The 117,343-nt window shown below is 40.1% G+C and overlaps 1 protein-coding gene across 1 annotated transcript; it reads right to left on the bottom strand.

Annotated features, from left to right (window-relative positions):
* Positions 1–16,700: 16,700 nt before the first annotated feature.
* enpp2 (ectonucleotide pyrophosphatase/phosphodiesterase 2) lies at positions 16,701–116,488 on the bottom strand. The gene is made up of 26 exons (XM_072571208.1): positions 115,964–116,488; positions 115,637–115,733; positions 112,227–112,382; positions 111,793–111,834; positions 107,822–107,947; positions 106,741–106,801; positions 103,938–104,035; positions 100,486–100,565; positions 99,005–99,124; positions 87,213–87,268; positions 86,469–86,534; positions 78,307–78,379; positions 72,070–72,178; positions 67,887–68,012; positions 66,849–66,880; positions 59,165–59,292; positions 57,311–57,398; positions 51,810–51,897; positions 42,838–43,007; positions 41,033–41,081; positions 40,687–40,826; positions 39,473–39,608; positions 34,973–35,050; positions 33,411–33,543; positions 24,281–24,434; positions 16,701–18,560 (listed from the first exon to the last, which is right to left on the bottom strand). Exons 1-26 carry the CDS (start codon positions 115,994–115,996, stop codon positions 18,390–18,392), a joined length of 2,610 nt encoding a protein of 869 aa, XP_072427309.1. The 5' UTR covers positions 115,997–116,488; the 3' UTR covers positions 16,701–18,389.
* Positions 116,489–117,343: the final 855 nt, after the last annotated feature.

Genomic DNA, 117,343 nt, shown 5'->3' with positions numbered 1-117,343 from the left:
TAGAGGGAGAATAAATATGAAACTATTTCTCCTGGATCGAATGTGCTAACCACAGACCACCTGGTTATCATTGGAGTTAAACAGTACAGGTTGATTAATTCGCACAAAAAAAATCCAAAATCTTGAATTTTCTCCCCCAAAAGATTGTTGGAGCTAAAGCTGCTGAGATTGATTTCAAAACCAGGATTGATTGGCAAGGAGGATTCCAGAACCAAAGCCACAGAATGAAGTTAAGCTACTGGTCAGCAACTGAATGGTGGAACAGGCTAAAGGATCTGACTGGTCTTTCCCATTCTAATTTCCTAGAAGCTACAGGGTTGAACGTAGAAAACAATAAAATAAGAAAATCTGAAGTAGTTTTTAAAAGAATGAAGAAAGGTCAACATTTACTGTAAGGAATCTTGCTCAGAACAGTTGGATGTAAATTAATATCACACACAGGGTGTGGGGGCATTAGCAGATGAGGACTGGACACCATACTAATGAAAATTACTGAAAATTTATTAATTATTTAAACTATACACTAAGTCATGTTTCAGCAGAGCTTCACTGGAATCTTCTTCACCCAGGTCCCAGGTCCATGTGATCTGACATCACTGATGTTTCAGTCTAGCTGATCTTATGTAGATATTCACCACATCGTTACACCTCCTCCCAGATCTGGTCTACCCATAAAGTTTGTGTATCACAAATTATTTCAAAGCTTGTCATTCACCTACTCTTCCATCATTTACATCTTCCCCCACCCCTTTCTGAAGTCACCGTCAGACCCTCTGAGTGAGTGGGAAAGACACTGCATTTTCTTGACAGACCCTGGCTGACTGTGCTCTCATTTGTTTGGACGAGGGTCGGGAACACTACAGTACATTCAATGGAGGAGGATGTGAACACTACAGTAAGCTAGTCAAGGTATCTCACTTTTCATCTGGCCAGTCAACCAGGCCTGCAAAGACCACTTGTTTGTAAACACCAGTATTAATCTCTTTCTTTTGAAGATGCCATGGTCAATGTTGATGAAGCATGAGGATAAACCAAAGTCTCATAATTCAGCCAGGTCAGTTCTAGTCCTGTTTCCTCAGAATCCTCAGGGTAGTGTGCTGGAATTTCCTAAACCTTACAGTGACAGAGCTCTGCTTGTGCTGGTTTATATTATTTTAATGCATCAATTGTTTGACCTTTACCAAGTTAGCCTCTGGGATGAAAACTAAAAGAACTGCAGATGCTGCAAATCAGAATCAAAAACAGAAATTGCTGGAAAAGCTCAGCAAGTCTAGCAGAATTCATAAAGAGAAAACAGAGTTAATGTTTTGAGTCCGGTAATATCACCGGACCCAAAACGTTAACTCTGATTTCTCTTCACAGATGCTGCCAGATCTGCTGAGCAACTTCTGTTTTTGTAGCTTCTGTGATACTTGATCAGACAGAATATGGGAGACTCGGGAGTTGTGTACAAAACCTCCTACCCATTAGGAGCTTCAAAGGAGTCAGACTGTTGTGTAAAGGCATAGACTGGTAACTAAATATGGCCACATTGATGTTGCTGTTTTTCTTCAAAAGGACCTTGACCACACCCCTATTGAACCTTACCTTTGGCTTGTGGATATTGAGGACAGCCGAGAATCCCTATGAAGCTATATGATTCAGTGAAGTGTTTGAAGTGAACTGCAAGCTATTGTCTGAGGTGCTTGTGTCAGAAGTGCCAAATGTGGCAAAGACCTCCTTGAGCACAGTAATAAGCACCATTGAAGTGGGGCTGTGCAGCAACTTGCCTTCCAGTCACGGAATAATAGTCAATAACAACAGAGAAGGTTTTACTCTTGAAGGCAATGTGATCCAGTCCAAGATGAGAGAGGAAGGTTAAAGCCATCAGTGATTCCTTACGAGTTTGCCTATTCTTTCCATACATTGTTAAATTGGACACCATGTCTTCAATGGCCTTTGATACGTCAGGCCATCAGCAGAGTTAGAACATGGAACATAGAACAATACAGCGCAGTACAGGCCCTTCGCCCCTCGATGTTGCACCGACCTGTGAACTTTTCTCAGCTCGTTCCCCCTACACTAACCCATCATCATCCATGTGCTTATCCAAGGATTGTTTAAATCTCCCTAATGTGGCTGAGTTGACTACATTGGCAGGTAGGGCATTCCACGCCCTTACCACTCTCTGAGTAAAGAACCTGCCTCTGACATCTGTCTTAAATCTATCACCCCTCAATTTGTAGTTATGCCCCCTCATCCAAGCTGACATCATCATCCTAGGAAAAAGTTGTGGGTCTATGTCCAGCATTAGATAATTCTCAAGTGACCCTGATGTAAATTTTGGAGTATGCCTAGCCTGATGACCCTTGGAATAACACTGCCATTGTTACAGGCTAGGAGGTCATCCAGAACACTAAAATGACAGCATTACTCAAAGAATTTTTCTGAATGAAATTAATGGGGACATATGCAAACCAGTCTGTGACACAGTGCTGCCATAGTTACTTACACCTAGCATCAGCGTTCCAAGCTGTACAAGTTTCTTCCAACGTCTAAGTGGTGTTAAGGAGAAACCTGGTCAACAAGTAAACTAGAATTTCATCTCCTCAACAAAGTAGACATATGTTGTAGCTGTCCCCACCTAGTCAGAGGTCAAAGAATCAACTGTGGTCTGGAGTTTGCTTTGGATATATTCCGTGGTGGCTTTAAACCAGACATAATTAAACACGTAATCAAAAGATATTCTATTCAGGATGGCATCTTTGACAGCTCTTTGGTATAATGGGGGATCACCAACTGCACATGATCTCTCTGGATATGAACTTGAAGTCTTGGAGATTGTCCAACAACGTTTCTCAGGCCCAGATGACCAGATGGTTCCCAGGGCTTCTTTCTTGGTCCCCGCATACTGCTGCACTGTAGCTTTCAGTAATCAGGGGACCAACTAACCAATCATCAGGAGCCATTATGTTGGGTCTGAAATAAAACAGCTCCTGCATCAGTGGAAGATGTGTTGGCTCTAATAATCATTGCCACATCTGGGTTGTAATGGGCTGTGTTTGGCTAAACATAAACATAGGAGAAAGTGAGGACTGCAGATGCTGGAGATCAGAGCTGAAAATGTGTTGCTGGAAAAGCGCAGCAGGTCAGGCAGTATCCAAGGAGCAGGAGAATCGACATTTCAGGCATGAGCCCTTCTTCAGGCTCATAAACATGAACATAAACATACTTAATCATATTAAAGATCTTTTGTTCATGTATGCCCCACTATTGAGCCTGGTTTTGTTTCAAGAGTTACTGTAGTGTCTACACAAATTCATAAAGAACCAACAGGTATAAACAGCATGCTGGAGTATCAAGATGTGGATAGAGTCATTAGAGATATGCCCTCTGCTACAGAATCGCTTCAATCTCCTTTTCATCTTTTTGTAAGAGAGGACTTTGAAACTTTCTTGGCATGAATGGACACAAATCTTGGTAATTTGTTTTGGGGTAATAATTCAAAGCTATTTGTAATTTTTCCAGTCCCATGAATAAGTTTGGAAATTCCATCTTGAATTTGTTTGGCTAGCCCTGTTTGTTCAGTTCATCTGACTTACAGAGTTTAGTTATTCAGGTGCTACTGTTCAGAAAGGAAATCTCTCATTTGTGAATGACATAAAGATGCCCATGATTTCTCTTTTATTGTAACAAATTTAGGTCAGCACAACATCAAGGGCCAAAGGGCCTGTACTGCACTGTAATGTTCTACGTTCTGTAGTAAAACATAGCAAGTATTTGGCCTGGTGACTTCAGTAGGGTGACCCTTGAACCCAGGAGTCAGAAGATGCATGACTGGAGAAACCCAGGCTTCACCAAGGGTGGGGTATCCATACGAACAGCGATGCCTCCACCAGTGTTGAATTTAAATTGTCTTGGGCCAATTATGTAAGCAGTACAAAATTACCATTTCAATTTTATAACCCTGTAATAAAAACAATGGGTGAAACCTAAAGGTGCTCCTGAGTGTGGTAGAAGCATTTGGTGGGAGCCAACGGTATTTAAGATTTTGAGTTGGAGATGCAAGCTGCCTACAATGACCTACTGCTTGTGAGCATAGATCATAGAAATGTCCTTTCTGTGGCAGAATGGCATGTACAGTAATAGCTGGACAAGGTTAGGGCTGAAGCAGTGCTGTCTGGCTACAATGTGCTCGTTCATCAATGTCAGTAACCATGCAGTCCTTTGACATTCGGTTCTGCATCATTGCAGTCACACAAGGGCCCTTCCCATTTCCCACTTAGCTGGTACCTGGCAGAGACAATTACTATGGTAATAAAAGTGACAGATCCCTGGGGTCTGGGCCAAATTTTCCCAGTCTACGTGAGATTCTCTTCAAAGCACAGAATAGAAACTGAAGGGTTGAATGACTTTATCATATTGAGTGGCTTCATCAACCTGCTATCTTCTTAAAATACCACTTAAACAGCTGCTTATTGTATACTGGAGCAAACTAACTTCATCCAGAGGATGAAATTGGTACCATAGTTTCTCCAGAGCACAGTGCAGTTGAGGCCTCCTGTATGGTCCAGGTACTCAGCTGGAGGTAAGGTTTTTACTAACATTCTGTGTAATTCAAGTCAGCTGTTGTGGGGCTCTGGTGAGAGTGAGTTTCTCCAACGACTGCTGTGGTTGTTTTTCTGGAGTGCGTTCTGTCAAGCCAAAAGCTTTTCACCATCCCACATTCATCTGTGCCAGCCCAAGTCCCTCATAAACAGCTCACAGACTACATACCACTGCTGTCACCATGCATAACTATCATGTCTAACTTTCCAGATGCTCTGGACAGTCAAATATACCAAGAAATGCAAGCCAACAAACATTTATTAACTATTTACACCATATACAGTGATGTTGTTCAGGAGGACTTCACTAAAACCTTCTTCGCCTGAGTCCACAATGATCTTTCATCACCTAACATCACTGATGATACCATCAAACTATGAGCATGTAGCTATTAACCCTTTATACCAAGGTCTCTAATGTTTAGTTATCATTTATTGATTTATAATAACTTGAAAATGTTTAATTTCCCTTGATTTGCAGATGTTTTTAGAAATTTTCATACAATGTTAATTAAATGACAGAAAGCTTTCATCTTCATTGAGTTATTTTTAGACTTGATTAGATTAGATTAGATTAGATTACTTACAGTGTGGAAACAGGCCCTTCGGCCCAACAAGTCCACACCGCCCCGCCGAAGCGTAACCCACGCATACCCCTACATCTACATCTACCACTTACCTAACACTACGGGCAATTTAACATGGCCAATTCACCTGACCTGCACATTTTTGGACTGTGGGAGGAAACCGGAGCACCCGGAGGAAACCCACGCAGACACAGGGAGAACGTGCAAACTCCACACAGTCAGTCGCCTGGGGCGGGAATTGAACCCGGGTCTCCGGCGCTGTGAGGCAGCAAAACAAATTCATTCGTTCACTTGGAGAGTGGTAAATACTACAATAAACATTGTTGGAATGGTGGAATATTGCATTGGATACCCAAAAGATATAGAAAATACCCAGCATTTGTGAAAAAGAGATGTAACTTTAAGGCGTAATTGCATTTTAGATAGATAAAGATTTTAAATCAGTATTCTTATTGTGAATTTCATCATCTGACCACATTGTTCTGATATTTTCGTTTGCATACTGCACTGCATGAACTCTGATCTGGTCACCCACATGAAAGCGGGTAAGAGAACATCAGGTTATAACAGGGAATTAGGCAAACACAATATTTATGCAAAGTTGGCAGTGTACAGTGGTCTAAAAACTGGCCAAAAAATACAAACAGAAAATGTTGCAAGAATACAGAATTCAATCTGCACCTAAAAGAAAGTTTAAGTGTAAGTCTATTTGCCATTGCATCCATTTATTCTTTTCCTTTACATACAGGTTGGCCTGCTGTGCTGTGTGCTTTATTTCAATATTCAGATTGCCAAAATATGTAGTTGGTCATTTAAAAAAAAAATTTAGTTCCTGTTTCCTTCCTTTTATTTCAACTTTTATACCATTTTATAACTCAACTAAAGCCAAATTTGATTTCATTCATTTTCAATCATTTGCTAATTGCCCAACCGCATAGCTGATATTGCGTCAGGTTATTAAAGATAAAATGTACCAATAGAGGTAAACCTATGAATGGAAGTTGTGTTTCATAGCAACAGAAATGAAAGTCATAACAGATGTCAAGTATCTCTATTGACTGCTATGGCTTCCCCCATGCTGACCCTTACCTACTTCTTTGTCTGTTGTTCTCTCTCTTTGGGCTTCATCTCCACCTATCATTCCCCCCTCTTCTGCCACCCCACTTTCATAATATATGCCAACCCGTTCTGAGCTACAATCAGGTTCTGCATAAGGGTCACTGGACCTGAAACCTTAACTTTGCTTTCTCTCCATATATGCTGCCAGACCTGCTGAGATTTTACAGCAATTCCTGTTTTTGTTTCTGATTTCCAGTATCGCAGTTCTTCAGTTTTTTTTGATGAACAGCTGCCAATGCATTATCACCTGCTTTGACAATATTTTATAATAGCATTATCGGTTCTAATACACTCCCACAATTTCTCATCTGACTGACGCCTGTGAGAACAACTGCACTTTTCAAAACATTTTTCTACATTCTTAATAAAAGCATAAGATGAGATTTTGAAATACAAGTACCAGTAAAAATGTTAGAAATGTGTGGCATACCAATCAGCATCCATGAGATTCAAATAACTTAATATTACATGCTTTCTCCTCATTCAATCGAAGCTTGAATTTCAATTTTTTTTTTGTTGCTACACAATCTAAACCTCCCAATATTTGATGAACCTCCTGCACCCCCTCCTCTTTGGACAATTAAAAATTATTGCCTTAGTTGGGATTGTAATGTAAGGCATCTAAAGCCTACAGCAAAATAATCTCTGTAACCTTGTACACATGTGCACAAGAGACTACCTTATCACTCAATACGATGGGTCAATTCACCAGCCCCACTGACAATGAGATTTCTGCTTATTGGGTGGAATGCAAGCCATTAGACAAGACATTTTCCTTCCATGCATTCATTTGATACAAGATTGCAATGTTCCCTTTGCAGTTCATCTGGTCAGCACAGGGTGTGCTGGTGACAGGATCTGGGAAATCCAATGAGAACAACTGCAGAAAGCAACTAAAAACCTCAAAAATCAATCTTGTTCATGAACAAAAAAAAGTCACAAATTCCAATAAAATAGCAATTGGAGGCAGCTAAACTAAATCCTTTCTGCAAATTTTAATTTTCCTTTAAAAAATGAGCTGATACTATCTTTTATCAGCACTAACCTTCAAACATGCATGTTCCCAAACATTGTTTAACCAGTAATGTACATCACCATTGGTCAGTTAATGCACATGTTGCCTTGTCATCATGGGGCCACCTTAACTGTTGCATTTTCTGGACCAGTATATCAGCAAATCCAATTTATTTCTCAAGTGGTTTCGAAATCCCATTAGAATTGAGAAAGAAAAGCAATTTCAAATAAAGGCTCATGCATCAGGAAGACCCAACCTGGAGAGCAAACCTCTGCAGAAACACTTGCTATACCGAATGTGAAACGACAGAAAAACTCAAACCAGGTGTTGCAGAGGGTCACACATATTCCAAATATATATGATCATAAAATTAACTAAATAAGGCAAAAACAAACCAGTAAACAAAAGTGAAACAAAATGAAGGCAGAAAGTTAGATCCAAAATTGTTGAACACAATTTAGTCCTGAAGGCTTTAGCAAGGGTAGGTTCTTCACTCAGCGAGTCGTAGGATCATGGAATGCCCTGCCAGTAGCAGTAGTGGACTCTCCCTCTTTATGGGTATTTAAGCGGGCATTGGATAGGTATATGGAGGATAGTGGGTTAGTGTAGGTTAGGTGGGCTTTGATCGGCGCAACATCGAGGGCCGAAGGGCCTGTACTGCGCTGTATTGTTCTATGTTCTATGTTCTATGTTCTATGTTCTATGTCGAGCTGAAAGAGCTTAAAGAAGTTCTTTAAGCTTTTATTGAGTTTCATTGGAAAATTGTAGCAGGCTAAGGGCAGAAAGATTAGAATGGGAACAAAGTGAAGAATTAAAAGGGTAGCAAAACCAGCAGAAAGACCAATATTGGAATCCTCACTTTTCCTTTTTATAGATTAATGATCAAAATCCTGTTGTGTCGGGCCTATTCAAAATTTGTGGATGATACAAAACTTGCAAAAGTGTAAACTGTGAGGAGCAAAGTGTAGAATTTTCAGAGGTCATTGGCATATTAATAGAGTGGGTTTGTAGCTGTCAGATGATATTCAATGCAAAAAGTATGAGGTGATACACTTTGCTACAAAAACATGGAGAGACATTATAAAATAAAGGGTACTGTGCTAAAAGGTACATTGGAAAAATGATGGCTGGATGTATGTGTATGTAAGGCACTAAAAGATGGCAGGCCAGATAGAGAGAGCTTTTGTAAAGCATACCATATTCGAGGCTTCATAAAATGAGACACGAAGTGCCAAGCAGGGAGATTATGATAAATTTGTATAATACACTGGTTGAACCCAGCTGGAGTATTGTGTACAGTTCTGGGTGCTACGTTTTAGGAAGAATGTGAATACATTGAGTGCGAAGAGGTCTACGAGAATGGTTCAGAGGTAAGACACTTCAGTTATCAACTAGATTGCAGAAGCTGTGACTGTTTTCTTTGGAGAGGAGAAGTTTGAGATTTGTTAGAACTTTTCAAAATCATGAGAGGTCTGGTCAAAGTAGATGAGGAGTTACTGATCCGACTGGAATCGCGCTGAGAAGCTGAGGACCCCGTTTTAAAATGCTTTGCGAGAAAAGCAAATGTGAGGTGAGAAAACTTCTTTCCACACAGTAAGTGGTTCGTGTTTGGAATGCATTGCCTAGAATCGTGGTGGAGGAGAGTCCAATTCAGGAAGTCGAGGTCTTTCAGATGATTATTCAAGTGGAAACAATGGGCAAGGTTATGGGGAAAGGCAAGAGATTGGCACTGAGTTAAAATGCTTAGGTAGCTAGGGCAATACAATGGACTAAATTGCCTTCTTCAGCACCATAACAATTCTGTAACTTTGTGAGTATGCCAATAGGAAGCTCAGGATTATGATTTCTGCAGTTCTGGCTCTAACCACTTGATGGGGCTGTGGATAAGTTTCCTTTCATCTGCACAGCTCATTTTTTGCATTCAAGTTTGTTTAGTCTTGCCCTAACCTTTCGCATTATAACAGCTGAATTCAAATCCCCCTCCAGAACGTTTTGACCATGAAAGAAATGTGAATGATGTGACTCAGCAGTTAGATAACCAGCTTGCTAATGTGACGATTTTGGTATTTCTGAAGTATTGTTTAAATTGTTATTTTAAACTATTTTATAAAGTTCATGTCATACTGCCAACTGTAGAACTTAGAGTTTAGAGGAAAGTTAACTTATCTATTTTGTGTATTTGAAATATTTCTAACAGTTTTCTATTAAGTGTCTGCATATCAATAATTTCAGCTATCACCCAAGCTTCGTCTTTCTGCAGGGGATGAAGGAAAGCCAAGGCAGTGAATAGAACCTTAAAACAGGCTAAATGCTGGCAACATATAGAGCCCATGTCCCTGTTCTGATACAGATAGCATGCAAACTCCATGTGGTAACCTCATTTACATAATTGCAACAGGCAAAGTGCTAAAAACACTTCTGATTGCCTGCATGACTGAGCAAGAGAAAGTAAATTATGAGAGTTTAGCTCGAGTTCAAGTTTTACTTAAATCCAGCTTGTGTAGCTTAAAGGGGAGGAATAGTTTGAGAGGAGAGGGTGCTATAACCAGCTGGGGAGAGTGCCTGATCTGCATGAAGAATGACAGTGGCACAGCAGGGAAAAGACCACATTCCAACATTGTTAAAAATCACACAACACCAGGTTATAGTCCAACAGGTTTAATTGGAAGCACACTAGCTTCCAACATTCCAACATTGGAAGCATTGGTGTCGGAGGTGACCAGGAAGTCCTTCAGACTAACGCTGTGAAGGCAGCGGAAGTGGATAGCCAAATGTCAATCCGAAAATTCCAACCCCACACAACAGGCTACAAAGTGTTGCAAGAAGGTCCATGACCTCATCTGAGCGGTGAAGGTCAGTGAATGTATACTCAAATGCAATATCCTTTCACCTGAAATGCTACTTCACACAGTGCTTAATTTACCACATCACAGTTATTTAACTAGCAACTATTTCTAGCAATCGGGAGACATACCTGTCAGCTAGATGCTAAACCACACCTTCCTTAGATCCTCAGCACTGCTACACAGCCACAGTTTGTATACGCTGCCAATTACATTAGCCAACTGTATTGTCCCACCCTCACAGACACACTTTTGTCTCCTTTGCACAGCTACAGGCTGCAGGAACTAAATGGTGGAGAGGATACTGTTTGTCATTATTCCCTCTCAGCCCACTCTCTGTTCTGATGTACAGAAGGTGAAAGATGCATTCCTTGGCTTCACCCAGTGCCTTGCTTTTTTCAGCTCCCCAAGAACCATAACCTGGTCAGGCAATGGTGGAAGAGAAGGGGATGGAAGAAGGTAGTGATGATGAAGACACACCATCACTCACTCTCACACTCTCAGTTACCAGCTCAGACATTGGCACTGCATGCAACTCATTAAGAAACTGGAACTTCCTGTAGTGAGACCGTGGGAACACATAGTGTACAGACAGAACAGTGAGCAATGGTAGAGCTGATGCCAGCTCACCACAGGACAATGTTGTACATCTTTTTTGCTCCAGAGAACTCCATTGAAAACTTTGAGTACAGAGGAAAATTGATGGGACATGCACATTGAAATTCTTAGTACTTTGGTAATCATTGTCAAGGAACATGAAGGAGACCAGCACTAACATTGCAAGCACAGAGCTTAAGGTGTATTGATTCCAGCGTGTCATTGGTTACTAACGTCATTGTTACAATTGTGGATCCAACTATGACACAGCATATTTTGGTTGTTGTCACAGCTTCTATGGTAGCACAACTAGAGGACATATACTCAGTACTGCTTCAAAAGCTCAATATTAAGAGATGCAATCTCGGCTTGCAGCCATGAACATGAAAAGTAGTGCCGTAATGCCGATGGGTATTAGAATTTGAGGGAACGTGCATTGTCACATAGCAATCCAATAAAATATCCTCCAGTACCTTGCTTGGGTTACTGAGGCTTTGCCCAGGTGAAGTGGCAGTGGTACCATGGTGTACAAACTTGCTGTCCTCTTGCAGGATTACAGCATCCATTTTTTCATCACTGCCTCTCCAGCTTACTGATCCCAAACTTTTGCAATTCATACTGATGGAGTGTGGTCCAAAGCCAGGCCATCAAGGGCCAGAGCTGCACAAGGCCATGCTACAAAGCTAGCTTCACTCACTCCCATTGAGAACCAGAAACCTCACATCCTCCTCCTGCTTATTGCCAGCAGTTCACTGGATACCTTGTAGCAAGAGTGTGCTCTCACAATGGCAGTTTTGAAGGATGAAGCAGAGAGCAATGAATTGTGACAGCTGCCCTGGTGAGTCCTGTAGTACTCCTGCAGTCTGTGCAGCAGAAGTGTTGCTAAAGCATTCTGAAGAACTATTCAATATCATGTCATTTGGCAGACGTTGAATGCAGTCAATATGGTGCGCATGGAGCACCATGGAGCAAGCGAGCAGCCAAAAAAGCCTTTTGCAATCTGCTGCAAAACATAATGGTTCTGAAGGATTTAATGTTCACGTTGCATTAAGCTCCACCCAGTCTATTGATGTCACACAGTTTTTGAGTAAAGGCTGCTGAGATCTGTATGATTTCCCAAGGGAAGCAGGTTGTCAGCTGCATAGATCCTGATAGCTGTAAGTAACTCTGCCTTGAAAATTCATGGAAGCCAAACCTATTGCAATTAGGCAATAAACTACCTTGTTATGTAAGACTAGTGTCTCTTTTCTTTGGATTGACCAGTGGGTCATCCCCTCGCACTATCATTAGATAGAGTAGACTCAGCATAGAGAAGAGAATATTCATGACAGAAATCTAGCAATACCAGAACTCAACATCACCCAGTTGTCACCTCTGGTTCTTCCTATTGGCTGAAATGTTGATAGTACAGTGGACTAGTGCAAAAGAAAAGCATCACAAATGAAGGTAGGATAGTGGACGTTGAATATGGTCATATGCATTCTAGGAATGGTATCCCTCCCAGGGAGGGTCTGAGGAGGCTTCTAAAATGGGGATTTTTGTGGGTAATCTGAACAGATCCCACCCTTGTAACTTGCTAGATACCCCCAGCTGCAGCTCCCCTCAACTCCCAATTCTCACCAGCAGCACCCACCTGTCCTCCAGCAATGTGGCCCTTGTTTCTTCCCCATCGTTGGCAATTCTGGGATAGATTCTCCACGGTTGGACACAAAGATGGTAAGGCTATAATGGAGAGGGAGCTGTGGATGGGGAGTGAGACACAGAAGTGATCAAAATAGAAAACCAACAATTTTGTCAGTCACCAGATCAACATCAATGATGGTTTTCTCACTTTGAGCCTGGATTCCATCCTCTTCCCCCTCCCGCCACTTGCTGCCTCCCTGCCTCAACCAGCCCTTTCTTGCAGGATTCTTCCCCCTCTCTCCATGGGGGGGAAGAATCATTAGACCAGCTTTTAATTTCATATTTTTCTTATTGAATTCAAATTTCATGATCTGCTGTGGTGTGCCAATGTATGTTAGTCAGGGACTCTGATTCCCAGACCACTGACACTACCATTAGATCAATACCTCCTGAAAACCATCTTGCCTCTCCTTTTCACAACACTGGCCTTTATGTATCTGATCCTGAAATTCAGAAAGATAAGAGACCAGGCTGACAAATGGCACTTTGCTCTGAAGAAAGTTGGAAAACCATTGGATCAAGCTGAGAAAAAAAATCAGATTCCCCTGACGCAATGTGAAAGAAGTGATTGCTATAGAAACGCTTGTTACATAAGTCCTGCCACTTCATCTTTGATCTGCCTGCTCAATCAGCAGAACATTTGTTGCAGAACAGGTGTGTTTTTGTTTGCGAGATAAATATTCACAATGACGTGGCGAGTAAGAGGGCAGATCTCAAAGATAGCTTGAAAGTTCCAAACTGCTTCTAACTGCAGTGTTCAACTGAAGTTCACTGATAAAGAGTCCAGGTAATGAACCGATCTTGAGACTGAACTCGCAAAAATTATAGAAGCAAAATACTGTGGATACTTGAAAGCTGAATAAAAACAGAACATGCTGAAAATACTCAGCAGGTACTTTTGGACAGAGAAGCAGGGTAAATGTTTAAGGCTAATGATTTTTAAAAATAGATTGAAGTTCATTGACCTGAAACTTTAACTCTGTTTCTCTCTACAGATGCTACCAGACATCTGAGTTTTTCTAGCATTTTCTGTTTTTTTTATTATAGCAAAACAATGTGTTATTGTAGATCAGTGGTAATGTGTGTGTGCATTAGGAAAAACATACTAATAATATATATCCTTGCCCTTGGAATTAAAATCAAGTTTCTTCTGTGAAATCTACACAACTTGTGGATTCAGTTTTTAAATCAGAATTTCTCTTTCATTCATTCTGAGGAGGCTGGTATCAAAGGCAAGGTCAACATTTATTCACCTTGATAAGGTGGCTCAAACTGCCTCCTTGAACTGCTGCAGTCCACATAATGTCAGTGGTAAAAGGAATTAGTTTCAGGATTTTGGTCCAACAACCATGAAGGAAGTACAGTGTCTTGCAGATGAGTAACCATGGATCACTGCTGGTCTTGTTCTTCTAAATGGTGTGGTTTAGTAGAATTTGTAAGATTCTATTAAAGAAGTCCTGATGTGTTTCTGTGGCACATTCTGTAAATGATACCACCATATGCCAGTGGTGGGTGGGATATTAATCTAGCAAACTGTTCTGGATGGTTTCAAGCTTTGACCGTTTTTGGAGTTGCATTTATTTACGGAATGGAGAAATTTCATCATGCTCTGCCTATTCTTTGTGGATAATATGATTTGGGGAGTCAGGAATTGAATAGCTCTGCATAATATACTGCCTCTGACATGTCCTTGTAATCCTAGCACTTATGCCCAATTATCTTTCTGGTTAATGTTGCCACCAGAATGTTGATGACTTGGGATTTGATGATTGTAATGATGTTGAATATCAACAAGAGATGATTAGACTCAATTGTTGGAAATGCTACTGAACACTGTGATCACCAGTGAATATCTCCAGTTCTGGCCTTATGATGGAGGGAAGGTCTTTGATGAAGGACCTGAAGACGACTGGGCCAGGATGTTACCCTAAGGAAATCCTGCAGAGAAATCCTGGGACCACAGTCATTCACTTACAGCAACCATGCCTTTTTGTGCTCGGCATTACTGTCTCAGAGGTGAATTTTCATCTGATTCTATTGACTTCAATTTTCCTAGGGCTTCTTGATACCACACTCAGTCAAATTCTGACGATGCCTAGGGCAGTAACTTCCATTGCACCGCGGAAATCAGCTCTTTGATTCATTTGGATGAAGTCTTTAGCTACATGCGTCTACATAATCCTGATTGAACATGGGTGAGCAGTTTTTTTTGATCAGCATGTGACACAACAGCACAAGCAATAGTCATGATGATAGCCAATTGTGTGTATGGACTCAAGATTCTCTACATTAATTAGATAAGGTCGTGTCAAATACAGTCGGTATCATTTATGGAGTCATGAAACCTGGGAGCAGCAGGTCAAATAAGCACATGTTCAGGAATCACAAAGTCTAAATGATAAAATGATGTGTCAGATTGTTAAATTTGTAACTTGCCACGTTGTTCGTGGGCACTGGCGTCTAGGTCAGCAGTTACTGCCCATCCCTAATAGACCAAACGGCAGTTAAGAGTATGAGTTGGGTTTTCAATAACAATCTCCAGTGATTGCTTGGTCACAGCTAGGCTAGCTTTTAATTGGAGACTTTATTTAAACTGAATTCATAATGGGTTTCAAGCTCATTTCCTCAGAACATTAAACCTGAGTTCTGGATGATTGGTCCAGTGACATTACCACTTCACCAATGCTTCCCTATTGAGTCATGGAATTTGTTGGAACTGATCTGTCTGCAGCTTGGGGAATTGAACTGTCTGGTGATGCCAATACCATCAGAATGAAATGGAAAGCTTGGCTGGTGGAGTTTGAAGTGTTTGCTGATAGTCACAGTCTGTTTTTGGATGGGGCCAGGGTGGTACAGGAAGCCCAGTCAATACCAGTTCAAAGTGGGTGCACCAGTGAGGGAGTCTTTCAAGACGTTAACATAAAATATGGGTTATGAGGTACGCGAATTCCACATTTTGAGGTACGCGCATTCCACATTCCCAAGGCTTATTTTCCATCGGAGACAGGAAGAAGGACTCATTTATGGCAGTCACTGGATGATTGCAACTAAGTTATGATGGATTTGAACTGGCAGAGAGTGGACTGGGTGAATCAACATTGCAAATCAAATACATTGTGACATGAGCAGCAGTCAGACAAGGTGACACTTTGAGGGTAGCAGCTACATTGGAATCTGTGGTTGGACAAATTCCCAGCGTGAAAACCTGGTCCCATCTCCTCCAACAGCACAACAAAAGCTGAGGTTTACCAAATCGCCCAATGGAATCCAGTTGCATGTAAATGTAAACAGCAACACTCAGTAGGAAGGAGGGTTTCAAATGTGGCACTCTGCCTGTCGGGGGAAAGAAATGCAAAAACAAAGCGGGAGTAAGGTCCATTCTGTCACAAATTGCAGAAATAAAACTGAACAGGCAGGAAATCTGCCAACCCCTGTAAAGGAAGGAAAGTTTGTAGAGGCATGACTGTGAGACAATTTGAAAGTGCAGCAGAGAGTCAGGACGTGAATAGCAAACATGGAAACACGATTTCCTGTCCACAGGAGCTGTCGTGGGAAATCCCCAGTGATTGTTGGTGGTAATGCAAACAGTAGATTCGGGCAGTGACAATAATTTAATTGACAGAACACAGTGGGAGCAGCTGAAGACAAGGGGACATTTCAAATTTATTCTACAAGCTTTATTCTTTCACATCTAAAACCCACTTCAAACTGTTGGATGCTTCACTGTGGAATTCACACTGTAGCAGGAGGATAGTGAGGATAATAAGCTGACTCAGTGGTTAGCACCACAGCCTCACAGAGCCAGGGACCCAGAATCAATTCCTGTCTCGGGTGACTGTCTGCGTGGAGTTGGCACATTCTCCCTGTGTCTGCGTGGGTTTCCTCCCACAATCCAAAGATGTGCAGGTCAGGTGAACTGGCCATGCTAAATTGCCCATAGTGTTAGGTGCATTAGTAAATGTAGGGTAAGGGAATGGATGTGGGTGGGCTACTCTTCGGAGGGTCGGTGTGAACTTGTTGGGCCGAAGGGCCTGTTTCCATACTGTAGGTAATCCAATCCTCCTGCTTCTTGACTGAACTCACGAGTAAATATACACCAGCTTTCACCTACATTACCGAGTCAACGTGACAGGATATGAGTAAAAACATTGATGTCAAAGTTTTATCTATTAGAAGTGCTTTTGATAATCCTGGCTGTACATTATGTTTTGAATATTATTACAAAAACAATGAACATATACAAAGTAAGCACTATGGTACAATGATCAAGTTTCTTTTACATGATTATGTTTATTTGTTTCCATTTTGCTTTACAAACCCAGTACAGAGAAATGACCTATTGTGCCAGGGCAATTCAACTGTGGACATTCTGTATCAACACCCCCTCCAGTTCAGTATAAGTGGAAAACATGGAGATAGCAGTACAAAATGAACAAAACACTATTTAGTCAATTCATTATCAGAAGATACTGTATACATTATCTGGCAAGTTTTTAACGTAGTCCTTCTGTTCTGGAACTTGTGCGTATTTCAACTGAAACAGATCCCACATCTGCGAGGACAGAGAAATCCAAGCACTATCTAAACTCGAGAGCTAAGCTGGAGAGGAAACATAAATTTGTTTCTTTCGAATAAATGAGACAGCTCACACCACATGCTTTCCCAGGCGTATCCCAGAAACATGCTCAAAGCTGAAAGAGAACATTTACTTGTAATGTTCTAGCCAGGTTGCTTCAACATGGTCTGCCAGCTCATGCTATTTTGCACCATCTTAGCTTTATGCTTGTTAAGTTAACGCTACTTTATTCATTTTCGAAGTTTTCATTTCAAATTTATATTTCTTCAAGAAAAAAAAACACAAGGTGTATTCCCACACAATTTCTCCCACTTCTACCCTTGGAAAACTGAGTATAACTACTGTTTCAAAAGCTCTACTAGTGAGGTTATGGCAGACCATCATGAGAACCCTTACCCGAATGCATTCCACGTGTATTTCAGGAAAGTTGCGAAGCACTCTCATGATCTTTACTCTGAACTCGCATATTCAAAACTGAACTCCTTGTTCAAAAAGTCACTGCAGTTATGTGTTGCTCAAGTTGTAGCATATTTAATATAGGATAATTCCAAAACTGCAAACTTGTTTTCTCAAGACTTACTGTCATGGCAAAACGTGCATTTTGAAACCTATATTTTAAAGAAAAGGTTGTATGGATTGCAGTTTTTTCCAGAACAGATCTATACACATAAAAATTCCAATAAAACTCTGAACAAACATCAAAGGAAAAAAGATGCCCCCTCAAAAGGTAAAAGCAGCCACGATACTATGTTCTTTTCTCCCATTCCCTTTAGATCTGTCAGGTCCCACATTTCTTTTCAGCTAACAATGTGTCTGTAATGTGCATGAAAGAGGAAGTTGGAGCTTGCTTATTTCGCATTTAATATAACATTTAACTTTGATCGGCAAATTATTTGTTTTTCTGGAATCAAAGCACAATTGTTGCAGTTTGATTTAAGGTTTATAACATATTTGACATGATTTGCACATGAAGCATAAATATAAGTTGGCCTCATCTCAGCAAAATTGAAATATAATTGCTTTATATGTCCTATTTTTAATATGGAGGACAGAAATTACAGGATGAACAATGCAGTGAATAATCCTAGATTTTTATCAATGCAAGTTTTAATCCTATAGGCCCAAGTCCTAATCTAAGGCAAAAACAAAAGCCACAGTAGTACAAACAGATTAAACACAAACATCACTCAAACAGCTAAATAATGACAAAGGTGGGAGAGAAAGACATAAGCTTGTTATTAAGTTTGACGTTAGATACAAAGCTTGAAAGTAACAGCCTTTAAAATATTCTATGGTTTGAATTAATAAATACAAAAAAGTATTAAAAAAATATACACCTGTAGGGAAAAGATGTACTGTGAGAACAACAAATACACAAGGGGTTTAGATTTCACTTTCAAAAGTCTGTAGGAATGTCTTTAAAGAAAGGATTTCAGGATATGCTCTGCTAGTTTTGCGGTAGAAATCCAAACCAGTCAGGTGTTCAATGTCACGCACACGTGCTGTATGTAACTTCATTAAGTCTTCAACCCATTTTGATTCATCATCGTTACTCTGAAATAGACAAAATATGTTCTAAATGTATTTTTGGTTGTGAAGGTATAGTTCTATACATAAAATATAACTATATGCTAATTGTACACTGGCATATCAGCGAACTCACATGTTGGAAAGCACAGTACACCACATATGCAATGGAATGAGCACTGTTCAGCCTAACAGCCTCTCCTCCCCTTTTAATGTGCACATATTTCTTGTAAGCCCCTTCCAAGCAGAGAGAGAAAGTCGATCATCCTGTCAATCTGGATTCAAGAGGATAACTATAAACTGAGTGTGATGGCAGCTAACTAATACAGCAATCACAATATTGTAAAAGGCATTGCAATACCATGGGTGTCAGTATATAATTAAACCTGCCAGCAAAAGAGGTGTGGATGCTCACTAGTTTAGATTCCCTACAGTGTGGAAACAGGCCTTTGGCCCAACAAGTCCACACCGACCCTCCGAACAGTAACCCACCAGACCCATTCTCTTACCCTATTACTCTACATTTCCCCTGACTAACGTACCTATCCTACACAACCCTGAACACTATGGGCAAGTTAGCATGGGCAATTAACCCTAACCTGCACATTTTTGGATTGTGGGAGGAAACCAGAGGAATCCCACGCAGACACAGGATGAATATGCCAACTCCACACAGTCGCCCCAAGCTGGAATTGGACCTGGATCCCTGGTACTGTGAGGCAACAGTGCTAACAACTGAGCCATCATGCCACCCTAATTTAGAGTCATAGAGATGTACAGCATGGAAATAGACCCTTTGGTCCAACTTGTCCATGCCGACCAGATATCCCAACTCAATCCAGTCCCACCTGCCAGCACCCGGCCCATATCCCTCCAAACCCTTCCTATTCATATACGCATCCAAATGACTCTCAAATGTTGCAATTGTACCAGCCTCCACCACTTCCTCTAGCAGCTCATTCCATACACATACCACCCTCTGCGTGAAAATGTTGCCCCTTAGGTCTCTTTTATATCTTTCCCCTCTCACCCAAAACCTGTGCCCTCTAGTTCTGGACTCCCCAACCTCAGGGAAAAGACTTTGCCTATTTATCCTATCCACGTCCCTCATAATTTTGTAAACTTCTATAAGGTCACCCCTCAGCCTCCGACGCTCCAGGGAAAACAGCCCAAGCCTGTTCAGCATCTCCCTATAGCTCAAATCCTCCAACCCTGGCAACATCCTTGTAAATCTTTTCTGAACCCTTTCAAGTTTAACAACATCTTTCCGATAGGAAGGAAACCAGAATTGCACGCAATATTCCAACAGTGGCCTAACCAATGTCCTGTACAGCCGCGACATGACCTCCCAACTCCTGTACTCAATAGTCTGACCAATAAAGGAAAGCATACCAAACGCCTTCTTCACTATCCTATCTACCTGCGACTCCACTTTCAAGGAGCTATGAACCTGCACTCCAAGGTTTCTCTGTTCAGCAACACTCCCTAGGACCTTACCATTAAGTGTATAAGTCCCGCCAAGATTTGCTTTCCCAAAATGCAGCACCCCGCATTTATCGGAATTAAACTCAATCTGCCACTTCTCAGCCCATTGGCCCATCTGGTCAAGATCCTGTTGTAATCTAAGGTAACCCTCTTCGCTGTCCACTACACCTCCAATTTTGGTGTCATCTGCAAACTTATTAACTGTACCTCTTATGCTCGCTTCCAAGTCATTTATGTAAATGACAAAAAGTAGAGGACCCAGCACTGATCCTTGTGGCACTCCACTGGTCACAGGTCTCCAGTCTGAAAAACAACCCTCCACCATCACCCTGTGTCTTCTTTCTTTGAGCCAGTTCTGTATCCAAATTGCTAGTTCTCCCTGTATTCCATGAGATCTAACCTTGCTAATCAGTCTCCTATGGGGAACCTTGTCGAACGCCTTACTGAAGTCCATATAGATCACATCGACTGCTCTGCCCTCATCAATCATCTTTGTTACTTCATCAAAAAACTCAATCAAGTTTGTGAGACATGATTTCCCACACACAAACCTATGTTGACTATCCCTAATCAGTGCTTGCCTTTCCAAATACGTGTACATCTGTCCCTCAGGATTCCTTCCAAAAACTTGCCCACCACAGAGGTCAGGCTCACCCTTCTATAGTTCCCTGGCTTGTCTTTACCGCCCTTCTTAAATAGTGACACCACATTTGCCAACCTCCAGTCACCTGTGACTATCGATGATACAAATATCTCAGCAAGAGGCCCAGCAATCACTTCACTGGCTTCCCACAGAGTTCTCAGGTACACCTGATCAAGTCCTGGGGATTTATCCATCTTTAACCGTTTCAAGACATCCAGCACTTCCTCCTCTGTAACCTGGACATTTTGCAAGATGTCACCATCTATTTCCCTACAGTCTATATCTTCCATATCCTTTTTCACAGTAAATACTGATGCAAAACATTCATTTAGTATCCCCCCCATTTTCTGCGGCTCCACACAAAGGCCACCTTGCTGATCTTTTAGGGGCTGTATTCTCTCCCTAGTTACCCTTTTGTCCTTAATATTTGTAAAAACCCTTTGGATTCTCCTTAATTTTATTTGCCAAAGTTATCTCCATGTCCCGTTTTTGCCCTGCTGATTTCCCTCTTTCCTTTATACTCTTCTAAGGATTCACTCAATCTATCCTGTCTATACCTGTCTATATCTATGCTTCCTTCTTTTTCTCAACTAAACCCTCAATTTCTTTAGTCATCCAGCATTCCCTATACCTACCAGCCTTCCCTTTCACCCTGACAGGAATATACTTTCTCTGGATTCTCGTTATCTCATTTCTGAAGGTTTCCCATTTTCCAGGTGTCCCTTTACCTGCGAACATCTGCCTCCAATCAGCTTTCAAAAGTTCTTGCCTAATACCGTCAAAATTTAGAACTTCAACTTTTTAGATTTGGTCTATCCTTTTCCAATACTATTTTAAAACAAATAGAATTACGGTCGCTGGCCCCAAAGTGCTCCCCCACTGACACCTCAGTCACCTGCCCTGCCTTATTTCCCAAGAGCAGGTCAAGTTTTGCACCTTCTCTAGTAGGTACATCCACATACTGAATCAGAAAATTGTCTTGTACGCACTTAAGAAATTAAAATGTGTTTTTAAAAAATTGGGACTTTATAGTAAATTAATGTAGCATGGTGTATGAATAAGTTAATTGTACAAAGATGCCTTTAACCACAATGAAAGCATTTCCACACCCATCAAATTTATCTTCAGTATCTGATGTAAAGAGGTCACTGAATTAATTCCACGTCACATTGGCCATGGCATCATCTTAAGGATCCCACTCTGGATCAAGTGTGGTACTTTCAATCATCTCTCCACAACAAATCCTTTTCGTTTTTTGAATTGGAGATTCTGCACTTTTGAACTATGTGATGAAGCTTGTGCACTAGCGATTTGATGACAGAACCACACAAAACTTCAACTCTTTCTGAATGCTTTTTCCTCCAATAACCATTGATCTATTCCATTTATCTTCAACATGGTTATTGATTGACTTACTGAGGCACACATCCAATGGTTAAGTTAGAGATGTTATATCCCAGGTATAAATGGCAATTTGGCAGTTTTTTCCTTCCAGACACCTCGAGATCTGATGAGATATGAATGTCCCCCAGACCAATCTATTCTTTATATAAGTCACTGAGTTGCCTATTCCACAGATTATTAATGCATAACCTCACTCCATTCTCATCCGTCTCATCATCAGCATGGACATGCACAAAAACTCTTCAGGGGACTGGATTTGTCATGTTTGAAATTTAATGTAGGTTTTAAGTTAGCTACACAAACTATTATCCTGTTTTCACATGTCCTGCATTTTCACTAGAAGTGCTTTCAAACCTCTCTGCTCCACAATTTGGTTGCTGGACATATTGAAAATCTTGAACACTCCATCCATGTCGATGATGTGGCATAATAGGTACTCTTATTTGATGATGAATTCCTGAAAACTGGTCATTTTGGCATTGAGGATGTTTTGTCAGTCTGGGTCCTCTCATGCAACACTCTGTTTTCACGCCATAAAGGGAGTGCACCAACTAGCTTTTGCTCTGAATGGACACGGGGTTTGATTTGGACCACTTCCATACATGTAAACACATTGCATTTCTAATAATGATGAAACCATTTCGATAATGAGGACCCATTCCAATACATGCCTCTGAGGATCAGGCAGGAGGTAGTCCCTGTTCTTATCGTGCATTGGACATATTTTCAGGGTGAATTCTTTCCTCTTCCATTCTCATGCCAGCTTTTCACCAACACCAAATCCCCTCACAACAGCAAAAGTGAATTGATAATCTGGCCAACAGTACATCTTTAGCTTGAAACCAAATTCAAGTTTTATTCAAGTTGCTGGAGAACCCATTTCTATTCATCATTAACCACACAGTATTTGACCTGTCAATATGTATCTTAAATTCCCATGTTGTTTTATATGAAGATCAGAAGAGAAGTTATTTCAGACTTAAAAATATTTACTAAATTATCAATTCACTGTGTTGTTGCAAGGGATTTTGGTGTTGGTGGAAATGGTGATAGAATGGAAGAGGAAGGAATTCACCCTGAAGAAAATGCCCAAGAACCAGAGTCAAATTCATTAGTGATGGGTTCTGTCGGGTCTTGAATTACACAACATACACCCTTGAACAGTTTTCTCTACTAACAAACTTGACAGGATAACTATAAATGCTTACATTGGTATACAGGAATAAGAAATATACATTAATTGTTACTTATACTTATGTATTGTAATGGATCTGTGGTTTATAAGTGAGATGACTAAATAGCTATCACTCTGAGTTTTTGCATCATTATTTTAGTGTTGCATTGTGTGAAATTGCTTGAGAAAGAATTCCTCTCTATCAGTGCTTTGTCCATGATTTTCATCTTACAGTGTTCTTCCCTTTTTCCTTCCAGAGCATACCACTCTCCAAGCAATTATGACAGAACAATTAATGGCTGGTATCATTCTTTGGATTAGCCCCTGCAGCCAGTACATCTCTCAAATAGCCATTGTTAATGAACATTGAGAGTGAGTGTTATTTAATTCAAACTGAGCCTAGGTTCCTGACCCTGTGTTCTTCAATCGGGCTCAGTAGATGCTGATTAGAGTTGAGAACCTTTATTATATGGAAGCATTCCACTACCATTTTAGCTAATTCATAATTCAGAAGAGACTGCATCTTAGATGTGACACTGTATTTTTTATTTATTTGTTTTTATATTTGTTCATATTTGTACACAGTGAAGTCTTTAAGGTGTTGAATCTACTTTGCCTCTACCTCCAAAATGAAATTTCTCAGGGTAAAATCACTTTATTATTTCTTATCTCAATTTTCACTTTGATTCCTTCACTATTCTGTGAGAACAGCACTTTTATATATGGTACAAAAACTCAGTAAAAATGAGAAATATTGAGTCACCTCACTCATAAACTGCAGATCCCTTACAGTACATGCGTATAGGTAACAGAGTTTCTTATTCCCATACACCAAAATAAGCATTTATAGCCATTCTGTCCAGTTTGTTAGTAGAAAAAACAAAACTGTTCAATTGTGTATACTGTGTAATTCAGGGCCAGACAGACCCCATAACTAACGAGTTTGGCTCTTGGGATTTTCTTCAGGGTGAATTCCTTCCTCATCATAATGCAATAGTTCTTACACAGAATTGTGTAATGCTTCTGCTTTTCCCCACTTACGTTACAACTTTCATCATTGTCAGGTCTGTGTGGGAGAATGAAAGATGATGCAGTAAGTTGCCCATCACACTTGTCCACAGGCTGAGTACTATCCAGGCAGCTAGTAATAATACTGTAGTAATGAGTTGGGACAGGGATTGACCCGTCAACTTGCCTGAAAGAGAGAACAAGCTTTTAGTATTTTTCAGTTGTCTATTAGGGACATCAAGCAAGTAACTCAGCTATTCACAAAAATAGTGCATTTTCAAACTGAGATTTGGAGGTGCTGCCTCACTGGTTGTAAAAACTACCCTTGTATTTATTTCTATGACAAGCTGTTGGTTCTGCTGATATAGTTACCCTCATAATTTAACCTTAAAATATATTGATGAATCAGTGCAGCGCCCCTCCTAGGCCAACATATACTTGCTAATGGTAACTGCACAACACTACATAAGGTTTTCCAACAACTCAAGTAATCAAAGGGCAAATGCAACTGAAGCATCATTTCCATACTTTGCAATTTCACTAGTTCTGATGTAAAAACATTAATACCTCATTATTTTTGGATGGCCTTTTGTGCCTGTGCACCAGCTCTCCACAATTTGCGTATATGAATATTGCTTTTCCGCTGCTCCAGGAAATCATACCAATGACTTCCTTTAATCTAGAATAGATGTTCTCACATTTTGAGATATTGAACATCATTCCATATAAACAGACTAAAATCAGTAGAAAAAAAATGTCCCTTGGTAACTGCCAATTCCTGTCCATAAGAATTATAATGTCTCCAACGTTACTGTCACCTGCAAACTCAGGGATACAGAACTGGCTCAAAGGTAGAAGACAGAGGGTTGTGGTGGAGAGTTGTTTTTCAGACTGGAGGCCTGTGACCAGTGGAGTGCCACAAGGATTGGTGCTGGGTCCTCTATTTTTTGTCATTTATATAAATGATTTGGATGCGAGCGTAAGAGGTATGGTTAGTAAGTTTGCAGATGACACCAAAATTGGAGGTGTGGTGGACAGCAAACAAGGTTACCTTAGATTACAACAGGATCTTGTTCAGATGGGCCAATGGGCTGAGAAGTGGCAGATGGAGTTTAATTCAGAAAAATGTGAGGTGCTGCATTTTGGGAAAGCAAATCTTGGCGGGACTTATACACTTAATGGTAAGGTCCTAGGGAGTGTTGCTGAACAAAGAGACTTTGGAGTGCAGGTTCATAGCTCCTTGAAAGTGGAGTTGCAGGTAGATAGGATAGTGAGGAAAGTGTTTGGTACGCTTTCCTTTATTGGTCAGAGAATTGAGTACAGGAGTTGGAAGATCATGTCGCGGCTGTACAGGACATTGGTTAAGCCACTGTTGGAATATTGTGTGCAATTCTGGTCTCCTTCCTATGAGAAAGATGTTGTGAAACTTGAAAGGGTTCAGAAAAGATTTACAAGGATGTTGCCAGGGTTGCAGGATTTGAGCTATAAGGAGAGCTGAACAGTCTGGGGCTGTTTTCCCTGGAGCGTCAGAGGCTGAGGGGTAACCTTGTTTACAAAATTATGAGGGGCATGGATAGGATAAATAGATAAAGTCTTTTCCCTGGGGTTGGGGAGTCCAGAACTAGAGGGCATAGGTTAAGGGTGAGAGAGGAAAGATACAAGAGAGACCTAAGGGGCAACATTTTCACACAAAGGGTGGTACGTGTATGGAATGAGCTGCCAGAGGAAGTGGTGGAGTCTGGTACAATTTCAACATTTAAAAGGCATTTGGATGGGTATATGAATAGGAAAGATTTGGAGGGATATGGGCCGGGTGCTGGCAGGTGGGACTAGATTGGGTTGGGACATCTGGTCGGCATGGATGGGTTGGACTGAAGGTCTGTTTCCGTGCTGTACATCTCTATGACTCTATGACTGTATATACAATTGTCTTGTCCCATATGCATTTAGGGAAAAAGCATATATGGTTTGTGTGAGTGTTGGTCCCTTTGAGAATTAGGTATAATTTCTGGAGAAGCAATAGTTTGGTTCCAGTAAATAATCATGTGACCGGGTTGCCTGAGAGGTGAACATATTCATAAGTATTGGCCCAGTGAGCCCCCTGAGAAAAGCTCAACTCGATTTGTCAATTAAAAATATGGATATTTTCATCTCTTCTGGTCACAGATATTCAAAACTTTTTCTGGAGTGTTGAAGGAGCAAAACCATAAAAGTTTTCAAACTAAAAACTTTTCTATAGGTCTTTTCTATACCAATGCAAATTTTATCTAACTGTCTTTTCCCATAACCCTCTACCTTCTGCAACTTCCAAACGTTCTGCAAACCCGCAGTATGGGGTGTGTGACAGTCTCTTCTTCAACCACTTAAATGTTATTACTATGCTCAAATAAGACTGTGTACAAAAAAAGCTTTCTTAATTTCTCTCACATTTTCTTACTTTTAGTTTTAGTGATTCTCAGCATCACCTTCCCAACCAGCTTTTTAACCATTTACTCCAAAAAAGTCCTTTAAAATTTAATAATTTAGAGTACACCATTCTGTTGTTCTGCATCAATCCAAAATGGTTCTGGATGTGCAAGTGAAAAGCAGCAGCTTTGGTCTGTGTGCACTGAAGCCAAATAGTGCGAAATGACCCTCCAGGAGTCAACATCACTGAGTTTGCAACAGCTTTAGTATATCACGATGTCAATGCCACATCACAGTACAAACAGCCTCATGACATGCTTTGACTTTCTTTGATAATTTCAAAACTGGATTATAACATTTTAATAGTAGGAGAATGCACACTTTTTCAGCAAGCATGTATAAGGGTCCACTGTTGATGCATTACAATCAGGATTTACCAGCAAATACTAATGCCAGCTGCAATTTTCCAGCATTAGTTTGGAGTACTCCCTTTCCTTGAATACTGTTCTGTAAATATTTGACATAGGAACCTAGCAATAATGTCAGTGTTCAGAAGTTAAAGTTCCTTGGTTAATTTTAAGCTGGTAGCTAGCCCATATTTGCTTACATTAACATTGCAGAGTGGAACTTTCCAAGCCCACAAATGAACTCTCAAATGACAAGCAGCATCACGGAAATTTTAATACCTTTGAACAAAGTAACCCGTAGCTGCTTTTATACAAAAAAAAACTGATAATGAATTAACTCTGTAAATATATCGTGAGCATATCTTTTGAAGGTGCTGGATAACTTATGCTACAGTTTAAATGAGTAAGCATTTCAATTTTTGTTTATTATTTTAAAAAGTCAGTTTGTGCAGAGAAACATTAAGAGATTTATGGAAAATGTGCACAGACATTGTCATGAAAATGTACTTGGTGTCAAGTAATTATTTACTCATTGACTGGAAACATGAACTGAACCTTTAAAAACAGACTTTTTAAAAACAGAGACTAACATGATCAAATATGGCTGCCCCAAGTTGCATTACTGTACATTCTACGGCTTGTTTATGATCCAATAGGTAAAAGGGCATTTCTCTGTGCTATAGATCTCTATAACATGCTTGACACACCTTGGGGGGAGGTGAGATTTTAACCTGGATCCTATGGACCAGAGACAGGGACTCTACCACTGCACCACAAGATCCTATTCTGCATCCCACAGATAATCAACCTCTTCAGAGATGTTATTACACACCTTTGGAGCAGGTGAGACATAAACACAGGTTTCCTGGCTTAGGGGTAGTGACATAATTGTGTGTAAAGTGATTGCATAAATATGGGCAATCATTGAGGATGTGAGTTTTATAGAGTGTGACTAACTTGAAATTATGCTGTCACAAAGAATTGTAGATTTGAATTCTGATTAAATACAGTTATCTTTTGGAATGTAACAGCAGCAGGTCTGTTAAACCCACCAAACGTAAGGACATTGTGGGGAATATGAAGGACACACATCTACTGTTCCATTAGCAAGGTGATAATGTTCAATTATTGGAGACAAATCATTAAAGCCCAATCACTTGGACTCCTGGTTAAGACAGCTTTCAGGCATGATCTTTTGGAGTTGGAGTCAAGAGTGTGGTGCTGGAAAAGCACAGCCAGTCAGGCTGCATCCAAGGAGCAGGAGAATCAACGTTTCGGACATAAGCCCTTCATCAGGAATGAACAGCAGGGATGGGAGCAAGGACCTGGAGTGGGGCTGGAGTTCAAGGTGGGGCGGAGACAGTTGCCGTCCAAGTCCCCAAGGGCAAAATCTGCACCCACACCACTCCTCTTACCTCCATCCAAGGCCCCAAGGGGTCCTTCCACATCCGTCAGAAGTTCACCTGCACCTCTCCCAATGTCCTCTACTGTATTCGTTGCACCCAGTGTTGTCTCCTCAACATCGGGGAGACAGGACGCCTCCTTGCAGATCATTTCAAAGAACATCTCTGGGATACCTGCACCCACCAACCCCACCGCCCCATGACTGAACACTTCAACTCCCCCTCCCAGTCCGTCAAGGACATGCATGTCCTGGGCCTCCTCCACCGCCAACCCGTTACCACCCAACGCCTGGAGGAACACCTCATATTCCACCTTGGGAATCTGCAACCACATAGGATAGATATGGATTTGTTCGGCTTCCTCATTTCCCCTCCACCCACATTATCCCAAGCCTCCAACTCCACATTGCCCTCCAGACCCATCCATCACTAGCCCCTCTGAGCTATCACCTTCTCCCTCCCCTTCATCCACCTATCGCTTTCCCAGCTCCCACCCCCCAATCCCAGCTCCCTTCCATTTATCTCTCAGCCCCAACCCACAAGCCTCATTCTGATGAAGGGCTTATGCCCGAAAACTTGATTCTCCTGCTCCTCGGATGCTGCCTGACCGGCTGTGCTTTTCCAGCACCACACTCTCGACTCTGATCTCCAGCATCTGCAGTCCTCACTCTCTCTATTGGAGTTACCCTTGGAATATACAGACAATAAACCTAACTGTATCCCTTAGGAAGTTGAAGAGGGAAGGACAAATGAAAAGCCAACCTTTTCTATGCTTCAAGAACCAGTCTTCTCTGCAAAATTGAGGACAAGCAGAAGAGGTGCTGACTGAGGTGACACAAGCACTTCCTGCCTCTCTCTCCAACCAACCCAGTAACCTTCAAGCCTTATTTGCTGACTGTAACCATCCAAGGACACTCTGTTGCACACAGCAACGTCTTAGAAGAGTTCAATCCATCATTGCTGTTTCTAGAAGAACATTCAAAGTGGCCCCTGCTTCTTTACATCACCTGCATCTGCACCAAAGAAGTCATATTATTTATGTATTCAGCCAGAGACAGTGTGTGTGCATGTGTATGAGCCTGCATGTGTGTGTGTGTCCTTCCAGTAAGCAGGAAACTCAGACAAACCTGTCTAATTGGTTCTATTATGGCCACATTGTATAAACAGTAAGGAACTCATCAAATTGGCAGGTATATTCATTTCAGAATTAAAAAACAAACCTGTCCCAAAAGAAAAAAAAAAGAGCTATTTCACCCTCCCTTATCTGACTGTAACACCATATCTTTTAACTATTAGATTGGCAGAAACATTTCCTATTCTCTCTGGAGCAACAGATTTTCGAAAGGTTCTTAGCTCACTTGCTATGATACTAAAGTAATGATTGGTGTTACATCAATAAATATAATCAGGACTAATCCTAACCCTTACTACGTAATGATGGGGAGGCAATGACTTAGTGATATTATCACTGGACTGTTAATTCAGAGACCTAGGTAATATTCTGAGAAGCTGAGTTAGAATCCTGGCAGATTGTGGAATTTGAATTCAATGTAAATCTGGAATTCAGAGTCTAATGATGACCACAAATCCATTGTCAATTGTTGGAAAAATCCATCTGGTTCACTAATGCCCTTTGGAGAAGGAAACTGCCATCCTTACCTGGTCTGGCCTACATGTGACTCCAGACCTGCAACAATATGGTCCTCTGGGTAAATTAGGGATGGGCAATCAATGCAGGTCTAGCCAGTGACACCTTCATCCCATGAATTAATTTTTAAAATAATCCTACACTGCAAAAATGAACTCCAGAAAGATCTGAAGTGTCCTCCTCTTGCCTTTTCTTCCCTGGTTCTGCTTTACCATACCTTTTCTCCTCTTTTTTTTAAATTCACACATACACTATTCTATAGCTTTTGAGACTGTTTGTACTTTTCAAAACTTCGTAAGATCTCTAATCTACATATTTTCTTTTGTTTCTCAGGCTTTTGTTGACTGGGCCCATTTAATAGCTACAATCTGTTTTATTTCTTTTGCAAAGACATGGTGTCATTAGCTACGTTAATAGAGTGTGGTGGATTAATGGACTGCATTTTACCTGCTCTTATGGGGTGGCCTGGAAACTGGGATGGACGTCAAATAATACAGAAGCACAGTCTACCTGCTGTCTTCCTGTCAGCATTCAAACATGCAATGGATGGGAAAGGTGGCAAACAGTCGTCCCACTCAGAGACCAATTAAGCCACTTGATGACCTTTTTGCACACATGTTATTTAACCAGCAACACAAGTGGAGACAGTGAAGTGTATTGTAGCAGACCACTACTCTCCCCCGGGGTGGAGGGGCTCTTCCCTTCTAGCATTCCTTCATCCACAGCAGAGAGCCAATGATCCACCACAGCAACGATGTCTCCCGCCTTAACAATCCATCCCTCCAATTCAGAGGGGACTGCCTGACTGGTCCCAGTACATCCTGACCTGGTCATAAGGGCTCATGTCTGTAGATCCATCTTCCTGCTCCACGTGCAGCCTCAGCTGTGGCCATCTCTCCTGCTGGCAGTGCCACAGCTGCTGAGCTGCCAGCTCTTGGCACACCCAAGCGGTAAACAATTAACTGGATGCCACTAAACTGAAGCAGCCTGAGGACCCGCTGGTTCCCAAAGTGAGTTCACCTTTCTCTTTTGTTGGGCTCCAGGAGTGGAAGCCCTGTCAGCAGCACCACCACATCAAACCCATCCTGCCAGAAGGTCCACAGCAAAGAACTTCATCATCTAAAACGGACACATTCCTTTAAAAGCTGGTGATAAAATGTGTCCCCAGTTGTACTAACATTTACATCCTTGCAATTTTGTGTAGCTACTTGTTTCCTTCTTGTCATTGCCCATTTGCCTCCGTCAATCTTTAGTTGCTCCTTTCTTCCTCCACATGTGCATGTTATCTTCATCATTTCAACCTACACTCAACTATAAGGGCATCACACATTTCACTTCTTGGCCAGACTGTTATGGTTCGTGACATGAAAAGGTTTTTGCTTTTCAGTTCGGCGATAGCATGTTTCCTATTGCATTATTTGTTTATCTTGCACCTTTTGTCAATCAGGATTGCACACTTTGACAGTGAGGTGAAAGTGGCAGCTTCAGAATCTAATTGAGTATGGCATTAAGGGGCTCTGGGTAAGTTGAAATCATTAGGAATTGGGGGATATTCTCCACTGGTTGGAATCTTATATAGCACAAAGGAAGATGGCTCTGTTCGGTGAAAATCAATAGTCTCAGTCTCAGGGAGAAGTCTAGGCCCAAATACTTTCAGCTGCTTTCATGTCATTCAATTTAACACAAAGTCAGAATTGGGATGTTTGTTAATGATTGTCCAATGCTCAGGATGATTTAATGCTCATCAGATATTGATACATTCTGTGCTGATATGTAGTAAGACCTGGACAACATTCAGATTTGAGCTGATTAGGAGAATGTTATATTCATAGAATCATGCACTGAAAACAAAATCATACCACACAAGTGCCAGGCAATGACCATCTCCAACAAAAGAGAGAATTCATCTACCTCCCTTTGATAGGAGTGGCATTATCATTACTGAATTCCCCATCATCAACATTCTTGAGACTGCCATTGACCAGAAACCAAATTGGACTCTCCATGTAAATACAAGAGCAGGTCATAGACTGGGAATTCTGCAATGCTCATCACCACCTAAGTCTCCAAAGCTTGATGACCACCTACAAGACACAAGTCAGGAGTATAACAAAATGCTCTCCATGTGCCTGAAGGAATGCGGCTCCAGAACTTTCAAGAAATTGAAGACCATCCAGCTTTATTTGTACACCTTCCATTACCCTTTCCAATTACACACCTTCAGCAGGGTGCATCATTGACTGCAGCAACTCAGCAAGGCTTTTTTGAAGAACACTTTGTGAATGCATAACCTCCAACAACTATGAGGGCAGCACAAGTCTGGGAACACCAGCTCATGCAAGTTTCCTTCCAAGCCACATACTGTCCTGATATGAACTATATCACTATCCCTTCACTGTCACTGAGTTAATATCCCAGAACTTCCTTCTAACAGCACTGTGGACACTCCTACATCATATGAATAGCAGTGGTTCAGGTAGTTCACCACAATCTTCTCAAGGACAACTAGGATGGGCAATATATGGAGGCTGAGCCGGTTATACTCACAGCTCATGAATACGGAAAGAAAAATGGGCTCCTGCAGATTTTGTGTCAATAATCTTCAAAGCTGGAAAATCTAGCTTCACACAAACATCTTATGGGTGAAGAGATATTAGGAAATGCATGGGCTGATCTCACTCCAACAGTATTACATGGCTGGAATTGAAACAGACTACCGCATTTACAAAGGGAAATGGAGCTTTCTGTTGAAATAATGACACCAGAGTCGGGGCAACACCAAAGAGTGTTCCGGCAGTATGAACATATAGACTAAGACAAATGCATAGGAGAGGGTCTCAAACTTGTAAATGTAAAAATAGGAAAAGGTAAAGAATTTACCCTCGTTTCTTGACACATTTCAAGGAGCTTTGTAACTTATCTTCCTTAACTAATGAGTTGGAAATTGTTGGAGAGTTGTAGACTGCAGCGACACCACTTCTGGCATTACAATTATTAATAAGCACAAAGTTTCAAATATAATGGACATTACTTTTGATGAGCAGCTCTTTTGGCTTTGTTTCACTAAAAATGAAAGGCTGCATGAAAATATCACAAAATTAAAATCTGGTCCTGCAGATTTGCTCAGTTAAGTAAAACCAAGCATTTAGGCCGCGTTGAGCAGGGTCAGTGTAGTAAATCGAGATTGTATTAGTATCAGCAAATAGCTAACCTGAAGTCACCACAGAGTTAAACTTTGAAAGTACAAATAAAATGCACTGCCTTAAATTTAAACAAGACTAAAACTAGACTATGCTTACCTTTTTACTTTATCAAGCGTATCATAGAGACCATCATAGTCATAATCAAACACTGGACCACTAATGACATTAATTCCATTCCGCTCTGTGGCCAGTCTTTTCACCATTACTTTGTGAAAGTAGTTCCACACCCCTGCATAACAACAATCAGAACAAAGAACGAGGTGATGAAGACAGGACAATTGTTAATAAACTCAAAGCTTCAGATGTAATGAAAATTACTTGGCAATAAGGTGAGCATCACCTTAAAATGGCCACCTCACAAACACTTAAGAATGCTCAATATATATTAATGATATTAAATTGACTGTTTGGTTAAGCATTACAAATATAATTGAAAGACAGTATAGCGGCCTAGAAACACTTAGATTCATACATCATTAACTAACATTTCCATGCTATGGTGTTAGCAAAGCTAAAAACTACTTTACTCCGCTAGGGTGAGGACAGTTCAGGACAGGTCATACAGTTGGAATCACTGGCAAGTAGGGGATCATTAATAAGATCACAACCTTAAAGTAACCAGTCAGACACAAAAGTCATTCTGACTCCATCTAGTGCTCAAGCCAAGTTTTACTTCCTGAATAACGTAAAGGTGGAACTAAGAGCTGGTTTTAATGAAGCTGCTCTCAGAGGGATTCATAAATATCTGCTCACTTCAGTCTTCCAGCAATGGGAGGATATCCCTAAATTACAGGGTGGAAGGGGCTAACCACAGCATTTCCAGCCAACAATGGCAGGATGTCAACAATACTCATTACAGAGTCAGAGCTAATGGAAATAGATCCTTGTCCAACTCATACATGCCGACCAAGTATCCAAAATTAATCTTATCCAATTTGCCAGCGTTTGTCTCATATCCCTCTAAACCCTTCCTATCCATGTATTCATTCTGATGCTTTTTAAATGTTGTAATTGTACCAGGCTCTGGCAGCTCATTCCATACACACACCACCCTGTGCGTGAAAAAGTTGCCCCTTTAGGTCCCTTTTCTATCTTTCCCCTAAACCAATGCCCTCTAGCTTTGGACTCCCTACCCATTATCTCTCAGGCCATTGCAATTCAGTGCTGTCTCAGGGATTTAACAGGAGCCAAATGGCTTCCTAACTTTCTCAGAAGATCAACCTGTAAAGTGTGCGTGTCTCTATTCAGGTGACCCAGCATCAGGAAGAAGATAGGGGCATTGAGAACAAGCACCCTCCAATCCTCACATTTGACCTGCCTACTCCGAGCATTTCCTCTCCCTTGGCCACTGTCTTACCATCACTCGCCTTTGGCAGTGATTGCAGTGCTGCCATGGTGATTACACATAGCTGCCTGTCTCTGATTAACTGGCAGCTTCAGATACATGGGATTTCTGTCACTAGAGTCCTCACTTGCATGGAAAGTCCAGAGATGCCGGATTCTATTAAATATCACGCTGCTAGGTAATTGTCAGGGATTTCTGTCCAGTTGTCCAACCAGTGGAAAAGATAATTGTCAGCCTCACAAAATCCAGCTCCAAAGGTCAACTTAATTTATCATTTTTTTCCCCTTTTAGCTTTGCAAACATTAATACTCACTTTTAAATGCAGGATACATTGGAACAATATTTGAAGTTAGAAGGGCATCATATTTAGCATCAAGCGACGAACCAAGGGCTGTAAAATAAGAGACATTTCTAGTATAAAAAACATTATATCTGAAAACAAAGTATAAAAATTAGCAAATCAAAAAATCTGTGTATTTTGAAATACATCCTTTTGAAATACAAAAGAGAAGTTCCAAGAATGATTAGTGATTAGGGGTGGGGTAAGACGGAAATAATAATTAGGAGGAATTGTATAAATGAAATTTTCCAAAGTAATTTTCCAAATTGTTCAATGTCATTTATGAAGTGTCTACACGTTTCAACCAAATTCGTCCCTATTCTGACTAAAAAGACAAGCAGAGAGTCTGGTGCTGCAAAAGCACAGCAGGTGTTCATTCAGGAATGGATGAAGGGCTCTTGCCCGAAACATCGATTCTCCTGCTCCTCAGATGCTGCATGACCTGCTGTGCTTTTCCAGCACCACACTCTCGGTTCTGATCTCCAGCATCTGCAGTCTCACTTTCTCCTAAAAAGACAACCTATTAGAATTCAATCCTATTCTGATATTTGTATTAAACTCATCCCTTTTCAGTCTCAGTTTGATAAACCACTAAAAAGGAGGCAGAGTATTTTTTTTCTTCTGATTGGATCAGAAACCTCAGGTGTGAGCAATAATTGCAGAAATTAGATTATTTGATTATAAAAGAGGTGAATTAAGAGGATCTTTCAAAATTACATAATGTAGTGACCCATAAGGAGGTTTCCACCTGGAACACTATCATTTTTAAATGCTTTTAAATGCTCAACACTTATTGCCCATTCTTAGTTGTCTCGGAGAAGGTAATGGAGAGCTACCTAGTTTGTGCAGGGGCAGGTATACCACTATGCTGTTAAGAAAGGAATTCCAGAATTTCAACCTAATGACAGTGAAGAAACATCAATATGTTAGAATTTTGTGTGGCTTAGAGCAGAACTTGCAGGCAGTGGTGTTCTCTTGCATCTGTTGCTCTTGTCCTTCCCGGTGATAAAGAGTGCATCTTTGGGAGGTGCTGTTGAAAATGCCATGTTGGTGTTGCTGCAGTTCATCTTGTAGATGGTACACATTGCTGCCATTGTGTGGCAGTGATGGAGGAGGTGAATGTTTAAGGGACTGCATGGGATGCCAATCAATTAGGTTGCTTTGTCCTGTAATGCTACAGTACAAAGGTTAATTTAAGTATTAAAAATATCCTATTTTCTAATCTCATGTTCAAGTATTCCAATGCTCAAATGTTTTGGGTGTGGAAAGGTTATCGCTGATGCAAGATTATTCTGCTGAAAATTCAATTTTTGCTGCACAGATGCTGCTTGCCCTGTTGAATAGTTTCAGCATATCTTGTCTTTGTTTGAGATTTCCAGTGATTTGCAGGTATTTTTCACCACCTGCACTATAATGTGGCAGCAAAAATCATCTTTTATAGACCACACCAAATTATCATTCTAAAGATACAATCAGACAGGTTCCAACCCATCCAGTAAAGACAAAAATCTAGCCTATGTTCTCTCGATTTAAATTAGGAAGAGTGAGTTTGAAACTAACTGTTCTGGGTTAATGCCTCAATTCAAATATTGGGCAAAATAATAATTCAACACATTTTTAACACTTCCCCATCCTCAATCTTCTGCTATGCAACAAATACCTATACAAGCACACAAAGAAAGAATCTGTAGTCCGCTCCGCCCTTTCACCATTTAGTAAGATCATGGCTGATATGATTTTAACCTCAACTCTCTATTTCTGCATATGCCCATCATCCTTCATTCCCTATCTAACTATTGGGAGAATCAAGTGTTAAAACATTATCTATTTTATATGTTACTGCTAAGTTTTTGGTATTCTTCCTTCAGAAAGTATAGTGATATCATTGGAATTTTTAAATCTCTTTTATTACATTTAGATTTATCATTTAATTTTTATGACTATTAAAGTAAGAGATGTTGGCGCTTGCAATTTAACATTTATTCATTTGGAATGGTCACGTTAAGGCTAGGCAAAAGCTTCAATTGTCCTGTCAAAAAAAGTGCTGTAATTTTAACATCATAACAACATCTCCAACTATCCATTTAAATATCTTTCAGTTGGCCTTGGTATAAATGTTATTCACATGGAGACTAGACAATTTGTAACAAAACCACAATTAAAGTTTGGTAAACAAATGACAAAGCGATGGAATACTCTGGTTTTAGGATATGACAGTGAAATCAATTTGTCCACTTCAATTAGCTGAGATTCATACACTGCAATCACAAACCAAGAAACTAAGATGAGTCTCGGGAAAGTGTTTTTCGGAAAACAGTTCCAGTAAAAAAACTGGCTTCAGGGACATTCAGTATCAATTCTTCACCATATAGGAACTATCCTTGGCACATTTTGAAATGTTTGATAATGTATTATTTATTACGTGACCTTGCACTGGAATAGAAAGCAGATCTTGGATTAGTATTCACATCATATTTCAAGAGCTCTCATACCAAAATCCACATTCTGGAAATAAAAAAAAATTGAGTAGTAAAAAGCTCCACATATTTCCAGTCAGTTAACAACATGCAAACCTTTAATTTTAATGCAATGGTGCAAAGCAATGATGCTGTATGGTAATATTTGAAACGATATGAGGTCACCTCCAGTAAGTCTCAAGAGTCATACAGCCATAGTGGTTTACAGCTTGGAAACAGGCACTTCGGCCCAACTTGTCCACTCCACCCAATAATCACAATTAATCTAGTCCCATTCACATGCATTTGGTCCATATCCCTCTATACATATCTTAGCCATGTACCTGTCCAAATGTTTCTTCAGTGACAAAATTCTACATGTCTCCACCATATGGGAGATCTTAAAAAATTCCTTCTCAAAGCAGGGGTGGTGTGAACAGAACTTTGCACTTACCATTTTTAAAAAAGGAGTTTCAAAACGTCTTTCAAGAGCATTCCCACTTCACTGGATATCTAAATAATACATTACAACCCACAAAGCTCAATAAACAGAGAGCCCTTTTTAAATTACTTCTGCTGCTGGCACTATTGCACAGGATCACTCTTGTCTTCAGAAGCTGGTGGATAGTACTATAGTAGATCTTGTTTTGGAATTCAACAACCAAAAACATATATTAGGCAGTAATGGAACAAGCAATAACTCAGAAATACTATTTTTACAGCATTAAATTTTGTTAATTCTTCACAGAGAACAAGGAAAGAAATAATTTTCCATTAATGTAAAAAAAACTTTGTCATAATTCTTCAATTCCGTTTCCAACAGCTATGAAAATTGTCAGGTGCGCTTAAATTCTCTTCAGCCAATCCAGATCTCTCTCAATAATTTGGAACAAGCAGGCTGATAAATACCTTTGAAGTGCTGGTTGGACCTTCCACAATTTACATAACTTCGAACTTCAAAATAAACCTTGAATCAAACAAATAATTCTGAAACTTGTGTTTGAGCTGTGTAACCTGGATTTTTCCCTTTGCCAAAGCTCAATAATTAATCTTAGATGCAGCCACTAGTGTAATGAATGAAGCTGGAGCATCTTTCTATCGCTGAGTCACTTTAAACCCACTATGAAGATGGCAGAATCAATGAAGAAAATGCCAATTCAAATATTACAGATAGAAATATAATTTTCATCCCAGAAGTAAAATTACTGTTGGTTAATGAGATAGCCTTAAGCATTTATGACAAAATTATTGTTTATTAAAAAAGCTTCATTCAATGTATTTTGATTATCATTCAATAGTAATGGACCACAGAACTTACGCTACATCATGGTCGAAAATGGGCAGCTCTATTAGGGTCTGACTGCCACAAGATTGTCACAGGCAGCCAGTAACTAAGCCAGGACCCTGACATGCTTGGTGTGTAGGCGCAGGTGGGTACTGCAGATGCTGGGGGATTAGATTCAAGATGAGAGTGGTGCTGGAAAAGCACAGCAGGTCAAGCAGCATCCAAGGAGCAGGAAAATCAATGTTTTGGGCAAAAGCTCTTCATCAGGAATGAGACTGTGAGTCTTGGGAGTGGAGAGATAAATGGGAGGGGGAGTGGGGCTGGGATAGCTAAGAGTGCAATAAGTGGATGGAGATGGAGGTGAAGGTGATAGGTTGGAAAGGAGGCTGAAGCAGATAGGTGGGAAGGAAGATTGACAGGTGGGACAGGTCATGAGAACAGTGCTGTGGTGGAAGGTTGGAACGGGGGTAAGGTGGGGGAGGGGGAATGAGGAAACTGGTGAAGTCCACATTGATGCCATGGTGTTGGAGGGTCCCGAGGCGGAAGATGAGATGTTCTTCCTCAAGGCATTGGGTGGTGAGGAAGTGGTGATGGAGGAGTGTACTTGGTGTGTACTTTGGATGAATAGTGGTAGACTTTCAGCTAAGTACTGTAGATTTATCAATGTTACGTTTTATCATTTATATTTATCAAATTGCCTTCAAAAAGGTTACAGAAAACAAGTGCACTTACTGGGAGGATAAAGAAATCCATAGGAAATGTGTCTGTCTGCTCTATAAGCTGAACAGGTTTGACTGTGAGTTGCAGAGATGCGTATATCAGGTCTCACACAGCTGTTCAGAAAGTCTGGAAGGTTAAACAGTTCCACCTGAAATTGGATGTGAAAGGCACTTTACAATGGTATCAATACGGCTTTCCATTTTGAAGATAATTTCAAGAAGTTCTTCCAACAAAAAAAGCGTTTACAAAAAAAAATCTCATTTTGTTTTGATCATCATAAAAAAAACAAATAATATCAAATGAACATCTGTATCAGGGCATTGTTGTCACAAGCACAACAAGACTGTGTTATAGGACCTGAAATTGTTGTGCTGGGCACTGTAGGTCACTGCCAGTTTCTACTGGGGCTTAATTCAGGCAGAAATCAGTCCGTCCTAGTCCCAGTCTGTGTAAGAGACAGGCTGAGCTGAGAGAAAGGACTCCAAACCTGAGTGTTTTCACAGACATGACCTGCACCTACACCCGGAAGGTTAGCAGAGTGATACACGAAACAAAAGCAGTGATAATAGACCTGGGCAGTAGCCTAGCAGATCCGACCAGTTCACATCCCCAACCTCCCCTACCTCCCCCCACCCCCCCCCACCACTCCCCCAACCTCCCCACCCCACCACAACACTGGGATTATCACACTAGAACACCTGGTCTCCTTAGTCAGGTGGATATCGCAAAATGCACACAAAGAGGTGGTCCTCTAGTCCCAAGATTATTCAAATATATGAACCCCGTCAATCATTCCTACTTTGCCAGGATCAATGCAAGAGAGATACAGGTGGGCACAACCAAGTGATTGTGCCTGCAGCTTTAGAACGCCTTTGACTCAAATGCATCATCCATTACAGTGGCTTAAAATAAGTCATTGTTTCAACATTATGATCCTGGATATTTTGTATTAATTGACATAAGAGAGACACTTGCCAAGCTGACTGGAATTATACATGCATTCTTGTAATTCAACAATAATTTGCCATTGTTTCTTTCCCACACTGCCATCCATAAAACTCCCCCAACATTCAATATGCTTTTGTATCCATAATGGTGCAGAGGTTTAGTATTAAGGAACAAAAAAACATATTTTAGTTCAGGAATGTTATTTCAATATTGAGAATGTCCAAAATTGATATCACTTGCAACACCCACAAATACTCTTTAAACTGCTGAGCACGAACCTGTTTTGGAACCGTGTATGAAGTCCACAGAGGCATTGAGAATGTCTCACTATATCCACTTACATAACCTTGATGATGTAAGATATAGTACTTAGTACGGTACAGAATACCAGGGCGACCATAAAGTAGATGCCTATTATCTACAGGGGAAACCAAGAATGCAATAGGATTAATATAAAAATAACATAGCAGCAGAAATTCAAAACAAAGACTGTAATTTTTTCAACTTGGAAAATTAACTACATTAATGAATAATTATGAGGCATTTTTGTTAATAGCTCTCTTTTGTTTCGTCAGTTTTATAATAATATTGAAATTGATGTACTTACAATTCTAAAAGCCTTACCTTCTATTCCCCTGTGCTGTAGGCGTTTGTTCAGCTCATCTCCTTTGTTCTAAGTTAATTAAAATGTATAAATGTCATTAAACAATAGATTTTAAAATGCAAATAAGCTAATAAGATTCTGCTGTATATCTGAGAATTTTATTATTCATAAACTTCAATTACTAGATGGCAGAACTATGTACAAAAAGAATCAAAGGCAAACCTTCCAATTCCATTTAACACAAGGTAAAGTGTATTGTGCAAAGGCCAGGCTAAAGAGGACACACTCATGAAGGCACTAAGCCATTAAGTCAAGACCCTTAACTCCCAGCATCACACAAATTGTGGAATAGTGATTCCAGTATGAATCCTGGTGGGAATGATGTGGAACTGAATTTCACATGGATGGGAGTTACTACTGGGACACTAAGCTGACATGAAGTGTTCAGCTTGGGAGGCTAGCCAAAGTCTGGGGGGGGGGGGGGGGTGCAGAGGGTGTTAGTTAGGGACAGATATGAAGCAGAGTTTCCACTTTGTTGTTGGTCGGGGGGGGGGGCAAAGGGTGGTGGGGATTGTACACCTGCATCTCCTTTATCACCAGTAAAGTCATTCCCAAATTAACTTCCCTGGGTTTCCTTCGGGTCAATTTTTCCTACCACTAGACTTCAGTCTGGCATCCATCATCATAACAACAATCCCAAATTAAAGTTGCATTGAGGTCAGGATGCCATCAGGAGGTCTTAACATTTCAATATTCACAAGGTCCTTGCTGCTACCTCAGACAATTGAAATGGTGACAGCAGAGATAGCATGTTGGGAATGCAGCAGGGAGCATCCCCCTGTCATTTTAGATCATAGCATTCCCCACAGGCAGGTGGGTTTAAAATCAGGACTTTCATTTCTCCAAGATTGGTCCATGTATTGACTATAGGAGTTGGGAGGTCATGTTGAGGCTGTACAGGACATTGGTTCGGCCACTTTTGGAATATTGCATGCAATTTTGGTCTCCTTCCTATCAGAAGGATGTTGTGAAACTTGAAAGGACTCAGAAAAGATTTACAAGGAATTTGCCAGGGTTGGAGGATTTGAGCTATAGGGAGAGGCTGAATAAGCTGGGGCTGTTTTCCCTGGAGTGACAGAGGCTGAGGGGTGACCTTATAGAGGTATATAAAATTATGAGGGGCTTGGTTAGGATAAATTGATGAAGTATTTTCCCTGGGGTCAGGGAATCCAGAATTAGAGGGCATAGGTTAAGGGTGAGAGAGGAAAGATATACAAGGGACCTTCCTGAAGAAGGGCTTATGCCCAAAACATTGATTCTCCTGATCCTTGGATGCTGCCTGACTGGCTGCGCTTTTTCAGCAACACATTTTTCAGCTCTGATTTCCAGCATCTGCAGTCCTCGCTTTCCCCTAAGGGACCCAGGGGCAACGTTTTCACACAGAGGGTGGTGCGGGTATAGAATGAGCTACCAGGGTAAGTGGTGGAAGCTGGTACAATTGCAGCATTTAAAAGGCAGCTGGATGGGCATATGAATAGGAATGGTTGAGAGGGGTATGGGCCAAGTGCTGGCAAATGGGACTAGATTAGGATATCTGGTCGGCATGGACGAGTTGGACTGAAGGGTCTGTTTCTGTGCTGTACATCTCTATGACTCTAAGATTAATAAATTGATGAATAAATGAAGGATTCTAATACTAACATGTTTTTAGTTGTATCGAGAGCTGTATCATTAAAGATATTCACAATAATTGACCAGGTCAAACATTATCTCAGCAGCTCCAAAATGAGCAAATGGTTTGAAAATGTAAACATTATTTTCTAACCCTCTCATCACATGTGCAACCCAAATCATTCTGAACTGCTGAAGCAGCTACAATATGGGATGGTTTAGCCACTTCATCTGGTATGGATGGTCTGAATGGGGGGTTCCGCAATATATGGTTCATGCTGCCATGGGTTCCATTGTTAGGAGCTGGTTTCAGTCCAAGAAGGTCTGAAAGTGAAAGAAAATATTGACTGGTGTAATTTTCATGTTAATAACACGTGGCAGCAAAACATATCATCAACCATTGAACAGACTTAAATAGATCTTCTCCAAGACTAATTTTCCTGGTAAATCTACATGAATTTCTCACATTCAAAAGCCAGACTGTACTGATTTGCATAGCTAAACTCAACTAGTTAGGGTCTGATATTGGATCTCTATTCTGATAAACTCATGCTTATTTTCAAAGCATTTCATAACCAACAAAAGATGATTACTGCACCTAAAAATCAGTCTAACTCCACGCAGACAAACAGTGGTTAAGGCCATTTTGCTAATCTTAAATGAAAAGAAAATGGGAATCACAGTGGATACTTTGCAGGACCTTTTGAAAGATAATTCGTGGGAATGCTGTCTTGTAAAATTTCATGCAGTGTGGCTAATTTGTAAGAAAAAATAGCATGTATTTAAAAGAAACATTTAAAATAGAAACAGAAGAATCCTACTCCAATATCTTTGACACCTTTAGTCTCTAGAAATCTTATAATGCTTTCTTAATTCAATGATTTTGCTTCTATAATCTTCTGTGGTGGAGAATTCAACAAGTTCACTACCCTCTTAATAAAGGAATTTCTCTTCATCTCAGACTCTGACCCCCCTGTTCTGGACCAGCCAAGAGAAGCATCATGTCCACATCCATCCTGTCCGAGCATTTCAGAATGTTATGTCCTTCAATTAAAACCCCTTTCATTCTTCTAAGTTCTAGTGAACACAGCCCAGTCAGGTCAATCTTTCCCCATACGACAAGCCTGCTGGAATCCATCTGCTGCATTCCCACCATAGAAAGTATATCTTTATAAGGCCAGGAGACCAAAACTGCAAACAATTCTCTTAGTAATTAATATTTTTTGTAAATATATTTATTAGCAAATTGTTTTAACTTTACAAACATAAAATTATTGAAAATAATCAATAACAAATATCAGTATAATAGAAAAAAAACACAAATTACAATACAACTACTATCTCCTAACTACTAACCTACCCTATAATACAAAGCAAACCCTAATACTGTGCAAAGCAACACCAAAAAAAAGAAAGAAAAGCAAAAAAAACTCAAAATACAGAACAACTATGCTTGGCGCAAAGCACCCAAACAAAGGAACGGGAGCATTTTATATATATCTGTATTAACTCAGGAGAGCCCCTCCAGGGCTCAGGGCTTGACAAATCTAATCATCCTGGTTAAACAAACGCCCTAGTTAAGATAACTGATAAATCTATATCCAAATAACTAAAGTAGGGCTGCCATGTCTTATAAAAAAATTGTCTGTTGTGTGATGCACCATGTTTGTAAAAAAGTCCAAGGGAATGTGCTCCATAATTAATTTCTGCCATCTCAGCAAGCCTGTTGGATTCTCAGACACACAATTCATCAGAATATTCTTCCGTGCACAGTGTGCAAGTATATTAAATAGTTTCTTCCCATGCCCGTCTAAAGATGGTAAATTTGGTAGACCTAAGAGGAGAGATATTGGGTCTACTTTGATTTCAGTCCTCAATCCCCTCCCTGTCTCTCCCACCACAGCGCTCCAATAAACACTGAGCCTGTGGCATGTCTAGAAGCAATGGGTAAGAGTACCTACACTTATTTTACATTTGGGGCACACTGGAGATGCCCCTTTTTTAAATTTCGCCAGACAGTCTGGTGCCAGATGAGCCCTGTGCAGAACTTTTAACTGCGTAGCACATGTCCTGTTACAGATTGAGATCTTTCGAGTATTCTCCCATATGTTCTCCTATGTTTCAGAAGAGATCTCCAATCTCAGCTCTTGCTCCCAGACCTCACATAACCGGTTAATATCATGCCAGGCCCTGCCACCCAGCAGGCGATAGAGGGCACTAACCGAAAGGGTGCTTGTGGAACGTAGCAACAACCTCTCTGTATCGGGCTTATAGGGTTTAGTGAGAAATGTAGTCTTCTTCTGGATGAAATCCCTAACCTGAAAAAAACGGAAAAGATCTCCGCTGGGCAATCCGTATTTGTGACTCAGTTGCTCAAAAGACATCATAACCTCCCCCTTAAACAAGTCTCCCAAACTAGAAACTCCTCTCGCTGCCCATTGTTTGAACCCTGAGTCCATCATCCCTGGTCGGAACCCTGGCATGCCAACTATAGGTGTAAGTGGTGAAGTCTTGGATAAGCAACCCTCACTCTGATGCATCACCCTCCATGCTCTGACTGTACTAATGACAATGGGGTTCCGGCAGTGGTCCATAACTGTTCTCATCTTATCCATGAACAACAGATTAATAAGAGGGCACTTTGCCTGGGAGGCCTCGATATCCAGCTATATTGAGTTTGGATCATTACCTATCCAATCGCAGACAAAGGACAGCAGGGAACTCAATTGATACCTCCTGATGTCTGGGAAATCAACTCCTCCCCCTCCTTGAGGCAACTGTAATTTAGTAAGTTTGATGAAGGGCCACTCACGATGCCAGACAAAGGAACCAAACCATCCCATAAGCTTCTGCAGCATTGACCTGGGAAACATTATTGGGAGCATACTCATGGGATAAAGCAAACGAGGAAGAACATTCATCTTAATGAGAGATTTTCGGCCCAGCCATGAAATTGGAAGAGCCTCCCATCTCTGAAGATCTCGCCTAATATTGTCAAGCAAGTGAGCAAAGTTAATCCAAAATAACAGATCAAACTTGGGGTAATAAAAATGCCTAGGTATTGGAACCCTGCCCATGACCATTTAAAAGGGAACTTAGGGCCACCTTCAACTTCTGGTATATCCTTAAGGTTCCCCAAAGGCATAGCCTCTGATTTTACAAAGTTAATCTTATGTCCTGAAATAGCCCCAAATGAATTGATACATTGTATCAAATGGGGTACGGAGGTCACCGGGTTTGATAAAAACAGAAGGACATCATCCGTGTACAGTGTAATCTTGTGTGCCCTCGATCCCACTTCCAGGGCGGTTATGTGGATGTTCTGATGAATAGCCTGTGCCAGCGGCTCTATCACCAACGTAAACAACAATGGTGAGAGGGGGCAGCCTTACCGACTACCCCTACCAATCCTAAAATTCCCAGACTTCACGCCGTTGGTAATGACCACGGCTAGAGGGTGGCAATATAAAACCTCTACCCACCTCGCAAAAACTCCACCCAACCCAAACTGTTCTAAGACATAGAAAAGATACGGCCATTCCACCTGGTCAAATGCTTTTCCTGCATCTAAGGAAATCACCAACCCCTGAATCGATCGTTGCTGACAAACTTGGAATACATTCAGCCACCTTCTAATATTATTAGAGGACCTACGGCCCCTTATAAAGCCTGTCTGGTCCTCTTTAATAATATGGGACAACACCCTTTCCAATCTCAGTGTCCAATCTTGGACAGAAACTTGAAATCTTAATTTAATAGAGAGATGGGCATGTATGAGGTACAATCCTCAAGAACCTTCCCTTTCTTAAGAATTAGGGAAATATTAGCTTCTCTCAAAGATGGTGGTAGGCGTTAACACATATAGGAGTGATTGTACATCTCCAACATCGGCCCTGATAGAATCCCTATAAACTCCTTATAAAACTCACCTGGGAGACCATCAGGGCCAGGCGCTTTCCCACTCTGATGTTGCCTAGCTGCCTCCTGTATTTCCTGAACTGTCAAGGGGGCATTAAGGAGAGAAGCCTGTTCCAAGGTTACCCCTGGGAGGTCCAGGTTCTTAAAAAGCTCTCCATTTTAGTCCTCCTGTCCTCGCAACCTTCAGACTGATACAATTCAGAGTAAAAGCTCCGAAAAGCCTCATTTATCCTAGTCAGGTACATTAAATACTTCCCTGGCCTATCCCCATATTTGAACAGCCTTTGTCTAGCAAAAGCAAGTTCTTTCTTTGTGTTTTGTGTCAGTATTGAATTCAAGGCAGCTCGGAGGGCTGTGATCTGCTGTAGCTTAGTCACCGATACCGCACAAAATATGCCACCTCGGCGGCTTTCAACTGCGTCTCAAGTAGACGCTGCTGTTCCCCCTTCCGTTGTTTCCGGCTAGCCGAATAGGAAATAGCTAATCCCCTAGCAAAGGCCTTAGCTGTCTCCCATAGCATAGATGGACTACTAGCCGTGCCTGAGTTGATAGTCAAGAATTCCTGAAACTCCTTCAAAAAGTATTCCACAAAGTTGAAATCCTTAAGGAGAAAAGGGTCCAAACGCCAGTGCCGCAAACCTAGCCCCTCACTCTTGGCCTTAACCTCCAAATACACTGGAGATATCAGAGATAGCTATACTCCCAATTTTACAACTCATAATCGAATCCAGAAGGGCCAAAGGAGCCAGAACGAGGTCAATCCTTGTGTGACATTTATGTGGGTTTGAAAAAAAGGTGAAGTCCCCGCCGGTAGGGTGAAGACATTTCCAAATATCCACCGGTCCCAACTCATCGCATAAGTCAACCACCTGCTTGGCCTGTGAAGAAATAGTTGGTGGTCCACAAGGCATCCTGTCCACTGTTGGATCCAAAAGACAATTAAAATCCCCCCACCCCCCTATAATAATGTGCTGTGTTCTAAAAGCACTCAACTTAGAGAAAGCATTAATCAAAAATTTGAGGGAATGTGCCAGAGGACAGTAGACGTTTAAGATGCCATATTCCTCCCCATGTATCAGGGCTTTAAGTATCACAAACCCTCCCTGCTCATCTTTCACCTGCTCTAATAATGTGAACGGAAGATTTTTCTGGATAAGTATCACCGCTCCCCTACTTTTAGTAGTAAAGGATGAAAAGAATACCCAGTAATAACCCCCCTGTTGTAATTTCAGGTGTTCCCCATCATCAAGATAAGTTTCCTACAACAAAGCGAGATCAACCCTTTCCCTCTTAAGGCTGGAAAGCACTTTTTTCCTTTTAACAGGTGAATCACTTCCCTTAATGTTCTAGGTGCACCATTTAATAAGACACTTAGGCATATCCCCTTTCAGAGACCCTTGAACCCCTGGGAGGTTAGAACCCTACTTACAAAGTGCCGAGCATAAGTAAATAAAGACTCACAGATTCGAAGAACTATATACAAAAACTACTCTATCATAACTATAAACAACTTTTACTACCAAAAATCTACAACAAAAAAAAACTATAAAACCTCGAATGGAAGACTCTTTCCCCTGCCCGTACGGGGCACTCACCCTACCCATCCCCTCCTTTACAGCTCCTTCAAACATGGACTGTGCCTCAGCCTTAGGCCAGAAAAAAAACAAAGAGATGATCCTTAAATTAACAGAAAAAAGACCAAGTCAGGATGAGCACGCCACCCATCCCTGGCTTCATGACACCCATATTTGTGACTAAAAGAGAAACCGAACAAACAAACAAAAGGGGGAGAGACAACAAAGAACATCCACAAAATTTCCGATCAGAAAATCCAGTTATTTAAAAAATGGAACAACTTATTCCAAGGTCTTTTCCCCACTTTCCAAAAAGGAAATTATTAGGGAGAAAGAAAGGAATTTACAAAAAGGAAGGGAAAACATGGAGAAAGATAGAAAAGAGAACAAACATTAACCGTATTCTTCAGGCCAATCCATCTATTTCAAAGTGTCTACAAAGTTTTTCGCTGTATTTGCTGAGTCAAATGTATAAACTGAGTCCTCGAGGCTGAAATGGAGCACTGGATGCCCAGGTTCCTCAGCCTCTTTTTAACCTCTTTCGAATTACAGCTACAGAGAAATCCTGGAAAAACATGATTTTCGACCCCTTATACAGCAGTGCCTGAGGATCTTTTCCCAAGGATCTGGAAGCTTCTATGACTTTTTTGCTTATCCTTTTGGGAGTGGAAGTGAATGAGGACCGAGTGGGGGTGCTGCACCAGCTCTGACCTGTGCACTGTAACCCGATATGCCCTTTCAATCTGTAGCCCGCTAGACTCGATGTGAAGGCCCAAAGACTTCGGCAGCCAGTTTTCAAAGAAGCTGACTGGCTGCTCACCTTCCTCACCTTCAGGGAGCCCAACAATTTGGAGATTTATCCTCTGACCTCGATTTTTGAGGTCGTTGATATGGTCTCGCAAGGCCCGCACCTCTCGCTCCAGCACCTGGATCCAACTGGATGAGGACTCCATTGCAGCTTCCGCTGCCTTAGTTTCGACCCTCCACCTCCTCCAGCCTCTCCCTGAGGCCCTGGATCTCCTGCTCATGTTTCTGCAGCATGGATGCAATAGGTTGGACCTGGGCACGAATCTCCCCACGGATTTCCTCAATTGCAGCCGCAACTCTCTCTCCATTGCCGCAGCCAATTTCTGAGAGTCTGTCAGGTCCCCGGGGGGGGGGGTCAGGAGAGGCTGCTGCTGCTGCTGTCTCTGGTGTTGTAGGTGCTGCAGGTGAGTGTCCTCCCTGCTACTGTTTGCTTGTTCCTTTTCCCTTTGGCATCCTTCCCACTCCCAAATATTAACAAATACGTGTTCTGTAAGGTTTTAAACTAATAATTCCGCCACATAAGTTGGCCAGGGATGGCAAAAAACACCAGTATGTTTTGGCTGTTGGGCAGAGCTGTCCACAGCAGTTCTATAGAATCGCCGCCATCTTGCTGAGTCCCATAATTAGTATTTTTAACCACTCTCAGTTATTAACTTGGATTCCTACTACTTTAAGTTTAACTGGCAGCCTTTTACTCATAACATTGCCCAATTGGTTTTCGCAGCCAATGTACAACACAGGAGATATCTGCATTTTCTGAAGAAGTGATATGAAGCCAAGTGGGAGCATTTGCCTGCAAGTGGAACATGTGCAGACACCATCTACCTAGTTTGATACAACACATTTTGCATGTACAGTTGTAAGGGATTTAAACATCACACAAATACTACAACACAGCGATGGGCCATTCAACCCAACCTGAAAGCTACGGCTTGGCTACATGGCCTTCAATACAGATCCTATGGTCCGTCCATGGTGGAGACCTGGCGAATTAGATTAGATTTTAGATTAGATTACAGTGTGGAAACAGACCCTTCGGCCCAACAAGTCCACACCGACCTGACGAAGCGCAACCCACCCATACCTCTACATTTACATCTTACCCAACACTACAGGCAATTTAGCATGGCCAATTCACCTGGCCTGCACCTCTTTGTGACTGTGGGAGGAAACCGGAGCACCCGGAGGAAACCCACGCAGACACGGGGAGAACGTGCAAACTCCACACAGTCAGTCGCCTGAGGCAGGAACTGAACCCGGGTCTCTGGCGCTGTGAGGGAGCAGTGCTAACCACTGTGCCACCGTGCTGCCCTTAATTAGCATGGAGGTTTTAAGAGAAAAGGGGAATGGGGACCTTGGGTTGCTATGAGTTGGCATAAGACTATAACAGGCCATGTGTGGGATCATGAATTACCATAGATTGACATTTAGTATACTGGCTATATGTTATCATGGAATGAGTAGGGTCACAAATTGGCATTAAATTAACATGGGGATAAAAGGGGCCTTGAAGATGAGTGGGAAGTTGTGGGTTGGCACTAAGTTGACATTGGGCCGTTGGGGAAATGTGGAGTGGATAGAGGAATTTTGGTAATCATGCGGTGTGAGTGGGAAGCTGAAGGTTAAGGGTCTAACTGCTTTTGTTATAAATGGAACAACATTTCAGAGCACAAAGGTGGGCCTTTACATTATCTCCCTTGGCGTTTGACAGCCTCTGTAGCTGCTTGAAAACTGTTTCCAGGGACAGCTATCCCAATTCCAGTACTTGCCGTCAAGCAGTGAGAATCCTGTGCCTCAACATTATTTAACCAAAGATGGTTTCGCCAAGCCAAGAAATTTCCCAATTCTTCATACCTGCCATGGAAATGAAAACCTGGATCCTAGTCTCAAGATGCTGAAAAGAGTCTGAACTATGACAATATTTACATCACAGCAATAGGCTATTCAACCCAAGTCTATGCCAGTGTTTATAACCCTCATAAGCCTCCTCCCACCCTACGTTATTTCATTCTGTTAATATTCCCTTCTGTCCTTTTCACCCTTATGCATGCTACTCGTCTCACATATCTAATGTGGTATTAAATATCACATTCTATCCACTCTCCGTGTAAAGGAGTTTTTCCTGAGCTCCTTATTGAATATTAATGCCTTAATTTATACTTATGACCCCGAGGATTTGGTCACTCCACAAGTGGGAACATCTTCTTTCAATCTATACTGCCTAATGCCATCAGGCTTATAGGTCGCTATCAAGTCACCTCTCAGCCTTCTATATTTCACAGAAAAAAGCCCCAGACTCCTCGTGGTTTGCTAACAGGCATACCCTCTTCTTCATCTGATGTCCCATTTGCTACAACAATGCTAGTGAACCACAGCCAAATCATTCAGCTTGAGATGATATAGCAATTACAATTTGAGTAGGAATGGAAATGCCATCAGTGAAAAGCCAAACAAGAAATGGTTCAAAGTGATCTGTCTGGCAGAATGTGAAGGGCTGAGAAGCATTCATGGTGATTAAGCAAAGTGCAGCTGAAAGATCAAGGTTAAGGGGTGATCATTGATATTTTGTTGTCTTTTAAAAATCAAACGAAATTATTTTATCATGTACATGCAGCTCATTTGGCAATTGTTCATTAATTTCATCACCTTATACACATTTTTTCCTGAAAGTTGTAACATTTAGCTTTCAGTCCATGTTTAATGTTAATATATAGAAATATTTCTACAGAGTACACCAAGAAACCAATGACTAGTTACAAGTTCAACATAAGATGTAATTATACTATTAGGAAATAACTTATTTTTACATATACTGGAAAGAACTTACCACACATAACATTATACAGTTCAATATTTTCAAATGGTGGAACCTTGGTTTTAAATTTGAAACTAGGTCCATAGCCGATGAAAACAGTCTAAAGAAGCAATAAAACAAGACAAGAAAAATTAATGCATCAAATTATAGCACAATGATAACACATGCAAAGCATAAAAACATAAAATTCATTGTCAATGTGCAAGTAGGGTGACAACATACTGATAAGCTCCTCATTTCAGTCAAGCTATCACAGTCATCAGTAGATTTAACAAGCAGCTCAGCATGAACTTTAAAGATCAGGTGTTAGGTCCACTTGAATTGCTATTGTAAGAGAAATAAAGGTACCTTGTAGTAGAGGCAAAAGGTGAGGATCTGGTTGCCTGCTTGGCCTCACACTCATAAAATGGAAGAATATGAGTAGCAATTATGAAATATAGTTTAAAGATCACCCACTTCTCCAAATAGTTAGTTCAATATAAGCACTGTACAGGGAAATTACTGATTGAATTTTAATGGGTGGAGTTTGACCTTTCTCATTTACATTGTTCAAATTTATTTTTGGTGGGAGGTTGTGGCAGTCATGAAATTAGGAATCAGGGAGAGTGTGACAGATGAAGGAAGCCCATGAGTTCCAGTCTTAGATCATTATTCCCACTGGGATTATACAGTTCCTGCACATATTGAATAAAATGGCGTAACTCTCATGTGTGATTCTTAACAAGGTGCATTCCTAATATTAAAAACATCAGTTCAGTTCTCTAAGAGAGATGATCTTGTTTTCAAGAATTTGACATTTTATTCTGATCAAATAGTTATTCTAAAGCAGAATGATCTACAGTAGTAAAAAGACAAGTTGTTGAGATTTGTTTTGGTTTAAATTAAGTTTGAATACAAAACATTCTTTGGGAAAGAATAATCAATTTCTTCCACTTCATAAATTCTGTTAAATATCAGTGGGAAAATCCATTACACAAATCTAACATGTTCATGTAGACAGCAGACAATTTTATACAATACAATACAGCACAGGAACAGGCCCTTCAGCCCACCACCAGCCTGCACTGATTCCTAATCCTTATTTAGAAACACTACTTATTGCTCAAATGTGGTTTCTATCCCTCTATTTGCCTCCCATTCATGTGTCTGTCAAGATACATCTTAAACATTGCTTACATGCCTGCTTTTACCACCTCCACTGGCAGTGTGTTCCAGGCACCCAACACCATCTGTACGAAACATTTTTCACACAGTTCTCCTCTAAACATTTCCCCTCTCACCTTGAACTTGTGCCCTCTTGTAGATGAGCTTTCCACTCTGGGTAAAAGACGACAACTATCCACCCTATCTATGCCTTTCATAATTTTGTCGTCCTCTGTTTGGTCACCCCTCAGCCTCCATCTTTCCAGTGAAAGCAATCTGAGTTTATCCAACCTTTTCATATAATTAGAACCCTCCAAACTGGGGACCAATTGGTAAGCCTTCTCTACACCCTCTCCAAAGCATCCACATCTTTCAGGTATTGTGGTAACCAGAACTGCAAGCAATATTGCAAATGTGGACTAAACAGGTTTTTATACACCTGTAACATAACTTTTATATTTGATACATTGAAGGCAAGTGTGCTGTATGCCTTCTCAACCATCTTACCCACCTGTGTTGCCACTTTCAGGGATCTGTTGACCTGTACACCCACATCCCTCTGTATGTCAATGCTCCTAATGGTTCTACCATTTATTGTATAATCCGCACCTGAATTTGATCTTCCAAAATGTATCAACTCACATTTGTCCAGATTAACCTCCTTCTGCCATTTCTCTGCACAAATGTGCGACCTAGCTATATCCTGCTGCATCCTTTGATAATCCTCCTCACTATCTGCAACTTCACCAATTTTGGTGTCATCCACAAACTTACAAATCAGATAACCTACATTTTCCTTTAGATCATTTATATATATATTACAAACAACAAAGGTTCCAGCATTGATGCTACAGAACACCACTAGTTACTGATTCCATTCCGAAAAGCACCCTTCCACCACTATTCTCTGTCTTCTATGACCAAGCCAGTTCTGTATCCATCCAGCCAGCACACCCCAGATCTATTGAGACTATATCTTTTGTATCAGCCTGCCGGAAGTACCTTATCATGTCTTACTAAAGTCCATGTAGACAATATCACTGCCCTTCCCTCATCAAGCATTCTTGTCACGTCCTCAAAAAACTCAGTCATATTGGTGAGACCTGGTCTACCTCACATAAACCCACACTGCCTATAACTAACAAGACAATTTGTTTCCAACTGTGAATAAATCCAGTCTCTCATTAAGTTTTCCAACAGCATCTCACCACTGACATCAAGCTCACCGGCCTGTAATTACATGGATTATCTCTGTCTCCTTTCTTAAACAAAAGGAACAACATAGGCCATTCTCCAGTCCTCTAGAACCTCACCTGAGGCCAAAGAAAATGTGAAGATATCTATTAAGGACCCATTTATTTCGTTCCTTGCCCCCCACAGTATCCTGGGATAGATCCCATCTGGCCCTAGGGACTTGTCTACCTTCATTATGTTCACCTGCCCAAGAGTATTCACACACCTCTCCCTCACCTCAACATTCCTCATGTCCCTCTCTTTGGTGAATACTGAACTCATTAGGGATTTTACCCATTTCCTCTGGCTCCACACATAACATCCTTCTTTTATCATTGAGTGAGCATACTCTTTCCCTTGCTACCCTCTTGCTTCAAATATATGTGTAAAATGCCTTGGGATTCTCTTTAACTTTGCTAGCCAAAGACATTTCATGTCCCCTTTTAGCATTCCTAACTCCCCGTTTAAGCTTCTTCCTCCTTTTTCTATATTTTCAAGGATTCATCTGTTTCTAGTTGCCTAGACCTAAGGTATGCTTCCATTTTTTTAAATTGATCTGCTAATTTTTGTTGTCATCCAAAGTTCCTGTCATTCCTGTCCTTCATTTTCACAGGAACATGCCTGTCCTGCACTGTAATCAACAAGTCTTTAAAAGACTCCCACATGTGGATTTACCCTCAAACATTCTCTCCCAATCCATAATCTCCAGTCCTTGCCCAATTTGATTATAGGTGGTCTTCCCGCAATTTAATACCTTTGTCCTAGGTCCACTGTTGTCCTTATCCACAATGGTCACGATTCCAAAACTGCTCCCCCGCTGAAACTTTGATTAACGGTTGGGCTCATTTCCCAATACCAGATCCAGAATGGCCCCCTACCTTGTCGGACTATCCACATACTGTTTAAAAAAAAACACCTGGACACACCTAACAAATTGCTCTCCATGCAAATCCCCATTACTAAGGGAGTCCCGGTCAATATGCTGCAAGTTAAAATCACTGACCACAATAACCCTGTCATTTTCACATCTTTCCAGAATGTGAATACATATCTCTTCCTCTACCTCCTGCTGGCAGCTGGGATGTCTGTAGTGCAATCCCAGCATTGTGACTGCACCCTTCCTATTCCTGAGCTCTACCTATAATGCTTTGCTGTAAGATCCCTAACTAGTAATGCAACCTCCCCATTTCTTTTGCTTCTTCCTCTATCTCATCTAAAACATCAATATCCTGGAGCATTAATCTGACCATCCTCTCCCTCTTTCAAACATGTCTCTGTGATAGTAACAATATCATACTTGCATGCATTAAGTCAGGCTCTAAGTTCATCTGTCTTACCTGTTTTACTTCTTGCATTGAAGCAAATACAGGTCAAACCTCCAGTTCTGCTGAGCCCAGCAACCTCTCACTGACTGCTCGTCCTCTGAGCTATGTGTTGCCTTAATCTTAAACTCTTTCCCAGTCTCTATACTTATTGACCTGCTGCTCCAGACCCCACCTCTCTGCCACACTAATTTAAACCCTCCATAGTGGCACTATCAAACCTACCTAGCAAATTATTGGTGTTCCTCCAGTTTAGGTGTAACCTGTCCCACTTGTACAGGTCCCACCTTCCCTGGGAAACATCCCAATGATCCACATATCTGAAACCCTCCCTCCTACACTAGCCCATTTGCCACGTGTTCAACTGTACTATGTTTCTGTTCCTAGCCTCAGTAGCACGTGGCATGGGAAGTAATCCTGAGATTACCACCCTACCTTTTAGTTTATTACCTAACTCCCTGAATTGTCATTGCAGGACCTTGTCACTCTTCCCACCTATGTCTCTTGTGCCAACATGGACAACGACTTTTGTCTGTTTATCTTCTCATTTCAGGATGCCCTGTACCCACTTAGAAATATCCATGACCCTGGCACCAGGTAGGAAACGTACCACCCTGGATTCTGTCTTGTAACCGGAAAAGCACCTATCTGTGCCCCTGACTATCAAATCTCCAATTCCCATTGCTCTACTACACTTGGTGCTTCCCCTCTGTACAGCAGGGCCAACCATGGTGCCACTGCTCCGACTGCTGATGCCGTCACCTGATGGGCCATCCCCCCATAGTACCCAAAACGGAATACTTGGTTGACATTTATCTTTATGAATAACTTCAAGAAAGCTCCTGTATAAGCTGTGTTAAAGATGGCTACCACTTTGGTAGTGAATTTTTATGCAAGACAGAAGATGAAAATAAAAGGAAAGGGAAAGGGAAGGAAAATTTTGTATGCCGTTCCTCTCTCCCCTTCTTTTAGAACACATCTGACTCTGAGATAGCATATTGCTCGTGTTGAAATTTGACATCAGTACTTCTATCCAAGCACTGAAACCAGTGAGGCCAATACTATATCCAGTGATCAGTTAGGGGAGGTGATGGCAGAGTGGTATTATTGTTGGACTGTTAATCCAGAGACCCAGGTAATGTTCTGGGACAATGTTTCGAGTCCCAACACCATGAATTTGAATTCATTAAAGAAAGATCCAGAACTAAGAATCTAATGATAACCATGAATCCGTTGCTGATTGTCAGGAAAACTCATCTAGTTCACTAATGTCCTTTAGGGAAGGAAACTGCAATCCATATCTGTTCTGGTCTACATGTGACTCCAGACCCACATGTGGTTGATTTTTAACTGCCCTCTGGGAATTAGGGATGGGTGATAAATGTTGGTCTAGTCAGCAACACCCCCATCTCATGAATAAGTATTAATAAGAAAAATACAACCAAAGGTTATATTTCTATGAAGAACTACAGATATTATTTTATTTGTATGTTCTGGGTTGCTGTTTGCCTAATGCCATGCTTCCAATGCCAGCTCAAACAAATAGATAAATCAAAAACACAGAGAGGTAGTTATGGAAGGAGGTCTTATGAGGACCACGTGTGAAAGAGACATAATTAAAGTTGTCCATACAGAGCAAAACTCCATACATGGATAATTATGGAAATGCCTCTACAGCATAAACTATTCAGAATGAAGATAGAAAACAAAAATAATGCAGAAGAGTACCATCATGTGATATGACATGTTCTAAAGTTAGAGTTGAAGGAGTAGTTGAAGAGTAAAACATTCCAAACAAATCTGCACAATTCCTACCTGCATACTATTAATTTTATTATCATAGCCATGGTCGCCTTGAAAATTGCATTTTCCTGAGAGCTTTCTGGTAACTTCCATTGGTTTCCTGAAAGCAGAAAGGGAAGTTAACCTATGATTTTTTTTAAAGCACAAAATAAAATACATTAAACATATGGAGATCAAATGGCCTGCAGTAGCATTTTCTGGTCATGTAACTTCCTGTATGAATGGTTCATTGTATTATTTAACATAATATAAATCAAAAGCAATAATGCAGATTTTGTCTATTTCTTGATTACAAGACATTTTGCAGAATGGGACTTACTCCTCAATGCAAACACTCACTCACATTAGATTTGTGTTCTTCTTCTATACTAATTTCAAAATACCATATAAAATGATATTTCTATATATTGAATTCTGTCCAAAGAAAGATACAGAGGAACATCTCTCTGATATTCATCAAAACAATAGTGCCCATATGCTAACTTGAACCAAGTCCCATTCAATCATCAGTCAGTTCACTGACCTTTATTGGTGCACAGTTAATTAATACTTAGATTTTAAAATACTCATCCATGTTTTAAAAGTCTTCCCTGGCCTCATGCCTACTGACATCTCTAATCTCCCCCAGCCCCAAAAGCCTCTAGGATGTCTGCAAGCCTCCAATTCTGGCCTCTTTAACAATGTTCCCTCACAGCTACTCAGAGGGTCAATGCACAATGGACCCATTGACCACCAATTCTAGAAGTTCCTGTCTTGCATAGACTTTGCAGGCTCATACAGCAGCCCAAAAAATTAGAGGGAATGTAGTACTTGAACATTCCTGATTTTAACCACTTCATCACAGACCTAATGCCTGTCACAGTTATCTGCACCCCCTTCCCTCCCCGTCCTATTAATATAACACAGTTCAGGAGTTGGGCTGGAAGGCTGTTTTATTTTACATATTGCCCAGCTCAAATCGCACTTGCAGGGAGCTACAATATTCAACTCAAGGAAGTGTCAAAATTACCACACCATACATGTGGTCAGTTTTATTTCACAATGTAAAATTGCCTGTAACTTATGAAAAACATTAAAGGTGCCAACATAATTTAATCTAAAAGCATCAGACAATGTCAAATCATCAGGGTACAGGGCCCACGTAGATTTTATCTGAACAGGGAGTAATTTTGTGAACAAATATATATTGTAGTCCATACAAAAGTGAAAATATTGCAAATAGCAGTTTAAAAAACAGCTCAAATTATACTGAAGGTAATATAGAAAACACATAATAGCACCATCATAGTTTACAGGGGAGTATATAGGAAGTAAGAGACTGATATTCTAAACTCTCACAATCCAAAATCTGTACACAATGTAGTGTAAGAATTATAGCCAAATTTTGGATATTCACTTACAGAAAAGAATTAAAACTTTTCAAGGAGTACTAACTCCATGGTGGTCAAACATTTACCATAAAACAGAAATAAGCAGGCTATGTTTTAAGTGTACAACAACAGAGTGCACTGGTCAAAAAAATAGTGTGGCAGCATCTGTGGAGAGAAAAACAAATTTAACATTTTGAATCCAGTGACCCTTCTTCAGAAGTCTAGACTGGAAACATTGAAATAAAGCAAAACTGCAGATGCTAGAGATCTGAAACAAAAACAGAAAGTGCTAGCGAAACTCAACAGGTCCGACAGCATCCATGGGAAGAAAGCAGAGTTAACATTTCAAGTCCAGTGACTCTTCATCAAAACATTAGTTCTGTTTGTCCCTTTACAGACACTGCAAGACCTATTATATTTCTCTAGCAGTGTTTTTGCTTCAAATATCCAGTAGTTGTGTTAGTATTTATGCTACAAGTGTTATTTATTTAAGTACCTTGCTATCTGCCACTTCCTCTCTACCATTAAATGGACATCTTCAATTCTTCTATTGTTGGCATAATGTAAACGTTTTGGGAGGTTCATCTTCAAATACGGCTTGAAATGCTGATCTGGTTTTTTACACTAAAAAACAATTGAAATTGAGCAAAATCTATAGCATAAAGATAAAAAAAATGCTTACAATGCTTTATCAGTAAGTTACAGTTGCTTTGGAGTATGAATTATTGGTCATTTGTGAACAGTGAAAACTGCAAAATCAAATTAGCTCATTAGACATGGCTCTTGCACTCAAGGTAAGACAGAATCAGGCACTGTGCAGGTGACACTGGAACAACATCATATTGTCACATGTACATTTCTTACCTTATATATTAGTAGATCCAAAATTTTACAAATTTAGATTTGTACAAATTAACAGCAGCAAATAAGGAAATTTATATTCCAGAGCACAATCAGTTTTTAAATATTTACTGTAATGATGGTGCACCAACACACTGCACCACAGAGTGTGGCAAATGGTTTTCTATACATCAGTTCCTACACTGCTGATTCACCGTAAGGAGACTCTAAACAGAGAGGAAGATGTGATGTAGAAAGAGCCAGACAATCAAGTTTTGTTCATCTTTCAGGTTGCAACCTTATCAGGCTCTGAATGTTGTGGACTATGCCAAGGTGAGTGGTAGAATTTGGTGGGATGTTTGGTGAATTTCATGTCTCTGTTGAGCTTATCTCATCACATTTTGTACACATTCCTCAGGCAGCTTAACCACATTCTTGCCAGGCAATTGTGAGCTCCCATCTGTAATCATTATTGCTTGTTAAACACATCGCTCATAGTCCGACTTGTCATGGGTTATGATCTTACCAACCTCACTGTACAAACTAGCTGTTCGAAAAACCCAACACGGAAACCAGAGTGGACTCCACGCAACCTCAGACCTGCGCTGGCATGGTCTGATATACTGCTGGCCCTGGGGCAGGAGGAAGTCCCACCTGTGCACCAGCTCCCTGCCCACAAACTGGGGGACAATTTTCCTCTGTCTAGCTGGGAAAATGTCAGGAACCATGCAGGACAACTGTGGACTGACAGCACTTGTCCAGGTGCACAAATGGGCTTTGAAAGATGGTGCTGGCGCCAGGGATGCTGGTCAATTCTGGGATCTCCAGTGAGAGCTCCAGGAACAGCATGTGGTAAAATGGGGTATAAACCAGATGTAATGCTCACCATAAGGAGTGGAATATCAATTAATGCAGTGAGTTTGCTAAGATACGGCGAGAAAATTCACTGGGCCTCGTGGTCAGAATCACTATCAAAACTTGACACACTCTAACTTAGCCAAAAAAATCAATAAGTTTCAGCCTGTGATGGTTTATTCCAGAGCAGCATTTGTGAAATTTTGTGATCTGGCCTTATAAAATCCCCACTGTAATGGGTATTATGTGGTCAAAAGCGACTAACACATTAAGGGAAAAATATTTTCTAAAAAAATCAAGATCTGCTATTTGACACTTTTTAAAAGCTCACCCCACCTTGGTAAAAATATTTGCCAAATGATGGCCCAAAGCCATTTTCCTAATAATCATCACTTTAGAAAATGGGAAAAATGGTGTGTCTCAAGATCAGATTTACATACTTTGGTATCATGCTGCTGGGACTTGCCATGTTTAGAAGGTGTAACTTGGTTCATTTTTACTCAAAGTTTGCTTTAGGTTAGTGAACATGTAAATTCTGGCCCTGTTGGCATGGATTCAACTGGCTGGTTTATCATCCAAGGAATTTTGATACAGCCTGAACCATGAGGGATTGTGGGCTGGGGAGAATGGGTCCAAATGAAACAGTGACCTTAGGAATCAAAACAATCTGAACATGAATCAACCTGAATTTCACCTGGAAGTCTCACAATGGCAGAGGTTCCTGCCAGGCCACGTGCCCATACTTTGGCTGGAGAATAGGCATTTGCCAAGGATTAATTAGAGAGGAGAAATAATTTTAAAAATCTAGAAAATATATTGGGGAAGTGAGCCTGATACATATTTTTATGATTGTTACAAAACTCACAGAGAAGATTGGAGTAAGTTGTTGAGTGGAGAATAAAAGTTGAAGATTTTAAGACTTTAGAGACTCAGGGCATATAATTGCCTGCACATCACACACTCTTCAGTTGCTAAGGGTGCCATTTACAAACTAAAATGCCATCAAACCAACACTTTGCAAACTTCATTCAGGTGCTGACAGTGTGTGCAGAGCAGGTAGGTCATGATAGCATTCATGGATTGGATGCCAGTATTGGCAATGCAGACATTGATACTGTCTCTTAATCTTGCACAGTGTTCAGCCCAACAGTCCTATCTCTACCTCCAGCACAACTCAAATCCTCAAGCCCTGAAGTTTACTTAGTTAATCGTCACCTTATAATTTCCATCCATGCTATTATGTATCAGAAATATCCCATTTTGCTTCCAAAATGTATTTTCAACATGTTTTTAAGTTTCCAAAACTTCTGCTCTCCCCATGTTCCACTACAGTGTTTGTAAAATACAATAAAGGAGGACAAAGAAATGGTGAGGAAAAAGAGAATACAATAGGAACATAAGATAAGACAAGAGGTCGTTTAGCCCATCAAGTCTATTCTGCTACTCAATGCAATCATGGCTGATCAAACCTGTGAATGCCTTTTACTCCACCATCCCCATTACTCCATGAGTCACTGGAAATCAAAGATATATCAATTTCTTCATCAAACATGCTTCAAAGATGTGCAAGTTAGGTGAATAGTGTTCAGGGATGTGTAGACTAGGTGCATTAGTCAGGAGAAATTTAGAACAATAAGTTAGGGGAGTGGGTCTGCATGGGAGGGAGGGTTGGAGGGTTGGTGTGGATTTGTTGAGCCAAATGGCCTGTTGCCACACTGAAGGGATTCTATGATGTTATGATGCTCAAAGACTGACTTTCCACAACTCTCTTTGCTAGAGGATTCCAAAGATTCACAACCTGGTGTAAAAAAACACAATCTCAGACCAAAGTAGCATTGTCCTTATTTTTAAATTGTGCCACCTGGTTCTAGATACCTCAGTCAGGTGAAACATCTTGCCTGCAACCACTCCGTCCATTCCTTTAAGCATTTTGTGAGTTTCAATTCGATCACTTTCCATTCTTTGAATACAGGCTCAGTTTGCCCAATCTCTCTTCACAGGACAGTTCCAATGTCCCGGGAACAAGTCTGCTGAACCTTAGTTGCACTTCCTCTATGACATTAAGAGACTTCCTGAGTTAAGGGGAATATTCATGAAATCTAGCAAAAAACATAGAAATGAACTGGAAAGCTTCTACAGGTACATAAAAAGGAGACTTTAGTGAAGAAGAATGTGGGATCATGGCAGGCAAAGTTAAAAGAACTTATGAAGGGGAATAGAGAAATGGCAGAGAAGCTAAATGATAACTTTGTGTCTGTTTCAGTGAGGAAGATACAAGAAATCTCCCAGAACTAGAGATCCATAAGTAGGGAGAATAAGGAGTTGAAGGAAATTAATATTGGTAACTAGCTCATACTGGAGAAATTAGTTAGGATTAGAAGTTGGTAAATCCCTGAGACCTTAAAGGTCTACACCCCAGAGTACTGAAAGAGATTAGATTAGATTACTTACATTGTGGAAACAGGCCCTTCGGCCCAACAAGTCCACACCGACCCGCCAAAGCGCACCCACCCATACCCATTCCCCTACATCTAACACTACGGGCAATTTAGTGTGGCCAATTCACCTAACCTGCACATTTTTGGACTGTGGGAGGAAACTGGAACACCCGGAGGAAACCCATGCAGACACAGGGAGAATGTGCAAACTCCACACAGTTAGTCGCCTGAGGCGGGAGTTGAACCCGGGTCTCTGGCGCTGTGAGGCAGCAGTGCTAACCACGGTGCCACTGTGCTGCCCACAACCATAATGTATTGGCAATGATCTCCCAAAATTGTTTAGATTCGGGAATGATTCCTGAAAATTGAAAGCTAGTAAATGTCACCACACTATTTAAAACAAGGGGTAAGTGAGAAAACTGGGAACTGTGGGTTACATCAGTGGGAAGGGAAATGCTAGAATCTATTATATAAAGAATGTGATAGTAATGATCTGATTAAGCATAGTGAGTTTGGATTTATGAATAGAAAATTGTGTTTGACAATCTTGATGGAGTTTTTTTTTTAAGGTGCTGCCAACAAAACCGATAAAGTCAACAGACATTGGATACTTGGATTTCCATAAAGCTTTTGATAAAGTTCCCACAGAAGACTGGTTAGAAAATCAAAGCAAATCAGCTCAGAGTTGATGTACTGGCACTCATTAACAATTGGCTAATAGAAAGAAAACACAGAGTAGGAATAAACAGGTCACTCTTAGTTTAGCAGTTCGTGTCTAGTGAGATACCACAAGGATCAGAAGGTAGGCCCCAGCTGTCCACAATATGTTACAATAATTTGGAGATGGGGACCAAAATGTAATACCAAATCTAGTGGAAGGTCAGTCTTTGAGTCTGTTTGGAGCTTGATAAATTTCTGACTAACAGTACATGGAGGAAGGCTTATGGAAAAAGTGTGGGTAAAGGACACCAAAATGATCGATTAACCATGACTGTACTAAGTGGGGGAGCGGGCCCAACAGGCTGACTGGCCTACTCCTGTGCCTATCGACTCAAGTAAATAGATGGCAGCTGATCATTTATAAGACAAACAATATGCAAAGCGATCAAGCATCTTCACTCGAGAACAAAATTCCTGGAAACCACAGCAGGTCAGGCAGCATCCATGAGAAAAGAGCATGCTAACATTTCGAGTCTAGATGATTCTTCATCAAAGCAGTGAAGCATCTTCACTCCACGTGATACAAACTACTATGAGCATGCATTGTTCTTCTGCTTGAAAAACAAATTGGGCACACTGGGATTAGCTGCTGGTCCTCTTGAATTAATCTCTTGGGCTCTGAGTAGTGCTTCTTGGTATCAACCAATTCTCACACCTCATGCTCATGTGACCCTGATGGGGCGGGGAGGGGGTTTTAAGATTCTGGGTGGGAGGGGCTAGGAATGGCAGATTTGATCCTGAGCCTGATGGGAATAGTTTAAGATGTAGGGATTTTGTTTGAAAGAAATGAACGTACCTTTTCAATATTTTTGCAGCAGCAATCAGACCTCGAAAAGATCTGTCTATTAGGCCACATAACCACTAGATAAGATAAAGGGGATTGAGAGGACTCATGGCTGTGAACATTCAGTCTGAGCTCCAGCCATTGCTGCCTCAAAGCTGTGACCCCACAATCTCACCTCACAACCCCACTGAGGCTTTGAAAGCTCTGTTCCAGGGAATGCCTCATAAAGCAGTTGCTGGTCCACTTAAAACCATAGAAACATAGATCAAATCTCTTTAGGATTTCATCTGAAATTGAATGATGGATCCATGTTATTAAAGCATCACCTGATCCTGGTGGTTATACTAATATATAGTGACAGAAAAATATAGGTGGTTTATAAAAGGCAAGTTCAATCCAACAACAGGTTTATCAATTTTAAGTCAAACTGTGGACATGTAATAATAACCAAAGAGAAAATCAGTTCCAGGTGCTGAAAAAAAGCATTAACATCTTTGACTATATCTTTTTGGTATTCTTTAATAAGCAGCAAAAGTAACTGGTAGAATCTAAGGCTGTGTTTGTTAACACTAACGCATTTGTGCTACGTTAAAAATCACTCAACACCAGGTTATAGTCCAACAGGTTTATTTGGGAGTACTAGCTTTCGAATAAACCTGTTGGACTATAACCTGGTGTTATATGATTTTTAACTTTGTTTACCCCAGTCCAACACCAGCTCTTCCACATCAGGGCATCGGCTTTAAATTGTGAATGTGCAGTTTTCGGGAGATGCAGATGGAGTTTTGGGAGTGGGGGACGTTGGGATGGCTGGGGAAACAAGATCGGGACTGGGTGGAGAGGGATCAAGGAGATCAGGTGGTGGGGAAAGAGAGAGTGGGACTAGGGGTGTAGGGGTAAGAGATTGGGACTAGGGGTGTAGGGGTAAGAGATTGGGACTAGGGGTGTAGGGGTAAGAGATAGGGAAAATTTAGGAAAAGGGAGGCAGTGTAGAGGTCAAGATCTGGGAGAGAACCAGAGGGGAGATGGAGGGGGACAGCTGGGCGTTGGGGGTGGAAGAAAAGAAGACAGAGGAGGAGCCGGTCTCTTGGCTCCTGGGTTCTTCTTGTCACATCCAACCCCAACCTCCCAGGTCTTGACTCTCTTCTCTGTTCACTCTGAGGGCTTCCCCGATATCCAGCATCTCTCTCCCACTGTGGAACCCCAGTTCAAGACAACGTGCTCTTCCCTGTGTGTGTGCTGTAATGCACTTACACATGGCACCACATAAAGTCTACGTGATGACGTCAGTGCTTGGAATGATGCATTCCCCAGTCAGCACAAATAGATAAGTACTGGATTAGTGGTGCTGGAAGAGCACAGCAGTTCAGGCAGCATCCAACGAGCAGCGAAATTGACGTTTCGGGCAAAAGCCCTTCATCAGGAATAAAGACAGTGAGCCTGAAGCATGGAGAGATAAGCTAGAGGAGGGTGGGCCACCTCCTCTAGCTTATCTCTCCATGCTTCAGGCTCACTGCCTTTATTCCTGATGAAGGGCTTTTGCCCGAAACGTCGATTTCGCTGCTCGTTGGATGCTGCCTGAACTGCTGTGCTCTTCCAGCACCACTAATCCAGTATTTGGTTTTCAGCATTTGCAGTCATTGTTTTTACAAATAGATAAGTGCCTACTGTTACTGATGTCAGCAAACACTGCCATTATTTAAAGTGCAATTTGCTTCAGTTACACAAGGCATTGGTGAGACCACATCTAGAGTACTGTGTACTGTACTGGTCACCATATTTACTGAAGGATGTTAATGCATTGGAAGCAGTTCAAAGAAGGCTTACTGGACTAATATCTGGAATGAGCAGGTTACCTCATGAGGAAAAGTTAGATAGGGTGGGCCTGTATGCTGTGGAATTTAGCAAAGGTGACTTCATTGAAATACATAAAATCCTGAAGGTATGTGACCAGGCAGATACTGAAAGGATGCTTCCTCTAGTAGGAAAACCTAGAAGTTGGGGACACAGTTTAAAAATAAGGGGCACTCGTTTAAAACAGAGATAATGAAACAATTTTCCTCTCAAAGGGTTCAACGGCTTTAGAATTCCCTTCATCAAAATGCAGTGGATGCAGAATCTTGAAATATTTTTAAGGCACAGGTCATAGATTCCTGATTACCAAGGAGATGTAAGAGTATTGAAGATATGCAGGAATGTAGAGTTGAAGCTTAAATGAGGTCAGCCATGATCTTATTGAATGGTGGAGCAGGCTCAACTGACCTGAGTGTCCTACTCTGGTTTCTTATTTGTACATTACAATGATGGAAGTGTAACTCTTCCAGTAATTAGATCAATACGTGAGAAAGGGTTTTCTGTGTCAACGTTTGCTAGCCTTTAATTACCTGGCCATTCATTTCAATAAACAGGAATTTATTTGCCAGTGAGAACAAAAACAGAAAGTTCTGACTAGCTCTGTATTTATATTAGATTTCATTAATATTCTGAATGCATGTCCTTGTTTTTAAATATTAGTTTTCGATAATGCATTGTTTTATACTCACAGTAAGGTTAGCCACCAGTGTTTTGGGATCATCTGTAAAGAAAGGTTAACATGAAACTGTAAAAATGAGGAGATCCCAATGGATTATTGAAGAAACAGGTTTTACCCAACTTTACTATATTCACAACTAATCACAAACCAAGATATATCTTACAAGCAACACAGCCTTCAAACAACAATACAAGCAGGTTACCGCAAGTTACGAGGATACATCTTACAAATTCTAATGCAAAGACTGCTTATCCATAACTTAAGTACATAGATAAACACACCTTACAGGATTTTCTGTTCATTACTTTTAATGTTTGGAAAACCCTGCAAGACCTGTTTTCCACTTTATCCAAATTTTGGCTATATTGTCTCATCATACCATACTTCCTAAAAGGAACTGGGATTCATCAAATCATTCTTGTACTAACAGCTAAATGGTGGCATGTTAGAATTTTGTACTGAATACACAAATGTGAGCACTGGGACAGTCAGCAACATGTCTATCACTGGAAAAGAATGGATATTTATTCATTCCAATGATAAGATATGACTGTTCAGGTTCCTAAGATTTAAAATGAGCACCCACAGTCATACTGGAGTCTTTGCACCTGTCAATTAAGACTGGAATACACTGTTTAGCCAAATTAACCAATCTACAGAAATCAGTAGCTTTGCCCTACATTTTCTGTAAGTTTCTGATCACAAGGACAGAGGCCTTTAAAACATTCCCAACGTAACTGCAGCATATCTGTGTTGAGTACACAGTCAGCAACAGAATTATTTGGACTGAAATATAACGTAGTGAATTGTGTACCATGCAGGCATCCTGAGGCCATCATTTATAACCCACCATTATATATGTGGAAGATGCTGAGGATGAGGTCAAACCAGCTTTCTTTCTTGTTGGTTCTTTCATGACCTGCTGTAGATTCAATATGGCAGATATATCCTTCCAACTTGGTCTGCTTAGAGTAAAAGTGCTACCAAACCACTCTTGTAAATCAAAGGCAAATATTAAGGAAATTAGCTCTCCCACCAATTTACTTACATCTGGGATTGTTACTGTATCTGGAGCGAATACGTCCCAGAGTTCCAGGGTACAAAATTATGTCATCAACAGTAGAGAGGTAGTTACTCAAAAATTCTGTTCTTTCACAGCTTGCATCTTCCATTCCTTTAAAATAAATCACAAGTACCATAAAGTTATCTTTTCTTTTTAAATTTCAATATGCAACTGCAGATCAGATTCAGTCAGTTTTGGCTGTGTTCAAACAGTACCTTATACTCTGATATATTCTTGATGGCTGCTGAGTGTATTGCCAAGGTTATATATGTTTAGTGAAAATCACTGGCTGTAGCATGTAAAGAGAGCTATTGGATGTCCATTCTGAGCAGGATCATGCTTGAAGCAGATGACACACTGGAGATTCTTTTAACATAGCGATTTCCACTAAATAACGTAAAGACTACTGAAAACAATCTTTCAACATTCTTTTCGTTATGAAAGGATCTGAACAGAAGTTCCATTTAAATTTTCACTTTTTTTGTATAAATCCTTCCCTTAAATCATTGTGCATTTATATAGGGATAAGTGACCTAATCTGTTTCACCAGAAAAGAAAAACTGGAAACTAGAGCTCATGTTAGCCTTTGTAACACTTCAGTCTAATTCAGTGATATTTATTAAATGGTTATTAAATGCCATAACATTTAATTGATAATTTACTTCATCAATTGATAGGTTATTGTAGCATATTGGTGTGTCATAGAATCCCTGCAGTGCATAAAGATGCTATTCAGCCCATCAAGCTTGCACTGACCCTTCAATTAACATCCCAACCAAACCCAGGAATGATGAAGAGCTTATGCTTGAAACGTCGGCTCTCCAGCTCCTCGAATGCTATCTGACCAGCTGTGCTTTTCCAGCACCACATGTTTTGACTCTGTTCCTAGTTATAGTGGTATACCTTAGATAGTTTGCCTAATTGCCTTTTCTTTTACTGCCTTTTCTTCATTTCGAGTTTCCACTGAGAATCAAGTGACATATACATTTCAATGGGTTTTCTACTCTTGCTTCAGAAGATTTGAATGGGTTGGTGGTATTCACCTGCTTATACTGAAAAATGTGATCGCTAGGTTCCAGAATGATATGGGATATTTTGTTCATAATTGGAGAGATAATTTATTCAAATGCATTTGAAAAAAGCTAAAGGCAACAAATTAAAGAGGCATCACTGCTCCATTTCTCATTTGTTGTTCTTAATTAGACTTATCAGACACCCAGCCAATCTCAATGCACCATGTGATACACCCCTCTTGACCTGCCACCAATTAAACAGTTGACTAATAGCCACTTCGGACCTCAATCCATCTCCGGTCCCTTTAAAGTGCCTTCTCAGCAGACAAGAAAAATGGCTGCTTTCCTGATAAGTAACCAGCCTGCCCTGTCTGCTGAATTTGAGGGAGCCTCCGTTTACCTCAGTCTGAGGATAGGAACATGGCGCAACTGTGCGCCTGTTAAAAAACACCCTCAGCCATTGCCTTTGACCCCATTTTGCCCTCAATTTACATGTGCATGGACACACATACACACATTAAATTTTCCAAGCTCCATAACATCGGTGCTCATCCGTAAATCATGTAACTTCTGTTTTTTCCTTGCTTTGGCCACAGTCATTTTGCTTTTGATTTGATGTTCACCATCTTACAGTCACAGAGGCATAGAGATGTACAACACGGAAATAGACCCTTTGGTCCAAGTCGTCCATACAAATCAGTTATCCCAACCTAATCTAGTCCCATTTGCCAGCACTTGGCCCATATCCCTCTAAACTCATCCTATTCATATACCCATCCAGATGCCTTTTAAATGCTGTAATTGTACCAGCCTCCACCACTTCCTCTGACAGCTCATTCCATACACGCTCCATCCTCTGTGTAAAAAAGCTGCCCCTTAGCTCCCTTTTTATATCTTTCCCCTCTCACCCTAAACCTATGCCTTCTAGTTCTAGACTCCACCACCCCAGGGAAAAGATTTTGTCGACTGATGATACACACTCCTGTCAACATTACTTTGCTCAAAAACTGGTGGGTCATTCACCCTCACCCAAAAGAGAATTGTGACAGAGATATGTTGCAAAGTTAATGAGAGCTTGAAGAGTAATGTCACTTTGGTGAACTTGATCCTGTTTCTACAATGCATAATTGAAGTACTGTGGATGCTGAAAATCGTGTGTAAAAACTGAGAAAGCTGGAAATACTCAGCTGGTTCAGCTGACAGAGATAAAAACTGAGTAAATGTTAACATCACAGACATGAAGTTATTTCTCCTTGTCTCCCCACCGTTAATGCCAGACCTGCCGACTCTGTGTATTTGTCATTCATTCACAGGATACGGACATCACTGGCTAGACTAGCATTTATTGTCCATTCGAATCACCGTGGAATAGGTGGTAGTGAACAATACTCCCGATAACTTTCTTTTTCAGTGTGCAGACCTCCAAGATCTGAGCGTACCATTGACTTCTGAAATCAGCATGCCAACCAGCATGCCTAGAACCTCACTGCATCATCACACGGCCAAGAGGGAACATTGCTGATGAGCTCAAAAACAGAAGTTGCTGGAAAAGATCAGCAGGTTTGGCAGTAACTGTAAAGAGCAATCAAAGTTATCCTTTTGGGTCTGGTGACCCTTCCTCTGAGTTCTGATTTCTCTTCAAAGAATGCTGCCAGATCTGCTGACCTTTTCCAACAGGTACTATCATTGTTTCTGGTTTATAGCATCTGCAGTTCTTTCAGTTTTTATTGTTGGTGATCTATTTACTTTAATTGTTGCAATCTTTGCGGTGTAGGGACACCCACAGCAATGTTAGGTAGGAAGTTTCAGGATTTCAACCTGGCAATAGTCAAGGAGAGGCGATATATTTCCAAGTCAGGATGGTGTGTGGCCTGAAGGGAATTGCAATTGGTGGTGTTCCCATCCATCTCTTGTCTTGTCCTTCTAGATGGTAGGTGTCACAGGTTTGGAAGGTGCTGTCAAAGCAGCCTTGATACATCCTGTAAATGGTACATACTGCTGTCACCTTATGTCAGTGGTGAAAAGGTGCCCAATCAAATAGGCAGCATTTTCCTGGATGGTCTAGGGCTCTATTATGTGTTGTTCAAAATGTCCAGATCTTGGCAAATGGCAAGTTTTGTTGAGAGTGTAATGCTGGAAAAGCACAGCAGGTCAGGCAACATCCAAGGAACAGGAAAATCAATATTTCAGGCAAAAGCCTTTCAACAGGAATGCCCAAAACGTTGATTTTCCTGCACTTTGGATGCTGCCTGACCTGCTGTGTTTTTCCAGCACCACACTCCTGACTCTAATCTCCAGCATCTGCAGTACTCACTTTTGCCAAATGGAGCATATTCCATCACAATCCTAACTTGTGCTTTGTAAATGGAGGCTTTGAGGAATTACAAAGTGAATGACTCACTCTGGTACTCCTAGCCTCTGACCTGCTTTTGTGGCCACCATATTTATATGGCTAGTCCAGTATAGTTTCTGGTAACCCCCCAGGATGTTGATAGTGGGGAATCCAGTGATGATAATGCTACTGAATGTTAAGGCAAGCTGGTTAGATACCATTTTGTTTGAGATAGTTCTTGCCCAGCATGGATATTACTCACCACTTACCAAGCTAAGCCTGGATATTGTCCAGGTTTTCCTGCACATTAAGCTGCTAGTGATTCAGAGTAGATTGGGTGCTCATTGTCTGGGTTGGATTTATCTTGCTTTTTATGTCTTGATTTATAACTCAAAACTGTCCAACACAATTTACATGTTTTATAAATTAAATATTACATTTGCAGCTTGCTAAGATGAGATAAAGACACAAAGTGATGGAGAAACTCAGCAGGGCTGGCAGAATCTGTGCAGGGAGAAATAGAGTTAACGTGTCAAGTCCAATATAATTCTTCTTTAGTGTCCAGACCTGTTGTTAGTTCAGAGCTCCAGCATCTGCAGCATTTTGCTATTACATTATAAGATCATTATCAGAGGTAAGTCACTATTGATCACTTCTTTATTTTAAACCATAAGTGAAATTCAGGAAGGATGCACTGAGGACCTTTCTTAATTTGTTACTCAGTCACTTATGATGACACAAAAAAAAATCAGTATCTCTGCTACTTTTTGAGGAATGTTTAAGAATTTCATCATGTAGAAGTTCAGATGGCATAATATCTTACCATGGTCACCAAGAAAGATGATGTTGACACAACGATGCAGTTTCATCTGTTTGAGTCCATCCATCAGCTGCCCTACAACTCTGTCAGTTGTTCTAAGAGCATCAGTAAGCTAAAAATGTAAATAGAAATAATAACATTTAAAAGAAACAATTTGATTTATTTTAATGAATTTATAAAGCTAATCATAAGCCAGTCCACTGCTTAATCCAATAGTTTATAATTCTTTGGTAGTACAGAACTTGAGTATTGCTGAAAAATACTCAGGTTGAGAGTGTGATGCTGGAAAAACACAGTAGGTCAGGCAGCATCCGAGGAGCAGGAGAATCAACGTTTTGGGCAGAAGCATCAGGATTCCTGATGAAGCGCTTATGCTCAAAATATCAATTCTCCTGCTCCACAGATGCTGCCTGACCTGCTGCGCTTTTCCAGCACCACACTCTCAACTCTGATCTCCAGTATCTGCAGTCATAGAGTCATAGAGATGTACAGCATGGAAACAGACCCTTTGGTCCAACCCGTCCATGCCGACCAGATATTCCAACCCAATCTAGTCCCACCTGCCAGCACCTGGCCCATATCCCTCCAAACCCTTCCTATTCATATACCCATCCAAATGCCTCTTAAATGTTGCAATTGTACCAGCCTCCACCACTTCCTCTGGCAGCTCATTCCATACACGTACCACCCTCTGTGTGAAAAAGTTGCCCCTAAGGTCTCTTTTATATCTTTCCCCTCTCACCCCATGGAAAAGACTTTGCCTATTTACCCTATCCATGCCCCTCATAATTTTGTAAACCTCTATCCTCACTTTCTCCTTCCATTTCGTTGAAACATTTTGTCTTGCACTCATCAGGACATTTGGCAAGACGTACCAACGAAAATAAGAAACAATCCTTTTATACTTTATGAGAATAGAGCATATGATTAGTTATCAAGTGGAATATAATTGGTAAAGACATTACCATGGAGAATGCACCCATTAAATAGTGACGGCCAGTTAACTACTTGGTTTTGTTTAAATTTTAATCTAAGCAGGTTTACTCTGATTGATCAATGCATTGCCTTGAGAAATGAACCAGAGAGTGGGCTAGCCATTCTTTAACCAAAATAGTGTAATCATTCATTTAAACAAGCAGCCCTTTCAGCATGCTAAACATAGTCATAAACTATGAATCAAGATTGTGGTGGAAATTTTTTTTTGTCTTTATATTTCATATTAGTTTGGCACAAAGTAAGCTGATCTAATGACAAAGAGAAGAACTGACAAAAACTTGGAACCTGGAGATTTTAAAGGAATTATAAACATTAATTTGTGAATGATGTTGGAAGGATCATTAATACTGTACATCTAAGGGTAGAAGGAATAAGATGCAAAGTTCATTTCAAGAGAAAAATAGTTTCCCATGTTTTATGTAAAGACATATTTCATCAGAGCAGACCAACTCTCCTCAATATTCTTCAACAACTGAATGCAAATAATGAATAGAACTTTAATGAATAAGAAGTCATGCAAACAGTAAATCAGCTGACTTCATATCACAAAAACTGCAATGTCCAAGAAAAGTGTTGTAACAAGGTGTGGAACAACAAGACCAAGAATACCAAACTGTGAGTCTATAAAGCTTGTTTTCTCAGTGTACTCCTCTACATTAATAATAACATGGGATAGCAGAATAAAAAGGCTGAATAAATTTGAGCTATTGCTGTCTCGAACATATCCTTAACATCCCTTGGCAGGACAACGTCACAAACTTTGAGATGTTAGAACACAATAATTCCATCACAGAACACCCATTCAGGACTTTGTAGTGCAGTGGTATTGTCCTTCTGGGCCAAAAGGATTCAATTCCCACCTGAGGTTGTCCTCGAATATGCCTGACCAGGTTGACTGAAGGTAACTACACTCATTGTTAAGCTAACATCATCTATGGCTTTTTAGTCAAATTCATCAGAATATGGCTTTATATCCAAAGATCTTCTGTATGATAAACTGCCCTTTGGTCATTACCTGGTGGACCCCTGTTACAGGGGCACCTGCAAGAAAGATGTGAAGATGATCGACATCATTGTGGACAAATGGGAGATAACCGCCAATGAATGCGACCTCTGGAGGCTTGGAGGGGCCTCAGACGAGACAAACCGAAAGGAACAGCTCAGCAGGTTAAGAAGAGGACCCAATAGAAAACAGAGGCCAATAAACCCTGCCCCTTTTTCAGCTCATTGTCTTCCCTTCCGCAAGTGTAACAGAGACTGCCACACCACAATGGTGTGCTTGAGGCCAACCAGGCCAACAGAGTCATAAAGTCATTGAATTGACCACCAAGAAGCAAACGGGATGGGAGACTGCCTGAGACTCCTGCCATAAGGAAATACACAAGTAGCACCAAATTATAAAACATATTTCATACATAATCAACTGAACTGAATTACTGAATTCAACCACACGTTTTAAAGCCATAAAGTTGAGATTAGTGCCAAGCAATCAATTATTACTAAACATCATTATTCAACCAAGTTCTTTTCTATGATTAACAATAATTCCTGTCAATGATAATACACTGTCTGCACTGATGATTAAAGTGAATCTTAGGGCTTTAAGATCCCTCAAGCAATAAAGTTTATTACTGCAGTTGAATGTATTCCAGAGATTTCACCACATGGCCTCCTCCCTCCAGCTGCCCTGCACAGTAAATCACTATTTCCCCATTATCCAATCATGTTATGATGAATAAATTGCTCACAGTCATTAAAATCATTTCATTACTATTTCTATCATTTTTTTCTTCCTGAATGCTCACATCTCTGTCTTGGAGATTAATCTTAAATTCTTGGATACTCAAAGGCAATCCCAGAGAGTGAGCAACCCTCCTGCTCATAGGAGAACAAGCAACTGTCATACTGCTGCAGGTAACATACGTCTCTCATTCACTGTCATTAATAGGAATGTATTATTTTGTCAGCAAGTTCATATTTTATGTGGTGATTCTCAAATAATTTCCAGTTTTGAGTCAGCTCAACCTGACTGTATCTTTCACTCTATAAAACAGAAATGCATAAACACCAAATAAGTTAACTTCACTTAAACAATAAAACTTAAACGTAGCAAAGAGTTGATGACTTGAAAATAACCAAAGATAGAACTGGAGATGAAATTGATTATAGCCAAGAAGGGAAAGCAGACTTAGCTCATTTTACACCCTGCCTGGTTTTCTTTTCCATTTAAGTCATCATTTTTTTGACTGATCTCAACAGAAACTATTCAACTACTCTAAAAGGAGCTGTGTTGTGCTTCTGGTTAAGACCAATTTAATTCTCTTGTATCTGTACAATATCGCTCAGGGCCTCAGGGATTCGCAGATAACAAATTATCTTTGAAATGCAGGCGAGAGTGTTACATCTGCCCCGGGGAGTGGGCTGCAAGATGACATGAGGCAATGAAATAATGTGGAAGGGCTGTGTCTATCACCTATCCATTTTTACTGGTTCGCCAGCAGCAGAGAGATAGATGTTGGGTGGTCCGCTAATCCTTGGAGCAATTAGGTGCAAAAGAACATTAAAATAGGAGCAAGAGTAAGCTGTTCAGCCCATCAAGCCTACTCTGCTGTTCACTGAGCTCATAGAAAATCTTCTAAGTCAACACCACCTTCCTGCACAATCCCTGTATCATTTCATGTTTTTAATATATAAAAATCCATTGACCACAGTCTTGAACATATTCAACAAATCAGTTGTCACAGCCCTCGGTGGCAGAAAATTCCAAAGATTCACCACTTTCTGAAAGAAGGAATTCCTTTTCATCTCAGTTCTAAATAGCCTGCCCCTTTTCCTAAGAGTGTCCTCTGGTTCTAGAATCCCAATGCGGGGAAAATGTCAATTTTCATCCAATCATCGAGCACTGCACGAATTTTATATTTGAACTCTGGTCACCTCTCATCTTCTAAACTCACAGTTTATTTAATCTTTCTTCAAGGAACAATTCATCCATGCCAGGAATGAGGATAATGAACTTTTATTGCAGTCTCTCTATGCCAAGTACTCCTTTCCATTGTTAAGAAAACCAAAACTGGAAACAATATTTGCATGGATTGTCTCACTATGGCTCTCCATCCCTGCAGCAAGACATCTTACTCCTCATCACAAACCTTCTTGTATTAGAGGACATTTGCCTTCTTAACTGCTTGCAATATTTACATGATCACCCACTAACTCATGAACAAGAACAAGAAGGTCCTTTGATATTAAACACTTCCCTACTGCTTACACTTAAGAAACACTCCATGCTTCTGTTTTCAGACTAAAGTTGTTAACCTCATTTCTCCACATTGTATTCCATCTGCAAAATGTTCTGCACACTCACTCAGCCTCTCCGAATCCATTTGAATAATCTCTGCATTCTGCTCACAACTCAAACTTCCAACTAGTTTTGTCTAAACTAAAAAGTTAGAAATATTACATGCAAACCAAACATCCAAAATCACTAACATGTATTATGTCTAGGTGAAACCCAAGCACTGATCCTAGCTGTACCCATAGTTATGGATTGCCAATCTGAAAAGGACTAATTTATACTGATTATCTGATTTCAGGCCATTAACTAGTTCTCAAGCCAAGCCAGTATGCTCCCTAAAATCATGTGTTCTAGTTTTGTTTACTACACTTTTGCATGAGACCTCATCAATAGCTTTCTTAAAATGTAATTATATCTTATTCATCATCATTTCCCCCTTATCTATTCTGCTAGTTACATCCTCAGAATTCTAACAGGTTTGTCAAATGTGATTTCCTTATGTGATATCATTGCAACACAAGAGTCCTCAATCCTTCCATTACATTCCTGATGCTACTGAGACAAGAGAACAGCAAGCCGTTGGAACAGCCAGCAGTTCTTCGAGACAGGGGCATTCTATTAAATTAGGGAAGAAGCCACAACCTTTGGCAGTTAACTACCTGGCAACTGATAAATCTCATCATTCTTTCAGGCTAGTGCCCGACTTTTCAGCCAATCAGAAGAACTGGTGCCTCCAAGAAAAAATCCTGTCATAATCACTGCTGTAAGGAAAACAATTTGAACACATGGAAAACACATATTCTTCACATTCAGTTGAATTGGCATTCAAAACTGTCAGCTGTAAAAGTGCAGCACTCCCCCCCTTAGTATGACACTCCCTGATCTGCCCTCTGATATAGATCGAACAGATCCTATGGCATATTCAAAAGAAAAGAATTCCTCCTGCTGGACTGGTCTACATTTATCCCTTAATCAAGAACTGGATTTTTTGGTCATTTGCCACATTTCTGAATGTGGGCTCTTGTATGGAGATTGCCTACACTACAAGAGGAAGAGTTCCTCTGGTGCATTGCTAGTGTCCCTACCTCTGAGCTGGGAGATTTAGATTCAAGTCCCAACTGTTCCAGAGGTCTGTAATATCATCCCTGAGCATGTTGATTAGAATCTAGCTACACTACAATGAGTCTGCACTTCAAAAGTACTGAACTGACTGTGAAGTTATTTAGTTTACCCTAACGATAGGAATATAAATTTCATAAATGTGAGTCTTTGCTTTCATTTTTATCCTCTATTCACATTCAATCTTTCAAAATGCAGCAGTAAAATGAATTTGACCAGAAGCCAGCCACTTCAATTTTTTATAATTTATTTTTAAGGATAAAAAAAATTGCCTGATATTTGCATCAATTAAATCTTCAGCACCAATGTATTAAAAGCCCCTCCTATACCCCCAACCCCTGGTTTCCAATTGCTAGCTGCATACTTATATGGTGAAAAATGGACAGCCAACATTTGAAAATCCGCGCTGATTGTAAATTTCTTATTACTACCTTCAACTAAAAGCCCTTCCTGGCAGGGGAAGCAACAAAGAAAACAAGATTTTCAAACTGCAAAAAATATAGCACAATATTTAATAAGAGGTGCAGTATATTACATTAAGTAAGAGCTTAAGTACAAAGAGATAATTATTGAGAAAAAGGAAGTCAGAACATGATTCCTCAAACTGACATATATGCTCAGCATATCCTATTATTACCTTTCTATGCAGTCAGGACCTTTGGAAAAGCACCAGGGAACAAGAACAAAAAGGGTTTTTTTTTCAAAAAAAATCCACATCTGGTTGACATTAGCAATTCATTTCTTTCAGTAGCACAGGGAACAGGTGTTACACATATGGAAAGATTGGACTCTATGAGTTCCCCAACCTAGTGTTAAAATGCTTTACTAACCTCGGAGCTGAATGGTCCAAATCTGTGACCGTAACCATCTGGTTGCTCTGAATAGAAGGCATAGACATAGGGCCTAAGATTGAAGCAAGTGTAAAGAGAGTGAATATTTTTTGTTTGAATCTGGTTACATTTTCTTTACAGGAGAAGCTTCTGTCAAATGCTTAAACAGAGGAAGTTGTTAGTGGATGTGTCAATTTTCTTACATCTCAACTATCCAGCTATAGATCTCTTTACCCACATTCTTCTGGAACTCTCTATCCCCACCTCAATGCAAGTACACATATTTCTTTACATTGTGGTGGAACTAGTAAGTTCCTCAGATTTTTAGTTTTCAACAATTATCATTTGAACAATTTTTACAATTCCATAATCAAACTGTCCAACACATATACTTCTCATCTTTGTTCCACTCTCTTAAATTGGGTTTTTATTTTCAAATATCGTCAGGGAGAAAACCTGCAAATACTGATACACTCACATAAGTGTTGACATCATCGCCCTTTGAAAGTCCTTATCAGTATCAGATAATCAAATGAATCCTTCATCAGTACAGGTAAAACTCTTCACAGTTTATGGTCTGATTTTCCCCTTTATATATGCTGACTAATTTACTGTATGTCTCCAAGATTTTCTGCTTTCTATCATCAGATGAGTGTTAAAAAGATGGGGAGTCAGAGAAGAAATTAATGGAAAGTTAGTTATGTGATCCAAATAATCAAGATTATTTTTATTGTTATTAGTAATGAGGCAATATAGTGCAACAAAAGTGCCACACAGAAAAATAATTATTTTTATATTAACACAAAAAACTCACATATCCTGAGACAGATTATAATCAGGTGAGAAAAAAATCATCAAACATTATTATACCCATTAAAAGATGGTAAGAAATTTAAACTTCTTAAAAAAATATGATGTCAAAATTTCTTCTGATCACTGTATGTAGCAAAATCATTAGCTTTTAATGAGTTTTATTGTCACATGTACTCAAACGAATACAGTGAAAAGTATACACGTTGCCATTTACAGCATTGTCTTATGTACAAGGTACCCAGGTACAGATTCCTCCATACACGTTCGTAGGAAAAAATTACAAAAATAAAGAAATAAAAACATTATCGATCATAGGAATAAATTAGAGAAGAGAGAAATAAATGGTTCAGGCCTCAGAGTGAGGCATCATAGCTCTTTGAAAATGTAGTCGCAGGTAGCTAAGATGATGAAGAAAGCGTTTGGTATACTTGCCTTTAGGTCAGTGCACTGAGTATAGGAGTTGGGAAGTCATGTTGTGGCTGTACAGGACATTGGTTAGGCCACCTTTGGAGTACTGCTTGCAATTCTGATCTACCTGCCACAGGAAGAATGTTGTGAAACTTGGAAAATGTTCAGAAAAGACTTACAAGGATGTTGCCAGGGTAGGAGGGTTTAAGCTATAGCAGCTGGGGGCTAAATAGATTGGGGCTATTTTCCCTGGAGTGTCAGAGGCTGAGGGGTGACCTTAGAGAGGCTTAAAAAATTATGAGGGGCATGGATAGGGTGAATAGCCTAGATCTTTTCCCTGGTAGGGAAGGGGGGCAGGGGGTCCAAAACCAGAGGGCATAGGTTTAAGGTGAGAGGGGAACATTTAAAAAGGATCTAAGGAGCAACATTTTCACACAGAGAGTGGTGCATGTATGGAATGACCTGCCAGAGGAAGTGGTGGAGGCTGGTACAATTACAACATTTAAAAGGCATCTGGATGGGTATATGATTAGGAAGGGCTAAATGCGACTGGATTTATTTAGGACATTTGATCGGTATGGACACGTTGGACTGAGGGCTGTACATCTCCATGACTCTATAACAGTCCGAACAACGTGTCAGAGAAGATTTTCTTGATGACTATTTCTAGCAAATTCATAAACACCATATTTTAGAACACAAAGATGATTTCATGATGTATCTCACAGAATTATCAGTGTAGGAGGCCACTCAGCCCATCATTTGTGCACGAGCTCTCAGAGCACTTTCACTTATTGCAACCTCATGTCTTTTCCCCATTCTCCTACACATTATTTAAATGGAAACAATCATCCAATGCCTTTTTGAATGCCTTAATTGAACCTGCCCCCAACACACTCCAAATCTTAACCACTCACTTTGTGAAAAGCTTTCTCTCACCTCTTTTGCAAAATATTTGTAACCTATACTCTCTGGTTCCCAATCCTTTTGTGTGGGAATAGTTTCGCCGTATCTGCTCCGTGCAAACCCCCCATGATTTTGAAAACCCCAACGAAACCTTCTTTCAGCCTTTACTTCTCTAAGGCAAACAGTTCTCCAATCTATCTTCTCCATGTGGCTTCAACTACATGAGCTAGTCCACACATTCAAACATTGTATAATCTAAAAATAAACCCAGGGAAACAACAACATTCACTTACTGGAACGCCTTGTTTGATCCCACTAATCAACCCATCCATTTAGTGAGAACGATCGGAGAGCAGGGAACTGTAGTGAGTAGGCTATTTCTTACGATAAACACTGTAATTAATAAATTAATGGCACAATTTAATTTTTGAGGTCTTCTAACCTATGGAGCTTTTCTATTGTAGAGCCTCATTAGAAAGAATACCCTCTGTCCTGGGTGTTATTTAAGCAACTGAATGTATTTTGTCGGTTAGGTTCCAAAAACAGCTGATGCCACAAAAAGCATGTAAAAATGTCAGTGCTTGGCGTTAATTTTAGGCAGGTTCCACACTCTATCTTCATCTATAGAGAGGAAACCCTTTATAGGCTAAACAATGCAGAAGTATTTCATTTTTTTTTCACAGAGTAGTTGTAGCACTCATTCCAGTAGGCCTGGTCGCCCCAAGCACTGAATCTAACCTGACTATTTGACATTGTTTACAGCACCAACATTGAAGACAGAAGCATTATAATACAGATGAATTATCAACATGTCCACTTTTCAAGAATTGATTACAGTTAAGTGATCCAGAAGAGATTGTAACAATAAGCATGTTAATTTAAAAAAACTAGCTATCTCAAGCTTGAATTAGAAACAAAACAAAAAAAAGATTTAGAAGACAGCAGTTCTTCACGTCAGTGACAGTTTCAGCAAACAAAAATGGATATAACTGCCATAGTCTTGCCCAGCAGCCAAGCTAATCTTTGTGTTTCACGTACTTAATAAAGGATGCAATGATATGTGCATTAACTATTCCATTGAACAAAGCATTCCATACCTCAAATAACACTATACCTAAAGAAATTTCTCTTAAACATGCTCCTGAATTGTTAAGTTTTAATTTTAAATTGAGAAACATTTATTACTGACTCATCAGAGGAAATATCTTCCTATATTCATTCTATCAAGCTCCCACAGTGTTACTTACAAACAATTAATCAAATTTCTTTTTAGCCTTGTGTTGCTACAATTAAAATACGTCCAGTATTTCATTCCTTCCTCACATCCATTTCTTTCACATTGCCAGCTTGAATGTTCACAGATACACTTTTAATTGTCAAGATTTCCTTTTCAATTATCAACTAGGCTTTTTAAGTTTCTCATTATTTTCTTTATTATTAGTCACACCTTCCTTCAATGTAACATCAACACTTTGTTCTCAAAATGTCCCCAGCATCACTAATCAAATGGATTCTAGGAAAACTCTGGCCATTGTAAAGGGGCAAGACAGATCTATATTTTATTCATTCATCAGATGTGGGCATTGCTAGCTGGGCCAACATTTATTACTCATTCATAATTACACTTAAGGAGTTGGTAATGAGCTGCCTTCTTGACCCATCTGCAGTTCATGCAATGTAGGCACACCCCTGTGCTGTGAGGGAGGAATTTGCAACATTTTTACCCAGCAACATTGAAGGATTTAGATCCAAATTAGGATGGTGTGTGGCTTCGAGGGGAACTTGTAGATGGGAGTGGCACCATGGGTCTGCTGTCTCTGTCCTTCTAAGTGGTAGAGTACATGGGTTTGGAAGTTGTAGCTGGATGAATCTTGAAGCATCTTGAATCTTGGAGTGAGAATTAAGGAGAGTGCTTTGTCATGGATGGTGTGGAACTTCACGTGTTTTTGGAGTTGCACTCATCCAGGCAAATGGACAGTATTCCACATCACTCCTGACTTGTGCCTTGTAGAATGTGGATAGGCTTTTTTGAGTCAGGATGGAAATTACTCATTGCAGGATTCCCAATCTTTCACCTGTAGTTTTATCTAGAGTTAGTCCAGTTCAGTTTCTGGTAAATGGTGCCCCATGATGGTGGTAGTGGGGAACTCAGTGATGATAATACCATTGAGTATCAAGGGGAGATTCTTGGATTGTCTTTTCTGGAGATGGTCTTTGCCTGGCATTTGAGTGGGATAACTGCCACTTATCAGTCTAAGCATTAATGCTGTCCAGCCTTTGCAGCATTTTGACAAGGAAATCTTTAAGTATTGTGGAAACCAGTCTTCAACCAATTCAGTTTTCTCATATGTGATATCAAGAAGGAACTGAAAGCACAAAATACTGCCCTGAGCCAAGATAACATTCTGGCAATAGTATTGAGATTGTGCTCCAAAACCAACTACATCCTGAGTAAACATCTCCAGCTTTGACCATATGATGAAGCAGCCAAAGATAGTTGAGCCTAGGACATTATCCCGAGGACTTCCTACATAGACGTTCTGTGGTTTAGATGACTGACCATAATAACTGGGGTAGCATGTTGGCTCAGTGGTTAGCACTGTTCAATTCTAGCCTCAGGCAAAAGTCTATATGGAGTTTGCGCATTCTCCCAGTATCGATGAGGGTTTCCTCTGGGTGCTCCAGTTTCCTTCCAGGGTCCAAAGATGTGCAGCTTAGGTGGATTGGCCATTTTACATTGCCCATGGTGTCCAGGGATGTGCAGGCAAGTTGGATTATCCAATGAGAATAAAGGGTTACAGGGATAGGGTAGGGGTGAGGACTCAATGGGCCAAATTGCTTGTTTTCACATTATAGTTATTCTACTAATAACTACAATCACCTGCACTTATGCTAAGTATGACTCGGTCCAGTGGAGAGGTTACCCTGATTCCAACTGACTCCAGTTTTCCTAGGACTCTTTGATGCCACACTTGACCAACTAGAGTCAAGGGCAGCCACACTCATTTCCCCTCGAGTTCAGCTCTTCTTTCCATGTTTGGACCAAACTTCTATTAGATCAGGAATTGAGTGGGCATCATGGAATTGAGCAGTGAGCTGGTTAATGTTGAGTACTTGGCTTTTAATCGCACTGTTAATGAAACCTTGCATCCTTTTGCTGACAATCGGGAGTAGACTGATGGGGCAGTATTACTCCTGTTTGAATTTGTTCTGCTTTATGGTGACAGGACATATGCAGACACTTCTTCACTCCGCCAGGTAGACATCGATGTTATAATTGTTCTGGATCTGCTTTGCTCAGGATGTAGTTGGTTTTGGAGCACAATCTCAATACTATTGCCAGAATGTTATCTTGGCTCAGGGCAGTATATTGTGCTTTCAGTTCCTTCTTGATATCACATATGAGAAAACGGAATTGGTTGAAGACTGGTTTCCATCATGCTGGACACCTCAGGAGAAAGCCAAGATAGATCATCAAGATGGGTGCAAACTCTTTAGTTTGGACTTTTGCATTGATGTGGTGAAGATATTTGTGGATCCTCAATTGTCCAACACCATTCACAATTGACTATGGCAAGACAGCAGACCTTAGACTTTACCAGTTAGTCGTATGATTACTTATTTCCATCACTTGTTGCTTACACTGCTTGACTCGCAAGTTGTCCTGTGCTGTAGCTTTTACCAGGATGACACCTCATTATAGGTTTGCCTGGTGCTTCTCTTTGCAGGTCCTCCTGAATTCTTCATGGAACCATTGCTTGATGATAATGGTGGAGTGGGGTTACCCCAGGCCATGAGGCTGCAGATTGTGGTTGAATACAAGATGCTGCCTGAACTGCTGTGCTCTTCCAGCACCACTAATCCAGAATCTGGTTTGCAGCATCTGCAGTCATTGTTTTTACCTTACTGCTGTTGAAGGTCCACTGGTTGCATGGATGGCCAATTTTAACCACATTTGAAATGTATTCTATTCAGCAGCAGATGGTAGTGTCATACTGCATGACGAAGGGTATCTTCATCCCGAAGAACTGAGCAGTGATCACTCATGAACAGATCTATCTGCTACAAGTAAGTTGAAGAGGATGAAGTCAAGTATATTTTCCCTCTTGTCAGGTCTTTACCACTTGCCTCAGCCCCAGTCTAACAGCTTTACACACTTAATGGTGAGGTCCTGGGGAGGGTTCCTGAACAAACAGACCTTGGAGTGCAGGTTCATAGCTCCTTGAAAGCAGAATAGCAGTATAGTGAAGGTGGCATTTGGCATGCTTTCCTTTGTTGGTCAGAGCATTGACTTATACGAGTTGGGAGGCCATGTTGCAGCTGTACAGAACACTGGTTGGGCCACTTTTGGAATATGGTGTGCAATTTTGGTCTCCTTCCTATTGGAAGGATATTATGTAATGTGAAAGGGTTCAGAAAAGATTTACAATGATGTTGCCAGGGATTGAGGGTTTGAGCTATAGGGAGAGGTTGAACAGGTTGGGAAGTTGGAAGCTGAGGGATGACTTTATAGAGATTTATAAAGTCATGAGAGGCATGGATAGGGTAAATTTTCTCTGGGATGAGGGAGTCTAGAACCAGAGGACATGGGTTTACGGTACGAGGGGAGAAATTTAAAAGGGTCCTAAGGGGCAGCCTTTTCACACAGAGGGTAGTGTGTGTATGGAATGAGCTGCCAGAGGAAGTGGTGGAGTCTGGTACAGTTGCAACATTTAAAAGGCATCTGGATGGGTATATGAATAAGAAGGGTGTAGAGGGATATGGGTCAAGTGCTGGCAAATGGGATTAGATTAGTTGAGGATATCTAGTCAGCATGGGTGTGTTGGACCGAAGGGTCCGTTTCCGTGCTGTACATTTCTATGATTTCAAGATTGGGCCAGCTTTGTCCTCAGTGGTACAGCTGTACCACTCTTTGAAATGGAAACTGAAGTTCCCCCATCCAGTGTACATTCCATGTGCTTGCCACCCTTAGTGCCATCTCACAAGGTGGTGTTCAACAGAGGAAAACTGATTCATCAACCAACGGGTGTAGTAGATGGTAACGCTCCTGTCTGACTGATACCATGAGACTTCATGGGGCCCAGAGTCAATGTTGAGGAATGTCAAAGCAATTCCCTACCAAATGTTAACCATTGTGATGCCACTTCTGTTGGATCCAATACTGATCCAATAGTGCATCAGGACATATCCAGTATTGGTGATGGTAGTGTCTGGGACACAGTCATTCTCATGGAATCATACCTTACAGACAGACAATGTTGGGCTGTTGTTTGACTAGTCTGTGAGACAGCCCTCCCCATTCTGGCACAAGCCTCCAGCTGTTAAAGAGGACTGCACAGAATCGTGCCATTGTTCCTTTCAGCACCTTGATCATTTCTGGGTGATCCATTTAGTTTCATTCTAGTATTTAGGCTTTGTCATGGTTAGCTACAAATGAGTGGATAGCTAGGCCATTTCACAGGACTGTTTAGAGTCAGAGTCACATATATTACTATGGATGCAGAGTTACATGAGGGTAAAGATAGCAGATTTTCTTTCCGGAAAGGGCATTAGTCATCCAAATGGTTGTTTTACAACCATCAACAGTGATTCATGATCTCCAGCAGATAAGTTTTCAATTCCAGATTAAATTCAAATTTCTCTATGGGTTGTGGTTGAATTAAAGTCATGTCCTCAGAGCAATGATCTGAGTCTCTGGATCACTAGCCCAGTGACAATATCACTATGCCACTGATTCCCTTATTCCTTCTTTCATAATTATAATTGGAAATTGCATGCTCTCTAGAAAAACAAGACTTAATCCTGTTACTTTCAATTTATTTAGCAGAATTGATTATTTTACCTTAAGTTAGTCCAATGCTCATAACAAGGTCCTCAGTATTAAACTAACCACGCAGATATTTTACATATTTCTTAAAATGCAAAGTTAGGAAATGCTGGCTTTATTATTTTTGATTCCATCGCAAAAAAGTTACAATTCCGTAAACTAAAAACCCACGGGTTAACTTTAAAGTGCAAATATGAGTAATATTTACCTTTCATTATCTGGCAACTTCAACCATTGAAGTATTGTGAATACCCTTTGCTCATGGGGAATGATGCTGTAATCAGAAAAAAAATCACATTGCATTTCATTTAACCAGATTTCAAAAAATTTGATTTTACACCTAACTTTAAAGTACGTTACTGGAAAAACAACCAATTACCATGAAACTAGACACTTAATAGGGTCAAAGATCAATCTCTATCTTTTTTTGAGCAACAGAAAAGTGACAGAGGAGAGAGTGATTGCAAATATCTGAGAATAGAACAAGTTAAACAATGTGGGCAGACTGCAAAGCAACCAAGTTACAGACAATGAGTCAGAGAAAACATAAAACAGAGTTAACCTAAAGTAAAGCGCAATCATATCAGGATGTGAAACAAAGGGCTAAAAATATTTCACATCGTGCAGCTTTGAAGCAAAACCATGTCGACAAACCTAATTCTACAGGGACATAATACGCCAAGGGTCACACACGTAGTAGTTAGTGCTGCTGGCTGACATCAAGAAGATTAATGAAATATTTTTTTCCTGGCATGTCAATAAAATACTTTACTCACCTAATTGAACTAACAGGAGAGAAAACAATACAACAGAACAACACTAAAGCCAACAGATGTCTCTGCTATGTTTAACTTCATTTAATTTAATTATTTAATCAGTTAGTCATTTCAAGACACCTCTAGCCCATCAATACATTTGGTGTTGAAAGTAATTGATTAAAACTATTACTTACACAGGCCAAAAAAATGTACCAGCTTTCACAGCTTGATTGACAGTAGTCACCCAGATCTAGCAGGACATGAGAAATCAAGTTAGAATAAATTCCAATTTGGAAAAATAAAAAAAATTACTAAGATTACATATACCTGTTAAGGAAAGTGAGAAAAGTAAGCCATTTAATATATTGCAAAAATGTGTATGTTCAAATTTACTCTAACACCATTTTTAAAAATGTATTCTTGAGATACCGAGTTTCTAGCAAGGCCAACATGTGTTCCCCATCACTGATTCCCTTGAGGTACTGGTTGTGGGTTCTTTCTTGAATCATTGCTGTAAAATTCTCCAGCGTTATGGAGGGAGTTCCAGGATTTTGGCAGAGCTATGACAAAAAGAGCACTGTGCGGATTCATTTCCTTGTCAGAATAGTGTGTGATTTGAAGTAGAACTTGGAGATGGTGATGTTTCCAAACGCCTACTGCTCTTGGCCCTCTAAAAGGTAGCATGTTTGAGAGATGTTGTCAAAGAACTCTTGGCAAATTGTTGCAGCACATTCTGGAGTTGGTGCACACACAGACATAACCATTTCCTCCATCACTGGTGCACTGTAAGGTGATGGGTGGATTGCTGGTCAAGGGGAAACTGCTTTGCCGTGAAGTGTAAACAAAAAAAACCCCAAAGAACTGCAGATGCTGGAAATCTGAAACAAAAATAGAAATTGCTGGAAAATCTGACTGGGTGACCACTTTGCAGAACACCTACGTTCAATCCGCAAAAAAAGACCCTGAGCTTCCAGACGCCGGCCATTTCAACAAACCAACGTGTTGTCTGGCCAACATCTCTGTTTCAGGCTTGCTGCAGTGTTCCAGCAAAGCTGGAAGAATAGTGCCTCGTTTTCCACTTGGGGAACCCTGTACCCTTCAGAATTTAATATCGAGTTCACCAATTTTAGGGCTTGAACATCTTTTCCCCATGCTTTCCCCATCCCCATACCAAGCCTTGTCAGTTTTCAGGCTGTTAACACACATTACCCATCGTCAGCCATTAATTGTCTCCATTAGTAGCTTTTTCCCCCAAACCGACCTTTAGCCACTCCTTTTATCTGTCCAGCTGTGTTTCTCTCTTTTTGGGCTATATTTCTACCAATCGTTTACTCTCCCCCCACTCCCCATCTTCTGCACAAAACAGTCCTTTTCCTAGCTACTTTCAGCTCTGAAGAAGGGTCACTGCTTTCTCTCCACAAATACTGCCAGACCTGCTGAGGCTTTTCAGCAATTTGTGTTTTTGTTGCACTGAAATGTGTGAGTCTCAAGTTGTCCTCATGATACTCGTCCACCCTCTTCTATTAGACAGAAGATGCAAAAGTTTGAAAATATGTACCAAAGGACTTAAGAACATCTTCTTCCCTGTTATTCGACTTATGAATGGGCATCCTATATATCAGAGCTGAAATTTCTCTATTCCTTCCATGTAACTGTAATACTATATTCGGCACTCTGTTATAATACCTGTTGTGTTTAGGAATGGTTTGTCTGGTTAGCACACAAAACAATACTTTTCACTGTGACAGTAATGAATCAAATCAAATATTTTAAAAAAGCAGAAGTGCCGTTGGATCAGCAGTCATTCAAGGAATTGTCAAATATTCCATCACATGGCTAGCTTGTGCTTTTAAAGTAATAGAATCTTTAGGGAGTTAGTTGTTGAGGCATTGACTCAATATCCAGCCTCTGACCTGGGCTAGTTACCATGGCATTTATGTGGTTAGTCCAATAATTACCAGATCTACAGATGTTATGAGCCATTCTAGATAAAATCATAAATTAACCTGAGTGATAATCTCCCCTACCTACAACACAAATACTTCAGCCCAATGTATCCTCAAGTTGAGAACTGGGTCATTTCCTGGTCTTCTGATTCCCAACCTCCTGCCCAACAGTGCCCTCCCATGGTATGTTTTCGTGGGAGAATAGAAATGGTCTTGAATTGGGGGCTAATGCTTCAGGAAGCTCATGGTAGGAAAGGACGAAGGAGGATGTCTAAGCAAGCTAGCTCAAAAGGCCCCCATTTGTTCACTGGGATATTGTCCAGTTCTGTGGCTGTCTAGTAGCCACCTTAGCCATAATTCAACTGATGGCTGACATCCTTGACTAACAGTCCAACTGTCTGTTCTACCTTTGAGAAAGTTCATAAGAAAGCCATCTGTTCAGCCTTGTTCAAAAGTTTCAATGTATTCAGCTATAGAGCTGTTGTTTATATAATTCTGCAATGGTATTCAATTTTAAATGCTTGGCTGAATTCCAACCCTCATTAATTGATTTAATTCTCTAGGGTTTGTTTACACAGCTATCAAGGGAACATTGAGCTATGTTTGATTGGCAGTTTAATCAACTTTTGAGGATTATGTTTCTTTGAAGTGATTTTTGATTGCTGTTTATTTTGATAGTCTTTTCAGCAGTTAATAGGATTAAGCCCTTTTTAAAGAGGTGTTTGAATTGACGTTTGTTTATTTTGACATTTTCCTGATCATTTCAAAAGGTTTCCCTATTTTATCATGGGGCTACTGAATTCTGTCTAAACTGGATATTGGAAAAGTGTTTCATATGATGTCTGGACTTTAAATCAACATAAAGGTGAAAGCACACAGCATCAATGTATCATATCAGATTCTCAATAAACTTTAACTCATAACTGTCCTTTCTACATTACCCCTTCTGGACAATTACATAATGCTGGTCAATTTAATGATCACTCATCCATTAAAGACAGTGCTGAAAATGTGTTGCTGGAAAAGCGCAGCAGGTCAGGCAGGATCCAAGGAGCAGGAGAATCGACGTTTTGGGCATCAGCCCTTCTTCAGGAATCACCTCGGATTTTCCAGCAACACATTCTCAGCTCTGATCTCCAGCATCTGCAGTCTTCACTTTCTCCATTAAAGACAGTGTCTTAATATCAAATTACTTCATTCAAACATACTTAACTCATCATACAACATCTAATTGTGACAGTTACATTTAGCAAAATCTTTTAAAAGCATCTGTCCTGACTCCACAACAGACTTCCCCCAAGATTCATGAATCCTCTGAGGTGACATGAACTAAGACTCTGAACCAGCTATGCCCAACTCCATGAATATCGTGGAGGCTCTAAAACACCCATCCATATATTGGAAAAGCAAAGCTGGGATTGCTGCATATGAGCTTGTCACTCAGTGCTGATAAAATTCCCAGAAATGCAAGTGGGAGTGGGAATCCTAGAATGGAGTCCCTTCAGCCTTTTTTAAATTCCCTTACCTCCACTCTGACACACACATAGGCATGAAATTCCAGCCCTTGTATTTTCTCACGTCATTAGATTCTTGCATCCACTTGATATTCTCAGTCAATATAGAAGAAAGTTCAGGCTGAAAAACCACAGTCTCTGCTCAGAGACACTTTTACAGGCAGCTTTCTGCACCATAGTGTGTCAAATCGAGATTTGACCTCAGGTCTGGCCTGCCAACATAAATCTTTTATCAGAATATCAATTGTAGCCATTCCAATTATTTCCTTTTACAACCTTTGGTCTACTCAGACAGTTATTGACATCTGGAATGACGCTGCTACAACAGCAAAAGCCAAAGGACAGTAAAGCATAAAAGAAGAGCACAACAAAGACTGCTTTAGAACCATAAAATCCCTACAGTGCAGAAACAGGCCATTCAGCCCAACAAGTCTACACCAACCCTGTAAACAGCATCCCACCTGGACCCAGACCCCCACAACCTCACATTTACCATGGCTAACCCATCTAACTTGCACATCCCTAGATGTTACGGATAACTTATCTTTGCCAATCCGCCTAACCTACACATACACATACACACACCCACACACACACGTGGCATTCATGGTTTGATCAGATTTCACACTGCTCCATTCAGCAGGCAGAATCCAATGGATCTCAACAATCACTTGCTCAAAGGTAACGAGATTAAATGGGAGCTGTGGGAGTGAAGGATGTAGGGGAGTGGGGAAGTCACTGTGCCCCTTTCTTTAAGGGTAGCACAGTGGCTCAGTAGTTAGCACTGCTGCCTCACAGCACCAGGGACCCGGGTTCAATTCCCACCTCCGGCCACTGTCTGTGTGGAGTTTGCACATTCTCCCAGTGTCTGCGTGGGTTTCCTCTGGGTGCTCCGGTTTCCTCCCACAATGCAAAAAGATGTGCTGGCCAGGTGAGTTAGCTGTGCTAAATTGCCCATAGTGTTAGATGCATTAGTCAGGGGTAAATATCAGGTCAGGGAACGGGTCTGGGTGGGTTACTCTTCAGAAGGTCGGCATGGACTTGTTGGGCCGAAGGGCCTGTTTCCATACTGTAGGGAATCTAACCTATACACAGACAGTCAGCTGAATGTGGAATCAAACTCAGGTTCCTGGCATTCTGACGTGACAGTGCTAACCACTGAGCCACCGTGCTGCCTTATTCTATATATTGTAGAGAACAATCTTAAAACTACAAAATATCCCAAATATTTGGGATTAATAAACCTCCCAAAATAAAGTGTCTGAAAGCAACAGCTTAAAATCCAAAATTAAACTTGAAAATACAAGAGCAGAATATAATTCCATCAACTCTTGAAAAGAGAAGACAATGTTTTATTTAAATCAGAAACTGAAAGATTAGTGAGTTTCATTATAATGCTAAACTAAACAAGAAAAAAGAAAAACATTGAGTTAGAAATTCTTAATAATCAGTTGATGGGTTGAATAAACTATGATCTTTTTTTTTCAATAGTCAGAGGTTGAGTGTCGGATCATATACAAATATCAATCAGCAGTCTGTAAAAAGAGATTACATGAGCAAAAATCTCCAAATGGAAGAGTCACATGGGCTGAAAAACAGAGGAAGCAGTCATGGTTAGATGCTAGTAATGTAATTTTTCAGACACTTGGACTGCAGAAAGTTAAGGGAAGAACATCTTTGAAGTTTAAAATCAGTATGGTTTGCACACTGTGGATGTAAGGATTAAACTGGGAATAAGAGGAGAGAGTAACTGAAGTTGGAAGTACAGATCAGCAACAAAAGCAATACTGAAGATAAGGTGTCGGAGCAGAACTGGAGCATTTGGAATATCAAGTCTGCTCCACTATTCAATGAGCTCCTGGCTGAAGTAAAGAGACCTATGTTTAGCTTCCTCTTGTCGAACAAACTGTATCACAAGCAGTAAAAACACTCCTGCCAGATTGGAACAGGAACTGTTGTCTGACATGGAGGTTTTGGAGCCCTGTGTAGCAACAAATTGAAAGATACTGCATTGATAAGTGCTGCTGAAAACTGGGGACTTTACAAGAACACCTTATAACATACTATACACTGAAAAGCATGAGTTATCCTAATGATAGATATAAAATGATATACCATGCATGTCGTGCTTTGTAAAAATGTAAGTTCCTGTGAGTGCCTGGTGGAAACAATATTGGCAAAAGAAAATTCCACAGTATTTATTTTCAAATTGTTCATAGGATGTAAGCCTTGTTAGTGAGACTAGCATTTATTGCAGAAACCTAAACCCCTTTGAGAAGAAGATTATGAACAACCTTCTTGAATTGCTGCAACTTAATGTACCATCAGGAAGATAATTCCAGGATTGAGCCAACAACAGTGAGGGAATGGCAATAATCTTCCAAGCCAGAATAGTGTATGGTTGAGAAAAGAACTTGCAGACTTCCATGTAGCTAGTGCTTGTATGCCTCGGTGTTAGAGGGCATAGGTTTGGAAGGTGGTCTCCAAATAGGTTGCAGTGCATCTTGTATCTGCCACTAAGCACTAGCGGTGAAAGAAGTGAATCGTGAAGGTACAGACAAGTGCCATTCAAGCAGCTTGAATTTTCCTGGATGGTGTAAGCTTCTTGATTATTGTTTGAGCTCCACCCATTCAAGCAAGTGAAGGGTATTCCATCACACTGCTGACTTGTGCCTTGTCGATGATAGACAGGCAGTGGGACATCAGAAGATCAGTTACTCACGCAAAATTCCTTTCACTTGCTCTAGAAACCAAAGTATTCACACAGCTAGCCCAGTTCAGATTCTGATTAATGGTAACTCCCCAAAGTTTAAAGTGGGAGAATGTAGCAGTGGTAATTCCACAGGGAGATGGTTGTAGTCTTGCTTTGTTGGAGCCTTTGACTGTGTGGGCACTAATATTCCTTCCAGTTATCAGCCCAAATCTCAATGTTGTCCAGGTCTTGCTGTTTCTAAATTGCTTCAATATCTGAGGAGCTGCATTTACCACTGAATGTGATACAACCATTGGTAAATGTCCCCAATTCTCACCATATAATGGAGGGAAGCATCTGAAGATGGGTGGGTCTTGGTCACTAACCTGAAGACCTCCTGCATAATAATCTCCAATAACCAAAACCATCTTCCTTTGTGCCAAGTATGACTCCAAGCAATGGAGAGATTCTCAGTGCCTTCAATTTTACTATGACTGTTTGGTGCAATAGTTGGTCAAATGTTGCCTTGATGTCAAAGACAGTCACTCTCATCACATCTGGTAATCCAGAATAACACAAACTTTGAACCATAAACCACAATCACTTACATTGCCCCATTACCCATTTCATGCCAGCTTTGTGACTACGTGTACCTTGTCACTTATTAATAAGTTTGTAAGACCAAATAACAGCAAATCTTTAAACCAGAAATCATCTCATAATTTTCCAAATACTCAAACTGTAACAACAATGCTATCAATACTACTGAGCTGAATTACTGCCTTCTCAGTAAGGTTCACGCTTCCACTTTCGTGTTTCTACTTTACTCTAAATCTCCTGTGTATATGAAACCAATGTTCTGTGCTGTGACCACAAAGGCATGGGTGAATTTGCTTTTTGTTTATTAGGAATTTGAGTCTCTGTTTGCTTCCATCTAATTAGTCATTTCTTGCTTTTATTACATCCTTGTTGCTCCTCACTGGGACTGTATTAAACCTTTCTCCTCCATTGTATTTTAATTTCAGGTTCATGGTAGAGTGCAGTACTAAGGAAAGGCAACGCTATCAGGGAAGCTGTCTTTGTGATAAAATATGAAACTGGTGTGTGCTATTCAGGTGATTACCATGGGACCAATGGAAGAAAACGCCATGACTTCTTCATGCCCTCCTCAATATTTATCGCCCACAGTCACTAAGGCAGACAATATAATGACTCGAATTTCTAGACATTAAGCTAATGTCTCCCAGGGACAGGATTTCCAAGTCCCAATCGGTGCGAAGTTGTAGCAAAGACCATGACGTTCACAGGGATATATGGCTAATTGCATCAGGGGCACATTGGGCAGCCAACCAGCAGCAAATGAATTGGGAACTGAAGTGATGAATGCAACATGCTGTATTAGGAAGTCTCAATACATACAGAGTAGGTCCTGCTCTCTAAGACATCCCAAGATCTCTTCTTGCATCTCCCACATGCAGGAAGATCAAAACAATTAGATCTACACATTCACTATCACTATTCCAAGTAATGTCTGCAGTAAGAATTGCATACTGACATTCAGGACGCAAGTTTCACTATATGGCCTTTACCAGTCAGGGGCACTGATGGAACATAGATATCAATGGCCTTCTTGGTCCCTCTGACATAAGGAATACCTCTCAGTAAGGGTCCAGTGGTAGAGGCTACCTCTGTAATAACAGCAATATAGTAGCTTCTGAAGATGCCCCCACTAGCACCTGTATCACAAGGACGGCTGCCACGTGCACTTCAACTGCAACCAGAGATCAGTGAGCAAACTGGCACCACCTCATTCAAGGCTGGAAAAGCTCTACCATGTGGAAGTGGTTAAAATTGGGCACCAAAATGGACAGACCACAGAGTTGATCACTTAGTCTTTTTCACTTGAAGGTTTGCACATTTTTGAAGCACCGTGTAAACACCATCACATGAAGTCTGATGGGTGAGCATCCTTTTATTATTGTTGTATAGGAGAAGCAGGAAGAAATTATAAAGGCTGCAAGGGTCTATGAACAGTGGCAGTAAAATTTCATGTCTTCAGTATATCGAGTCTTCAGTAGCAATAAAGGTCAGGGAGTTGCAAGATCCATCTTCAGTGGAAGTGCTCTCTCAGAAAAGGGAGTTCCAGACTATACTATTAAAGGAACTCCAATAAAATGCCTAACAACATGTTAAATACATCCTCAAGCCCCCTGTCAAGCTTGGCTACTTCTCCAGCCAGACCATCTCTGCCTTCTAGATTTTCCTCTTGCTCCTCTTCTTCACCTTCCTCTGATAAGCTGTTTCATTTCGGAGCCTCACTTTCTCTGGATGGCCATGTTTAACAGAGAGCAGTAAATCGTTACAATGTCTTCGGCCCTTGTGGGATGTACTCCAGGGAACCAGTCTGGGCACCTAATATTAATCTTCTGAAACCCATTAACCCTCTTGGTATCTGTCCAAGTGAACAGATACCTTTGATTATTGCACCACTGTGCCTTCATCTCAGAACGGAAAAGTAGCCATCTCTTCAAATGATCTAACGGCAGAGCAAATTTAATGGGCCAAATGACCTAGTCTGCTCCAATATCTTATGGTCTAATCTCCCTCATCCCCTAGATGTGAGGAGGGGCATGGAGAGCTACAGTGATCTGGACTGTCACAGTAGGAAGGAGGAAGTTCTTGTTGTCACAGACCACTTGGCCATTTAGGTAGTGGAATTCCTTCCTGTTGATGGCTCTCACTGGCTAAACAATGACTTCCTTGATGTTCACAAAGGTGTGATCAATGATACCCTGCACCTAGGGAAATCGCATGAAGGAGATGAAACCCTTTGCTCCAGAGCATCATTATTCAGGAATTGACTATACCTTTTAATAGTAGTCATGAGTAACCCAAGATGGATAGTGGACAGCTACTTTCCACAGAAAACTGCCAGAGGAGAAGAAGTGGCTTTAATGACTGCCAATAGGAAATGGTGACCAGTGCTACAATGTGCATGGTCTTCTGTGGACAAATCTCAATTACTATTGGCTTGGAGAAGGACAGGCTCCTATAATACCAATTCTTAGTCATCTCAAGCTTGGTCTGTCTTCAGCAGTTGATCTTATGCTGAGAATCAGGAAAGTTCAGTCCATTGTCTTTCAGGGTATATCTGAGTTAAATAATCAATGCTGCTCTTGACAACAGCCCTACTCTCTGCTGGCATTTCAACTATTCCCAGGCTATAGTTAAGAGGATAGATCCATCTTCCCCAGTCAACCATCCTCCCCAGTCAATTACAACAAGAATAGATGTTCTAAACTGGTGTAAATTCTACACGTAGCCTTAAAACAGCAGTCGACTCTCTTGCTCCTTGGATGTTGCCTGACCAGCTGTGCTCTTCTAGTGCCATACTTTTCGACTCATATTTTGCTCATGTCCCCACATCCAGCCATTCTGGACACTGACAGCAAGAGTTCTGGCAACCTGACAATTTTCATGGTATGGACAATAAGCTCAGTCCTTTCCCAGTGAGAAAGAAAGGTCACTCACACTGACCTGCACATGCACTTGCATCTCTGGCAAAATACAGATCCCACCCCCAAAATATCAGACATGTCACGTAATATCTGACCTCTGCCTGCAGCTGTGGAAATACCACAAAGTCTGCAGTCCATTCTTGGAGACCCACAAATCGCCAAGTATGCTCTCAAAACTGCAGTTCACCCACAGGTTACGAGGAATGACACCTCAGTCAAAGTTCCCCTCCCACTGAGTTCAAATCTAACTTACCCCCAACTAATGACCAAAGCCGTAGCAGCTGCTTTAATGTTCGTTCCCTCCCGTCCCTTCAACTCACACTATTCCCAGCGCAGAAAGTGTATGCTTTCAATCCTTCCTCTTACAAGCACCATGCAATCAGGAAGTGCAGTGATTACATAAATCATGTATGAAAATGTCTCCTGATCTGGAATATATGCACGCATGCAAACAGAATGTATTAAAATTATGGAATTCCTTTCCAGAAAGAACTTGTACATATGATGCTTTTCATAACTGAGGTTTGTACAGACAGCTGAGTAATTCTGAAATGTAGGAAACATGGCAGCCAGTTCACAAACAACAATGTTGCACAAATAACAAGATTAATGGTTTAACAGTCTGTCTTTCTTTCATGATATTGGTTAAGGGATAATTGTTGCCAAGAGCACCAGGAAATATGCCCTGATTTTCTCTGTATTGTTCCTGAGGGACTGTGACATCCATGAAGTGGATAACTGAAGCCTCGGTTCAATCTCTCATCTAAATAAAAAGATCTTTGACAGAGTAGCATTAATGTGTCAGCGAGATTCCACTGAAACTTTGAATGGAGCTGGAGACCCATAGGCTTGTTGTCTCAGACAGTGAGTACTATCAATGCATAAAGATCAAGCAGTTCCTCGGAGTGCTGTTCAAGGTTCAAATGTTTTCAGCTGCTCCATCAATCATGCACCCCGCTTCTCTCCCCTCCCCCACCCCATCACAGGGTCAGAAGCGAGGTTGTGCATAGATGATTGCACCATTCATGATTTGTCAGATACAGAAGCTGACCATCTTCAACAAGAGAGAATCTAACCATCACCCCTTAGTATTCAATGGCATTGCTATCATTGAACTCCCCACTATGAACATCCTGGGGGGTACTGTAAACCAGAAACTAGATCAGCCATATTAAAAATCGTGGCTGCAAGCACAGTTCGGCAGGTCAACATCCATAACACACAAGTCAGAGAGTCATACAGCAAGGACTTTGTCAGCAGTGTGATGGAATACTCTCCACTGGCTTGAATGAGTATAGTTCCAGTGACATACAAAAAAAAGGTCAACATCATCTCAGGCAAAGCAAAGCAGTCTACTTTGCTCATATTCCCATTCCCAACATTCACTCCCTCCACCTACTGACACACAGTATCAGCAATGTGTATTAAGGTGCACTGTAGCAACTCAACAAAGCTCCTTTGACAGCACCTTCCAAACATGCAACTTCATCACATTGAAGGACATGGGCAACATGTATTTGGGTACACTCCCACCTGGAAGCTGCCCTCCAGTCACACGCCACCCAAACTTAGAACTATACAGTCACAGAATCACTACAGTGCAGAATGAGGGCATTCAGCCCATCAAGTCTAGACTGTCCAAAGAGCATTCCATCTAAACCAAGCCCTAGCACTATCCCCGTAACCCTGCACTTCCCATGGTTAATCCACCGATCCTGCACATCCCTGGACACTACAGACAATTTCCCTTGGCCATTCTACCTAACCTACATATCTTTAGAAGATGGGTGGAAACCAGAGTACCTGGCAGAAACCCATGCAGACACAGGGAGAATGTGCGAACTCCACACAGACAGTTGCCCTAGGGTGGACTCAAACCCAGGTCCCTGGCACTGTGAAGCAGCAGTGCTAATCACTGAGCCATAGTCATTCTTTCACTGTCACTAGATCAAAATCCTGGAACTCCCATCTTTAGAGAACTGCAAATGTACTTATATCAAATGGACTGCAATCATTCAAAAAGGTGTCCCACTACCATCTTCTCAAAGGCAATTAAGGACTACCACTCACTGACCATGAAAGAACAATTTAAAAAATAAATTAAGTATTTAAACAGAGTATAATAAATCAGTTGATTTAAACTTGTGGCTTCAATATTTCACTGAGTACAGGTAAAACAAAATCCTGCTACCTTTATTTTCTTTTCTTTAAGTTGTTTATAACATGTTAATGAAACATTTCTCACTGAGAGGTAAGAGTGGACTCCAGTTACAAGACAAACTGCCCTGCTTTCACTCACCAATCCTCAGAACTTACCGGCTGCCCTCCCCACCATCGAGGATTCAACTTTTCTCTACCTCGAAGGCTGAAATTGGCATCAAACACAGGGTCATGCATCAAGTTGCCAACAATTCCATGTGATTCAGGATAAAGTCCCTTTGTACGAGGAAACCAAAGCAAATTGATTAGATGTGGGTTTTACTCGTTAGAATTTACACAACCTTTTCACACTGAGTAATTTCACTAGGGAAAATACACATCTAAGACCAAAAATTAGAACTGCAATTCAAAGCTGTACTTCTACATTATTTATGTAATAGGAAAGAGCAGGAAAACTAACATTTGTGTTTGCTTGGAAAGAAAAAATAACAGTTTAAATGAGTTTAATACTCCAACATTTTTTTTCCTCTTATTTCAGCTTCCAATGTATTGTTTATTCACTAATTTCAAAACCTGGACTCCATACTGCACATAAAATGTACTGAAATTTTAAAAGAGGGGGAAAAAGGTATTGACACAGCATTAACAAAAACACTATTGCCATTAATGAATCCCATATATTTCCTTTTCCTATGCAGACAGGGTTGCTACTATTTTGTACATTAAGGCTTGTTTATCATGAAATTAGTTTAAATCAGGGTCATGAACATGGCACTTAACAAAAAAGCAAAAAGAAGAAAAAAGACTGCACACGATTACCAATAAAGTTTTTTTAAATTCTAAAGCCCAATTAGTTTGCAGCCCTCATTTAAGCTCAGTACAGTCATATGTGTCATTTAAAAGAAAATAACCTGCACATTACTATTCTGAAAGCCTCCATTATTAATAGTTTTTTTCTAAAAATTATCTTCCTGAGGGGACTGACAGCATTGTGCAGTCTCGTGCCCTCATGTGCCACCAAATCTCCAGTATGATGGTACCCCGTACATGAGCTATTTAACGTACAAGTCATCACAAATAAGCCTTATCCATCCTCACCAGAAGTTCACATATGAACTTTCAGCAGGGTCTACAAGCAGCAATCAGACCAGAAAGAAAAAATATAAAATGCTGGAAACAGGTTTGTCAGCAGCTAAAAAGAAAAAACACAGGTTAGCTTTTCATGCATGGACTTCTTGTCTTTTTTTTGGTGTATGGGTGAATTTCAGCAAATGAATTCTGTTTTTCCTCTCCCCTTCTTTGGAACACTTGAATGAATTGAAGACTTTTATTTACTGCCTCTGATATTGGCCAATTTGAGAGAAACAGGGAAATATACTTGAGGTTTTCCAAATCAACATAGCACAACACCACACCATGCAGCACATCCATCTAAAGGACTAGCATGTGAATCACCACCACTTCGTTCACAAAATGAAAAGAACAGTTTAAATTATATCAAAATACACACTAATATCAAAATATATTCAATTTGAATTCAAGAATCCAAAATCTCAATATCTCAAATTCAATAATTTGCCAGAAATTTGACCACTGTTAAAATGCATGTTGCCACTTTCACAAAATGTAACACTTACAGTAGCAAGGGTGTACATATTAGGGAAGGTTTTTGTCGGATAAACTGGTCTCATGTAGGGGGCATGAGTTCCACACGATCCTAAATACAAAGAAGGTTGTTACCATCTGCAAAAATGTGTGTTACAATATTGACACTATGCCACTGATCACTACAGGGAAGCAAAATGAATATGTGGTGTTCTGTAAATCATGACAAAATATATCACATGGGTTTAGTGTATAGTTCTCTGAAATTATCAACTTGCATTAAAAGAAATGCATTTACATTTGAAAATGCTCAGCATCTGCATTTATTTTTCAATCATTGCACAATGGTTGATCAGATTTTGATGAAGGCAAGATGTGTAGCGTCACTTCAAATGTACATCTGCAATTCATCAGAATATAGGTTGGTAGTTCTGTATCAAGCACAAAACCTTGCAACAGTACAAAATCAGGGACAAAGTGTATACGCAACATAGTATTATACTGTGTTAATACAAGGAACATACCAATAAAACCTTCTGGAGTAGATTTTAACTTTGTGCAACTTTCTAGAACTGGCGATAGGGATCAGAGTAAATAAAAAAAACACATAAATGATGGCAATCTGAAGTAAAAACTAAAACAAATACTGGAAATGTCCTTACAGGTCAGACAGCATCTGTGCAGAGAAACCAAGTGACCATTTCAGGTTGATGACTTTTCATCAGAACTGCAGAAAAATTGAAATGCTTTAAAGCCAATACAAGGGAGAAGTACTAACAAAACGGACTGTCAGTGTCAAGATGGAGGTCATGAGAGATGAATTAATAAAAGATTTAATGACTCAGGCCAAGGACAGAAAGGTCAGAATGGAAGCAAGATGGAGAGTTGAATTAAAAATTGACAGGGAGCTCAGGGTCATGGTTATGAAATGAGATGGAGTTTCTCAAAGTGGTCACTTGGTCTACATTTTGCCTTCAAAATGTAGAAGAGACCACATTGTGAGCAGTGAATAGTGTACTAAACTGAAAGATGTACAAGTAAATTGCTGTTTCATTTGGAAGGAGTGTCTGGGGCCTTGGATGGCAAGAAGAAATCAGCAACTCACTTTGCACCTTTCCTGTTTTTTATTTCTATTGATGTCAATAGAGATGTCGAACAGGCTGCCAATTCACCATCAGCCATTTTATGCTATTGCACTAAATCAGAATCTATTCCATTGTATCTGCACAGCAACTCAAATTCTCCAAATGCTATTGATAGTCAAAATAAGACAGTTACTTTTAGAGAATCTCTTTTGTAACAAACAAAATACAAAAGGCTTTTATGCTGTCACAGTAGAAACAGTGAAACCTATTTTCTCCAAAAGCTTGTATTTTTTAGGTTTTCAAGAAGTACAGGGCTTGATTCAAACCACAGATTTGTTTGACTTTACTTATGAATGTTGTATTACTTTGTGTAAATTAAACAAAACTGAAAATAAAGACAGAAAACACATTTATCTAAAGAGATTAATTCCTTCCTACTTGGAAACTCTAATTACTTTCCACAGAAAATAGCTGGATTCTACTGGACAATTTGGAAGATAAACTGCTATCAGAGCAATATCTTCCCCTTTTTCTCTCATGGTATAAAGTTTGAAAATGAATTATCTGCTGAAACATCCTCTTTGAAGCAGAGAGATACTCCCTTGAAGTAAATTGAAAGTGGGAGGTGAACTGTTGGTGTGAGGGAGAGTGTTTCCAAAGTAAAAGATGCCCATGTTCTGAGATTGTTTCCTACAAAGTTTGTCTTTGCCGATAGGTTATTTTGATATGCACCCTATAAAGGTGCAGTATATAATGCTGCCTGCCCAATGTGTTCAGTAAAGATATTTGTGTTGCACTGTCAGTGAAACAAGTTTAATTAGACATCCTCAAATCAACTGTCTCAGACTGTGGGTATTTCAACTGCTGATTCCTTTTCAATGGTGAACCATTTAAAGGATAGGGTTGGTGAAAGAGGGTCAGATAAACATTACACTTTAAAGTACTTTGCCATACATAGATACATCACCATTAAAAGTGATTTGAATTTACAGAGCACTATAGCATAAATGGAGCTGATTTACTAAATTTGGAGTGCATCCCACTTTTTAAAATGCACCATTCATGGTGCTGGAGTCAGTCCGAATCAAGTCAGAATTCATTAATTGCAGGTTTTTAGGCAGTTTGAATGACCTGAAGCATTATGGTCTGTTGACTGCTAATTTAAATCTTATTTCTGCTTAGAAAGAATTATCTCAAGGATTTGCCTGAAATAAAGAAACAAATAATATCAAAAGAAGCAGTTTCAGAATTAGAAGAATTCAGGCTCACACTTTAGAGAACCAAATCTCTCAGTCCACCAAAGTGGAATATGTTTATTTCTCATGTTTATTTTTACTTTGAAAGAATAATCAGACATGTTAACACCACTGTTTCTTGTGACAATATTATATTTGAGTTAAGTTAGAGAATAACTTCAACATAAAAATGCATTTATGTTCAGAATTTGCATGAAAAGAAAGTAATGTTTGACAATTTAATATTTCAAATATTCAACATTTAGTAATATGCTTATGGGGAATCATTGGGTCATAGTATTTCAAATCAAAAATTGTTTAAAACATAGGTATGTGATACACAAAGACTATAGGGTGGTGTGGTGGCTCAGTGCTTAGCACTGCTGCCTCACAGCGCCAGGGACCCATGTTCGATTCCAGCCTCAGGCAATTGTCTGTGTGGAGTTTGCACATTCTCCCCGTGTCTGTGTGGGTTTCCTCCGGGTGCTCTGATTTCCTCCCACAATCAGAAAGATGTGCAGGTCAGGTGAATTGACCATGCTAAATTGCCCATAGTGTTAGGTGCATTAGTCAGAGGGAAATGGGTTTGGGCGGGTTACTCTTCGGAGGGTCGGTGTGGACTTGTTGGGCCAACGGTCCAGTTTCCACACTGTAGGTAATCTAATCTAAAATGCTGGAGAAACTCAGCAGGTCTGGCAGCATCTGTAGAGAGAAAGCAGAATTAATATTTCACATCCAGTGGCTCTTCTTCCAAACATGTTTCTCCACAGATGCTGCCAGACATGCTGCGTTTCTCCAGCAATTTCTGTTCATGTTAGTTTCAGATCTGTCATTGGTATGTGACAGTTGTTCATAGAATTAATGTGCATTTCATATATGAATGCACCATAGATGCCAATTGCAAATCATTTACAAATATCACCTTAAAAACTAAGATAATCACATATGCACACCACTGAGTTTCTGAATGGATACAGCGAAATGTATATGACCACTCAAAAACAAGCTGCTCAGAATCATCGAAGCAAAACTTTTAACTACAGTCACTCAACCTGAATTTGTTTCCATCTATGCTCTTAGAGACTACATCAAATCCATCTTTCAGTCGGCACAAAGATTAGCCAAAACTCATTGCAATGGAAGCTTTTCTAGAAATAGCCTTACTTAGCTTTTCAATGTTGGGCATGACCTTGCCTCCTTTCTTCATATATGAAGCTCGAAATCCATCCACAGAGAAAATGATCAGTGGTGGACGGGTGAAGCTAAAATGTGAAATGCATAAGTGTTAAAGCAAGGGGTTCATAACAAAGTCCACGCTGATCACGTGCTTATTACATTCAGTGACACTCTGTATTAATCAATTATACATGAGCACTTCTTCTGCATACGTCAAACGTATACAGCTATAAAAATATACACAAAAACAGTTGAATTCAACTTACCTGATCATCACTATTAATGATTATTTGGATTGATCTGTCTTGTCATAGCAATAAATCAGGTGATTCAATGTGGTTACATTACTCATGAGAATCAGCAGGGGTTCTGTTGTATGAGTTAACATGAGGAAACGTGTTGCACTCATTGTGTGGGCAACCACAAACTCTTTTCTGGTATGAAATAATCAACCAATGAAACGTGCATTGCTATTAACTCAATTGCATTTATGAAACAAAAATTAGCTTCATACTGAATTGAGGGTATCTTATCATTTCCTTCATGCACATCTCACCCACACAAAGTTTTAATACTTTACTTCTCCACATAGCTTACCTGCTTGTTTGTGTACAAAGTTTTGACAAAAATGCTTTGCCATCCTTTGAGAGAAGCAGACGTATTTCCACATATGGTAACCAGTCACTGTTATCACAGAATAATAAGATAATGCAACACATGAGGTCCATCAGCCCATCTTGCCTTGGCAGAGCTATTCAATTTGTCCAGAAGCCCCGTAATTGATTTACCTTTCAAGTATTTATCAAATTCCCTTCTCAGACATGGCATTGAACTAATTTCCACCGCCTTTTCAGTTAGTGACTTCCAGGTTACAAATAACTTGTTCTTCTCATGTTTCCTCTGATCCTATTAGTCACGTTAAATCTCTATGCTATGGTTAACAACCTTTCTGCCATGGAGAGAGTTTGTTTTTCTTATTTTCTCTATAAAATCTTTCATAATTTTGAATGCCTCTATCAAATTCTTCTCTCCAATTTATCTGCGTTGATGAGAATTTCAGTTTATGTTTCTGATGCTCACTTCTGATATCCTTCTTCACCTTTTTCCGCATCCCATCTCAGGCTTTGGCTTTTGTCCCACAGTCTGATGGCCAAAATTAATGCAATACAACAATAGGCAAGGGCCTAACCAATGTTTCACAAACATCCAATGTGTGGTCTTCTCACCAGCATCTTAAACACAATGGCCTGGAGTTTCTGCCCACTTGTGCTGCTTTTTGTCAGTACAATGGACCCAATATAAGCATATTCAATGCAAAGGATCACTAAATCTTAAGCACAAATTGCACTCAATGCAACACCAATTTTCACAACCTTTTGCATGAGTTTCAAGAACACAGTGCTAGAAACCTGACTCACCCAGAACAAGGCCACGATGCCAGATACATTTCTTTTACCATCAAGAGTTTCTCAATCATGTTAGCTTGCATACCTTCAAGGTAGTTCCAAACAATAAACTGGATTCCAGTTACTATGGTTTGAATTGGTACAGTTTGAAAGGTTTTCTACAATTTTCTTCAAAATGAAATTTTTAAGGAGTTTTATAGCTGTACCATCAATCTAAAAATGTTTTGTACATTCTTAATATCATAGAGTCAGAGATGTACAGCATGGAAACAGACCCTTCGGTCCAACCCGTCCATGCCAACCAGATATCCCAACCCAATCTAGTCCCACCTGCCAGCACCTGTCCCATATCCCTCCAAACCCTTCCCAATCATATACCCATCCAAATGCCTCTTAAATGTTACAATTGTACCAGCCTCCACCACTTCATCTAGCAGCTCATTCCATACACGTAGCACACTGTGTGTGAAAATGTTGCCCCTTAGGTCTCTTTTATATCTTTCCCCTGTCATTCTAAACTTATGCCCTCTAGTTCTGGACTCCCCAACCCCAGGGAAAAGACTTTGCCTATTTACCCTATCCATGCCCCTCATAATTTTGTAAACCTCTATAAGGTCACCCCTCAGCCTCCGATGCTCCAGGGAAAACAGCCCCAGCCTGTTCAGCCTCTCCCTATAGCTAAAATCCTCCAAACCTGGCAACATCCTTGTAAATCTTTTCTGAACCCTTTCAAGTTTCACAACATCTTTCCGATAGGAAGGAGACCAGAATTGCACGCAATATTCCAACAGTGGCCTAACAAATATCCTGTACAGCCGCAACATGACCTCCTAACTCCTGTACTCAATTCTCTGACCAATAAAGGAAAGCATACCAAACGCCTTCTTCACTATCCTATCTACCTGCGACTCCACTTTCAAGGAGCTATGAACCTGCACTCCTGGAAAATAGTTGAAGTTGAAACTTGGGGGGGGGGGGGGTGCATAACTTGTCAAAACAGGAGCAATTCTGGACACAATTTGCACCGAAATCAGAGAGCGTGCATCTTAAATGGAAACACCACCATACGATTGGTGAATTCTCATAAATGGAACACTGCCTGGTTACAGGAGATTCAACAACTTGTGCTACCATCAGTTCTAATTTTAATGAGGATCACGATTAAAATACCTCAGCGCATACTGTCAAATCTATTACAAACTGGGGAACAGTCAATTATGCTGCTGATCAGATATATAGCTGTTCAAACTGATCATTATGATTAAAAATCTAACTTTCTGCTAAAGTCTTCTTTTAAAAATAAAATCAGCACTACACATATAACTGCCACAGGAAAAACATTATCAATTATTGCAGGACTCAGATGGATGTTAGTTTATACATACCCTGCTGGACAATCTGGTGTCTTCAAATCTTCACATTCTTCATTCAACCAATGTGTTTCACCTGGTATCAAGGTTTATCATGTAATTAGACTGTGGGACTAGCATACATTAAAGTATGAAACAAAATCTAATCTTTGATTTGATGAGTTCTAAATAGAAAAACATAACCTACATGTATAAAGAGCATATCTGAAAATTAGCGTTCATGTTTTTAATTTTAAGACAGAAACATTCAAAAATCTGCTAAAACTTAAGATTTAAATAAAATTTTGGAGAAGTTTTAGAACATATTCAATATATGTTCTATAGAATATACCAGACATATTCTACTCAAACTCAAACATGTAATATTGTTATGGACAAGAAACCTGACCAAAGAACAGATAATTGCAGTAAAACCTTACAGTGTAACTCCCAGTGTTAGAAGTACTAAAAATGTGTTCAGTAAAGAAGGTTGACAGCACTACAATTTCAACTACAGATATCTCAGTTTCTCAAAAGAGTAACTTGTTGAGATTTACTGATGTTTACAGAACACAGGTTAAACTTTGCACACCAACCCCATCCCAAAAATCTTCCATTCTCATTTTAACCTAATTTTAACAATGTTGGGCTGGATTTTCCAGGGGGAGATGGGGATTTAGATCAGGTTCTGGGGGTGTAGGTGGACTTGAGATGGTGTAGGCAGTCATTTCTGCGATGTAGTTCGAAGTTGCAATCTAACCATCAGGAAATATGGGCCAATAAAAGGTTTCTTTCAGAAACTTCAAAGATTAAAAATTATTGACGTTGCCATTAATAAATGAAAACACTTACATTGTCTACTCAATTCAGGTCTTCAACCTCCTCCACTTTTGTCAACTCCAAGATGGAACATATTATATAGTAAGGTTTCTGAGACTTGGTCCTGATCATAGTGTTTGAATCTTTTGTTCATTAAAAGTTATGATCAGTAATTCGGATGCACTGATGTCTTCTCAAATCAGTGCTCCCATGAAATGAGATTTCCATCACGTTTGCAGTCTTAAAAGACTTGGGCTTTGCATATCAGAAGGGGAATTATGGAATAGTCTGAAATTACCTTTACATGCAACTAGGTAGTTGGAGCAGCAATCTCCTCTATTCATGCAATCTTCAGAACACTGGCAAACATATTCTTCATTTCGTGCTTCCCCACAACGGTCTTTGTTGCACTCCCATGCTCGACCTAAAATATGTCGTAAATTAGTTTTTCCTGAGGTATTTGAGTCCTTGTGTTTTGCAAATTACCTTCAGTTTGCCCATCTTGTATCACCATTTACATTTATTAATGACATATCTCAAAAGTCTTTAACATAGTATGTTTGTGTAAAACAGATCACTGTATTGGTATTTGACAAAAGTATTTATCTTAATAGTTCACTGATATCAGTAAATTTCTCGACTAACAGATGCTCAAGCATTAAAGATTATTATTGTATTCAAAATAAAGCAGAACCACAATGGGGGAATCACTTGGACACTGCCAGAGGAGGAACAGCAGGTGAAGAAAGGAGAATAACTGGAGAGAGGTAATCAGGAAGAATAAGTTGAAGAGAGAGGAACAGTGAGAAAGACTGGAGAAAAGTGTAAAGAGATATATGTAAGGAAAAGAGGGAGCAAGGAATGAGCTCAAGGCAGAATGGAGTTTTAACAGATAGGGGTGAAGAGGAGGACTGGAACCAGCAAGTTATCCATCTCTCAAGTAGTATCACCAATGAAAATGTTTCTGGAGTGAGAAAGCAATGCACTCTCTCTCCTTCAGTCAGCCTGGATTTTAATTTCATTTCGGATGGAAGAAGTTCTTCTCCCTACATCCACACACATATTATTGTCTCAGTAATAGTGCAGTTAGTGGCAGAATTCAATTCCACAAATGAGGGCCAGATTTTCATCTTAATGATGAAAAGATGTGCATTCCTTGGTAGTCCATTTACCACTGCCACAGTGCTAACGTTAAAGTCATGATAAATTACAACAGCTCTCTAAGTGATCCAGCAAAAAAAAAGCATGTGAGTAACCAGAGGAAGTGTCATTTTGACTGAAGCAGATGAGAGATGGAGAGCATTACAGTATTGAGAGAATGAGACAAGATGCTCACGTGAACAGAGATTCCTGACAGATAATCAGGTATGTCACTGAGAATATAGCAAGTTAAATTTTGATTAACTTTTCCAATTTCAATCTGCCTAGTTGCATTTTGGAAGCCTCCAACAAATTACTGTAAAGTTATTCAATAGTCACAGAAATGAAAGCATTGAAAACTAGAATATTCAGTACTTTATAGACATCTTGTAAAGTTATTGACACAATTAATTAATAGTTTCACCAATGTACATAATGAGTATTGCACTGAATTCCGTGCCCACCTACTGTCTGGAAGTATAAAACTGATAGACAGTGAAACAAATATATAATACATATATTATAGCAAATGTATTGGGTAGATTGCTATAAAACTTAAGAACAAAAGAAGTTATTACTGGCTTTAAAGTAATTTATTTATTCCTCATTGCTAGAATTAAAGAATTTTAAAAAGTACAGTATTGCCAGTCATTCACCAATTGTTGATGTCCAGAAAAAATTGTAACTCCAATGAATTAACCAAAACAAATATAAAATACATAATTAAAAATACAAACGTATCTCCAACCATTACTTCCGTAACATAAACTATACCTGAACAAAACAAGATTAAATGATCTGCTGCCCAGGGTCTATATGTGAAAAATGTAGTCAGGCTAAATTGGAGACCTCCTGAGGTACCCATCAGGAAGCATTCAACAGCAATCTGGAAGGATTTTGCTGTCCAAATTTTGACTCTGTAATAAGATACCACACAAGAAACATTATAGGTTCTTTAGAGGTGTGTAAAGCTTAATCTTCAGCCTATCCAGAACAGTGTTGGCAGTGTAGTAAAATAGTTTATTTGATTGGATAAGATTAAAGTTTTACCCAAAACCTGTTCCACAATAAAAAAAACCTTTGGATAAATAGTGCGGCGCTCCCTCAGCACTGACCCTCTGACAGTACAGTGCTCCTTAAGCACTGACCTTCAGAAAGTGCGGCATTCCCTCAGCACTGACCTTCTGACAGTGCGGCACTCCCTCAGCACTGATCTTTTGACAGTGCGGCGCTCCCTCAGCCTTGGCCTTGGGACAATGCGGCGCTGGTTGGGATACCATGCTTCTAGGTATTATCGTGCGTGTCTCTGTTTGGCTTGTCCTAGGATGGACGTGTTGTCCCAGTCAAAATGGTGTCCTTCTTTATCTGTATATAAGCATACTAGTGAGAGGGTCGTGTCATTTTGTAGCTTGTATGGGGCAACTTTTTCATGCAGAGGGCGGTATGTGTATGGAATAAGCTGCCAGAGGAACTGGTGGAGGCTGGTACAATTGCTACATTTAAGAGGCAGTTGGATGGGTATATGAATAGGAAGGGTTTGGAGGGATATGGGCCAGATGCTGGCAGGTGGGACTAGATTGGGTTGGGTTATCTGGTCGGCATGGACAGGTTGGACCGAAGGGTCTGTTTCCATGCTGTACATCTCTATAACTCTATGACTCTAATTGGTAGCATTTCTCTGGTTCTAACTATCCATCTGCCCACTGTAAAGACTTAGATGCTTCTTTTTTTTAAGCCATTCACATGCCGGAGTTTGGCCCATTTCTCTGGTGATCCACCTTCATTCCGATATTTCCAGCCAGTAACATCCAACCCCTCGCCAATTAATCCCTTCCCTTCACCAAAATCAGAAGCTTTACCCACCTCCCATCAGGGGTAGATTTCTGAATCTGCTTTCCAAACAAGACAAGGTCAGCCAAACTCTAACCTCAGATATTTTCTATTTTCTGAACTTCTCACACAGACTCATAACCTATCACATTAACTTAACACATTAGTACCAGAACTCCTAAGTATACTAAAATCTCAATGTTGCAAACCAGCAATTATATTTTGTTCAAAACATCAGAGATGCTTTCGCTTTCTCAAATACCACTTACCAAAATACAAACTTGGTGATGAGATTGTTTGATAACTTTTCCCATGCCGACATCAATGTGACAAGGGTTTCTTTTGAGAAGTAGCAAAACTCTCCCAAACAGAACAGGTCATTTCCAATGATAGGGATCCCTACAAATTTCTGAACTGCTCATTGGAAGTTAACAACTACGTCATTTATTGGACTCCCATAATTGTTTCATTTTAAAACTCTTCCATTCAATAATGCTCATAAACAGACACCTTCCAGCAGGCAGTGATCAGTTAGCTCAGTTAGGCGGATTATTGGTTTGTGATGTGGAGTGATGCCAACAGCATGAATTTAATTCCTGCACCAGCTGACGTTACTATGAAGGATTCTCCTCCTCAACCTCTTCCCTTCACTGGAGGTGTGGTGATCCTCAGGTTAAATCACCACCGGTTGTCTTTCCCTAATGAGAGAGCAGCCCTATAATCTGGTAAGGCAATGGCAACTTCACTTTTACCAGTAGCCAAAAAAGGCACTATAATCTGGTGCAGAAGCTTTTGCAGAGTTAGGATCAATTAACTGGCTGCACACAGGACTTGTTCTAATGCTATTTTTTCCTGAAATTAGAGGGTGATTTACATATTTTTTTACATAGTGTCTCACACAACAATTTACTAAACTCACCTGAACAGCCATGATGTGGAGGTGCCAGTGTTAGACTTGAGTGGACAAAGTTAAAAATCACACAACACCAGATCATCTGAAGGAGCAGTGCTCTGAAAGCTTGTACTTCCAAATAAACCTGTTGGACGATAACCTAGCGCTGTGTGATTTTTAACTTTGTTCACCTGAAGAGGGCAGACAAGCTTAAGTGGATGTGTTAGAGTTTGACCTGATCAACCATTACCTAATTGGAAAGCCAAGACACAATTGCTAAAAATAATGTCTCTTCAATTGAGCCATTTTTAAATAGCCTCATTTATTCAGAAATTGGTTCACATATAATATATCACAGTATACCAGCATTATATAAGCTTTAAATATTTTGAATCTCACTAACTCACCTGCTTGCCCTCTTGATCGAGGATGGGCACGGGATAAATAACCTAAAGAAGGAAGAAAATAGAAAAATAAAAAGAAAATCACTGAAATTGAGATGAAAATAAAAATACACAGAACAATAAGTTTTCCTTTGGATATCTAGAGCCAGTGTTGAAATCAAAACTATCTTTTAAACTTGGATCAAATATTTTGAGTTTTTTGGGAATAGGTGGAAATGGTGAGTTGGTTAAACTGTGTTATTGCTCAAAGAATTGACAGGGGGCATGTTTGCAATTCTCAGTTACTTTAGGGCATCCTCTCAGCCAGAGATTATACATGGCAAATCGAAATGAAGTCATAAAGACATGGAAGAAAGAATATTGAGAGGCTAACTACCTTCAAAGACATAATAATTCTGAACATATATCAAAAGTATGTTTAACTCTCTATTTCGTACCTGTCTTCAAACAAAGTTGATCAAAATCTGAACAGCAGCTGTTATAACTTTTACACAAATTGTCACAACGGCAATTGGGTGGAGTTGCCTCTTGCAGTTCAAAACATCTGCCCCTGCATGACCCAGAAGTAGAAGCTCGGGCTGAATCTGAAACAACTGTGTAAAAGAAAAACATAAAGGATACTTAGGAGTAGCACACTCTGGAAAGTAAAATAATCCAGAAGGTTGTTATGAATGTAATTCTTCAACAATAAAAGCATTATCCATATACTATCAACAACTGTCAAGCTTGCATTCTAATTAACGATGTTATCTCTTGCTATGATATTTGAACAGTTATCTGATTGAAAGACATCGATTATGCACAAGTTTAAAATTCTAACTGGTACATTATTCAATTGCACTATCTATCCCAACATTTTTGATGGTAACTAAAATGAAGTGGCAAGTTGAGAGCAAGATAAGGGGCCAGAGACAGTCATCATAAAATTTTTGGGTGATGCATTACCTAATTTCACAGATGTTAGGAAAGTAAAATGTAGCCAGAGTGCAAGAGCAAAAAATGATTTTGATCAAAAGAATATTATCTAAACAAGACAATATGTCCATCCAAGGAGATCTCAAGTAACTCATGATGTGGGTTCATTCAAAAAGTTGTTTTGCCTCAAAGGTACTTAAAGTGTTGAAGGGAGAGAATATTTTCTTTAAAGATCCATTCTTCTGGAATAAATAGAAAGTTATACTTCCCCTCCACAATAACAAAGTAACTACTTGAACAAAACTGGCAATATTGCTTCCAATTTCAATTCTCTAAAAGAGGCACAGTATATCATAACACACCACAGAATGTAGAGGCAGAGCAGCTGGTCTGTTTAAGGAAACTTCAATCAATTATTTTATGACAGCATACTAGTTGTTTTAAAACAATAAAGTATGAGTTTTAGGCACTTTTGAGCCCTGAACACATAAATAATTAGCACAAAGTCTATGAATAATTTGCTGCTTCCTGTGTCTTTTTTGAAACTTCTGCATTATATTGACACTAAAATTGCAAAAGTACAGCTGTGGTGCAATATCTTTGCCATTTAATTTCTACATCAGAATTATAGAAATTATCATAAATGTATTGATTTATACAAAAATGTATGAAAACACTTTCTGTATTTATCCAGTTAGTTTAAACTACATAGCTATTAATATTCAGTACATTTGTGACATTAATGAAATAAATTAAAATCGCAGTGATGTAGGAATTATCACTTCAAGAGCCTCAGATAGCATGGCAAACTAACCAAATTAATCTTCAGCTTTTCTAACACCTGAATAGAGAATATTATTACTACTTAATAGTTCCAATATTTTTCTAACCCTTAGTATAAATTAAAGTCAGTTATATTGAATTTCCAATATTTCCAGTCATGGAGATTATGGTAAACATCAATGGCCACGAAGTTCTGATGATGACTTTTCTAATGAATGATTAACATGGTGATGCAATGCCTTGAGAATTGATTGAGTAATGATCTGATTACCAGTAAAACCACAACAGTAAATGTTACTTCATTTAACTGTTTCACTGTTTTCATCTGTGCAAGAATACAGAACTTTCTCATTATTTCTCAAAAATATTTCCCCGCTAATGTGTTTGATTTGTTTTAGAATTTATGAAGAACATATTATCAAAATTTCATATTCAATTTAATTAGTAAATGTTTATACACAAACTGTTTCTATTTTCATGCAAAACAAATCATAATTCCAGTTACTTATTAAAGTCTCTTTAAACTGATAATTTCGATATTTGCTTTAGATTTCAAAGTGAAAACCAGATATCTTGTCGGTTCCTTTCTAGTTAATACAGGTAATTTGGCTATAAATTGATTAATGAACATGAACACTATTATCATACACTGACTTTAACAGCTTTTCATCAATTTTCATATTCAAGGTATTTCAGTTTTTAATTCAAAGTACCCGTTCCTCAAGTAAACAAATACGTTTTCATACAAAATAATTACTTTGATCAGGAACTTACAATATTATTAATCATTCTAAATTTGTACATAATGTCAAAAAAACCCTCAAATCATTTAAAGTTAGGGATTGAGTAATATGTAAATTACAGTGCACAGCTGCACCATTTAAAAGATGAAACACAGAAAGGTGTTGGTTATGTGATTAATGCAAAACATAAAGGTAAATGTTATATTAGTCTACACACATCTTGATGGATATAAGAAACTTTCTCATTAATAGCAACCAAAGTAGTCTATTCTGAAGTTGAACTTCTTGCCATAAAAAATACAATATTTAATATGCAAACCTGCTAACTACAAATTCAGTAGCCAATTGAAAATTCTGGATATGGTGTAATCCTGGAACATTTAAGTTTTCAACAGCTCAAATTAAATATTTCCAAAATTAGAATTCTTAAAATTCTAAAATGTTGGTTGCAGAATTAAACTATGGTCTGTGTCTCAATGCTAGGTACATTAACACATTTCCAAAATTGTAATTTCTTCAGCATTACAGTTGGTGTTGTAGCTCTTCCATGGCACACATATACAACAGGGCTATGTTGTTCTTCACTGGAGTATTCAGAAATAATGCAGAGAAAGTTACTTTAATGCCCCAGCCTGCTCACTGAGAAAAAGTTATATTGGAAATAAGCACTATGCTCAGTGTCCATACTATACCATACAGCTAACTACATTCTGAGTCCATTTATGGACATATTATTGATAATAGCAGTTAAACTTCAATTTAATAAACCCAGTTTAGTGAAATTGTAAATTACATTCAATTTGTTAAATGTCTCAATTGACAAATAAACTTTTCCAGTGAATGGAGACTTTTCAGTATTCAAACAGTACGCAGTTCCATTGCAGTGCTATAGTCACTGAAACTTCCCATTGAATTGTTCAGTAACATGGTCAAAACTATCGTGGTTGTAGGTGTAAACTGGACAATAATTAACATTGAGGTTATCATTGTTTAACAAGCAATGTGACTTTTCTGGCATGTGTTAACGTGGACCTTGAAGTGCGAATTTCCTTGTAATTATATGGTCGATGTCTCCGCCTCATTTAATGTCAAATTAGAGGCTGTTGTACTAGCTTGCCTGTGAGGAGCAGGAAAATGTGCAATGTGTTCGGGCAAAGTGAGCAGCAACCATCAGAAGACTGGGTTTTCCCCCCATCTGCAACCTGATGCATAGTTTAAAGGTCGGGTGCATTTGTGTCAATTTAAAATGTTGGAAGAAGACAAGGAGTGTATAACCTTGTATTGGGCACTTATAAAAAAGCACGAACTGCGTTAGCACCCGATCACAGTTACAGCCTCCATCCAATATAATATTTTTTCTAGACTTTGTAACGGAGACTATAGAAAAACAATGAAAAACAAAGTACCTTCACGATTGCTTGTGCCTCCTGATCTTTGCACGCGGCGCAAGCTAAATCCTTGGCAAACATTTACCCCGGCTATGAATGTCAACACTGAAATGATCTGCAAATAAGATTTGTTTTAGTTATAGATATATCAAAGAAAAGAATGATGATTAGCTGACACATTGGTAAATCTTTCACTTCAACGCTTGAGCATATAATGCTCCGAGACAATTGTGCGAGGGCTACATAGTGCTTTTTTTTCCAGCAAGTCAACTCCAGATCCGCAACAGACTGATTCAAGAGCAAATATTACTCCTCGAAAAGCCCGCGGCACCACATTAGACATACCTGGGACAACTTCAGGTTAATGCTCTTCGACATGGTTGTTCTTAACGGTGAAGAGGATTCCTTCCTGGCAACTGGCTTCCTGAAGGAACCTCAGACTGATCCCACCTGTTCAGGTTGTCAATCTAAAGCGTGTCTGCCTGTGTCTCACTGGATCATGTTTCACAATTAAGAGCGGATGAGTTTTGTTTCTGATTTTTGTTTGAAATCACACTTTGTTAATTAAAAAACAAAAACTTGCCACGTTGTTCCGCAAAACTATTTTTTTTCTCTCTCTCGCTCTTTTAAACAGCACGTGGACTCTCCCTGCCTTTTGTGTATGTTGTTTGAGCTGTGGAGGATCTCAGCTGTTGAAGCAGCTAAACGCCGCCACTGTTGTTTTTCAAAGACATCTTGTTCTACACCAAATAGTGGGGCCTTTGTCCGGGAGAAGAGGCAAGGCGAGTTGTGTGATGTACAGCTGCCCCCGTTACCAGATCTCTTTTAAAACAGCGTTTGTTTAGTAGGAGCGCGTTTGTGCCAGCTTCCTGTCTGGCAGTTTTCCCCATTCCCTCGCCCCTCCCCCCCCCCCCTTCTCACAGATTATAAAGATGAAAAAAAAATAAGGGCTGTCGCAATCATTTGGGCTGAGAGTGTCCGTAAACAAAAAAATAAAAATCCCCAAGGCTGGTTAGTAAACATCAGCTAAAACCATGAATTGACTGCAGCTCGCTGCAATTTTAAGGGAAAGTTTTGTTTCCTTTCCTGACGCCCTCTGTCGAAATAAGTCATGACCTTTCCCGGTTACCTGACTGATAAGAAGGTCTGGAGACTGCAACTTTGTGCATAAAGCGTCATTTCTCTCGTATCTTGAACAGTTGAAGTCTTGTAGGCAGGAAAAGACTAGAAGTTTGTACTGGAGAAGAACAGGGGGACTGTGCGCTTTACTTTTCAATAAAAGGGCATATGAAAGCGTGGTATTTTAAGAGATTTATCACAGGTAGTATTGAACAGTTGATTTAACTTGATTTAAATAAATCACGCGCAAAGTTTTGGTTGATCATTCAGCAAACGTATCGCAATGTAACATTAAACAGGCAGTTGAAAATTTGTGCAAGTTCAAGAACCAGAAGAAACATTTCACTAATAAGAAAACAAGTTTTCTAACGCTTTTATCTTACAGCTTGAATCCTGGTAGATGTGATTTTTTTGCTAATGTGTGCTCTGGAGAATCACTTGTGCCCTGCACTAATATGCACAGTTCATGCATCTGCAATTTATGCTGCCCCACTATCACGAGCTCTCAAATTTATAAAAAGTGATAAAGAATAGGATATTGTTACCGTGACATTACCAAAAATGGTGTTTTTGATGTAAAACAATGCATGCAAGTAAATTGTAACC

This window comes from Chiloscyllium punctatum, chromosome 5 (assembly GCF_047496795.1).
Source record: "Chiloscyllium punctatum isolate Juve2018m chromosome 5, sChiPun1.3, whole genome shotgun sequence".
Taxonomy (NCBI): domain Eukaryota; kingdom Metazoa; phylum Chordata; class Chondrichthyes; order Orectolobiformes; family Hemiscylliidae; genus Chiloscyllium; species Chiloscyllium punctatum.
This window is presented reverse-complemented; position numbering and strand designations above follow the sequence as displayed.

What these genes read in the sequence shown, in the direction of transcription:
- enpp2 (XM_072571208.1), bottom strand. Translation starts at nt 115,996, where the DNA reads ATGTCGAAGAGCATTAACCTGAAGTTGTCCCAG. An exon ending in AGGCACAAGCAATCGTGAAG is followed by an intron (nt 112,383 to 115,636) that starts GTACTTTGTTTT and finishes TCTTTTACACAG; the next exon opens with TTGTTTCAGATTCAGCCCGA. An exon ending in TCAACTTTGTTTGAAGACAG is followed by an intron (nt 111,835 to 112,226) that starts GTACGAAATAGA and finishes TTCCTTCTTTAG; the next exon opens with GTTATTTATCCCGTGCCCAT.